This window comes from Panthera onca, chromosome D4 (assembly GCF_046562875.1).
Source record: "Panthera onca isolate mPanOnc1 chromosome D4, mPanOnc1 haplotype 2, whole genome shotgun sequence".
In the NCBI taxonomy this organism is placed as follows: Eukaryota; Metazoa; Chordata; class Mammalia; order Carnivora; family Felidae; genus Panthera; species Panthera onca.
This window is the reverse complement of record NC_138351.1, coordinates 53,777,441-53,921,619: the sequence shown is the minus strand read 5'-3', so window position 1 is coordinate 53,921,619 and position 144,179 is coordinate 53,777,441.

Sequence of the window (144,179 nt, the reverse complement as noted above, 5' to 3'; positions counted from 1 at the left end):
TAGGGGCGCCTGGGTGGCTCAGTCAGTTAAGCCTCCGACTTCAGCTCAGGTCACAATCTCACGGTCCATGAGTTTGAGCCCCGCGTCGGGCTCTGGGCTGATGGCTCAGAGCCTGGAGCCTGCTTCTGATTCTGTGTCTCCCTCTCTCTCTGCCCCTCCCCCGTTCATGCTCTGTCTCTCTCTGTCTCAAAAATAAAATAAACGTTAAAAAAAAATTTTTTTTTAAAAAATAAATAAACCACGTGAGCTAAATGATTGTTTTGTTTACTCTTGCATGATAACAACACCATAAGTTATAATATATAGGAAGGATACAAAAGTATGTTATAGAGCTTTTTAAAAGAATTTATTTTTAGCCTGAAACCTTAAGAGTGAGTGTGGTAGGCAAAATAATGATGTTCACATCCAGGGAACCTACAGATAGGTCACCTTATTTGGTAAAAAGAGTTTTTGCAAATAAGATTATATTAAGTAATTTGAGATTGGACCATCATCTGAGATTATGTGGGTGGACCTAGGTAATCACAAAGGTTCCAATAAGTAAAAACAGGAAAGCAGTAGAGTCAGCGTCAAAATGAAATGATGTGAGATGAGACCAGCCATTTCTGGCTTTGAAGATAAAGCCAAAAGCTGGGAGTAGTGCAGGCAGGCTCTCGAATCTGCAGAGGCAAAAACATGGATTCTCCCCTACAGCCCTCAAAAATAATGCAGCCTGCCAAGGCCATGACTATACTCAGTAAAACTCAGTTTAGACTCCTGCCATGCAGAATGATAAGATAACAAATTTGTGTTGTTTAAGCCACCAAGTTTGTTAATTTTTTTACAGTAGCAATAGGAAATGAATACAGTGAGTAAGAGTTAGGCAAGATGGTCTTGTCCTGGTAGAGTAATTGCCATATGCCTTCCATATTCCAATTTTAAAAGTAGTCTAATATGGTTGGAGCATAGATTTAAGTCAGGAGAAGAAGTAAATTGAAAGCAGAAACCAGTTTATGAAGAACCTTGTAAATCTTGTAAGGAACTGAATGTTTATTAAGGACAAGGAGAGCTTGTGAAAACTTTTCGAGCAGGAGTAACTTGATACTATTTTTGTTTTATAAAGGTCATACCGAATCCAGTGCAGATTAATGGTAGCCAGAATTACATTTGGCTGTTGTTGTTAACACTTACACCACAGATATTAATGACCCAAACTAGGGTAGCTGCTGTTGTTGTCATTAAGAGGATGAGAAAGATAAAGACTTAGAATTAAGGGGCGCCTGAGTGGCTCAGTCAGTTAAGCGTCCGACTTCTGTTCAGGTCATGATCTCATGGTTCGTGAGTTTGAGCCCCATGTTGGGGTCTATGCTCACAGGTCAGAGCCTGGAGCTTGCCTTGGGTCTGTGACTCCCTCTTTCTCTGCCCCTCCCCCACTCACACTCTGCATCTCTGTCCCTCAAAAAATAAACGTTAAAAAATTTTTTTGCAAAGACTTAGAATTAAGCCAACAGAGTGAAAATGGTGGACAAAGAGATAACGATGTTGACATCAAGTGCTCTTCCTTGGGCATCCGTGGGTGGTAGAATTATCAAGGCTATTTTAACACAGAATATGCAGGTCTGAGAAAATAACAGTTGAGTTCAATGATGGGTTTACCAAGGTGATATTCCAAGGTAGATATATGCATCTGAAGAACAAAAAAAGAAGGTTCAGGTTTGAATATCTAAAAGGTAATAGAAACAGTAAGGATATATTGTATACTTTGCCAAAAAAAAAAAACAACAGAGATATGGATCTAGACCCATAACATAACTCTGGGAAAACTAATATTTAGGGGATTTTTTAACCCTAATTTTAATCTGACTGTCATTTTTGCTGTTTTGCACAGCAGGCTTTAGTGTCAGAGAAAATAGGATATAAACCATGTCTCCATATTGACAGGTGAGGTTCTTTAATTTGAAACCATTTCCCTATTTTTAAATAGGTATAACAATTTCCAATTCGATGTTTGTGTGAGAACAAAATAGGGTAAAATATGTATGACGCCTAGCGAATGACTGATTTATAAAACTGACAACTGATTTAGTGACATTTGTGGTGATCGCTAAACAATGGCATTTGTTTCTTTGTTTTATAACTGAAGTATAGTTGACACAATGTTATATTAGTTTCTGTGTAAAACTTCATGATGCAGCAAATCTATACATTATGCTCTGCTCACCACAAATGTAGCTACCATCTGTCACCATACAATACTATTATGATACATACCTTCATTGACTACACAGTCTCTGTGCTGTCCCTTTTATCCTATTAGTTATTCATTCGATAACTGGAAGCTTGTGTCTCCCACTCCCCTTCACTTGTTTTTCCCCATCCCCCCACCCCTACTCCTCTGGCAACCATCAGTTAGTTCTCTGTATTTATGGGTCTGTTTGTACTTTTGTTTCTTTGTTTATTGATTTGCATTGCTTTTTAGATTTCACGTGTAAGTGAAACCATATCATATTTGTCTTTCACGGTCTGAGTTATTTCTCTTAGTATAATGCCTTCTGGGTCTGTCCATGTTGTCACAAATGGCAAGATCTCATTCTTTTTTATGGGTGAATAATACTCCATCGAATGCACTTTTCCGCTCTTAAACAGAATAATGAATGATAATGAAATGGCAAAGTCCTACATATAAAATTTGACTTAATCTATTTAATCAAGTCCATTTTTATGGAACCATGAGCGATGATGCAAAACACACCTATTGTTCTGGGAAATAAATCAGTATTTTACATTGGTTGATACAGGACATGTGTTCCAATTAATGCACTGCTTGAGATTAACCAAAGCCTTGAAAAGTTTGTTATTAAAAACACCATTAAGTAATTGATTCAGGAACTAAAATAAAGCCTAGCATAGTAAGATTCCTCTTCTATTCTTTTTAATTTTTGTGACTGTGATGTGTGATTGTTAAAAATTTGATTGATCACACCGTTCTTAAAGGTATCGGAGGTTTTAAAACATAAATACGACCTATTATCTTCCCCAAATATTATATATTCAATGTTTCATTTCACCCATATAAAATTTTTCTAGATGCCCAGGCATCTAATAACTCCATTCCCTATGTTACTATTATAATTTTTATTAGACTGCAGTTTAGAATTTAATTATTTTATATCATTCTTTATTCAATTAAATTGTAAGATCTTCAGCTATAGCAGTTATGCTTAATCATTATGTAGTATCTTTTACAGTTGCAAGCCATAAGTGTATACATAATAGATACGTTTTGATTAAGATTTAGAAATATGAATAATCTCAGCTATTTTTTTAATCTGAGCAAATGTATAAGAATATTGACCTATAATTTCTCATTTGTTTGAGTTTTCTAATAATTATGTGAAACAGAGATTATAACAGGAGTTACAACAACCAGGGGTGATGGACATAAAAACTATCAAAACAAACAAATAAACAAACTTTCTTGAATAGATGTGGAATAAATGCCTCAACAACTGAAACAAAGCAAAATCTACAAAAAATAATGACTTGTGTCGAATTAAATCTTAAAGTGAGTATATGCATTCATGCCAACATGTGCCCACACAGGGGGATGTACATATTCCTATATATGTATTGTCTATTGTATTTGACTTCCAAATAGAGATAGAGTGAAAAGAGTTGAAACTTTGACCAGAATTTATACATATATATCGTTTTCCTCACACTCATTGCTGTACAAGTTGACAATTAAAACCTGTTCTCATAGGATCTTTCAAACTACCACGTATCTCATTAATTCTAGAGTTGTTAGTTAAGAGGTAACTCTAATGAGACACAGGGAAAAAAAATTCCTTATAGTAGATGTAAGACTATAAATAGTGCTTCTACAATTTTATAATAAATGTACATCCTATTAGCTCAGGCTGCCCTAACAAAATATCCTAGAATAGATAGGTTAAGCTACAGGAATTTATTTCTCACAGTTCTGGAGACTAAAAATCCAAGATCAATACCAACCTCTGTTGAGTTGAAGATGACTGTGTCTTCACATGACCATTTCTCCATGTCATGGGTAGAGACAGAGAGAAAACAAGCTGTGGGTGTCCTTTAGTGTAAGGGCACTAATCCCATCAGTAAGGTCCCAGTCTCATGACCTCTTCTAAACCCTGTGACTTCCCAAAGGCCCCATCTCTAAATACTACCATATTGGGAGTTAGGGTGTCAGTAAATGAATTGGGGAGAATAATTCAATCTGTAGAATACATATTTCAAAAGCTGCTAAAACCTTCAGACCTTGACTTTTTTTTTTTTTTTTTTTTTTTTTTTGAGCAAGAGCTAGAAACAAAGTAGTAAAAAATTAAGGTAGGTGTAGCTTCATGATCACAAAATTCACTCTGGTACATTTTTAGGATGTTGATTAGAAAGTGACAGTTTATGTCACTAAGAACAGGTTGACAACAAAATGCTAAATAATTTTCAAGGTTCTGTCTAGTAGGTTTATTTAGTGATCTAGCAGTGGTTGTGAGTCAATTATCTGCCAAATATCTGTATTTTTTAGTGTGATAAATTATTACTTGTTTTCACCCATGACTGGAGATGATGATTTTAAATTAGTTTTTGAAATAAAAATTTTCATATAAAATTAAATCAATAAGGGAAAGGGTTGATCAAGTCTTGACTAATTCACAGAATATATTTTATATAACCTGAAAAAAATTTAAAAGAAGAAGCAAAAAAAGAATTTTTCAATATAATATTAAAATATACCATCCTAAAATTATAAAACATTCAAAAATAAAGGAAATGTGAACATGTGTATGTAAAAATATGCCAAGTAAATGAGAAATTCATAAAAGACATTAATAGATAAACTTATGCATCAAAAATATACTAAAATACCAATAGTTGCTTAAAACCAAAATATTTGTCAGGAGAATTATAAAAGAATTCTTCAATTTTTCTTGATGTGTAGAAACTAATAGTTTAGCATATTTTCAGCATAGCATGACTCTATTAGTAGTAACTGTTACTTGAACATATTCCAAAATAACAGGAATTTACAAGAGCTATTATGAGTGCAATTTAATGATTCAAATTGCTGTTTTTCATAAGGTTGGATCTTGTCATTTCATATTAGAATGAAGACATTTTAATATTTGTTTTCATGTTTGCAATTTGATGTGTCAGGTATTAGAGCATAATACTAAATTCCACTTTTCCCATCCACTTTGTTCTTGCCTCTTTCCCCTTCTATTTTGCTGTCATTTGTTATACTGTGTCTTCTTTAACATGCTAATTTTGGTTTATATGTATTTGTTCTTTCTGAAGATGGAAGAAAGGTGTCATTAGCAGGTGGGAAGTATTATTTTCATCATTTTTGTCATGTTGCCAGTGTACCATAACAGTTGTTCATCTCATGAGGATTGACAACAAAAACAGAAATCCGTTCTAGAAAATCAATTTAAAGGATCACTTTTCATTTATTACCTGACTGTAAAACAGTATAATGATGTTAGACATCATGTCAAAATTGTAGTAAATAATTCAAATAACTCAGTACTCTTAAAGCATTTTTAACTAGTTAGTATGACATTAAAAAGTAATTATCAGCCCCTGTGAAAATAGTGTGTCCAATGTTCAAATTTAAAGGTAATTTAATACACTAACATGTGTGTGATAGTTCTTATGTCAGAAGTATCTGAAAATATGCACATTTCTAACACTATCGCTTTTTAAAACCCTATATTTGGATGGATTTGAATTAACCCTACTCTAGAATTAATAAAGGGGTTGGAGAATAGGAATGGTGTGTCTTTGAATGGAAATACTTATATTTATTTTTTGAAAATACTTATGTTTAAGGCTCATCTTAATCCAGGCCAATGATAAGCTCTTTTTTGACTTCTTTCTCTAAGACTTGAGAAATACACAAGCATAATAAAATACCGTAGTGATAAACCTTCCTAAGGTTTTTTCATATTGGGAGGCATAGTCATCTACACATCTGTTCTGTCTCTCCAGTCTGTTTACCTTAATAGCATTGTTTCATTATAGACTGATCTTTTAAGATCAGTCTTATTTTCATGGTTTTTGAAAGCCCATGACATTTACAAGAGATGTTAATATTTCAGGGTCCAGGATTAAATAGTGATGTTTAGTTAGAGGGGCTTCCAAATATATCATCATCATCATTAAATTATATTAGGCATTTGAATAAAACTTTCATAACCTAAATGTGAATATTATACCAAGAAACAGAGTTTTGCATTTTGTATTGCAGTTTTGGATACATGCTATAGAATTTCAAAAAAAAATTATTTTATGTACTTACTGAAATAATAATGAAGCATTCACCAGCACAGTAGATTAGGTTTCTCTGAGCATTATGAGTATCTGTAATAAAATGTAGTTTTAACTTACAGTTTTAATAAGTGTCATATAAGGGATGAGAAGAACAGTCACAAAACAGTGCATAGCATTAATCTTGAAATGGTGGCATTACATTAAATCATTGTGGGAACCTGTTGAGTTTAATGGCAATCTAAAACTAACATTCTGGAATGACACTTGCTTTTCCTTCAAGATTGTTTTAGTGACCACTGACCTGAAGATTAAAAAAAAAAAACAAATGTTTCCCCTGGTTAGTCATTGTTATCAGCAGCTAGCACATAAGCCATGTGTGTGCGGGTGACAGGCACCAGTAACTCACGCCATTTCCTTTCTCAACCAGAAATTGATTCAACCACACTTGATCTGGTGGAATTTCAGAAAAGTAGCTGTAAATAGTAAGCTCTCAGCACAATGCCTAGGATTCCTTCTAGATGGTGTATATCTATGCCATCATGCAAAAAACAAAAACAGAAACCTCCACGGATTAACAAACTCTGCTTAGATAGCAGGGTATAAGCAAGACAGTGTTAATAAGGTTGTAAGGTTAAAAAAATGGACTTTATAAGTGAATCCCAGTCTTGAAAATTTCAATACCTGTAGATCTCCACAGTTTCTCGAGTTGCACGTGGTCACTAATTTAAAGAGGCATCTTAAATAATTTCCTAAAGTAAATGGAAGGAGCTCATTCCAAGAGCATAGATGAGTGAAGCACCTGGAATCTATAGAAATGGAAATTTATTTGGCAGTCAACACCTGAGTGAGATGAGAAAAATGAATTCATATGTTCTATGCCTAATAATAAACCTACTTCTACACTTACTTTATACAGAAAATGCTTAAGTAGTTATTCTAGGATTGTTTGTGGGGCCGTTTAGGGACTGAACATATGACTATTCAAATGTCTGTTGTATTTTCTTAAAAGTTGGAAAACAGGTTCCGAGAAGGAGAGGAAAATTAAAACTGGCTAATCTGTTTCCTATTGGAGTAGGACAGAGGGGATTATATCCACCTGGGGCAAATGCATACCGGTTCATCTCTGCTTGAAATGACTTTTCCTACAAGTTTGCTGAATTCCTCTTTCTCAGACAAGAAGTTACTGACAACCTAAAGACATTTGAGATCATACCATGCAAAGAAATTAAATTAATTAATATATTCATATATCAGTTGATTTGTTGCAAAGAAAATGAAAAGCATATTAGTTCTGGGCTAACGTTCATCTGACTATTCCTCCTCTGTTGATCCTTAATTGTTCTATGTTTGATAATCCAAGTCTATTATTTCCATGGCCAAGTATTCTTAAAATGATAATAGTCCAAAACAACATCATATTAAACACTCAACCTTTCAGGGAAAAAAAGAGGAAAAAATACAAACATGTAATTTAAAATTGTAGAAACCTCCCTAACACTTGCATTTGTGCTATTATTTATATATAATGTTTTGGGTTAGATATTCAAATTTTTTGAACAAAGTAGAAAAAAAAATGCAGATTTATCTATACAAAACTAGTATCTACAGTTAAGTAGTATAGTGGATTATGTAACCCAGAACTATTATATTCAATCCATCAATTTCTCGGTATTTCTCGTTTGTAGTTTCAAAATCAGCATCAATTCCTACAACTTATTTCCTTTCTGAAATTTTCTCCTTGGAGTACAACCAGATGGATAGTGCTACTTCGTTTTGAGGAGAATGGCTAAAATGTTCTAGGTAGAATGCATATCAAGACTTATTTAGAATAAATATGAGAAGAATATACATATTGAAAGTCCGTAAGATTCTATGACTTTGACTTTAAAATTCACGTGAAAATAAGCATTGGAGCTAATACTAAGACTTCAGATGAAAATAATTATAGTTGAATAATCTCACTGTAATGTATATCTGAACGGCAAACTTAAGAATTAAAAAGACTGGGGACTCCTGAGTGACTCTTGATTTTGGCTCAAGTCATAATCTCATGATTTGTGGGAAGGCAGAGCTGCTTGACATCCTCCCTCTCCCTTTCTCTCTGGTCCTCCCCGCCCCCACTTCTGTTGGCTATCTCTTTCAACCTCTCTCTCTCAAAATAAATATTTAAACAAAAAGAATTAAGAAGACTTGGTTTTTAACAAAGGCAACCAATGCTAATATGATTACATTCATCATATTTTAATGACAATATTAATCTCTATTTCAAACTGGTTTAAAATGCTCTGGGTAACAGCCTTTGGAAAAGTTTTCCTCAATTTCTAACCAAAGTACCTTTGAAAACAGAAAATGAAAACAAAATAATTCAGTGATAGAATTTGAAATTTTCACAAATTAGAAAACTCAGTGGCCAAATACTAAAGTAAAAATGGTAGACCAAGATACTGCATTTAAAAAAATGCACATCTGAAATAAGTAGACATAAATAAGCTTCTGGATTATAAATGCAGTTAGTAAATTATTTGCTAAGTTCTATGGAAACTTTGTGAATCTAGACGAAATGGATGATTTTGTAAGAAATTAGAAATTACATAAGCTGATTTAATATTAACTGGAGGGATAATGAAGTAGAGAAATAATTTTTGAAGACTGAAAATATAACAAGGGCAACTAATATTATATCTGTCATATTTTTTTAACAACATTAATAAATTTACATTTCAAAAGTTTTGTTTAAAATGCTCTGGATAACAGGTCAACATTGACCAGATACAGACAGTTTAATAAGAGAAATTTTTGAAACTTTTGAGAAACATTTAATTCCAATATTTTCAAACTTTTGAGAAAAACATTACAATTAAAAACTTCTAAATTATTTTGAAACCAGTAATGTTTATAATGCATTCATAAACCTACTACAATGTTGGGGTTCCTGGGTGGCTAAACTTGATTCTAGAATTTACCTTTCCCTATCAAATACACACATGTATCATAAAAGTAAGTCACTACAGAGGGAGTTACTGGTCTTAGTAACTGACGAAAAGAATAGGGCATTTTCTTTCTTTCTTTTTTTTTTCTGTAAGTAAACTCAAGTCTAGTAGCAAGTTCAAATATCGGAGCAAATGATAAGGAGGGCTTATCATTTGCTTCAGTTTGCTACCAAAGCAGTAAAAACAAATTTTAAGTATAGACTCAAAGTTAAGTATACACCTAAGAGAATGTGGCATACTGCTAATTCTCATGCCTTTTGTATGCACACTGGAGTGCCCTGAGTACAACTTTATCTCAGCTTTGTCCAGAAATCCTATCTTTTACTCCAGGTTCTTAAAAGACCCAAAGTGGGATGAGCTGGGAAACACCTTGGGGGAGGAGGGAGTTGGGTTCACAGCCTTACTTGCTCCAGGGTCTCTCAAGGTATTTGGATCTGAGGATCTTTGCCCAGACCTAGCCAACCATGCTACCAGAACACCCTAGCCCGTTATCAGGGAGAGCTGACTTTGCACATTCAGTACCCTTTCAGAACCCAGTTCACAGACCTGGAATCCAGGGACAGTTCCAGGTTAGTTGTGGCATTGCCTAGAGAACCATTTGGGTCCAGTAGATACCATAGGCTTCCCCACAGAGGGCTATAAAACTCCATCTACCTATTCCCCTAATGTGAAGCTGCCGTAGAATTAATAGTGTGATGTGATATATGACATGGTATGATATGATACAATATAATACAATAAAATATAAGGACTTCCAGGTAAGTCCTTAATAGTACCTGAATGCCAGAGCCAGAAACCCTGGCCAGGTCAGACTTAAACAGAAACACTATTATGGGGACTCCCTTGAACCAGATGGCCTGGGAGGCTAACCCAGTAGGGCCTGGGGACAAGTGAGAGTTTCAATCCCACCAATCTCACCTCTAGCTGGCTGTTGTCGCCACTTCTAAATGGTTTCTTTCTAGGGATCCTTTTTGGAGTGTCTGGCTTGGTCTGATTTGAAATCTAATACCACTGAATAAATCTCTGAATCCACAACAGACTCTTGATAAAGATACCACAAAATCTGTACACGAATCACTGCGAAGTAGCAAGACCTTCCCATGTGCTCTCATCCCTGTGATTTCTAGGGCCTGGATATAGCTAATAGTGGCTACGGGAATGACATTGGTGTTGGTCTTAATCTCTGGCTCTGGGATTCAAGACCTTCTCATTGCTGATACTGGTTGAAGTCAGTAGCAGAAAGCTACTGTTGAAAGTGAAGCAGGTAGCTAGGTGGTAATTACACTGGAATTAGTGTCACTGGATATAGGTTCTGGCTCTGAGAAACTATTTTCAGTATAATGACTAAATTACACATTTCAATGTAATTATTGGTGAATAGCAATGACTTGCCAAAGTTCAAAATATTCTGTGAATATTTAGTTAATGAAGAGGGAATCATCATAAGATATTATTGAACCTAACTTATTTAAGATATTATTATATATCTATCCAGATAAATAATGATGAAAGAAAATTTGCTATTAAAATCAAATGTGTTGGGGCGCCTGGGTGGCTCAGTCGGTTCAGCGGCTGACTTCAGCTCAGGTCATGATCTCGCAGTCTGTGAGTTCGAGCCCCGTGTCGGGCTCTGTGCTGACAGCTCAGAGCCTGGAGCCTGCTTCAGATTCTGTGTCTCCCTCTCTCTGACCCTCCCCTGTTCATGCTCTGTCTCTCCCTGTCTCAAAAATAAATAAAACATTAAAATTTTTTTTTTTTTAAAAATTTAAAAAAATGTGTTTGCAATAAAAAGCAATATATGTTTATTATAGGAAAGTTGAAATTCAAGGATATGATAGTGAAAGCAATACCACTTCTAGTCTCTCTCTCTATATATATATATATATGTGTGTATATATGTATATATATACATATATACACACATATATATAGGATATGGACATATATATATATTTTTGTGTATTTGTATATATTGTGTACACACACACAAATATCAAATAACTAGGGGGAAGGCATATTTACAGTATCTTAGAATTCTTCATCTAATACAATACACACCATATACACCTCATATCATTTGTTTATATCTTATTTATTGTATTTATAATTATGTAATATATATTTTATTATTGCTCCCCACTAGAATTTAATGTCCACAAAGACAGAATTTTTTGTTTTTGTTTATAGTCTATCCTCCAATCTTTGGTTATGGCTAGCTCATAGTATGTATACAGTAAATATTTGTTGATTGAATTAATAAATGAGGACAATACCATTCCCAGTTTATGAAGAAGGAAACTGAAACTGGTTATTTAGTAACTTTTTCAGTGTCACAATAAAGAGTAGAGCTAGAAATTGAGTCTAAGTCAATTTTAATCTACAGTCTATATTTTATCCCTAAACCAAGTGCCCACAAATGTGAAATTCCTCTATATTTTAATTCCCTTAAGGTCTGTAATTAGTCTACAAGTAAAAAATGGGTATATGTGTAAGCCACATGTGAGAAAACTTGAACATTTCTTACTGATACTACAGTATTATTAATCTGTAATTCACTTGACCCATCAGTATATCAAAGGACAACGACTTCTAAAATATCCTGAAATTTTCTTTATATTTATCAGTTTGAGATCACTAGCTAGTCCTATTTGCTAGTCCTATTTCTTATATCTATTGCTGTTAACAGGAAATGAAATACACATTGACACTAACTATGCCATCCTGTCAGAAACTGTCTTTCATTGCTGTTCTTTTTATTTTATACTTACAATATACTTAAGATGGTGAAAGAGCACAGAGGAACAGATTTAATGTGACTGAAGACTCCCCACACAGAATCTTAAATAGCACACAGACTCTTCTTTAGAAAAGCAGATACAAGATTGCAACCATTAAGAGGCCATGAAAAAGAGGACAAAGAACTTAACAAACATTTAGATTCCTCCACAAAGCATTTCGTCTTTGTCAGAATTTAATTTAAAACATTTCTGACATTCAATTATTCACTGTAGACAGACTCTGAATCAGATCATCTGCTGCCAAAGCTAAATTATCAAATAGAGAGACATAAACCTGAGTGTTTTCTGCATAATGATAGCCCATAATGATAAAAAATTCTTCCTAAAGGCATTATGTACTGTAGATATTAACACAGGATCTAGGAAGGAAATGGAGACCTAAAATAGGTACACACACACACACACACACACACACACACACCTAAACATAGAAATACCTTAAAAAATAAAGTTGAAACTCTTAGCTTTTAATTGGATCTAAGCTTGGTTTAATAAATTTCATGTTGTTATTTTACCAGTGTCATCCATTTATTAACACCCTTTCAAATTGTCTTATCTATTTGCATTTTATCTTGTTGACATGTTTTAATGAATATTCAAATTTGATGTATTAAAATAGATTAACAACTAAATATAGCAATACTGCCACATACTCAGGGCAATATTATCAGGCACTAAAATAGAATCTCTATTAACCATATGTGGCCTATACATATCACAGTGGGTTCAAGTGTCACACGGGGTGTTTCCCAAACCACAGTCAGGTATTCTACTAATCCAGAGCCTATACTTTCCCTTAATATGGGTTTCATTTCCATAGCCTAGCTGTCTATAGCATGTAGGTCCAAGATGCAGAGTCCTAACCTCAGAGCACTTGAAATACCTTGAGCACCTGGTTTAATTGAAATATCTTAGCCAGAGTTACCTGTCTGCTGATAAAATGGTAATTGGAGTGAGCAATGTTTATCATCGTCATTGGTAAATCCGGTGTTTTATTATCAGAACCAATCTTTCTTTTAAATGATAAACACTGTCTTCACTCCCACAGGTACAAGCCATAGGATGACTTCTGCAAGTGGGCCACATACTTTGCATTCTACACCATTGTTTTCACCTACAGTAGACATCCCATTTAACATAGAATCTTTTTAATCCTTCAGAACTTATTTGATATCAATGAAAGTAATTGTCATATAATCAGAATACCTATTTGCTTAAAAAAAATAGAATCTCAATTTGAACCAAGATATACAAAAGGAGGAATTTATTTTTAAGATACAGTAGTGTTGAATATCACCAGATAGTCTACATGAGGTACCAAAATGTTGACATAGGAGCCTCCTGAACTTGTCTCCTCCCACTGATGCACCAAATGTACAGTTATACACAGAGCAATTCCCTCTGGAAGAAATCCAGAAACTACCTGAGTGAATCCTACACATCAGGCAAATGAGAAAATACCCACAATGAAATGAGTATGAAAGGCTGACACGCCCTCTTGCCATAAACCACACCCTTGGTACAGTATGCCAAACAATCAGGTGAGAACCCCCGACTCCCAGAATTGCTGGCTGTGATTCTCCCCAAGACCCAAAAGAGTTAGTGGACACCTTACCTGCCTTCTCCCTTGAGCTCATTTCACAAATAAAACCATATTACCTGCACCTCCCTGGAGTAGATAGTCCAGATATCTAGTGCCCCAACTCTTGTTGCTGCTACCAAAAGGATAGTCCCCCAAATCACCTAGCTCTGGTAGCTTAGAAGCCTTACTCCAGGACTAGAGCAAAGAAGCAGTTGTTAATGGAGTGAGAGCACTATCTTTAGCTATCCTGCCAAGGCTCAGAGCAAAGGAAGGAAGCCAAAATGTCCATCTCCTAGTTTTTCACTGGAGGGGATTTGACGGCACACTTGACAAGCTGCTGTTAGAGGATCTGTCTTCTAACTAGCATGTAGATGGTTTTTACTGCAATCATCTCAGGAGCCTGGAAGAACCAGTAGGCATTTCCTCCACCTTCTCTCTCTGGCTCATTCCAACAATAAAACTAAGTTGCTAGTATCTCTCTAGAAAGAGCTTGTCCGTATATCAATAAGTTTTACAGTTACCATCCAAGGGAGGATGGGCTGTCAAATCACCTAGCTTTGATTGATTGTGAAAGGGTCTTGCATTCACAAGTCCCACAGCACTATACAAAACAAGGAAGCAGTTTTTAAACATCAAATCGAACAAATCCCTTCCAGCTACACACCAGGGCTCAGGCCTAGAGGAGAAAAGCAAAAACTACCATCTTCTAGTTTCTCCCTGAAAGAGGTTTAATTATATTACTTTACCAACTGTTATCTGAGGGTCTAGCTTCTAATCAGCCTGCTTCCAGGTGTTCACTAAGATTCTCAGCTTTGAGGCACTGACAGATTTTAGCACATTCTCAACTACTAGAAAGCCAGTAATAACAAAGTTGGTGGTTTGGACAATTAAAAAGTTTCTAGAAACAACTAGGAGCTCAGGCTAGACTGATTGACAAGACTCATCTCCTACACAAGATCACAGTCTGTCAGGTCTGAAAGAGGTGGCTCTTTTATCCAATATGTAGAAACTAACAGAGTCAAGGAAAATGAAAAATAGTAGAGTATGTTCCAAACAAAAAAAAAAATAAATCTCCAGAAAATTATGTTAATGAAACAGAGATAAGTGATTTATTCTATGTATAGAGAGCTCAAACTTACAGTCATAAATATGCAAATTGAGGTCAGCATACTAACACACGAACAAAGTGAGAATTTCGATAAAGGCATAGAAAATATGAAGAAGTATTGAGCAAAAGTCCTAGAACTGAAGAATACAATAATTGAACTGAAAAATTCAATGTAGAGGTTAAACATTAGATTAAATGAAAGAAAGGATCATGGAACTCAAAGACAGGATGCTGGGATTCATTCCATTAGAGGAGCAAATTTTTTAAAAAGAATGAAAAGGAGTAAAGAGATCTTAAAGGACTTATGGAAGGCTATTCGATGGAAAACTCTGCACATTATAAGCATCCCAGAAGAAGAGAGAGAAAAGGAGCAGAAGCTTTTTCAAAGATATGACTGTAAGTTTCTCTAACCTGGGGAAAGAAACAGAGATCCAGAATTAACAAGCCCAAAATTTACCAAACAAGATGAATCCATACAGACTCACACCAAGACATATTATAATTAAATTGTAAATAGTTAAAGACAGAATTTTAAAAGCAGCATAACAAAGCAACTTGTTACATAAAAGGAAACTCATAAAACTGTCTAGATTTAGCAGTGGAAACCTTATAAGCCAGAGGGAAAGAGTCTGTTACAAATTACCACACATTTGTGTCTCAAACAACACAAATAGAGTAAAACCTTGGTTTGCAAGCATAATTCATTCCAGAAACGTGCTTGTAATCCAAAGCACTTGTATATCAAAGGAAATTTCAAGAACCATTGGTTCAGTTATGATCATGTGATATTTAGTGTCACTACTTGTAAGACATCACTCATTTATCAAGTTAAAATTTATCAGAAATGTTTGCTCACCTTGCAGAGCACTCACGGAACAAGTTATTTGCAATCCAAGATTTTACTGTACATTGTCTTACAGCTCTGTATTTCATTGGTCCCTACTCTCGAGGGGTTAGCAGGCTATGTTCCATTCTGGATATTCTAAGGAAGGGTCCATTTCCTTGTTCATTCAGGAGGTTGGCAGAAATTTGTTCCTTTTGGTCTCAGGACTGAAAACATACTAAAAGCCACTGGGTCATGACTTTAAAAGAATGAATTAAAGGTGCTGAGCCATCTATGTGTGTTTATATAGTAATCCAATGTTGACAAATAAGTATAATAGTTCAAGGGATCTTTGATAATTGAATTATTACTCATGGTGCTTGCCCTCTACATCACCATCATTATTATTTATATATTCTTTTATGGAATCACTTAAAAATCTGTCATAATCTTCACCTACAACTAAAGTACTACTTAGCCCATTATATGGCAAAAGTCATATAAGAATGACCATAAGAGTTCAAAAGATGGTATTTTTTCCTTATCAGATGGTCAATGAAAGCTACTTAAAGAATTTGACGTCTTCCAGCCAGTGTGTAGAATAAAACTCTATTGTGACACTTCTCAAAAGGTGAAGGACTATAAACTCTATGGTACTAGGATGGTGAGAATGACAACAGTAGTAATAATGAAAATCGTATGTTGGAAGCAGAATAAACAAAATATGACACCTAGGGTCCTGCAGTAATCTCTCCATGAGAAGAAAAGTGTAATTAGTTGGCAGCTTAAAAATGGAAAGTGAGCAACACCTTTTGGTGATGCCTTGAGGAAGTTACCAGAAACTTGTTCTACTTTCAACAATATTTTTTTCTTCCCCCATTAAAGATTTAAGGAATACATTGTACAATTGGCATAAAATATTGCATCATACCTGATAAAAACACATTATTATGCATACACTGTTATAAATCACACAGAAAAAAGTTCAATCATTTGAATGTTATGATCTAGTTAGATGATTTAAATTTTTTCTCAAGCAAAATACGGTTTTTGAAAGATTACAAAATGACTTTCAGAAGGTTAAAGGAAAAAACAACAACAACAAAGTGTGAGGGGAAAATTACACTGTTTGTCCTTAACTGTACAAAACTGGTCCTCCCTGAACCCTTCACACAACAATATGCATTATTTGACCTCGTTACCTATTCATCTTTTGCGAAGCTTAATGTTTATTTCCTAGTTTTACAGTTTAGGCACAAATCTCTGACCTGCCATGTGCATAAGGATTGCTAAAACAAAGAGGGATTGGATTTATAAGAAATGAGTTAAAGAGTGTGAAGAGCTATAGTATGCAGTAAATATTACATAGTGAAAATAAGTGTAGTTTTGTTAAGGGAAAATCATATTGCATTGAGGATTGTAATAGAATCACTGTTCCTTGCAGAGCAGAGAATTTTTTTAAGATAAATTTGTCTTTTAGGTTAAAACTCGTATTTGAAATGCTGTTTAAAAAGGAAAGAGAAGTTTAGTACTTATGGGTGTCCAGTTCCCAGTGGCCAAGAACAGTCAGAACAGGTCAGTTTGACATAGACTTTCTAGGGATCAGTGAAAGAAGTAGATGAAAATATAACTGGTATTAAGTGAGCCTGTAGTAGCAATTGACTATGACCATGAACTCTAAAGTATATTTGAAAAAAACCCAAACTTGTGGAATAGTGTCACATTTCAAATCTATCAAAAAAGAATTGTGTTCTTGGGAGCCTCTCCCATCCCATACGACAGTCCTGCTTTTCCTAAATTTTTGTTTATAACTCTATTGTTGTAATCCTCCTTTTAAAGCAATACTTTGAGTAAAGTGAAGTGCTTAGCATGTTAATATTTTTAAGCCTCTTTGTAATTAGTGTTTCTGTATTTTTAGTTTGCAATATAATTCATTTTAAAAGTGATTTAGGAAACATGAATCTCATGACACATTGATTTCTATTTGTGCTGTGACCTCCAGCTTGATTTGGCTCATGATCGCAATCAGGCTTAAGAAATGTAAACAAGTCACTTAACTTCTATGAACCTCAATTTCCCCAGTGAGAGATTATATTTAATATGACTGCAAAAGAAATCCATATCATCTCATGATTGTAAGACATATTACATACTTGGTGCCTGAATGTCCTCTAGACAGGCTATCATTTTGGTGATACTCTTTGTAAAAAACCTCTTAAAAATGTCCAATGCATTCTGTATTTGGACAGCCCTGACTTTAGCAAACTCTTCTAGACTGATGAATATAATACATTGATTAGTAAAGGATTAATAAGGGCACCTGGGTGGCTCAGGTGGCTCAGGTGAGTGAGTGTCTGACTCTTGATTTCAGCTCGGGTCGTGACCCCAGGGTTGTGGGATGGAGCCCCACATCGGGCTCCACAATGAGCATGGAGTCTGCTTAAGATTGTCTCTCTCCCTCTGCTCCTCTCCCCTGCTCATGTTCTCTTTCTAAAGAGATTAAAAAAAATAATTGATTAATAATATATTAGCCATTAATGGGCAGTGATTATATTGATTGAGGATAAGACCAAAATATACACATTCAAATGTTGTTCTAAAGACAAGATGTTTATGTAACATTTATACAAAATAGCTATATAAAGTAAATGTCACTAACATATAAGGTATTATATTTAGGTTCACTTAAGACAAATTAAAATGTCAAACTGAATGCAGACTGTGTAACTTATTAGCCATTTTGCATATTAAAACAACATCAGTTTTCTCAGGGTATGGCTTTCAAGATTTGCTAAGCAATTTTTTTGTTTGTTTGTTTTTGACTCACTGCCTCCCAGGACTGAAATATGCCACTTCATTCTCTCTGTTCATCTAAATCTCACTCCTCTGTCAAAGACTATAGCATTTTTTATACCTCTTCCACTATTTTTTTTTTTTTGCTTAAATCTGAAGAAATATCTCTTGGCTTAGAAGGATTATGATATCTACTTCCAAAGAATGGATTATGTGTTCTGATCAGCGTGCTAAGTGGCATTTACATAACTAAGTGGGGAGTTCTTTTTAAAGAAGTTAGAGTAAAGGTATCTTTGCCTTGCACTCCTTGGTAATGTTTAGGATAAAAGAAAAAGAAATTGCACTTTGGGAAAATTAGAAGATATCCAGATGCTTAAAAATACAATATAAAAAATAACTTTTAAAGTCACTAAAAATTGCACTTGGCTAAGGGCAGATCGATGTTTTTGTAGATCATCAGAAGCGGTAAGATTCTTCTTTAAAAAATACGAGAAATGTTTGGAGATTCATTTTTATAACCTATTGCTTGAAAATCTATTGCTAACATGTTAGAGTAGGCTTCCCAAATATCCTTGATTCCTTACGTAAAATATAAGCAGAAATAAATGACTGAGCTAATAGATAACATATTCATATACTATCTTTGTATATACATGATAGGTATGAAAAAGCAAGGGGGGAAATATACTAATAATTTGTGAACTTGTATCTTGGTGACATGATACCAATAATTGGTAAATCGCTTTGTAAGGGATTCTTGGCACACAGCGGTACATAGTTTGTAAGACAATAGTCGATATATTTAATTTAAACCTGAGCCCATAAATGTGCTACTTCCCTGCCACACTCTCATTCAACATCTAATTGGCCCCTAAAATAATTCTCCCACTTACAGTCTAGTGTGAGGGAAGAAACCTAGCAAGTGGAAGGAAAATGTTCTGAGAATAGATGTTAATGGGGGATAAACATGTTACCATGAAATAAAATAAATAAAATAAAATAAAAAAACAAAACAAAAAAAAAAGTGAAACCTCTTCAAAATATACCCCAAAAAAGAGTGAGAGAGAAAGGATCAAGCAAAAGAGGTTAGGACAAAAAGACAAGAGAAAAATTTGAGTTGTAGAACTCAGAAAAAAAATTTTAAAGGAAAATAAAAACAAAAATGAACACAGTATAAGAAACATCAAAATGGAGAAAAGGGCATCCTAAAATATCAGAAGCAAGATGATAGTCTCAGGGCATATAAAGCCAAATTCATTAAAAAGAAAAAAAAAGTTTAAGGGTAAAAAATATAGAAAACAGATAAAGAGGAATCCATGCACGACTAATTGATATGCCCAGTGAATAGAAAAAAAAAATGAAGTTAACATACCAAAATAAACCAGAGAAAAAGCTTTTTCCTCTTGAACAAAAGACCTGAATGTAGAGATTTAAAGAACATATTTTTAAAGAAACTTTAAAAAATTATCAGTATGAAAGGCTATTAAAATATATAATTTTCAGTTTTAGAGGTTAATGAAAAACATAGTGTCAAAGAACTCATACAGTGTCAAAGTCAAGAAAAACAACAAAAGTTTTTATAAGCAGGGGAAATTTTCTTAACTTCTTGAGTTTTCATTTTTCCCCCATAGAAAACTTACTGTCTATAAGCAAGTTCCAGAAAGTCACCAATGAAGAAAAACAAGAGAGAAAATGCATTTTTCCAGTTTTATCAAGAAATAGCTGACATACATCACTGTATAAGTGTAAGGCATATAGCAAGCAGGATGGTTTGATTTACATGTATTGTAAAATTATTACCACAATAGTTTTAGGTGTTAACATTCATCATCTATTGATACCATAAAAAGAAATGGGGAAATGCTTCCCCTTGTGATGAGAATTTAGAATTTACTCTCTTCTTTTTTAATATTTATTTTTGTTTTTGAGAGAGAGAGAGCGCGTCAGAGCATGATTGGGGGAGGGGAAGAAAGAGAGGGAGACAGAATCTGAAGCAGGCTTGAGGCTCTGAGCTGTCAGCATAGGGCCCAACACTGGGCTCAAACTCAGGAACCATTAGATCATGACCTGAGCTGAAGTCAGACGTTTAACCTACTGAACCACCCAGGCGCCCCTAGGATTTACTCTCTTAACAACTTTCCCATCTGTCATACAGCAGAGTTAGCTGTAGTTATGGTGTACATTACATCCCTAGTACTTATTTATCTTATAACCAAAAATTAGTCCTTTTGACCACCTTCCTCCAAATCCTCTTCTTCCCACCCACCTTTTCTGGTAACCACAAATCTGGATCTCTACTTCTGTGAGTTTCATGGGGTTTTCTGTTGTGTTTTATTTTGTTCTGTTGTTTTTTAGATTCCACATCTAAGAGAATATAATATTTGTCTTTGTCTGACTTGGTCCACTTAGCATAATGCCTTCAGGGTCCGTCCATGTGGTCACAAATGGTAGGATTTCCTTGATGTTTTATGGCTGAATCATATTCCATTGTACATATATGCCACATATTCCTTATCCATTTGTTCGGAGGATGCTTACGTTGTTTCTATGTCTTGAGTATTGTAAATAATGCTGCTATGAGCATGGAGGTGCAGGTATCCTTTTGAGTTAGTGTTTTCACTTCCTTTGGATATTTTTCCCAATGTGGAATTGCTGGATCATATGGTATAAGTTTTAAGGAACTTCCATACTCTTTCCATAGTGGCTGCACCAATTTACATTCCCATCAATAGTGTACGAGGGTTTCCTGTTCTCTGTATCCTTGCCAACACTTGTTATTTCTTTTTTTGTTTGTTTGTTTTCTTGTTTTTTGTTTTTGATGATGGCCATTCTGGCAGGTCATTGTGCTTTTGATTTGCATTTTCCTAATGTTTAGTGATGTTGAGCATCTAGTAAGTAAATACTGACTTAAAAATTTTATAGCTAGCTAAGCTGCCATTATTATCAATACCACACAGGTTATATTTTCCAGCATGCCCAAGCATAAGGACTAGGGCATCCATGAACACTTCTTGAAAAAAATACTCCTGAAGATGAACTTCATTCAACTAATTTATGAAAGAAGTGTTTCTTGGAAAAATGATAAAATTGACTATTAAAATACAGACTCTGGATATTTAATCACTAAACAAAATGTAAGTGAAACTTAAGTGCATGTGTGTATATTTGTGTGTGTGTGTGTGTGTGTGTGTGTGTGTGTGTGTGTGTGTGTGTATAAAACACTGTAGGGACTCTTGGGTAGCTCAGTCAGTTGAGGGCCCCACTCTTGAATTTGGCTCAGGTCATGATCCCAGCCTGATGGGATCATGAGACTCTGAGCTGAGTCTAGGGCCTGCTTAAGATTCTTTCTCTCCTGGGGTGCCTGGGTGGATCAGCTGGTTGACAATCCAGCTCTTGATTTTGGCTTTTAAAAAGGAAAACGAAGTATAAGCAAAACACAAACATCATCAGGTTGTGGATAAAAGAGGAGTTTGATAAAGAGAGGTACTGCTGTGCCTGGATGGCTTAATCGGTTACAGTGTTTAACTCTTTGTTTTGGCTCAGATCATGACCTCATGAGCTGTGGGATCAAGCCCCATGTCAGACTCTGTGTTGACAGCACAGGACTTGATTGGGATTCTCTCTCTCCCTCTCTTTCTGCCCCTCCCCAGCTCTCTCATTCTCTTTCTCCCTCTCTCAAAATAAATAAACAAATTTTAAAAGAAAAATTGTGGTACTATGATAGATGTGGAGCATGACAAAAGCTAATGAGTGATAAAATAAAATTCTTAGAACAATTGCTATGTGCTATAAAATTATTGGTGTTGGAAACATGCAAATAAGAGTTTCTGGAATTTTGAAATTAATTCAGATAAGGGCCATGTTGTTGTTTTAATTGTGGAAGAAGCTCTAAGGGACTAGACCACTTGAGTCATGGCTTTAATCTGGTTACATAATTGAACAATAATTTAGGAATGTAATTGGATGTGCCAGAGTATTGCAAGGAATCTGAATGTCTCATCTCTTTCTGGAAGGTCCATCAGTTAAGTTAAATCTAATATATTAAATAATAGAATTTTAGGTGCACTGTTTAAAGGTGAGGAGATAACCACTAGAAGTAGTAAGAGTAATAATATAAATAATGAAATTGGGTTTTAGACTAGGAAAGCATAATTAGAATTATATAATTAGTTTGCAGCAGTGTGGTTGTACCAATTAATATTTGTTTTTACTGCAACCTGCCGGACCCTCCTGCCAATCTTGTCATCCTGACACCTCCAAGGACTCCATGCACCTTCGTGATCTGGATCTCAGGGAAACTGCCCCAAAGTGACAGTGCACATCTGCTGTCCTGACTGTTGTGCCTGGGCCATGACAGCTGGAAATATTTTGAATACCTGTCCTGAGCTTAAGAAAAATACTGATTTCCTCATTTTCAGAAAAGAAAACCTATAGATATTTTCTAAAGTTGATCATTTAAAAATGCAGCCTGTTTACTTCATAAATCTGTATCATTCTAATGAAAACAGGAGCATTCATTCAGAACTTTATAATTTTTGAAGCATTTCACATGTATTATTTTATGTGATTCTCAGGACAAACTTTGGGGGACAGTCAAAATGCATTAGTAGATGGCAGAGCTGAGGTTGGAGTCTAAATCCATCGTCACTTAAAACTGTAAAATATTTAATCTGTAGAACTCTGCTTTGCTTATATATTCTTTTAATAAGATATGACATTTCTACTCAAAATGGGTTTAAGATAGTATCCATTAAAGAAACAGAGAAACAAAAGACAAGGTAAAATACATAATATGTAGTAAAGAAGGAAAACATTGCCCGGTATATTTTATCTTTCCAATAAAGCAGTCTAGTGCTTGAGATTAAGTCTTACATGTTACAGCCCCTGATATTCTCAATTGGGAGTAACCCAGTAGATGTTCAATTTTGTGTTGATCATTTGTAATTCTCCTTTATTTCAAGGCTGTGCACTTATTTTAGCTATTATTTAAGGGAAGACTAGACAACAAAATCAATGGCTAGTTATACACACACACACACACACACACACACACACACACACACACACACAAAGACACACAGAACTTTTGCCACTTAAATGATCAAAAGTCTCCTGTAACACATACTGACCTGATTTCATTAGCTGGATTAACTTTTATAGTTAAAATACATTCATCATATATTTTGGTACACTTGAGCTTTAGATACAAAAATTAAAAAAAAAAAATTACCTATACGCTTTCTTAGTAAAACATTTAAATTTAAGGTATAAGAGGATATTCCTAAGTTAAAGTTATATTTCAAAGTGATCATAGTTTTATAGTCATTTTAAAATTTTAATACTGTTATAGTTAACATACAGTGTCATATTAGCTTCAGGTGTAGAATATACTGATTCAAATATTCTACACATTACTCAGTGCTCATCAAGGTAACTGTACTCTTAATTCCCTTTTCCTATTTAACCCAGCTCCTCGTCCCTTGGTAACCATCAGTTTGCTCTCTATGGTTGAGTCTATTTTTTGATGTGTCACCTTTTTTCTTTATTCTTTTGTTTGTTAAATTCCACATATGAAGTGAAATCCTATTTTACAGTCCTTTTTGAGTAAAATCTTTATCTGCTTTTAACAACATAAATCTGCTTTGAATGTTTTGCAGAGACATTATGTTATTTTCATTATTTATATTTGATGTCTGCTATTGGTACAATCATGTCTATGGATAGTATACTGATAGAGCTTTCAAATACTAACAAAAATAAATTTAACAAAATGGTATGGATTTAGTGGATTTGGCTAAGTACTACACTTTCATAAGAAATAGCAGTAATAGTATATCAGCAACTAATACAAAACTCGTGTCCTCAAAGAGCATATAAATCTGGAACAGAAAGGGTAAAAATAAAAGAATGTAAGCAAACCATATAGCAAAACTATGTAACAAAATCTAAGAGATTGTACTCAGTGCTCATAATGATGAGATTATATAATAAAATCTATATAATTTGGGATCTGTTTTTTAAAAAAATTTTGATGTGTTTTGAGAGAGGAAAAGCATGAGTGGGGGAGAGGCAGAGAGAGAGAGGGTAAGAGAGAATCCCAAATGGGCTCTGTGTTGTTACCGCACAGGGCTCCATGCCGGGCTCAATCTCTTGATCTGTGAGATCATGACCTGAGCCAAAATCAAGAGTCTGTTGCCTCTGGAATTATCTAACTAAAGAAAGTATTTATCGTGTTAAAAAATGAGATAAGAATATGATTTTGTGAAGGAGACCCCATATGCTGGAGGTATGTGGGAGCTATCTAAAACGAAGAGAACAGTTATGTCAGAGGTTGAAGTGACCACAGGTTGGGCCTGGATTTTACTTCAAATGCCATTTCTGACACTTTGGTATTGTGTTGTTTACTTTCTGGGAATACTGTACTGGCATGTGTCAATGAAAGAGTGCCATTATTAACTGAGTATTTCACCATGGTCAAGTAATGAATAATGGTAGTCTTCTTGCTGTACCAGTCACAAGGAAAATACAGGATATACCAATCGTCCCATTTAGCTAGTATAGAACAAAAGAGATAAGATTAGTGTTAGTTAAACTAGAAAGAATGGGCACTGTTTAAGAGAAAGAAAAAATACAATTTCAAAGATAATTTGCCCTTCCAGCTCTGTGGCTATGCTCCCAAAGGTGTATTGGGAGCATATATATAATATACCTTATATATTTCTGAATTCCCAGTAACTGACACAGTATCTAGCTTGCAGAATTACTTCTGCTTGGAATAGGCCCTGTCTTTCCAAATCTTCTCCGTAGGGTTATGCAAAGTAAGTTTCCTGTGAAATTATATATGCAGAAGCAATTCAAGTAGTGTAAAACATTGTGAAGGGACTATATTGATAACAGAGAAACTACATCATTGAGCTGTTTATTTTATGACCCTTCTGAGATTATTACTACCCAGAGAGTAGGAATCATCATTTTGTGGACTCGTTGTGACTCCTGAATGAGCCATATATAGTCTTCGACATACTGTGGATTTCCATAAATGCGGAAAGGATATAAAACACACCCTGAGTGTTTGGTGAGAACTCAACATCCCAATACCACTTAACTTTATTTCAAGCATTCATCTAACAATGAGATCAGGATCGTGGCTATCATAGGAAAGTATTCCTTAGGGAAATGAGCTTCTTATTCTCCATTTCTCCTCATCCTTAGATGTCTCTTCAAAGCAAAACTGCAGTACATGGTGCTAGGAAATGAAAAACAAAAACAAAAGACAGTCCTGTCAGAGGGAATAGCAAAATAGCGTAGTGCTTATTTTAAGTAAGACATTTCAAACATTTACTTCACTTAAAGTGGGTAAAATGCCCCTTTATCTAATTACAGTTTCTAGTAAGCACATTGTCTTGCCAGAGAATTGAAGAAAATTACAGACAAATAATTTAAGAAAGAAATAGAAAATTTTAGGGTTTATTATAGATGTCTAAACCAAAGATTTGCAGTTAAGAAAATGAGTTCCTGTTTCGGCCACTCTGCTTTATATGGGTATCAGCAGTACAGGCTGGGTCTGAAATGAAGATGGTTATTAAGTGGAATCGAGTGTGTAGATACACCATTTGAAATGATAGGCATTGATTCCTCAGATCATGTCAGCACGACCTCAGAGACCGTGCACTTGCTTTCTAGCCTTTCACTCTACAAAGAGGTTATTAAGGAGTATTGTATTTTTGAAGGAAATACGTAGCTAGCTGAACAGTTCTTGTTCATAACACATTTATTTAAAAGTAACAGGCATGGGAGGTTCTTCAAAATGATTTTTAATAATAGCTCAGTATTCCAAAGAAAACTTAAGTTATTTGAGCTCTGTTATTTTTTTAAATGCCTGAATGTCAGGAAGCTGGCTTAGCTTTTATTAAAGTACTTACTAACTCGTTGCAATTATTGTCTCACCTTCCTAACACATTAACTATTGCTATAGCCAAATAGCCACCTGTGCAAGGGGGAGACTGATGTCAAACTAGAATCTTTGTAAAACTCCCCATTGTACACTATTGTCCCTTTAATATTTCATAGGCCTATATGTAACTGTTAAATTATTCAAGCCACCTCTGCTTCTTGAGCATCATATCTTTTTGTATATGGCTTTCGTCAAAGGGCCTGAAATGTAGTTGTCTACAGGAAACCTGATGATGCATTAAGATGCATGAGCAGAACCCAGGAGGAACTGCCAGTCTTTTCCAGAGCATTCCACTGGCACTCTCTTTGTGTACCTTTCCTAGGGAAGAGGATACCTGCCCTGGGAAAAATAGCATTCCAAGTAAGTATTGCTTTTCCTAAAGCAAATTAGTAAAGCCTTCTCTGAAGAAAAAGTACAGACACTTGCGTCTCAAGTCTTTCCTCTAAAATCTTCTCATTTTTTTTAGTCTAAATTATTAAATAGAAAGAGATGTCTCCTGTGGCTCTCTCTTTGTGTCTCCCGCAGTTTTGGAGGGTTGCGGAAGGCTCATAAACAAGTAACATTGAACTATTTTGCCTCTTGTAATAATGTATTTTCACTCTAGAAGTAAACTAAAGCCAGTTGGAAATTTGAATCCTGAGAGTTGTCGATGCATTAAAGAAGCTAGGATTGGAACCCAAACTTAATAAATGCCTAATAAGAGGCCAACTAATGTGCTGCATACTCAGTCAAACATCATGGCAATTTATCTGTCAAAACAGTCTTCAGAAAGAGGACTGTCTAAAATTATAACCTTACAGATAAAGAAAATGTGGCTCCAAGTGGCAAATTTCTTGCTTAAATTCACACAGCAAGTAGTGGCAGACCTGGGAATAAAAATTATCTTTTCCTCCAAAAAAAAACCTATATACCTGTTGGCCACTCCACTCTCTCTCATTATTACCACCATTACTGCAAATCAGCTACATTGAAAGCTAATTAAAACTATCTTGAGCTGGTTGTTCATTTATTGTGGGCATGGTATGCTCAGACTCAGACTTCGTTATAAATAATGAAATCCCAACTCTAAATGGTAATGATAATTTGCAGTGATCACCCAATGTTTTCAATATACATCTACATATTGTTTATACTAGCCAGTGCCCTGAATCAATCACAGTAGATGTTATTTCTGACTCATATTTTGTTTTAGTAGTTGAAATGTGTTTAGTTACGTTTAGTTTCCAGGGTTTAGTATATGACTATAACTAAACATATTATGTTTTAAAAATACAGAGTATTGTTCTTAGACTTGCCATCAACTGCTTGCAAGAGTATAGCCAAATTGCATTATTTTTCTGGTAAACCTGGAGTCCTGTGAAGGGAAAAAATACATTAAGAGCCACAAACAGCATGATTTTCATTTCTGTATTTTATTACCACAATGGCCATTCTAAAGAGCACCCTTTAACTATGAAAGATGACTTGTGAGAGGAAAAGTCATAATTTGTTAATAAAATTCATTGGTAAATAAGTATTTTTAAAATTGTGTGTTTATACCTTACTAATTCCAAAAGCTCCACACTTGAAGCGTTAATAATGTATTTGATGAATCCCAAAACCATCACTACCTACATTCTGTTGGTGCATAATAATTGTCTGATCTTTTCTGTCGGTATATATAAATTAAGGTGCTAATATTGTTGAGATGTCAGTTCTTCTCAGTGTGATCTATGAATTCAAATACCAATAAGAATCTCAGCAAGTTATTTTGTGGCTATGAATGAACTGATTCTAAAGCTGATGTGGAGAGGCAAAAGACCCAGGAGAGGCGACATAGTCATAAGAACAAATTTTGAGGACTGACACTACTTCGACTTTTCCTGTAAAGCTACAGTAATCAAGACAGTTTGGTACTGGAGAAAAAAGAGACAAATAGATCAATGGAACCAAATACACAGCACGAAACAGACCTATGTGAATATGGTCAACTGGGTTTTGACAAAAGATGGAGCAAAGCTAGTCATTTCAACAAACTGTGTTGGAAAAGCTTGACATCCACACTCAAAAAAACGGATCTACAGACCTCACACCCTTTACAGAAATTAACTCATAGGGATCACAGACCCAAATGTAAAATGCAAAACTATACAACTTCTAGAATATAACATTGGAGAAAACATACATGACCTTGAGTCAATGACTCAATAACTTTTTAGATACAAACACCAAAGACATGATCCATGAAATAAGTAATTCATAAGCTGGGCTTCATTAAAATTTTTAAAAATCTGCTTTGAGAAACATAATGTCAGGAGAATGAGAAGATAAGCCACAGACTTGGAATAGTATTTGCAAAAGACACAATTGATAAAGGACAGTTACGCAAAATACACAAATAAATCTTAAAGCTCAATAATAAGAAAAAAAAAATGAGAAAGTGGGCTAAAGGATATAACAGACACCTCACCAAAAAATATGTATAGATGACAGGTAAGCCACCTATACATTATATGCCATTGAGAAAATACAAATCAAAACATCAGTGAGCTAACATTATATGCCTGTTACAGTGGTCAAGATCCAGATCAGTGAGAACACTAAATGCTGGTGAGGATGTGGAACAACAGGAACTCTGATTCATTGCTGGTAGGGATGCAAAATGGTATACTCACTTTGGAAGAGAGTGGTTACTTATAAAACTTAGTGTATTCTTACCATACAATCCACTGGTCATACTCCTTAATATTTACACAATGGAGTTGAAAATTTATGTCCACACAAAGTATTTCATGGAAATGTTTATAGAAGCTTTCTTTATAATTTCCAAAACTTGGAAATAACCAAGATGTTCCTGACATGGGTAAATAAACCCATGGGTACATCCAGACAATGCGCTATTTATTATTCAGTGCTAAAAGGAATAAAGCTATCAAGCCATGAAAAGACATGGAAGAAACTTAAATTCATATTACTAAGTGAAAGAAGCCAATATGAAAATCACACACTGTATGATTCCAACTATTAAGACACTCTAGAAAAAGAAAGCTGTGGAGACAGTAAAAAACATGAGAGGTTGCTAGGGGTTGGAGGAGTAGGAGGGAGGAATGAACAGGCAAGAGTACACACGATTTTTAGGGCAATGAAAATACTTCGTATGCTACCATAACGATGGATACATATAATTATACATTTGTCCAAACCCAGAAAATGTACAAGACCAAGAGTGAACACTGATGTAAACGAAGGATTATGATTATGACATATAATTGTTGGTTTATCAGTTCTAACAAATTTTCCATCCTGAGGGGGGTTGTTGGTAATGTGGAAGGATAGTGTGCATGAGAGCAAGAGGAGGAGTATATAGTAAATCATTATACCTGCCCCCAATTTTGCTGTGAATCTAAAACTGTTCTAAATAATTAAGACTTTATGAAATGTTTTTAATTTAAAAAATCGAGGTGCTTTCTATTTAACTTTGAGGAAAAAACAATAGGCTTAAGGTTAGAAGTCCTTGATTTAAGCTCTGATATTATATACCCTGTAAGTTGCTTTCTGAGATATTCTAATGCGAGTATCCTGAGAATTCATTCACTCATTCATTTATTCATTCATTGACTCATTTCATTTACTCGTTTATTCATTACATATTATTTAGCAGCTATGATGCTATTTTTCAGGACCACAAAAATCAGTTAGACATGTTTCTTGTTTGCAAGGAATTAGAAATCAAAGTGTGACAAGAAAACAGATTCATATGCTGAAAGGCTTTTCTGTGTCATCACCAAAAAATTGGGACAGTAAGTGCCATTGTAGTGATCAAGTGAAACAATAATTATGAAAGCGCCTTCTAAACTATAAAGGGTCTATTTTTTAACATATGAATTATGCAATTGGGGCACGAGGGTGGCTCAGTTGGTTAGGGCTTCAACTTCAGCTCAGGTCATCATCTCATGGTTCGTGGGTTCAAGCCCCGTGATGGGCTCTGTGCTGACAGCTCAGAGCCTGGAACCTGCTTCAGATTCTGTGCCTCCTTCTCTCTCTGCCCCTCCCCACTCGTGCTCTGTCTGTCTCTCTGTCTCAAAAATAAACATTGAAAAAATTTAACGTATGAGTTATACAATAATAATCTTATACAATTTAAATTTTACAAGCCTCACTAATAAAAAATGCAAATAAAAAATCAACAAATTCCTAGCACATAGGGAAGCTATGTTTACATTATAGAATTAATGAGAGCTTGTTGGAAGAATTAATGAACATACTGTACTATCAAGTATTATACAATTACACTCTTAAGATTACCAAAAGATTTTAAATGATATTTCTTAATGTTAATAAGCATGTGTTAGGAGTATAAACAGTTTTTAAACACAAAAAAATTTTGGTTTTTATGCATAAAACAGTTATTATGCCAAAAAACAAAATTATTTTATGAAGAAAGCAGTTCTTCAATGTGACATTTATAATAGCTACCTTATTAAATAAATACTTATTAACATGGATAAAGCCATATGAAAGGAACATTTAAAAAGCATATTTACAGGAAGAGATTGAGAGATAAACAGATAAACAGAAATTATATATATAGTTAACTAATTTTTAAGAATATAAATACTTATAAGCTACTTTTGTAAGGAAAAATAAGCAATTTATATTTTTAAGTACTGTTCACTGTTATATTTCCATTATCACATTGTTATCCATTAACCTATATTTTGAATGTCACTTATGTGCCAGTGTTTAGACCTTGGAGACAGAAATGTGAGCAGAATTGGAGAATACCTGCTGTTATGGAGATTGCATTAGAGTGGTGGTAAATAGACAAGAATCAAATGGCAGGTCAATGACTAATACTGCAGACAGTGGTACGTGCCCAGGGGTGAAACAAATGTTTCACAAATGTTGAAAATGTTTCTTTATAAAACATGTGTAAAGAGCCAAATATGTGAAGGAAGAAAAGGGGATTTTATGTTTTAATTCTGTTTAAGAACCTGCATCAAAAAGGAAAAAAAAAAAAAAAGGAGATTGGGGAAAATTTTAAGATAATATCAGTGGCAATAGTATATTTTTAAGCTTTTTCATTTAAAATATTTTCAGGCTGGGGCGCCTGGGTGGCTCAGTCGGTTAAGCGTCCAACTTCGGCTCAGGTCACGATCTCGCGGTATGTGAGTTCGAGCCCCGCGTCGGGCTCTGTGCTGACTGCTCAGAGCCTGGAGCCTGTTTCAGATTCTGTGTCTCCCTCTCTCTCTGACCCTCCCCCGTTCATGCTCTGTCTCTCTCTGTCTCAAAAATAAATAAACGTTAAAAAAAAATAATAAAAAAAAATATTTTCAGGCTAGGCCATTTAAATGATTTATAGATACTCTTTATCCCCATAGCCATATATACATGTATATTTATAACCAAATATATGTGTGTGCATGTATATGCATGTATGTGTGTGTATATATACATATATTTATGAATCTATACATTGATACATAGACTTATGTTTATGCAATTTGATGTGTATATATAAACATACCTATGTAAATACATTTCCGCCTATACATATATTAAACTATAATAAATTCATACTTCCAATTCCAATCAAACATGAGGCCTATTTTAGCTTTCTCCCTTCCATATTTATAATTCTCTACTCCATTGGCAAGAATCTTGGATCTCACTGTCCATAGTATATTTACGTATTTTCTCAGTTCCAGAATGCAAATAGAATATTTCTGAAATTATTTCATAGGCATGTGAAAAATACAGTTAAAACGTTATGTTCAAAATTTACTTTTTCCCTTCCCACAATTAGTTTTAATGTTTTGCTTATATTGTCTTTTATTCTTTCCATCCTATCTTTGTTGATTTTAATTGTTTTTTTTTTGGCTATGTGAAATATTACCCATAATTCTGAAAATGAGATATAAATTAAAATTTAGATACCAGAAATTATCCTTCATTCTATCCCTGTTCCTATCACCCTATCCTTTCAGTGACATTCCTTTCCACCTCTTGCATGTAACCAACTTCATTATTTTTTTATTCACCCTCCTGTGTTTTTTTGGACAAATGGTTTATTACTGTACGTGTTTCTAAATTTGCTTTTGTACTTAAAAAAATATAACGTAGTGTAAATGCACTTTGACTTTTATTTAATAAAAAGACGATTATACAGGCTCCTGGGGGGCTCATTTGGTTAAGTATTTGACTCTTGATTTCAGCTCAGGTCGAGATCTCACAGTGGTGGGGTGGGGCCCCGAGACATGCTCTATGCTGAACAGGGAGGCTGCTTGGGATTCTCTCTCTGTCCCTCCCCTGCTTATGCTGTCTCTGTCTCTCAAAATAGATACATTTTAAAAAATAAAACAAAAATGAAAAGACCATTATAATGACAATGTCAGTATTGAAATATGAATTTTATGTTAGTAACCATATTGTTCCAATGTTAATTTTCTGATGGTGGAACTTTTACTGTGGGTATATAAAAAATATTCCTTTTTTTGGTAAGCATGGAGATTTTATTCAGAATAACTGACAATATTAATGTAATAACCCAAATAGGCCTTTTACTATTTTAAAAATAAGGCTAAATAAAGTCTGGCTAAAAAGAGAATATAAATGTTTCAAATCACAGTAATGTAAAAAACATTTATTTTAAATAAAATATATACACTAGATGATCAGGTGGTCAGTGGGCATACCTGTAATTTACTTAAATAATTCAGAAAAATAATACACAAATATTATTTGTACATTTGGAAAAATATAATATATAGAAAACTTTAAAGCTTTCTATATAACAAACAATAGGCAGTAAAGAAAATAAATTAAGGTACCCTGTAAAAGACTAGATGTATTAAAAATAAAATAGAGAAATATGACAGGATCAAGACCAAGCATATCAATATATGCACTTATCAACCCATTAAAGGAAAATGATGTTCAAAGTGAAAAAAAAAAAAAGACAAAAGCATAACACAAAAAAGGGCTTGAAGGAAGGATGCTATTGCATTATAGTAGTTATCAATATTTATGTACCAAATAGTACAGCAGTAACTTTCATAAAACAAACTATAGCAGATACAAGAAAAATAGAAGTATAATAATATAAGAAAAAGTTAATAAATCTTCCTTAAGACATATTAAGTAGACAAAATGAATCAGTAACCTTAAGTTATAAACACCATAACTGATGTTCAGCAAGATTTAAAATGTCAAATTCTGAACTCCTGTAATAAATTTTATTAAAAGGTATATCATGTGTTCAGAAAAATTGGCCATATATTAGACCACAAAGAAATCCCTGATACATTTTAAATATTAGAAAAAATCCAAGTAGCATTCTTATCATAATACATTAAAATTATAAATTATTAATCAAACTAAACCCCCCCATTTTGTATTTTTTAATGAAATTAAATACAGGGTCATAAATAAAAATAATGTTACATACTTGCCCGATAATGATAATATGTAATATCCAAATAACTAAAGCATTATTTGAGGTAACATTTACCATTAAATGCCCATATAACTAAAAGTAAATAAAATATATCATTTAAACACCTAGCTCAAAAGCATAAGAAAATAACATTAAACCCAAAGAGAAAAGAAGCAAGAAGTTACTGAAGATAAAAATATAGAATGGTTAAAAACATAGATAAAAAAATTACCTGTTTATCTGAAATTCAAACTTAATTGTGCATTCTATAATCTAATTTGCTAAATCTGGCAATTCTATTTCTTTGTCTTAGTGCTTTTAATTTTTAAGTTTTTAATTCTAGCTAGTTAACATAAAGTATGATGTTAGTATCAGGTGTGAGTCACAATAGTGATTCAACACTTCCATACATCACCAGGTACTCATCACAACAAGTGTACTCCTTAACCGCCATCACCTATTTCACCCGTCCCCCAGCCCACCTCTCTTCTGGTAACCATTAGTTTGTTCTCTATAGTTAAGATTCTATTTCTTGGCTTGTCTCTCTCTCTTTTTCCCCTTTGCTTTTTGCTTGTTTGTTGTTTCTTGAAGTCCACATATGAATGAAATCATATGGGATTTGTCTTTCTCTGATTTATTTTGTTTAACATAATACTCTAGCTCCATCCGTGTCATTGCAAATGGCAAGATTTCATTCGTTTTTATGGCTGAATAATATTCCCTTTACCCATTCATCAGTCGATGGAAACTTGGGCTGCTTCCGTATCTCGGCTATTGTAGATAATGCTGCTATAAACATTTGGGTTCATGTATCCCTTGGAATTAGTGTTCTTGGATTCTTTGGGTAAATGCCCCAGAATGTAACTACTGGATCATAGAGTAATTCTATTTTTAACTTTTTGAGGAACCTCCATACTCTTTTCCACAGTGGCTGTTTCAGTTTGCAATCCCACCAATAGTGCACAAGAGTTTCTTTTTCTCCACAACCTCACCAACATCTGTTGTTTCTTGTGTTATTGCTTTTAGCCATTCTGACAGGTGTGAGGTGATATCTCACTATACTTTATGCATTTCCCTGATGATAAGTGATGATGAGCATCTCTTCATATGTCGTTCGGCCATCTGGATGTCTTCTTTGGAGAAATATCTGTTCATGTCTTCTGCCCCTTTAATTGGATTATTTGTTTTTTGCGCTTTGAGTTGCATAACTTCTTTATATATTTTGGATACCCCTTTATCAGATATGCCATTTGCAAATATCTTCTCCAATTTTGTAGATTGCCTTTTAATTTTACTGATTGTTTCCTTCACTATTCAAAAGCTTTGTATTTTGATGTAGTCCCAATCGTTTATTTTTGCTGCTTTAATCCCTTGTCTCAAAAAACATATCTAGAAATAAGTTGCCAGAGTTGATGTCAGAGAAGTTACTACCTGTGCTCTCTTCTAGGATTTTTATTGTTTCAGGTCTCACATTTAGGTCTTTAATCCATTATGAGTTTATTTTTGTGTACCGTATAAGAAAGTGATCCAGTGTCATTCTTTTGGAAGTATCTGTCTACTTTTCCCAACACCATTTGTTGAAGAGACTATCTTTTACCCATTGGATATTCTTTTATGCTTTATTGAAGGTTAACTGACCATATAATTGTGGGTTTATTTCTGGGTTTTCTACTCTGTTCCATTGATCTACATGTCCATTTTTTTATTGCCAGTACCATATTGTTTTGATTACTACAGCTTTGTAATATAACTTGAAGTCTGAAATTGTGATGACTCTAGCTTTGCTTTTCTTTTTCAAGGTTGCTTTTGTTATTCACGGTCTTTTGTAGTTCCATACAAACTTTAGGATTGTTCTAGCTCAGTGAAAAATGTTGTTGATATTTTGACAGAGATTACATTGAGTGTGTCAATTGCTTTGGGAAGAATAGGCATTTTAACAACATTTGTTCTGCCAACCCATGAGCATAGAATGTCTTTCCATTTATTGGTGTCATTTTCAATTACTTTTTCATCGGTGTTTTATACTTTTCAGAGTATAGGTCTTTCACTTCTTTGGTTTATTCCTAGGTAGCTTAAGGGTTTTGGTGCAATTGTAAATAAGATTGTTTTCTTAATTTCTCTTTCTGCTGATTCATTATTAGTTTATAGAAATGAAACACATTTCTGCACATCGATATTTGTATCCTGCAACTTTATTAAATTCGTGTATCTGTTCTAGCAATTTTTTGGTGGAGTCTTTCAAGTTTTCTATATAGAGAATCATGTCATCTGCAAAGTGAAAGTTTTGCTTCTTCCTTATAGATTTGAATGCCTTATATTTCTTTTTGTTGTCTAATTGCAATGGGTAGGAAATCCATTACTATGTTGAATAAAAGTGTTGAGAGTGTACATCCTTGTCTTCTTCCTGACCTTAGGGGAAAGGCTCTCATTTTTTTTTCCCATTAAGGATGATATTAAGTTGTGGGTTTTTCATAGACGGCCTTTGTTATGTTGAGGCATGTTCCCTCTAAACCTACTTTGTTGAGGATCATAAATGGATGTTGCACTTTGTCAAATGCTTTTTCTGCATCTACTGAAATGATCATATGGTTCTTATCCTTTATTTTATTAATGTGGTGTATCACATTGATTGGTTTGTGAATATTGAACCACCCTGGCATGCCAGGAATAAATCCCACTTGACTGTGGTGACTGCTTTTTTTTTTTTTTTTAAGAAATTTTTAAATGTATTGTTGGATTTATTTTACTAGTATGTTTACATCTGTGTTCATCAGGGATATTGGGCTATATTTCTCTTTTTCAGCGGTGTCTTTCTCTGGTTTTGGTGTCAGGGTAATACTGGCCTCATAGAAGGAATTTGAAAGCTTCCTTTCCATTTTTTGAAATAGTTCAAGAAGAATAAAGATTGGTAGAATTCACCTGTGAAGGCATCTGGTCCTGGACTTTTGTTTGTTGGGAGTTTTTTTATTACTGACTCATTGTTTTTGCTGGTGATGGGTCTATTCAGTTTTCGGTTTCTTCCTGTTTCAGTTTTGGTAGTTTATAGGGAGGTACCCATTTCTTCTAGGTTATCCAATTTATTGGCATACAGTTTTTCATAATATTCTCTTGTTTGTATCTCTGTGATGTTGGTTGTTATTTATCCTCTCCCATTTGTGACTTATTTATTTGAGTCCTTTTTCTTTTTTCTTGATAAGTCTAGCTGGATGTTTATAAATTTTATTGAGTTTTTTCAAAGAACGAGCTCCTGGTTTCATTTTTATATTGTTTTTTGTTTGTTTGTTTTTAGTTTCTATGTCTTTTATTTCTGCTCTAATCTGTATTATTGCCTTCTTTCTGCTGGCTTTAGGTTTTGTTTGTTGTTCTTTTTCTAACTACTTTATGTGCAAGGTTAGTTTGTTTATTTGACAGTTTTTCTTTCTTCTGGAGGTCATCCTGTATTGCTATAAATATTTCTTTTGGAAAAGCTTTTGCTGCCTCCCAAAGGTTTTGAACCATTGTGCTTTAATTATCATATGTTTCCATATGCTTTTCTACTTTTTCTTTTATTTTTTGGTTGACTCATTTATTGCTTATCTAATTCATTGTAACTTAACCACTGTGTATTTGTGCTCTTTCTTGATTTTTTTCTTGCATTGACTTCTAGTTTCATAGCATCGTGGTCATAAAAGATGCATGATATTTTTTCAATCTTTTTCAATTTTTTGGGGTTTGGTTTGTGAACTAATGTGTGATCTATTCTAGAGAATGTTTCATGTGCATTTGAAAAGAATGTGTATTCCACTGTTTTAGGATGGAATGTTGTGAATACATTTGTTAAATCCATCTGGTCCAGTGTGTCATTCAAAGCAATTGTTTCCTTATCAGTTTTCTGTTTAGATGCTCTGTATATTGATGCAATTTGGGTGTTAAATTCCCCTACTATTACTGTATCATTATTGATTAATTTCTTTATATTTGTTATTAACTGCTTTATGTATTTGGGTACTTTCATGTTGAGTGCATAATTATTTAAAATTATTATAACTTCTTATTGATTGTCCCTTTTATTATTATATACTGTCCTTTTTTATCTTTATTACAGTCTTCATTTTAAAATCTGTTTTGTCCAGGGGTACTGGGGTGGCTCAGTGGGTTAAATGTCTGACTTCAGCTCAGATCATGATCTCACAGTCATGGGTTTGAGCCCCGCATGGGGTTCTATGCTGATAGATTAGCTATCCTCTCTTATCTTTCTCTAGTTGATTTGCTGGTTTCTTTTAGTGATATATTTACATTTATTTCTCTTTATTCTATGTATGTTTATTAATATTTATTGATTTGTGATTACCATTAGGTAATCATGCATATGGTATCTGCATACGGCAAGCTATTTTAATTGAAGGTTGTTTAATTTTGAACTCATTCTTTATTCCTCTCCTCCCCATTCTTTAGGTATATGGTGTCATATTTTACATCCTTTTATTTCTTGAGCTCCTTGACTGATATTTCTACTTAAAGAAAGAGTCCCCTTTAATACTTCTTTCAGGGCTGGTTTAGTGCTCATGAGCTCCTTTAGGTTTTGTTTGTCTGAGAAACTCCCTGTTTCTCCTTCCATTCTAAATGACAGCCTTCCTATAGAGCATTCTTGGCTGCACACCTTTCACATTCAGCACGTTGAATACATCATGCTTCTCCCTTCTGGTTTGCGAAGTCTGCTGAAAAATTCACTGATAGCCTTATGGGGTTTCCTTGTGTGTAGCTGTCTTCTTTTGTCTTGCTGCTTTTAACTTTTTTAATTTTATATATTTTTTTAAAATTTAAATCCAAGTTAGTTAACATACAGTATAATATTGATTTCAGGAATAGAATTTAGTGATTGATCACTACTGTTCGTCCTGAGTGCCCTCCTTAATGCCCATGACCCCTTTAGCCCATCCCCCCCATCCAAAACCCCCTCAGCAATCCTGTTTTCTGTAGTTAAGAGTCTCTTATTGTTTGCCTCCCTCTCTCTCCTCTCTCTTTTCATCTTATTTTTCTTTCCTTCTCCTATGTTCATCTGTTTTGTTTCTTAAATTCCACATATGACTGAAATCATATGATGTTTGTCTTTCTCTGACTTATTTTGCTTAGCATAATAAATTCTAGTTCCATCATGTTGTTGCAAATGACAAGATTTCATTTTTTCATTGTTAAGTACTATCCCATTGTATATGTATACCACCTCTTTTTGATCCATTCATCAGTCAATGGACATTTGTGCTCTTTCCATAATTGGACTATTGTTGATAGTGCTGCTTAAAGGTGCACGTGCCCCTTCAAATCAGTATTTTTGTATCCTTGGGATAAATACCTAGTAGTGCAATTGCTGGGTCATAGGGTGGCTCTGTTTTTAATGTTTTGCAGAAACTCCATACAGTTCTCCAGAGTGACTGCACCAGTCTGCATTCCCACCAACAATGCAAATGGGTTCCCCTTTCTCTGCGTCCTCACCAACATCTGTCGGTTCCTCAGTTGTTAAGTATAGCCATTCCAACAGGTGTGAGGTGGTATGTCATTGTGGTTTGGATTTGTATTTCCCTAATGATGAGTGATGTCGAGCATCTTTTCATGTGTCTGTCGCCCATCTGGATGTCTTTGGAAAATTGTCTGTTCATGCCTTTTGTCCATTTTTTCACTGAATTGTTTCTTTTTTGGGATGTTGAGTTTGGGGAGTTGTTTATAGATTTTGGTTACTAATCTTTTGTCGAATGTGTCATTTGCAAATATCTTCTCCTATTCCTAGGTTGCCTTTTAGTTTTGTTGATTGTTTTGTTTAGTATGCAGAAGCTTTTTTATCTTGATGAAGTCCCAGTAGTTCATGTTTGCTTTCATTTTCCCAGCCTCGAGAGATATGTCTAGTAAGAAGTGGCTGCAGCCAAGGTCAAAGAGGTTGATGCCCGTTTTCTCCTCTAGGATTTTTATTGCTTCCTGTATCACATTTAATTCTTTCCTCCATTAAATTTTTTCCTTTATCACTATATTTTGCCAATTTAATCATAATATGTCTTGGTATGGATCTGATTTTGTTGGTTGTGTTGAGGGTTCTCTGTGCCTTCTGATCTAGATATCTGTTTCCTTCCCCACATTACAGAAGTTTTCAGCTATTATCTCTTCAAATGAATTTTCTGACCCCTCCTCCCCCCGCTTTTTTCTCTTTTCTTCTTCTGGGACTCCTTTAATGCCAAATTCTTACATTTGATGTATCACTGAATTCCCTTAGTCTTGCATAATTCCTTTTCTTTCTTTTGTTCAGCTTAATTACTTGCCATTCCTCTGTCTTCTAGGTCATTAATATATTCCTCTCCTTCTTCCAGCCTGCTATTCATCCCTTCAGACATGTTTCTCATTTTGTTTTTGAGTCCTTTATCTCTGCTATGTTACTCTTTACCTCTGTGATAATGGTCTTACTTACGCCTTCCACTTTTTCCCTCAAATCCACTGAGTATCTTTATGATCATTATTTTTAATTATCTATCAGGCATGCTACTTATATCTGTTTGATTTAGATCTCTGGCCATTGCCTTGTCTGTTTTTTCATTTGAGAGAAACTCCATTTTCTTCTCATTTTGTCTGTTTCTATGCCTCCTTCTCTCTGTTAGGTAAGTCAGCTATGTCTCCTATTCTTGAGGGTAATGGCCTTATGAAGAAGAAATCCTGTAGTGCCCTGCAGTGTAGTATCTGCTGTTTTCCAGGACCTAGTGTTTCTGGGTGTATCTCTAATGTGTACTGCATATGCTCTGCTGTTGTATCCTGGTCACTTTATCCTTCAGGCCAGTCATCTGCAGAGGCTCTCTTTGCCTGTGGTGGGCAGTGTTTGATGCCTGGCCTGAATGTGGTAAGTTTTAACTGCGTGTGCTCTGGTCTGCTTGTGAAATGAGACCTGTCACTGCTGCTACCAGAACTGAGGTTCAGAAAACTTCCAGGTCAGGAGTTGCAGTGTTGACAGTGGTTTTGACTGGTGTTTTGGGGGAGGGGTCCTGACATGCTGGGACTGAGGCAAGCATGATGTGGAGGAGCTGTTCCACCAGAGTGTGGGGTGCTGGCTGGGCTTGGTGTAAGAAGTTAGTTAACTAATGTTAGGGGTGTGTTGCTTCCTGCAAGTGGTCCTCTACTTATGCTGAGGGTTGGGGAAGGAAATGGCACTAGCCAATTCTTTGATCTTGGTCAGGTCTCTCCATGAGCACTACCTCTCTGGGATATACTCTGAATGAGTAAATAACCTTCCCAGTGTGTACCCAAGGTACTCTTCAGATTGCTGTTTCCATGCTATATGTCCCTGGGCCGTTTGCCCTGCCTTTTCTCCAAGAGAAACCCCAATGTTTCCAGGCTCTCCTTGAGCCAAGCCAACTAACCTTTGGTACTCCATACTTTAAGGGGCACCTGCATGGCTCAGGTGGTTAAGCATCTGACTCTTGGTTTTGGCTCAGGTAATGATCTCACAGTTCATGAGTTTGAGTCCCGTGTGGGGCTCTGCACTGACAGTACATCCTGTTTGGGATTCTCTCTCTGTCCCTCTCTCTCTGCCCTTCCCCTGCTCACATGCTCACTCTCTCTCAAAATAAATAAATGAACTTAAAAAAAAATAGAACTCTAGGATTTAAGCCTGACTAGTTGCAAGAACTCATGAAATTCAACCTCTGTCACTTCCAAGCCAATTGCTATGGGGATTAGTCTTCCCTGTATGGGTTTCCCTTTATGTTAGTCTGTCTCTTATTCTTCTCCAGAACCATGACTCCCTCCCTACTATCGCAGCCAAGATGTGTTTCTTTCCAAAACTGCATCTCCATACTGCCTACCATTTTTGATATGGCCTCTTGTGTCCCCTTAGTTGTGGAGATGGTTCTACCAGTCTTAACATCAATTTCTGGGGTGTCTAAGATTATTCAATAATATCTAGTTGTATTCATGGGGTGAGGTGAGGCTTGGGTCCTCCTACTCCACCACCATCTTCCATAGTTAATTGTACACAGGTAGTTCATTTTTTTAAGCAGGTAATTCTTAATATGATTACAGCCAATGCAGAACATGGGGCAAACCTATACTAAAGATATTTTTTTTAATTCCAATTTACCTGGACAACCTAAAATTTATCTGACAAACCTGAAATAAACTTTAAAAATGATTTATTGTAAAAAGAACTCGGCAAACTAAATGAATCACAAACAAACCCAACCAAAAGGAAAAATAAAGAAAAAAAAGAGAAACTACAAACACAGTAATTGAAAATGGCAATGGTGCGTAATAATCAGAGGAATTTACAATGTAAGTATACACTGCACAATTCTAGCCGAGAAGCACATCTTCTAAAATTAAACTCAACAAAATTTATTTCTATAGATACAGAAAAGTCTAAATCCACCAAACACTATACTAAAGGGAGAGACTACTAAATAAATAACAAAATCCAAATAAATGTAATATTGCAGTAGAAATCAAGCTAAAAAAAAAGCATATCCCACAGAAAAAAACAGTCTGAGATAAATTCCCAGAGGAATTTTAAGAATCAGAGTCATAGGGGTCCCTGGGCAACTCAGTCAGTTAAGTACACAACTTTAGCTGAGGTCACGATCTCATAGTTTGTGGATTTGCGTCCCACGTGGGGCTGTGCTGACATCTGCAGCCTGGAGACTGCTTTGGATTCTGTGCCTCCCTCTCTCTCTTGAAAAATAAAATAAGTGAAAATTAAGAAAAAGTAAGATGGTCATATATCTACTTAAACTCCAGAGCATAGGAAAGGAATGAAAACCTCCACAATTTATCCTAAAACATGAAAAGATTGCATCATAAATGAAAACTACAAGCAAACTCACTTAAGAGTATCTATACAACATCTCATAAAAAAATATTTGTGAATAAACCAAAAGCCTACTAAAAATATATTCTGTCATAACTAAATAGGATTTATTCCAGGAAAGCACTTATGGCTTGATATAAAGAAACCCATAAATATGATCCATCTCATTATTAAAACTAAAGAAAAATATGATAGTTTTCATTTACTTGGTAGGTGTTTAATGTTCAACCTGTATAAATGGTGAAACATACATACATATATATTTATACGCACACACACACACACACACACACGCACACACATGCATTTATACACATATAGACATAATTTTAGCAGTGTGTGGACAACATAATCCATGCCTAGGAACCACTAGAGTTTCCTGGTTTTCCTCTGAAGTCAGACATAAGCCAGAATTCCAACTATCTCTAATTGTATATATCATTATATCATGGGGATTGCCTAATAGTATTAGATAATAGCATCCCATCCAATAACTCCAAACCTTCAATGTCTTCGTAATGTTTAAAGAAACCTATTGTCATTTAACATCTGAAAACTTCCATGGTCTGTGTTTGATCTACTTACATTGTTAATCAACTTTTCAATTACTTCCTTTCACATTCAACAAACAGTGATATTTTAATATCCTGAACGTTTTGTCCATCTCTCTATCTTTGCTCCTATTGTTTCTTCTTTCTGAAATCACTTTTTCAGATTTAGTCTCTATTTGATAGAATCCTGTCAGTATGTCAAGGTCCTATTTCTGTATCAGAGAGAAGGACTCTTGTGTGTGTGTACGAAATCCTATATTCTCCCTCTTTTCTTTATGTATTTGTAATTTTGTGTACTGAAATTCAGTTTGTGTTCTGTTTTATTTTCCTCACTACATTTAAAACACATTGCAAGTGTGGAGGAGTTTGGGTTATTCAAAAGCAGTTTGTTTGGTTTCCTGACAAGGAAAAGTTCTTCTTCCCTGGGAAGATGGCAGCTGTCGATTACCCTGAGAAGTCGTCTTTTACTTTGTATTTGCAGTAACTGGGCATTCACCATGCATTCATCTCACTAAATGTTAGGTCAGTCCAACTAACAGACACTTCTGTCTGTTGAGGCACATTTAATCTTTTGCTTTCATCTGTTCTTGGCAAAACTGGTTTCTCAATTACTGTCATAATTTGTATTTTTAGTACAGAAAGACAGTTAAGTACTCTATTTACAAAATGTTTTGATTATAGTATTTAAAAGTTGTACATTTGAATTAAATTGCTTACCTTAACAATATTAAGCTGAGAAAAAAGAAGGGTGACACAAAAGAATACATATATGATTTAATTTTTATAAAATTAGAGGAGAGATAACTAATTTATCATGGCAGAAGGCAAACCAGTGGCAGGCTGGGGTTGATTGGTTGAAGAGGAACAAAGAGGACATTCTGGAGTTAGGACATGCCTGTAGTTTGGAGTTGTGAACAGGTGAATATATTTGTTAAAATGTATTGCACTATACATGTAAACTGGGTACATTTTATTAAATGTACATTATACCTGAAAAAATGTTTATTTAAACACCTATAAAAGCAATTTACCTTGTTTTAATTCTTGAAGACAAGGAGTTGCTATAATTAAATAGTAACTAATAGTTACCTTTAAAGCAGGTATTTTAAGAGAAAATAAATCCTATATATCTGACCTCAAATTACATGAATTAGATATAAAATTTATCATTTATGTCTTAAGGCAAAAAAACATTATGGTGATATCTAGAGTATTTTAAGATAACATGAAAATATTTTCTTAAATTGGTATAAATAGAATATTTAAAAAATAACTTTCTTACTAAAAAATTATAAAATCAACATTTTGAGTTATTTTTGAAAATATTCAATTTATGTAATGCCATATCTTCCATGGAATATTTTCACCTTTATTTTAATGTTTTTTTATATATCATTTTATATATCATTCTGAATTCTAACAAGAGATATGTTAATTTGTTGGCAGGCAACAGAAGCTGATTGTCCTTAGAACAGTGTAATTATCATTTTTAACTTTGTTACATTTATATTGTCTCAAATATTTAAGAAATGCTTTCTTTTTTTTCAGTAATAAAACACAGTAGGTAGTAAATTTTCAGGTGATTATATCAGGCACTGGCTGGAATCTTAATGTGGGGTAATTTTACCCCTCAGGAAATGTAACAATCACCATTCAATTATACTCCTGGGGTGTATAGACTTTTAAGAATAGAATACTTCAAATAAAAACAATTTGCAAGTTAGTCAAATGAGGTGTATATTATATTTACTAGATTTCAAGGTAGGGTGTTATTAGCAAATGCTACAGCCATCTAAAACCATTTTATAATTTGATCAAGTAACTACTGCTGTGTAAAACAAGGAATTGAAAAATGATGAATAAAGTGAAAACAAATTCCTTTTATTTCCAATGAAAAAAATTAGCTAAGTGGGGATAGATCCATTTTTAGGATTAGTTTGGAGAGCATCATTAATAAAAACTAAATAAACCATTTATATTTTATTCAATGTAGTAACTAGTATTGGGGGAACCAACAAAGAAGACAATTTATGAAGTTGTGTAGGACAAACTACCAGTTAATAAGTATCTGTAATAAAAGTACGGGAGTGTTATTTACATGAAAATACATTACACATAAAAATCTTTGAGGTATATCAGAATATCTAAAATATTTTATTTTTTTAATTTTTTTTAAATTTATTTTTGAGAGAGAGAGACAGAGTACAAGTACGGGAGGCACAGAGAGGGAGGGAGACACAGAATCTGAAGCAGGTGCCAGGCTCTGAGCTGTCCACACAGAGCCTGAAGCCGGCCTTGAACTTGTGAACTGCAAGATCACAACCTGAGCCAAAGTTGGACGCTTAACGACTGAGCCACCCAGGCGCTCCTAAAATATTTTAAAAATGAGAACTTCAGCAGGTAGTTATTGAGAAAAAATTTGTGATGGGTTTTATTTCTGGTAATGTGACCAAGATTATATCAAATAAATACTTTTTAAGAGAACAGATGAGCAAATGGCTAAGAAAAAATATCTGTTTCATGGTATCAGAAAGCTGAAGGCTCAAATTTAGAGGGAGAGGGGATGATGAAGCATAGCACTTTCACCACACTTCCACTCTAAAACAACACCACCTTTGAAAGTCCCATTGAGGGGCTCAGATGTTGAACAGGTATTTCTGCCCTCTCAGGCAGATGAGATGGGGAAACAAGTAAATAGTGAAGTGCAGGACCTGTCACATAGCTGGCAAACATCCTACATTTTTAGAAAGGACCCAGAAGGGAAATGTTCTAGGAGTAAATGAAATGGACCATTGCTCCCAAGAAGCGAAAGGTTTACCATCATTTCCATTCATGATTGTTTTAAGAGGATTTTCACCTAGCCTGACTTTATAACAAAATATAAAAGAATATCTTACTATGACCTCAGTGATGTGTAAAATTCATGTCCCAAATTCAACCGTCAGTTAGAAATCATGAAACACAAAGAAGACTCAAACTGAAATGAAGGAAATTGCGGTAATTGGAAAGAGACTAGGGAAATAAAGCTAATGGAGGTAAGGGATACGGATTTTAAAGTCACTGTGATTACCATGTTCAAGGAAATAAAACAATTTCACGAGTAAAATGAAAGCCATAAACATAAATCAAATGGAATTTTTAGGACTAAAAAATAACTTGAACTATGTAAAATGTATTTGATAGCTTTTTCTGTGGCATAACTAAAGAGAATTAGTCTTCTGAAAGGTATTTCAGAAGAAAAAATATTTATAATGAAGCAAAGAGAGACAAAAATAGGGGAAATGATGTAAGAGAAAATATTAACATGCATCAATTTCCTCCTTCAAGTCTTCTAGAGATCACAAAAGTCAGCCAAATCTACACTTGTTGCCATTGCTTTTGGCCTGAATATTTAAATGCAAAAACTTTTGCATAACAAGTGATTGCTGTTGAGGGTAGTATCCATCACTGCACCCCCCCCCCCCACCAAGGATGAAGGTCTTAGTTATTGTAATGTGACAGCCTGCCAGGTATTGTCACCCTAACATCCACCTGCCACGTGGCTTTTGTTACCAAAGGATCATCAAAATTCCAGAGGGAAATATCCAGGTTCTGTTCCTATGGCAACTTCTTTCTGGAACTTTAGTTTTGGTTCCCCTCAAGCTGGACACACAAACAAGGACTTGAATCCCATGAAACAATTGGGAAAATAGTGAAAGAGGGAGAGGGAAGAAAGACAAACTAATAAAGTTTACAGCAAGTGGGCAATGGGGATCCAGCCTTCTGAGAACCCTCTGAAACACAGGTGTAACACAACTCATAACTGTCCTGCAGGAGGCAAGAGAACTGGGTGTTTGTCTACTCGACTCCATTCTCAGGAGCTGAGAGCTGCCCTTTCAATGCACCCCTGCATTGTGCCTGCATAGAGCTGTGCAAATTCCCACAGTGTCGGAGAAACATGTTGCTAGAGAAGAGAATGAGATGTTTGGAGCTAAAGCTGAGGACCCTTTGGCAAGCCAAGGGCTGTTCACAGGCACATGTAGACTCCCATGACCTGAGGGGAGAAAAAGTAGGCATATGCTGCTTAACAGCCTCAATGCCCATCAATAATAGAATGAAAAATAAATTGTGAAACACTGATATAAGGGAAAACTATGCAGGGATGAAAATAAACAATCTACTGCGACATGCAAGGACATTGCTGATTCTCACATAGAATTGAGCAACAGAAGCCAAATGTCAGATAGTGCATGTAGCCCTTTTCCAGTTTATACAGTTTAAAAATGGGCAAAGCAAATGCATGGTGTTAAAAGTCAGGAGGGTGGTTAAACTTTGAGAAGAAAGACTGGTAATTTTTAGGAGGACACACAAGAGGGTCTGTCTGGTTGTACTGGTAACATGATTCTTTCACGGGGTAATTGACTCATGTGTTCACTTTGGGAAAACTCACTGAGCTGCACCCTTGTAATTTACACAGTTTCTGTGTGTAAGTCACGCTTCAATAAAAAGTTTTCTGGTATTCATATTGTTCTTGCTTTTAAATATGTCCTTAATCTCTTTCTGCCCAGTAACTAACTTGCCAGCATAGAGATACTACTCCTCTTGAAGTCATGAACAGGCTAAAAATTGCTAAATTCATTGTACTTTGTTCTCAATCTGTATCTCATCCACTTATCTTTTCTAGTGCATTGTCACATGCCTTGTTGCTTCTTAAAATTTTCTCCTCTCTTGGTTTCTATCCTGTTTTACTGATTTACTTCTTATCACTTCTTAATTTCTCATAAAATACCTATTTTTAAAGGCTTCCACAAAAGTAAACATACTCCTATTTTTCATAAAAACCTTCTTGATTTCTCCACAGAGAGTAGTGTATAATTGTTTACTTGGATAGATTTTGACAACTTGTGAAAAAAAAATAGGTAAATTCTTATGGAATGAAGCTATATCTATGTATATAACCTGCCTGAATAATTATAGAAATACAGTAAAACCTTGGTTTGCGACCATAATTTGTTCTGGAAACATGCTTGTAATCCAGAGCACTTGTATATCAAAACGAATTTCCCCATACGATATAATGGAAACTCAGATGATTTGTTCCACAACTCAAAAATATTCATTTTATATTAATATATATAATATACAAAAAAATGTATAGAATAGAATAGAATAGAATAGAATAGAATAGAATAGAATAGAATAGAATAGAAAATATAAAGAAAAGGAAACAAATTAACCTGCACTTACTTTGAAAACCTTCCTGGCTGGTGTGAAGGAGACAAGGGTTATTATGTAGGACGACTTTCACTATTACTAACAGAATCACTGCTATCTGTTGGCTCACTGGAATCTTTTTCTTTTTGGGCAACTTTGACAAGGAACCTATCCAATGATACTTGCTTTTGCCTCTTTTTGAAGATTTCACGGAAATGTGACATTGCATTGTCATTCAACAGATTCATTGCTTACACTGCTACAGCTCTTGCTGCTACAGTGCTTTCCTACAAAATTTTGCACTGTTTCCCACATTTTGCACATCTCTCTAATATCATTTGAAGTCAGGGATTCCTCCGCCTTTTTTCCTCCTCCTCAGCAGACGAAATGCAGACTTATAAAATCTTGCAATTTCAGCCACTCACATACCTCATTCATACTTCTTGATGATTTCCTTCTTAACTTCCACTGTAAGCATCTCCTTCTTACCGCCTTTCTTTTCAACCTTTTTCTCCATGGTGGGGGGGGGGGGCATTGTATGTGCTCTCATGGATGTTGACTATAGTACAGTATTAATAAACTCTTGTCATATACTGTATTTAATGTAGCTGGCAATAAGGCAGTGGAGGAAAGGGTCTGTATCTGCAGGCAGCCTGACCTAGAATGAAGCAAAGCATTCCTAAGCTTACTCTTATATGGAAAAGCAAAGGACTGTCCATAAGTGCTTTGAAGTGACAAAAAATACCCTAGTGCCAGTTGTGGGCACCCTCCAACATGCTGAAAAATCACTGATTTCTGCCAAACACAGCCACTTGAGACCAAGCATCCAAGCATGGGAGACAATCACCCACAATCCCATAGCGAGAGAGAAAGAGAGAGAGAAGAACCATTGGCTCACTTGTGATCATGTGACGTTCGGCATCACGTACTACTTGTATTGCAAGACATTTCTTGTTTATCAAGTTAAAATTTATTAGAAATGTTTTCTTCTCTTGTGGAACACTCACAGAACAAGTTACTTGTAATCCAATGTTTTACTGTATATAAATATGTATTTATAATAACTGCCCCGTAACACCATAATGACTGTTTTCCAATTTCTAATGACCTATTGTTGAAAAACCAACATCCTTGCCTCAGAACCAAAGTATAATGTAAAGACGGAGTTTGGGATAAAGAGGAAGAATAGGGTTATTGTTTTACTGGGGAAAGGAGGCTGCAGCCTTCTAAACCTTCAAGTCTGCTGAGGGGAAGGGCCTGGAGGGTGGTAAGTTATAGGGAAATACAGGATCTCTAGCTGGTTTTGACAGGACTTCTGTATTTGCTGCCAGCCTCCTCAGTTTCTCCTTGGGGTAGAACCGGGTTCCTGAAACAAAAGCCTAAGAAAGGAGGAGGGAAAGTTTACAGAAGAGAGAGAAAGGTTGCTTTAAAATTGAGCTTCCCTAGGGCACCTGGGTGGCTCAGCTGGTTAAGTGGCTGACTTTGGCTCAGGTCATGATGTCACAGTTCATGAGTCCAAGCCCCATATTGAGCTCTCTGCTGACAGCTTGGATCCTGGTGCCTATTTTGGATTCTGGGTCTCCCTTTCTCTCTGCCTCTCCCCTGCTCATGCTCTGTCTCTATCTCTCAAAAACAAATAAAACATTTTTTTAAAAAAATAATAAAATAAAACAAATAAATAAAATCAAGCTTCCCTGAAGCATTAGTGCAGCCATTTTGATTTTTGTTCAACTTTATGCTTTTAAGCAGTTTCAGTATTACTAAGAAGTGCTGTTCTAGGTCATATGCTATCCTGACATTAATGAAAAGGCTTTGTCCATTATGTTGTGATGAGGGATTTACTCTTATCCTGTATAATGATTTAAAATAATATTCATGAAATTACTGAATCATCGAAGAAGTCTTTCAATCTATAATAAAAGGTCTATACAATTATAGTAATAATTCCTATATATTTTTTAAGGTTTATTTATTTATTTTGAGTTGGGGGGGCAGGGCAGAGGAAAAGAGAATCCCAAGCAGACTCTGAATTGTGAACTCAGAGCCTGACTCGGGACTGGATCTCACAAACCCTGAGGTCATGATCTAAGGCAAAATCAAGAATTGGACATTTGGGGCACCTGGATGGTTCAGTTGGTTAAGCATCTGACTCTTGATTTTGGCTTAGGTCATGATCTCATGGTTCATGAGATCCAGCTCCACATTGGGCTCTGAGCTGACAGCACGAAGCCTGCTTGGGATTCTCTCTCTCCCTTTCTCTCCACTCTTCCCCCACTTACACTTGCTCTCAAAATAAATAAACTTAAAAAAAGAGTCGGATGCTTTAGCAACTGAACAACCCAGACACCCCAATAATTCAAATACTATCATATATTTCACTTGCCAATGCCATTTTGCAATGTTGTAATGAAAATTATGCATTTTTAAATATTTAGAACATTTTAGATTTTGATCATTATATTTATGGAGACAAAGTTTATACACTTTAAAGAATGTTTACTTATTTTACACATGTAAATATTTGTCATTTTAATAATCATTTTTACAATACTATATTTATAACATGTGTACAACATATAAATAATATTATGCAATATGATACAAAGTTACTATAGGCAAACAGTAGTATGTAAAGATATTAATGGGCACATATAGAAAAAGAAATATCAGTGTTCCACATTTCAATAGTCAACTAATAAGCAAATGAAAATTATTATAATGAATTCTCAATTGTCATCTTTTAGACTGTTAAAATATTGGTAATATCTACAGTTGTCAAGCATGTAGATAAAAGTGACCTCTCACATGCTCTTAGCAGGAGTATTAATTGTTTAAGCCATTCTGTGGAAATGTTTCCAATCTATCTGAATTTAAGTACATTTACTATTCTTACCAAACTGTGTGTCTTCTACATGTATATTACTAATTTCCATGAGCCTGGTCTTTCCAGACGCTATTAATGTAAAAAAAAAAAAAAAGAAAGAAAAAAAAGAAAACGAAAAGAAAGAAAAAAGAAAAAGAAAAAAAAATTTAAAAAGAAAGAAAAGCAAACGCCGATGATTCTCTTCTGGCTTAACAGAGAAAATTTGCAACTAATGAGATGTCCAGTAAGCATAGATGTCAATTTAAATGTTATTATATGGCTACAAATTAGTGAGTATTAGAGACTTTTAGCATTTAAGGGTTATTTTTATACAATATAGTAATTTCTTAAGACTGGATGTCTTAAAATTCTACATTTTTATAATTTTTTCTTCTAAGAACAATTTTATTCCAAAGGACAGTATCTGCTCTTCAGCAGCATTATGAAACCAAATTCTTTCAACTTGTCTTGCTAATACTTCTTTATATAGTAGAAGGGCCTGCAATTTTAAGACTAAGTACTGGAAAAACATTACTTAGAAGCAGACTTAGAAAGCCCCAAATTCCAGTACAGAAAATGAAGAGCAGAAAGAAAATTTGAACAAATGGAATGTAGATTATGTATAGCATCCTATAATATGTACATAAGTACAGACATGGATAGCTGCAGGTATAGACTTGTGTACACAGTAGCTCATTGTAACATTTCAATTTAGAAGTCCACTTAAATCTAAATCTCCCATCTAAATATCAACTGATGGAATATTGCTTATACAAATTATGGCTTGACACTGTGCAGTCAGAACAAAGAAGGCTTTATACATGCACAGTACTTTTTATAAGAAACAAAAAAGTACATTGTACAACGATATGAACATTTTGTTTCATGAAACCTGTTAAGGCTCTACCAGTTCACTTCTTTACTCTCAACCCCACATTTAAGGCACATCCTACCACACTTGGCTCTTCCAGTCCAAGAATTCTCACATCTGCCAGAATGCAGGCTTATGGACATACATCAGTGATTCTTAATTGATTGATTTTCTTGTGTCCAAATTTCCCAGCTAACTGTTAGAGTCATAGGCATAGAAAGAGAAAGGTTGTAAAACTGTATACTGCAAGTTTATCTCACAATGTTCTTGCTTTAACCGAGGAAAAGAATGATATATATAATTACATACGTAAATATCTAAGTGTGTGTGGGTGTGTGGGTGTATGGAAAAGGAAACCTGAAAGAAAAAGAACCAGTGCCCTTAAACAAGGATCACTGTTTGAGGTGAAATGACAGTATCTTTCTGGAGCAGGTAAAACTGGTTTGCTAGTTTGAAATCATTGATTGAAAAGGCTTGAAAATATGAGGCTTATAGAGTTAAAATGCATCCATCTCATATACAGATTTTCTTTTCAAACTGCTGATAAAACACGTACCAACTTCTATGTATTAGTTTATGTCTGTTATTATCTATGCATTTTATGTATGTATAATATAATGCACAAAAACCAGTATTAAATTTAAAAGAATCAAGAAGGATTTCAACTCTATTTAATGAATTAAACATTTCAACATTTTCTACTTTTAATTTTTTCATGAGGCAAACAGTTTTAAATTATGCATTGGTTTGAATAAGTGATAATGACATTATTCAATATTCTACCTAAGCATTTTAATTACAAGAAATTGCAAGGACTCCTCCCCAGCTCATTAAGGATCATGACTCTTCCTCTTCAGCTCTTTATTTACCAGCACAAATTGATTCCCAGGAGATTTCATTGGGCTGCCTTTGGGAAACATGCCCAGTCCTAGTTGACTTAGATGTCATGGCAGGTTCATATCAAAACAAAAAATGGCCATTAGGTATAAAATACAGGAGGCTGGGCAGGTTTATTTTTATTCATTTATTTTTTAATATAATTTATTGTCAAATTGGTTTCCATACAACACCCAGTGTTCATCCCAACAAGTGATGATAAACAACTCACATAGCTCTAGTACTCTAGATTTATCTATATTCCTAATAGTTATAACATTGTCAATTGGTTTTAAAAAGAGAAGAACGAGTGGAATATTCTTTTGACTACCTTATTCCATTATATTCTTCCCAACAGTTTCCAAAGGCGCATTGTAGAAACTAAGGGAATAAAGCAAGCCAACACAATCTCATTGGAAATAAGGAACAGATACAAGTAGACTAACCTTAAACATTGTTAACTTCAGAATGAGCCAGAAGAGGTGTTCAGTTAAGGTCAATTGACTGATCTCAATATTATTTCAATGTAGTAGCTTCTCGACTGGTACAATGGAAAATATGTTACCACAAAAACTGACAAAGTAAAAACGGGGCTGGAAAGGTTTTTTTGAACAACTGATAGCTTTAGCCATTTCAAAAGTTGATGGCTTAAAAAATATGCATTAGTTACTGTTTAATTTTTAAACCAGTGTTAATATTAGATGGAGTCTCTCTAATGAAATAAGAGAAATATAAATCACATTGAAATTCTGTGGAACATTAGTGTAGAAGAGGAATATTATCAGGGATTCCTTCAATCTGGTGTGTACACATTAGAAAAAAAAATCAAAGAGGTTGTGGTATGGAAGAATTATTTTCTAAAACCAGAAGGTCGAAAGTGTGACTGCTTATTGGTTGGGGGAGGGTGGGAGGATTTAAGAAAAATCAGTACTTGAACATGTTGAAAGCAAGGATTTTAGGTGAGGGAAATTCCCAAAGATGGAATGGTATTTATTCTATTTCACAGGCTTTTCGTTTAATCCCATTTCTGAGCATTAATGATTACTTCAGGGTCTAAAGCGCTTCCCATGTGACTGGGTCCTGTCCTCTCCCATCCAGCTCTGTGGTATGAAGGAAGTGGTGCAGGGTTGAAGTTGGGGAGTTGGGATGGAAGACATCATGAGAAGATATTCATGATATCTTGGTTCAAATTGGGAATACATAGGAGTGTATGAGTGCAAAATGTTGGTGTCAGTGGTGTGTAGGGTGAAATGAAAAACTAGCAACCAGAACCACAGCCATGATGATAAAGATTAAAAAAAATGAGGGGCCAACAGAAATACCCACTTGGGGAATAAAGAAATTTTCATCTTCAAATTTTATTTTATGAGAACAAGTCTTTTCCAAACAGTAACTTTATAGTTTATGAATAAAATGGCTTTTATGAAATTAGAAGGATAAGTCACAATGATAGGACATATCCAAGTATGGATTTTTGTGATTGAGAAGTTAACTAACATACCAGCCATGATTTGAGCCAGACCTGCCATACTCCTTGGAACCCTGTGTGCTTTCCTTATTCCTTTAACAATAGAAAAGAATGAATCCGTATCATCCAATGACTAGAATCCAGCACTATAAACTCTGATTCCTTCTTAATGACTGTACACATTCTGTTTTTTTAATGTTATAACTTTGCTGTCTTTTGATTTGTCAACACTTGACTTGGTTAAATTCAAACCTACTAACAGAGTTCCTAACTAGTTAAATGACTGATGAACACACTCTAGTCCCAAAAAAGTATTAGTCACAATAATCTTATGCTCCCTGCCTTCTCATATTACAACTGGTTATCCTGTATCTCAGATATAAATACTGTATACATGTTGCTATGAATCATCTAAGATACTTTCTTTTGCATAATCCAAAATAATACATGATAACATTATGAAATATATTTTATGAAGCAGAAATCAAGTTCTCACTGAATTACCCAAAAGCCCCCTTTGTTTGCATACTAAATGCATTATGTACATACTTCAGCTCCTGTGCTCTGAGCATGAATTTGTAGGTTTATCAGTATGTGCTGAAAATACAATTTTTCCTGGGTAAAGTATACTCATGTTTAATGTAAAATCTGTTTCCAAAGAGGTATGACCTCTCATTTGGTATATACTTGTTACACGGTTATTTTCTCATACAGATTTTTGTTATTGCTGTGTCTTAAAAAAAATGCCACAAATTTAACAGCTTGAAACAACACAAATTTGTTATCTCACAGTTTCCTTGGGTCAGCAGGTTAGGTGCAGGTTAATTGGGTTCTCTGCACAGGATCCAGCCAGGCTTAAATAAAGGTGTCACTTGAGGCTGGTATCTTATCCAAGGCTGGGTCTTCTTACCTCATTGGTGGTTGGCAGAATCCAGTTTCTTACAGTTCTAGGACTGAGGTCTTCAGCTCCTAGAGGCTGCCCACTGTTCCCTGCCATTTTGCCCTCCCTCACACCGTGGCAATTTGCTTATTCAGGATAAACTGAGATTCTCTTAAAAGAGCATATTTTGCTTCAGACCTGCAGATCTTCTTTTAAAGGGCTCATCTAAGTAGGTCAGGCTCCCACAGGATCATTTCCCTTTTGATTAACTTAAAGGTCACAGACTAGAGACCTGAATAGATCTGAAAAATCCTTTCACTTTTGCCACATAACTTAACCTAACAAAGGGAATGACTATCTTGTCCCATTCATATCACACTTAAAAGCACATATTAATACAGGGCCTATATGCCAGGGGAAAAGGATCTTGAAGGATGTTATGAGTTGCATTGTGTCCTCTCAAAATTCATATGTTAAAATCCTTACCCCATATCTCACAATGTGACCTTACTTGGAGATAGGGTCTTTACAAAAGTGGTCCAGTTAAAATGAGTTCATTAGGGTGGGCTCTAATCCAATAAGACTAGTGTCCTTATCAATAGGAGATATTTGGACACATACAGATACAAAGAGAATGCCATGTGAAAATGAACACGGCCAAGGAGAGAGGCCTGGAACAGAGTCTTCCTTTCCAGCCTTCAGAAGGATCCAGCCCAGCCCACACCTTGATTTTGGACTAATAAACTTCAGAACTGTGAGAAAATAAATTTATGTTAAGCCCCCCAGGTTGTGATGACTTGTTATAGAAGCCCTACATAACTAACATAAGGATTATTTTAGAATTCTGGATGCCACAGTCCTCTACCCTCTTTTACTGCCCCCCGCCGTCCCCATTATCAACAATATTCACTTCCGTAAAATCTTCTGCAATCTGGAGGGAGATGCTGTCGATCCTGCAGTGTGTATTTTTGAGACGTTTATTTAAGAGTATTGGCTATTTAAATATCTAAATTGTTTGAAATATCCCTACCTCAGAGTAGAATACTTGAGGAACCACATATTTCTTCATTTCTTCAAACCGGTGTGACTAAGAATGGTGTGAACTCTTGTAGATTTCAGTTGGTTGCTCAGAAAAGGGCAAGAATTCATTTGAGTCAGCCTCATTCAGTTCCTATCCTAAGCCTTGGTATAGCAACAACTAACATATTGAGGAATGTTTATGCATACACAGTTCTTTGTATGTATTGTTGCCCCATTTTACAGATAAGGAAACACATCCTGATGAAGTTTAATATCTTCCCAAGTCACACAGCTAAAATATTATAGAGATTAGTTTTAGAACATGGACATTACCAGAGTTTCTTGGTTGGACAGATTCACAGTAATTAAATGTACAGGACATTAATAAATAAATCATAGTGCTAATATACTAGTGTGTACAGAACATCTTTATTCTAGTTTTAAAGTAAAAAGGGGTAATCAGAAGGAAATTTTTGTTGGTTTAAGTTTTGACTTTCCATATGTAGGCTTAAAAATAAAAGGTTGAAAGGTTAAGGCTTATAACTATCACCCATATAAAAAATGATGAAAAACTAGTCATTTAAGAATATATGGTGACATAAACTTCAATACCCTGGAATAGAACCAACAAATAAATATTATAATAAAATGAGTGGCCTTAAAAATCTTTTCTACCGCATGCTAGTTCGCTGGCTATCCCAAGGCCAAATGTGAAAATGAGCTGTTGAACTTTTTTTTTTTTCAGTTTCTTAATATTGAAGCTTAGATTACTGATTTGAGACCTCTCTTCTTTCCTATACAAGCATTTAATGCTATTCATTAATCCCTGATCATAGATAATTGTGGACAGTATATGGGTGGGTCTTGTTTTTAAATCCAATTTGACAATTGTGTTTTTAATTGGTGTATTGAAAGGGCATCTTGCAAATTTGCTTATACTGGATTTTCACTTTTCTATCTGTTCAAAATATTTTCTTATGTCTCTTGGTACATTCTTTTTGACCCATGGATTCTTCAGAAATGTTGTAATTTCTAAGAATTTGGGAACTTTCAAGATGTCTTTCTGTAATTAATTTCTAGTTTAATTCCATTATTGTCAGAGAACATAGTTTGTATCACTTTCTTTTAAATTTATAATTTTTTTTTTAATACTCAGGATGTAGTATAATATTAGTGAACATGCTACATGCACTTGAGAAAATGAGCATTTTGCTGTTGTTAAGTGAAGTTTTCTATAAATAAGTGTCAATTAGGTCCAGGTGATGGATAATTTTGTTCAGTTCTTTTACATCCTTGCTGAATTTCTGTATAGTTATTCTATCAAATACTAAGACAGGAGTGTTCAAAATTTCCACCTGTCATTGTAAATTTATCCATTTCTCCCTTCAGTTCTATCAGCTTTTGCTTCATGTATTTTGAAGCTCTGAGCTTTGGTGTGTACACATTTAGAACACTTAGGTCTACTAGTGAGTTGACGCTTTTACATTATGTGATGTCACTTTTTATGCCTAGTAATTTTCTTTGATTTTAATTCTACTTTGTGTGATATCAACATAGAATTTTTATACCATGAATAAAATAATAAATAAAAAGAAATTAAAAGAAATTAAAAATTATGTTCTATCACCTTCTGTTTCATGTATGTTATATAATGTACAATATAAGTACATATAAGTATGTTACATACTTAAGTACATAACATATAAGTATGTTACATACATAAGTACATATAAGTATGTATGTATATACATGTATGTTATATAATGTACAATATAAGTACAATAGTGATTATATAACATGTCAGATATAAGTAATACATAAGTACAATAGTGCTGGCAGGCATATTGTTGAAAAGTTGGGATACCATTTTTCTAAACTTATATAACCCAAAGTCCACTGTAACTTGCAATGTTTTTATGGAATATAAATAGGTGTTATGAATAGATAAAAATAATAAAGGCTTTCATGGTCTCATAAGGATAGGAAATGTTGCGTTAGGCAGAACAGAACATGTTTCTTTGCCCACAACTTCTTGGAAACTTTAACGTGTTCATATCATTATGACTCTCCCCAAGAGGGGTACAATCTGTAGTATTCCCCAGGCTCTGGTTCTTGGGAGAGCTTTGTTAGTCTTATTTTATGACCATTTGGTGTGTCTCATAGTAGTCAGACTGTGGTAGATATACTAGATTTGGCTCCTTTTGTGTTTGTAATATCTTGCTAACATCAAGTTACCAGTATGTCTTTCTTTGTCGTGAGTAAAGAGCAGTCTTATTTTACTTTTGTGAAAGAAGTGGCATTATTCTGGGCAATGAATCAAATTATTTTCTCTGCAACTAATCAAATTCTGACCATATTGGAAGGATGAATTAATTTCCTTAAATTGATCCATAATAAATCTGAAACAGACCAAACTGTGATGAGGATTAAGGAGTGCATTTGTTCCGACGAGCACCAGGTCTTGTACGGTAGTGTTGAAACACTGTATTGTATACCTGAAACTTATATTGCACTCTATGTTAACTAACTGGAACTAAAATAAAAAACTTAAAAGAATAAAATAATACCCAAAAAACCCCAAAAGAATAGATGGTAACAACACAACTGCTTCTGGCTTTCCCCCGAATCTTACTAAAGTGAAACATTTATTCTCAAAGTTGTTGCTATTGTCTCTTCATTCCGAGCCTCAGAAAAGAGAGGATAAGTAGCCTGTCTTTATTGTTTTCTTACTGTCTTCTCCAATAATTTATTTCTGCTCATATCACATTGTCCAGGACGTAGGTTTATGTACATTCGTATAAGAAAAACAGGGAGATGTATTTGTAGTCAACACTTTGACATGCTTCGTAAATATACATGGAGGAGGAAGAGGACGGTGGTATGTCTTAGAAAACCAAAAATTTCTGCCCCAGTGAGTGTATAAATTCAGAAACAATTACCTACTCTAAAGTCCAATTCATACTGGTTTAAATAGAAAGGGAATTTGATAGCCTACATAGTTGAAGTCCAGAGAAAAAAATTACCTAAAGGAAAAATTGAGTCTGGACGTCAAGTATGTCATTGAGAATACATATTCTTTCAGTTTCTCTATTCTCTTGTCTTCAGTGATTTTTTTCATCTCTAAGTTTAGGTTCCTTTATATATGTGTAAGTTACCATCAGACTTGTGTGTTTTCTCCTCTTCACATCCGGCAGGAAGAGAAACAATCACCACCTAAAACTTGGAAAAATGATAATTCCAACAGAATTATTTAGCAACTGTAGCACACATGTCCAAACAAGGTTAAAGAATTCATTTAAATTTTATGGACTAATTAGCTTAAATAAAAAACGTGAGAGTGTGAGACTGCCAAACTCATCATTTACTTTAATAAGCAAGAATATTGAATAGAATCATACGATCTTGATTAACATTTCGTTCAGGTGATGACAAGGCCTGCTGAATTTTTTTCTGACTTAAAGGAGAATAAACTTCTTTAAGAAGAAACTGAAACACTTTCATATATTAGTGTCTCATTTATGAATATTATTAGAAATGAAAATTAACAAGATTCCCCCTTATCTAAGACTTCTGTTTAAAATTATTATGTTGAAATTATTTCCAAAAAATGTGTTAATGCAATTAATTAGTTTTTCTTACTTGAATCAATTTCTTAGGTACAAGAAGTTTATCCTATCTTAAATAATTGTTAATACACTTCTGATTTGTAAAATACCCTCTCTCTCTCACATGAATTCTACATTGATTTTATTAATTTGGCCCCCAAAGAATACATTTTCTTCAAATTAGAAGGCTATTTTTTGCCCTATTTTCTAATCCCATTTCACATATGATTGTATTTATTGTTATCATCTTGTGTGACTTTTACTACTAAAAAATAAATATACTTAAAAATGGGATCTTATATTCCATAGACTTAGGGATGAGAATACAGGGAACATGGGTCTCTTAGGATTCTGTTCTGATATGGATGCCTTTGAAACATTTAGTTATAAAATACAACATTCCAAAGTATAATAAGATAATTATCACTTTAAAAGTATTATTTTTGTTATTACAGTCTTATAAGTAGAATACTAAAATAGTAAGTTCTCAGTTAAGAAGTGAGGAAGCAAACAAATAAATAAAAGAGAAGAAACACAAAGCTTTCCAAATAGTTTTGACATCTTGAGGTTGGAAGAAATGATACTGCTTCTTCATAAGTGAGGTAGTGTCCCAAATAATGCTATCCAAATTTTTACAAACACACAGCTATATTCATTTCTTACCTTCTGAGGCATTTTATTCTTCATTTGTCCAGAAATTACATTATCAGTTGCTTATTTACACTTTAGCTTTAAACAGCTTATCTGTATATCTTAAAATGCGAATCGCTCATAAGTAGGTCTCTACCAATGACTAAAATATTCTAAAATGTCTTGAACTTAAGCCATCTGAAAGTGAATTTTCTTTTTCTTGTTGCCTAGTTAGTACAAAAAAAATGAGACTGGGAAAAAGAAGAAGCAGTCAGTTAATTCCGAGATGACGTTGGCAGCAAGGACATCTGCTACAATTTGCCATAAACAAAACCAAAACTGCTTTCTCTCTACTTAGTCACATAAACATACCAAACGGAGTTTAGGGTAAGCATATTCTTCTATCAGCTGACTTTATTATATGTACTAGAGATTTTCTCAGCACACAAATTTACTTTTTCCAAAAGTATGTTTAAATTTCAACAGTGAACATCAGGTGTATACCTCTTTTGTTTGCTTTTTAAAAAATGAAACATGCTAATTGACAGAACTCAGACATGAAATGTCACATATCGTTTGTTTTCATTCATATCAATATCAGAATATGCAAATCAGATAGGAAGCAGATTGGTGGTTTCTAGAGGCTGAGGGAAGGAGGGAATGGGAGTGACTGTTCAGTAGGTCCGGGTTTCTCTTGGGGGTGATAAAAATTTTCTGGAACTAGATAGTAGTGAGGGCTGCACAACAGTGTGAATGTATTAAATGCCACTTAATTGTTTGTTTTAAAACGGTTAACATGGTGAGGTGCCTGGGTGGCTCTTGATGTAGGCTCAGGTCATAATCTCATGGTTCATGAGATCAAGCCCCATGTCAGGCTCTGTGCTGACAGTGAGGAGCCTGCTTAAGATTCTCTCTCTCTGCCCCTCCCCCACTCATGCTCGCTCGCTCTCTCAAATACATACATACATACATAAATAAATAAAATGGTTGGCATGGTAAACATTATGTGTGTTTTAGGTAGAGCTATAAATAGATACTGATAGATTCTGTCTGTTAATAGAAATATAGGTATACTTTTAGTAATTGTGCTGAAATGTTAAGGAGAAAGTGAAAAATAACAGAATGTAATATTGTCACAATTAACAATACAGAAGGTGCTTTAAAATATGGAAGTTTTATTTAGCTTGTACAGTATTAAAAAGGACAACAAAATGTGACTATTGAATAATTAAAATATTTTTACATAAAAATGTGAACATTATATTTTAAAAAATAAAAAAAATATGCAAAAGCTGGAACAGTATTCTTAAATGGCAACAATCTACAAGAGCTATGACTTAAGAATCAGTAAAGATTTTTAAATTAATTTGCAGGGTTGTAATAATTACACCACATTTCAACAGACTGAACATCAATGTCCTTCATCAGTGGCATGAAACCTACAGTATCAATTTGAATAGTAAACATGTGCATACATTATAAATGAATCTAATGCTTTAGAATGTGATCTTTAGATAATCATTCAAGTTGGTCATATTTTTCTTCCTACCATTTATTTTTCACCATGTATTGAAATATAAGATATATGAAAGGAAATATTAGCATATTAACCAAGTCATTCCTGGAACATAATTACCCATCTTATACAAATGTTGCTCTACATAATTCTAATGTTTCAAGGATGAAAAATATTCATCACCATACATAGAATGTTTAATTTACAGTGCCTTTTCCAAACCAGATTAAAACTATTTCAATGATAGTAGCCCAACAACTTGGGTCAATATTGAATATGCTTTTTTTCAAACATGCTTAGAAAAGTTGGAAGAGCCAAGCACAAATAATCTTCTGTGTATGCAATCCCTAGAAAATTGTTTATGCTTCCTCCCTCTCTCCTTTGTCTTGGGGAGTTTATAATATTCATGTACTGAAATCTATGCTTAGTTTAGCTCTTTTGAGATTTCCCTTCCGACCATTGGAGTGGTTTCCAGCATCCATGGTTTTGTTGTTTGGTCTAGGAGTAAGCAGGAGGATGCGTGCTGGGCCAATAATATTTTCAGGAACATAGAAATTTAAGAGACAGTTTGAAATATACAGGAATACCTGTGCTAAAGTCTCCAGAAATAAACCAATTCTAATCATTCCTAAAATATGGCTGTTCAGTTTTTTTTAATGTTTGATGAAATACCCCAGTATTCTTAAATTAAGTTTTCTTTTTCATTTACAATTGTTTATATTGATTTTTCCTGTACTTTCTTTGTTCTTCCTTTTAAGAGACTTTATATAAATATCAGTCATATATACACAAAAACAAATAAGGAAAATAATTATATAACAATACACTGAAATTGACCAAAAAAAAAAATCCTATCTAGTTTGAGCTTTGAACTTGGACGTAAATATATAAGAATTAAATTATTTAAATAATTTGCCTTAAAAATAGTATCAACTCTCCATTATTTTGCAAATAAAATTGTAAGCGCTTTTATGTTCACTGCTTAATATGTTTTCAATAATGAGAAATTTAAATGCTTTTGTGTGTGTACATACATATATATTTGGAAAATATCTACAATGACTCCAAAGTACTTCATTGAATAATAATGTATTTCTTATTAAAATTATCATGGAGTCTTTATTAAAAAATAATATTAAAATACCTAGTATTCTTTTTTTACTCAGTGAAAAAAACCTCCACATAAATTATTTTCTTTTTTACTGTGAATAAAGAAACTTGTTCCCAGGTAGTTTGGTCAGCTAACACAGAAATTAAATTTGAAATAAAGAAAATGAAGTACTCTTTGATGACACAGGCATATTTGAATAAGATTGCAGACAATCTCTTGTTTCCAACATGAATAAAAAACTGAAATAATAAAGGATATGGAATCTGAAACTTTTCAAATAACTGCATGTGTAACTTTCACAAGTTTAAATAAATCCTTAATTTATTTCATGGCATTATATTTTAAGGGATCATTTTTTAGGAGAGAGCCACTATAAACAAACAAACAAAACATACCCTCACATCCACTCTCATTGGCTCTTCTCGGGTGTGACATTGTTTGAAGTTAATTGTTTACCCATGGATGTAGTTTAGCAGGGTTGGCACATTGGTATCCTTGAAACTACCAAGGAAATTTTAGGAAAATATAATAATTCTCCCTGAATTTCAGTTAACTTATCCTTTAAATGGAGAATGAGAAATAAAACTGTGTTATTTGATTAATCCCCAATTTTAATATTTGACTGTGTCTAGTGTCTCAGACTTAAAAAAAACATTTCTCATTCCCATGCTTATCTGGTAAAATATGAAGTGTCATGATCCTTTCTGGCCATAATGTTTTTTCTAATGGACCTTGCTCTATTAAAGTTTAAATAATAGACCTTGTTTTTCAAGTACTATGAAAGGATCCTCAATTTGTTTTGATCCCCAATTCCTATTACACAAATCTCTAAACAAAGCAAAGATTTTAACCAAAATTTATCTTGATTATTCTCTACTTCATCTATTTCTTTTCCCTTAGAATACTTCAGAATGTTTTAAATCAACTATTGTTAGAGATTGATCTGTCTTTTTACTAGGTAGCAAGGTTTTTCTCTCTTTATTCTTCAACATAATAGTCATCAATTATATAAATTTATTGCTTTACAATTTACCAAGTATTTTTACCAATAGTATCTAAGTCAAAACATATTACAATTAGGACAGTCCCCATGAATAATGTTATTTTCATTATATAAAAATGGAAAGTGAGACTGAAGCTCTCAAGGTAGGAAATTTAAGTGTTGTGGGGGGGCGGTGGTTGGAATAAAAAGCTATATTAGGGCTTACATTGTGGCAGATAAAAACAGCTTTTCTCCCTTTATGAAATGTACAATAAAGAGAATTTCTTCAAGGTTTGTTGAGATTATCTAATCTAGGGGTTGGATTGAAAAAAAAAACTGAATTATCTATCATTCTTTGGCAGAAAAAATGTTATAGCTTTTACACCTTTGAAAATATAGAAATATTTACTTATTGTAGTATACTTAAAACTCAGAAAGTGAGTCTTAACTCAAAGCACTGTGCAATCAATGACTCCATCAAAGTCAAAATCCAGGAGCTTCAAGGATGTGTAGTCCTCTCCGTATGATACAGACATGGTTGTTTTTAATCTGGAAAGCTTTGAAATAAATAGAATAGTTCTGTACATTCTAAACCCAGTATACAATGTTGAAACAAGGAGGATAACTTCTGTGAAATCACCCATTCAGAAAAAAAAGCTAGCCCAGTCATTACTCATTCATAGAATGTTAAATTTCTAGTGTGTAAGCATTATGTGGTTTCTCAGACTTGGTAATGGAGTATGTTTCCTTTTTAGACTCCAGTTCTGTTTCTTTTGATCTGCCCTCTTACCCCATGGTCTCTGGCTTTGCCCTCAAGAGATTTATTTAATATCTTTCATGGATGTATTTTCAGGGTCATTTGAGAGAATATCTTCCTTGGGGGTTATGCAGTATTCCCAGCTAACTCCGTATTCACTGCAGGTTGTTTTAAGACCTAATGAAAGGTAAGGGTTAATCAACATGTCTAAAATTGATCATCTGCAGACTAGTCTCCAAAGAGGAGGTAAACTTTTTGAAGAGCAAGATCACTTGGGAACTTTACTTCATGAAAATGAGCTACAGGTAGTAATCCTTGTTGAGTAGTAAATTGGCATATCAGGAATGAAATCACTAGTTTGATGAGTCACAGAACTACACTTGCAAAGCTTTGGCCCTATTCCAATCACTCCAGGTGAAGGGTTGATGTTCCACCAGATATTAATGCTGAAAAACAGGAAGAAGCCTGGACAATGAGACTAGTACTATTTTAGAGTAGAAACAGAATAATCTTAGAACCCAGTTAGTGATCACGTTAGGGAAGCTACTGATGTTTCCCAAATCACTTTTCTTGTGAAACCCAGAGCCCAAAGTCAAGGGTCCTCCTACAGCATCTGACATTCAGTTCTGCTCAATATTAATATGCTAACCCAGGCAAAGTATATTTGGTACTTCCTACTGTTTACACCTCTCAAATTTCTCCCAACAAACAGTTTTTCAGTCTTTATTTACTATGTTTTTGGAGTTTTCTAACAATTCAAAGCCTCAAATTCCTAGACTTTATGAATGTATTTTTAGTTTGGCTTAGAAACTAACCATTCTTTTGATCACAACCGTTTTTTTAGGACCTGGTCAAATGGCTAAAAATCACCCTTTCACACTGAAACTTAATTCTAACTACTTTGCCAGAAGATGCCAGATCTACAGTCTTGAGGTTGCCTCCTAAATTATCACACACAACAATTTTTCCTAATATTTGCAACTGCAAGATATGCTTCACCAACTTTATAACCTCTAATCTCAGCTTTTTCCTGCCCACTGCCCAATTCCTAATCCAAAGACAAATATTTTATATATATATATATATATATATACACATATATATATATATATGTATATATATATATATGTACATATATATATGTATATATATGTACATATATATATATATATGTACATATATATATATATACACACACATACATATATATATATATTTTTTTTTACACCAGAATTCCAATTACTTGTACTAATTTCGGTATTGGTCACTGTATACAATGCTGGCTGTTGCAACACATAAACCCTCAAATGTTAGTGATGTAACCCAGTAAAACATTCCTTTTTACTCCTTTTACTGACTATCCAACGTAAGACAATATATGTATTGTAAGTATGAAGGGGGAGTCTTCTGCAAACATTGATCCAGAGCTCTGCGTTCTCTTCAAACTTCAACCTGCAGTTTCCAGATTAGCCTAGAATTGTACAGCCATGTAATAAGGAATGAGATAATGGAAAAGGTATATCCATGTCTTAGTATTTTACATAAAATGACCAGTAATTTCCATTCTTACTCCATGGCAATATTTTGTCACTTAGATCCACATAGAAGCAAAATAGCTGGGAGCAAAAGTCTGGTTGTTGACCAACAAGAAAACAAAGCAGATTTGTCAATGCATAGCAATGCCTTTCCTTTCTAAGTTTACTAAACTAGTTGAGTTGCTAGTAATCAAATGTCGTACAGCACTGATTAGGTCCAGAATAGAAATTAAATCAGCTCCAGATTAGTTGTCCTGCCTCTGATTGGATGTAGACCTGCTTCTAAGTGACAGGAGCAGTGAATAATGTAGAAGTCAACTCCTTGCTCTTCCAACATACACACACTCTCAAGTAGTGCAGTCATGCCATTATCCAAGAGAATTTAGTGATCCTGAATCTATCATTTACATTCATTTCAAAGAAAGTATTCCACATAATGAGTTAGTTATCTGCCTTGCTTGTGTCCAAGAGTAAGAGAATAAAGTGAGAATGTTGAAAATAGTTGAAATTTCATACACACACACACACACACACACACACACACACACCCTACTCAACTAACAATGGTGGTATTGGTGTCACATTGACAACAAGGCTATAAAATGTAATAGGTTTCATCCAGAACCAACGTTACTTGGTTTGACAATGAATACAGGACTGAAAAACCAGCGACTCGCAAAGAAAACAACATAGGTAAAACCTTATAACTTCTAGGCAGTTACTCAATGTCACAATCGCTCTTTACTTGGGATACATGTGGTTATGAGAAATGAGACAGGGTGGGCAGAGTTGACATCAGTTCAGGAAAGTCATCAGCTTCAGGGTACTGTCAGCTTCTTTAACTTTCCATCTATGAAAACCCCTCAATGGTGCTTGACTAGCTTCCATTCTCCAGTGCAGTGGACTCTTATCAATACCACTTACTTATTGCCAACTAATTACTAAATAGTTTGGTATTGAGGTATAGGTGTTTATCCTATTGTATAGTTATCTGTACTGAATTCTCATGAATATTGGACCTGGTTTGCTTTTATAAACTCTTTGATTGTTTCAAGGATAGTTTAAAAAAAATAACTCCTCCAGTGTTTCTTTAACTAGAGGACAGACCAGAAACCAACTATTAAGCTTCTCCTTTAAGAGTCATTTCCATGTCTATTATGCAATATGTAAATACCTCTGCCCCCATCACTTAATTATTTAAATAAGGAGCACAGTGAATTCTCATTTTAATTCTAAAATAGGTGTGGTATTTAGTCTTCAAATGTGATCCTACCATGAACCACGTCTTCTAGTATTCATGCCCTTGTGTAGTCCCTCCCATATTGAATCTTAGCCTGGCCCAATGATCACAAAATATGTCAGAGGAGATTATTACATTCCAAACTAGCCTTTATGAGAGTTGTCAACTGCTTACTGAGATTCCCACTTTGGGAATACCCAACTGGGCCTATAAGAAATCTGGTTATACTCCTGAAGAACCCATAGGCAGAAACCATTTGTAAATGTCATATGGAGAGAGGCCCTTTGACTACATAGAACAAAATAAAAGAGATTGAGGCACAAACACTCAAGCATCCTACTCCAGCCTCCAGATAATTACAACCCCAGAAGCTATCTGAATGCAACCAGTTAAGAGACCTCAAGCAAATAACAGATGTGCTTTGCTAAGCCCAGTCAATACACAAAATCATGAGAGATAATAAAGGCTTTATTGTTGTACACCACAATTTCCACGGTGGTTTGTTATGCACCAGTAGATTACCAAAACAATAGGATGAAAAAGAAAAATAATGTTGTGTGAAATTAGAAGTCCTGTTGTTTTGAGGCTAATAATACAACCAAGGTGAGCCTGCAAAACTAGCTGGCTAGAAACTCTGGGACTGGATGCCAATCACAGATAGGATTATATGTGAATATTTACTATTACAAAGTTTACTCTTCCTATTGAGACCAATGAAAGTGCTAGGGAATACTGAAATAGGGAATGTGTAATTTCTCCAAGTAGAACAGAAGCTCTTTCACTACAGTCACACAACCCAAGATCAGAACAATGTCTTCCAACCTAGTAATTCAGAATCCAGTGTGTCTCCTTTGTATCTTGCCATGGTATAATGCCAGTTTCTAAGCTGCCAAAGTCTTTTTGCACATTGTTTTATTTACCTGAGAAGAAGCGTTATAAATGTTGATCCTTAATGAATAGTGATTTAATTAAAACTATTCACAGTAATTAAAGTTATTTGAATATACATTTCAACGGGATAGGATTTGAGGATAAGGAATGTATAAGGCTTTAGTATCACCCGGAATGTATAGGTAAAGCAAAAATCATCAATTCTCTCACTCTAATCTCTCATTACCATTCTTTAATGCATGTTTATTTACATTGCTAGCAACTCATGGATCTGTGAAAAAAGAAACTTAAACCATATCTAGTATCCTCATTATTATGACATGAAAAACAACCAGCTTAGGCTCGATTACAGCATGTTCGCTTTCCATTCCAGAATTCTTTTATTTTATGGTTTGTAGAATGTTTGTGAGAGAGATCTTTGGAATTCATCCAGCTAAGTGAGGGTGTAACATTCATTTTGAACTGAAGACTCCCTGAATCTTCAAAACCTGGTCTTTCCTTTCATATTAGTGCAGAAGCTAGTTTCTAATAATTATTAGATGCAATTATCACCTTCTCTAGCATAACCACTATCTGTTCTGAGACATCAAAGGGTAAGGACAAAGCACTCATCTATTCAACTTCATGCTTTATTATTTGGCATAATCAGCTTTATACTCCTGATCTCTAAGGTCCTTCATGTTGTTTAAAGTTTAGATTAAATTAACTGGTACTTGATTTCTGATTTCCCCTTACAAATTGTGTCTTGTGTTGCTCAGTGTGGCTTTTTTGTCATTAAACCTGAGAACTAACACAGAATTGATGCTTCTATCAGTCACCAACACCTGTAAAGGGTTTTAACTATTCACACCATAACAGCCCCTAGCCTACTGTCATTTAACCATTTCTATGAAAGTTGTATTGATCCTTCATGGTGTGGAGAAGATAAGAAAGATGGACTTTTCCTTTCGTGCACACATCTAATATGTGGTCACCAAAAAATTATGTTGTCTTGAATGTTGAAACTTTCTGATTTCCATTTTATATTTTAAAGATTTTTAAAAAGTAATCTCAGTGCCCAATTTAGGATTGTAATTCATGACTGCAAGATTAAGAGTCAAAAGTTCTACTCACTGAGCCAGCCAGGTACCCCACTGACTTCCATTTTAAATGGTAGTGACAGAAAATAGAATTAATCAATTTCAAATATCTATCAGCATCTTTTATGAAATGTAGACCATCTACTTAAGAGCTCTATAATAACTGGATTTAAACCGATATTTGTCTCCTCTGATCAATTTCCTCAGGTTATATATGTGAAAATTGTCAAAAAAGGTGAATCTTTGCAGGTTATCTAAATACTAATTTTATATGATAAGAATTTGTAAAAAGATAAAACAGTCTTAGATGGCTTGAAAATGTTTATTTCACATTCTTGCTGGTTGAAATGGGCCCCTTTCCTCTTTGAGAACTCTATATTTAGTCTATTTAATCACCTTTAGTTTTTTAGGAAACACAAATATATTTACAAATAATGGCAAATAATACTTTTATATATTGCCAGTATGTGCTCTACCCATTCATCCCTCCCCACTGTTCCAAACGCTGATCTTTTTAGAGTCTCCATAGTTTTGCCTTTTCCAGGATGCATATCTTGCATATCTGGAATCATACAGTAGGTAGCCTTTTCAGACTGACTTCTTTCCCTTAGTAATATGCGTTTAAGATATCCCTATGTCTTTTCATGGCTTGAGAGCTCATTTCTTTTTTAAAACTGAAAAATACTATATTGTCTAGATGTACTGCAGTTTATCCATTCACCCACTGAAGGGCATCTTGGTTGCTTCCAAGTTTTGGCAGTTATAAATAAAGCTACTGTAAACACCTGTACGTAGGTTTTTATGTAGATGTAAGTTTTTGACTCCTTAAGGTAAATACGAAGGTGTGCGATTGCTGGATTGTATGGTAAGTGTATGTTCACTTTTTAAGAAACTGTCCTACTGTTTTTCAAAGAGGCTGTATCATTTTGCATTCCCACCAGAAATATATGAGAGTTTATGTATGTCCACATCCTTACCAGAATTTGGTATTGTCCATGTTCCAGATTTGCCATTTTAGTGGGTGTATAGTGTATCTGACAAGTTTACATTTTTTGATGATATGCTTCAAAGAATCTTTTCAAGCACTTATTTGCCATCTTATGTAAGCCTTCTTTAGTGAGATATCCATTAAGATCTTTGGCCCATTTTTAAATCAAGTTGTTTGTTAATGCTGAATTTTTAAGAGTACTTTGTATATTTTAGATAACTGTCCTTTATCATATATATCTTTTGCAAGTATTTTCCCAGCCTATGGCTTGTCTTCTTATTCTTTTGGTATTGTGTTGCCCAAAGAGGAAAATTCCAAAGAGGAATTTTTTTTATTTTAATAGAGTCTAGATTATCAGTCATTTTTCTTGGGCCATGACTTTGTTCTTATACTAAGAAGACATTGACATATCCAAGAACACATAGGTTTTTACCATATTATCTTCTAGGAGTTTTATGGTTTGTATTTTTCATTTAGGTCTGTGATACTTTTTGAGTGTATGTTTGTGAAAGGTCTAAGGTCTGTGACCAGATTCATTGCTTTGCATGTGGCTGTCCAGAAGTTCAAGCTCCATTGACCGAAGAGACTATTTTTGCTCCTTTGTATTGCCTGTGCTCTCTTGTGAAAGATCAGGTCACTATATTTGTATGGGTCTATTTCTCTGCTGTCTATTTTGTTCTGTTGATCTATATGTCTATTCTCTTGCCAGTACCACATGATCCTAATTACTGTAGTTTTATATTTAGTCTTAAAATAAGGTTGTATCAGTCCTACAATATGTTCTCCTTCAATATTTTATTGGGTATTCTGGGTCTTTTGCCTCTCTGTATAAACTTTAGAACCAGTTGGATGATATCTATAACATAACTTAGCAAAATTTTAATTAAGGTTGCATTAAATCTGTAGGTCAAATTGGTAAGAACTGACATCTTGACAATATTGAGTCTTCCTATGCCTAAATACAGTCTCTGTCCATTTTAGATCTTTGATTAATTCATCAGAGTTTTGATACATACAAATCTTATAAAAATTTTGTTAGACTTACACTTAAATATTTCATTTTGGGAGTGCTAATTTAAGTGGTATTGTGTTTTTTATTTCAAATTTATTTGTTCACATATGAAAGTGATTGACTTTTGCATAATTGTCTTATATCCTGTAATATTGCAATAATTGTTTATTATTACCAGTAGTGTTTTTTCAATTCTTTTAGATTTTATACATAGAGATACATCTCATCTATGAACCAAGAAAAAATTCTTTCTTTCTTTCCAATCTGTATACCTTTTATTTCCTTTTTAAAAAAAAAAATATTTATTTATTTTTGAGAGAGGAAGAAACAGAGTGTGAGCAGCAGGGGAGACACAGAATCTGAAATAGGCTCCAGGCTCTGAGCTGTCAGCATGGAGCTGGGTGTGGGTCTAGAACCTAGGGATGATGAGATCATGACCTGAGGTTAAGTCAGACACTTAAATGACTGAGCCACTCAGGTGCCCCCCCCTTTTTAAATTATTTTTAATGTTTATTTATTTTTGAGAGAGAGAGAAACAGAGTGCGAGTGGAAGAGGGGCAGAGAGAGAGGGGGACACGGAATCTGAAACAGGCTCCGGGCTCTGAGCTGCCAGCACAGAGCCATCTTTTTTTTTTTTTTTTTTTTTTAACACATTAACAAGGGTTTCCACTACAATATTGTAAAGTAGTGGTGAGAAGGGACATGTTACCTTGTATCTGACCTTAGTGGGAAAACTTCCAGTTTTTTAATATTAACTATAATGTTAGCTCTAGGGTTTTTGTAGACAGTATTTATCTGGTTGAGAAAGTTCCTCTCTATTTCTAGTTTACTGACAGTTTTTATCATGAATGGATGTTGGTTTTTTTCTATTACTTTTTTTCAGCTATTGATATGATCATGTAACTTCTTTTTTAGCCTATCGATGTGATGAATTGCATTAATTGATCTTCAAATGTCAGATCAGTCTTGCATACCTGGAATAAAGTCCACCAGTCAATGCATATAAGTCTATTTATGATCTTTTAGAGTAGATTTGTTAATACTAGGATTTTTACATCTAAGTTCTTAAGAGATATTGGTGTAGTTTTCTTTTCTTGTGATGTCTTAACTTTGTTTGGTTTTAGGGTAATGCTGGCCTCATGGATTAGATTAGGAAGTATTTCCCCTTCATCTATTTTAGGAAAAAGATTATAGAGAATTGGTATAATTACTTCCTTAAATGTTGGTAGAATCCACTAGTGAACCCATCTGGTCTTCTATGGAGTTTTTTGCATTGAAAACTTTCTTGTTTTAATTTAGATTTTGGGAATATCATATTATATATGTGTATATATCTGCAGACATTTTATCACGGAGTAAAATTATTATATTTTATTTTTCAGCACTTGGTTTTATTGGTGCATTCTAACTCAAATTTTTACGTAGAGTTTTCACATAGGTGCCTAATTTACACATTGAACACACTTATCATATCCTGAAATATTCCAGACACATTTCCACACATGGGAGATAAAACAATGCATAATGTGTACAAACTCTTGTCCTCATGGAGCTTATTCTAACCATGGGAGACAGATATAAACAAAATAAATAAAACTTGATGAAAACATTGAAGAAACAACTAGAGTGGGACAAAAGGTTTGGGAATATGGTTTGTCGCAATATTTTTTAAGAGTTTTACTGAGATATATTCCCTAAAATGTTTCTGCACAGCAAAGGAAACAACAAAATGATAAGCCAACTGCAGAAATGAAAAAAGAGATTTGCAAACCCTTTTTCTGATAAGAGGTTGATCTTCAAAACATACAAAGGACTCCTATAATTCAATAGCCAGGAAAACAAACACTCTGATTAATATATGGGGAGAGGAACTGAGAGAATTATGTTTGTGACTCATAGATTTAATTAACCATCTCAGAAGAAACCAGGGATAGAGATGGCAATCCCCAGGAGAGATCTTTGCAAGAGCATCTTATCTGATGGCTTGGATCCCCATAAACTGCACAGGAGACCAATAAGGATTTATAAAGTTTATTCAGTTCAAGAAGAAACTGTGCTAGCTTGGAAAGAAAAAAAAGTGGTGACAGGACAAAATAAAAGAAGACTGACTTTTAAAATCGTATAGACAGAAAATGGGCTTATAAAAGTAATCAGCTATAAGCATGTGTTATTATTTTTCAAGTAAAAGGAATAGTGACTTCCTCTTGGAGGTGGTGTGGAGGTCAACGGGACCCCTGAGGGTTCTCCAGTGGCAGGCAGGGATTCAAAAGGATGTATGCCTGAAAAAAAATTCACACACGTATGTGTATATATATTATATATTAATATATATGTGTAATTTACACACACACATATAAAGAAGTGTTTATTTTATGGAAGCACCTCATATAATTGTGGGGTCCACCAAGTCTGAAACCTGCTACTAGAACAGGCCAGCCGACTGCAGCTGCAGGAAATTGTTGATATTTTAGCTCCAGTTGTAAAGGAAGCTAGGAACAGGATTCCTTCTCCCTCAGGGCATTTGAATCTTTTCTCTTAACATCTTCAACTAATTGAATAAGGCCCACTCACATTGAAGGATGTCTGTTTTGCTCACAGTCTACTTACTTAAGTGTTAACCATATCTAAAAAATATTTTACTGACATCTGGACTGGTGTTAGACCAAACAACTGGGTAACATAGTCTAGCTAATTGATACATAAATTAACCATCACATACGGCTCCCTAACTTACCTGCCTGTGTGAAACCCAGGTCTTCCTTTCCTTGAGATATTCTTTATTGATGAGCATTCTCCTTAGTTCAATAGCCTGATTTTATCATCTCCTTATTTGTCTGGGGGCGTTTTGTCTTTTACACCTTATTACGTGTTTCTTGAATCAGTAGTGTTGTCAATGAAAATTAAGGGAAAAAAGGGGGGTGGATGGCTACTTTAATTCCCTGAGAGATTCCCTTTTAAAAGTGATTTTTTTCTCAGATATTTCAAAAAATTCTAAGTACAGAAAATATATTTTCCTCTCCCAGTATCATAAATAATGTATTCTTTCCAGCATATTTAAGTTTTTAAAATATTCAGCCTTTTATTTTGACATCTGCATTTACTTTTTTTAATGTTTATTTATTTATTTTGAGAGAGAGAGAAAGAGTGAGGGAGTGATCTGGGGAGGGGCAGAGAGACAGGCAGAGAATTCCAAGCAGGATCCACGCTTAGTGCAGAGTCCAACACAAGGCTGAATCTCATAAACATGAGATCAGGACCTGAGCTGAAATCAAGAGTTGGATGCTCAAATGACAGAGCCACCCAGGTGCCCCGGCATCTACAGTTATATATATGCAAAAAGAAGGTTTTCTATTTATAACCCATTTTTCTACCCAACTCCTTGATTGATTGCCTATTAATTATTTAACTTTTAATTAAATCTTCTATTATCTATAGATTAATTTTCCTAAATTAACTTTTCTGTTACATTTTCCCCTTCTCTTGCAGTTATTACCTTTGGTGAAAAAGTCATATATTGCTATACCGATCATATTCTCAATATTCCATGCCTTATTAGCAATTTATTAATTTTATTATTAGTTTTAATATTTTTATTCTGATATGGGTCTTAATAAATGCATGTTTTCTATACTTCATTTAAGGTAAATTTCTGATCTATTAATTATGCATAACATTTCCTGTCCTCTCACTTTGTTCCTAGGCAGATATATTTGGGTATCTGTTGGGGAGGATGTAATTGAGGGTAGATTTTTGGCAAATATGTTTTCTGGATTCTTTAAGCACTTTATTTGTATTCAAAACCTACATATTCTAGTTACTCCACTTATATTATTAGTTATTATTGTACATTTTCTGAATATTTTATAGGTTTCTAGTCTTTCTCCCAAGAGACTGGGTAGATTTTCAGAAACCTTTGCAACTGTCTGATTTATCTAGAACTCACAGTGAAATTGTGACAGTACCCCTCTACTTTTAACAAAAGCAATGAGAAAGGGCTGAAATGCCTCCTGACCATTCTCCAAACTGGTTTATCTAAAAGCCACTCAAATGAACACATTTCCCAGAGAAACCAAGTTTTTTTTATAAGAGCTATGCGGCACTGACATGTTATTCAATAAAACTCAGTGCTTCTCAAGGCAACCTATCTAGAGCATTCTTCAAAAGGACTACATTACCAGCTGCTGAGAGAGCCCTGATTCTCAAGATAAACCAATTAAAAAATCAAGAATAGCACTGGGAACATATCTATTGGCACTTTGTTTTAATGGCAGGATTAAATATAAAACAGGTTAGAAATTGCAAGTACACATTTATGTGTTCAGGTGTATATTATATTATGAATTAGTTCCAATTGTTTTGTGAGTAGTTTAGGAATATGAACCACCATCGTTCCTACATTTATTCTTCAACTTTTTTCTGCTGCGAATGTTATTTGTTTAACATAATCATCCATTTTAAAATGTGTCTAATATTAAGAATATCACTTAAAACAGATAAATAACTTTCTATGAAATGCTTTAAAATAATGTTTTAGACTAATAAAGGTTGATCTTTATTTACAGTTTAAAAAACGATCCCAGTAGTTGCAGTCCATTTTACTAATGGAGAAGAAAATGCATCAATAAATACGAAGTTGTATTTTAAATTTATTTTTGTGAGTTTATTTATTTATTTTGAGAGAAAGTGAGAGAAGGAAAAAGCGGAGGAGGGGCAGAGAGAGAAGGAGAGACAGAATCCCAAGCAGGCTCCATGTTGTCAGTGCACAGCCTGAGGCAGGGCTCAAACGCATGGACCGTGAGGTCATGACCTGAGCTGAGATCAGGAGTTAGATGCCTAACTGACCAAGTCACCCAGCTGTCCCTAAAATTGTGTTTTAGATTTAGTGAAGAACATGAGTATGTGCAAATGTAATGTAGGCAGAGAATGGAGACAGAAAAGAAGAAAAAGTTGGTTGCAGAACTTAACAAAAACCTCGTGTTATTGATGGCTATTTTTGGTAACAGAATTGTAAATATGATAAACCGTAAAATGATTTCTAAATACTCTCATTGATAAAATGAAGTACTTTCTAGAATATTAATGATACACTGCATGTTCTTCCAAGAATCTGTAATTGAATATAATAGGAGTTTGAATATTTATATTTCATAACTTTAACGTGGCATTAGTAAAATTTGATTTCTGTGGATATGTGTTTTTATATAAAACTCAATGTATCAAGGACTCTTGATGTCATCTAGTTATTTCTGTGTAGATTCTAGAACAGAGGGAAAGAGAGACGCTGTAAAGAGTTAGCTTCTTTGATAATTGTTGAGGAAGTGTTTGAAATGGTTGTGCAGGTCCAAGCCACTGCTTCAACAGTACCCTCTCCCTACCAGCCCATCCCAGACCCTTAGTCTCTTCCAGCAGAAGAATAAGAAGAAATCCTCGGGATTATAAATTATCAATATGTGGAGAGTCAAAGGACTGAATTTTTCTTGTGTCTTTTGGTAAGTTAGGAGAAAGTCTTTCCTTTCCCCCAAACCAATTGATATGGAGCAATTCCATGGAAATCATGTGGGACAGCTGGGGGAGGGGTTGCTTTAGGAGAGGTGAGGCTGACTTCTGCCCAGGCAACGGCTGTGCTGGTAAGTGCCTGTGCAGGTGTGAGCAGGCAAGAGCCAGGACAGGGATGGTGAACTTCTTCGTATTTTTCTTCATCTTCTTTCAAGTTAACCTGTCATTTCTACCAAATTCTATTCAGATTTATATTACCTTGTGGTAGTGAATTCCAAATTAACCAAAACTATGTATATATGATGATAAAGTATTGGAGGAAATGTGCTTGTCTAGTAATACTGAGATTTATTAAACCATCCCAAATTATTTTTTTTATTAAAAAAATTTTTTTTAACGTTTCTTTATTTTTGAGACAGAGAGAGACAGAGCATGAACGGGGGAGGGTCAGAGAGAGGGAGACACAGAATCTGAAACAGGCTCCAGGCTCTGAGCTGTCAGCACAGAGCCCGACACGGGGCTCGAACTCGTGGACCGCGAGATCATGACATGAGCCGAAGTCAGCCGCTTAACTGACTGAGCCACCCAGGCGCCCCTGAACCAGCCCAAATGATATAAAACAGACACCAATTAATAAATCTTCTAAAGTTTAGGCTTTCTTCTCTCTGCTCATTACTTGTTTCGTTTTTTTGTCTTAAAAACACATTCTCTGAAACAAATATATGTAGAGGACATGATCCTCAGTCTTCTCTGAATAAAAATATCAAGTGACAGTCCCAGTATCAAGATAATTTGTCATCCAATTGTTATAGAATACTTATTAATACACTAATCTAGAACATTAACTTTATGACAGTTATGGTATTTCCTACTAGAACATTACTAGAAAATATATTTTGAAACAATAATGTCCTAGCTTTCTGACCTTTGACATGAAAGGAATAAGAAGAAAAGGTATATTTTTACATCCTGCTCTTTTCTATTATTTTTTTCTGAATGCACATGGTGCAGTCTTTCTCACTTTTTAAGATAGTTACTGAATTAAATATTTTAAAAAAATTTCAATTTAAATTTTATTTAAATAATAGTTAACATACCATGCAATATTTGTTTCAGGACTAGAATTCAGTGATTCATCACTTATCTATAACACCCTATGCTTATCACAATATGTGCCCTCCTTAGTATTCATCACCCATCTAGCCCATCTCCTACCCACCTCAATTGTCAACCCACAATTTGTTCTCTATCATTAAAAGTATCTTTTGTTTTGTTTCCTTTCTTCTCTTTCCACCTCCCTTCCCATAGTTCATCTGCTTTGTTTCTTAAATTCCACATATGAGTGAAATCTTATGGTATTTGTCTTTCTCTGATTGACTTACTTCACTTAGCATAATACATGCTACTTCCATCTATGTCATTGCAAATGGCAAGATTTCATCCTTTTTGATGGCCGAGTAATACTCCACTGTATATATATACCACATCTTCTTTATCCAATCATCAGTCGATGGACATTGGGCTCTTTCCATAGTTTGGCTATTGTTTTTTTTTTAAGTTTATTTATTTATTTTGAGAGAAAGACAGAAATTGAATGGGGAAGGGGAAGAAAGAAAGAAAGAGAGAGAATCCCAAGCAGTCTCCACACTATCAGCACAGAGCCCAATGCAGGGCTTGAACTCATGAACCATAATATCATGACCTGAACCAAAATTAAGAGTCAGATACTTAACCAACTGAGCCATCCAGGCACCCCCATAGTTTTGCTGTTGTTCATTATGCTGCTGTAAACATTGGGGTGCATGTACCCCTTCAAATCTGTATTTTTGTATCATTTATGTAAATAACTAATAGTGTGATTGCTGGATCATAGGGTAATTCTATTTTTAGTTTCTTGAGGAACCTCCAAACTGTTCTCCAGAGTGGCTGCACCAGTTTTCATGCCTACTAACAGTACAAAAGAGTTCCCCTTTCTCCACATCCTCGCCAACACCTGTTGTTTCTTGTGTTGTTAATTTTAGCCATTCTGACAGGTGTAAGGTGGTATCTCATTGTGATTTTGATTTGTATTTCCCTAATGATGAATGATGTTGAGCATCTTTTCATGTGTCTGTTAGGCATCTGTATGTCTTCTTTGGAAAACTATTTATTCATGTCTTCTGCCCATTTCTTAACTGGGTTGTTTGTTTTTTGGGTATTGAATTTGCTAAGTTCTTTATAGATTTCAGATATTAACCCTTTATCCTTCATGTCATTTGCAAATATTGTCTCCCATTCTGTAGGCTTCCTTTTAATTTTATTGATTGTTTCCTTCACTGTGCAAAAGCTTTTAATCTTGATGTGCTCCCAATAGTTCATGTTTGCTTTTGTTTCCCTTGCCTCCCAAAACCTGTTTGGTAAGAAGTTGCTGTGGCTGAGGTCATAGATGTTACTGCCTGTGTTCTCCTTTAGGATTTTGATAGTTTCCTGTCTCACATTTAAGTCTTTCATTCATTTTGAATTTGTTTTCATTTATGATATAAGAAAGTGGTCCAGTTTCATTCTGCATGTTGCTACCCAATTTTCCTAACACCATTTGTTGTCTTCTTTCCATTGTGTATTCATTCTGGCTTTGTTGAAGATGAGTTGATCATACAGTTGTGGGTTTTCTATTCTGTTGATTATGTGTCTGTTTTTGTGTGAGTACCATACTGTCTTGATGACTATAGCTCTGTAATATAGATTGAAATCTGGAATCATGATCCCTCCAGGTTGCTTTTTTTTTTCTTCTTCTACTTCTTTAGGATTGCTTTTCCTGTTTCAGGGTCTTTTGTGGTTCCATACAAATTTTAGGATTGAGTGAAATAAATTAATTTTGTACTATGATATGTAACTTTTTATCTTATACTTTTGAGATTCCTTTTTTCCCCTCTCAATTGTAGGAACATACAACTTCGTATCTGTAAACATTGCTTAATGTGCAGCAAAAGAAATTGATTCCTGTGAATTGTCTCATATGCTTTGATTTCTCTGGGGAAACTCAAGGTCTTCTCTGTAATTTGATTTTTCTATTGTCTCACAGTAAGTATGGTAAGAGAAATGACATGACCCTTGCTGGGTTTGATATTTTGTGTGTGTGTGTGTGTGTGTGTGTGTGTGTGTGTGTGATGTTTTTTAAAATAACATCTTATGTTACTAAACCTGAGAAAAAGCTTTGCCTTTTTCTAAATTTTATGTAACACTAAGTATGCTTTGAAAACCCAACAGGCAGTATACATTAACTCCTATAAATTGGAATCCTCATGTGGAAACAAGTGGCTAATCAGTATTGTGCATTGTGTGTATTGTTGCTGTAGCTGGTGGAGTCATATATGCTTTAGCTGATGATTATGATTAAGTAGACTTCTAAGTTTAAAAATGAAGTGAGGCTGGGGCGACTGGGTGGCTTAGTTTACTAAGCATTCGAGTCTTGATTTCAGCTCAGGTTATGGTCTCATGGTTCGTTGGATTGAGCCCCATGTAGGGCTTTGTGCTGACAGTGGGGAGCCTGCTCGTGATTCTCTCTCCCTCTCTTTCTGCCCCTCCCCCACTCTCTCGCACGCACTCTCTCTCTCTCTCAAAATAATTAAACTTAAAAAAATTAAAAAAAATAGAAATTGAATTAGGCCAAGAAGTATGTTGTGCTTTATAAAACCATATATAGGACATCCCCTCCAGCACACATTTTACAAATAAGGGAAACAAGCCCCAGAATTTTGAAGCTTTTGCCTATTGTATTGTAGTTAGTGCCTCAGAGAGCCTGTAGGTTTGCCTCCCCATCTCTCACTTTGCTGCTCTGTCAAGTATATAGACATAAAAGCTAAATGGAGAAACAAAAAGAAATGTAACCAATAAATTTTGTTTAATTTATATTTCAGAAAGGGCAGTTGGGTTAAAATCTAGACACAAATTATATGGGATTATCTTTCTTCTAATTTTACACAATAACAAAATCATTGGTTGGGAACGTCCTCAAATTTCTCATCAATCAGCTATTGTATCTGCACCTGTAATTATTATTTTCTCCTTCCTTTCAGTTAAAGTAGAAGCCGGTAAGCTAGTGCAAAGCAATGTCTTCCACCTATGCTCTGTATCTCACCTACTAGAAAAGAAACTTCCACAGAAAAGAAACTTCCCTGGAACCTCACTCTCCTTCCTGTATAGTATTCACCTTTCTCTGGAAAATTGCCCCTATGATCCTTTAAACATAATCAACCCTCTTTCACCTTATAGGAAGTCTTCTTTAAACAGCCTGCTGTTCAAAACCACTGCTTTGACCAGCTCCTCCTCTCCACACTCATCAGGAAAGAATTGACTACATTTGCTATGCCTACATCTTCACCTCTCACTCACCTCTTAAACTTTTAAAATGTGATTTAGAGTACGTAACTCAAATTGTTCTAAGGCTATCAGTGCCCTCTTGATTCTTATACCTAAAAGAATTTGTTAGTACTACTCCTGCCAAACTGGATCCATCTAGCATCCAACGGTCTTTATCATTTCTTCTTCAAAATTTCCTTTCTCACTGCCATAACTGATTCTATAATTCTGGTTATCTACTTATTTTAGTTTCTTTTTCAACCTCATTTTTTTTATGCTCCACTTCCTAAACATATGTGTGAAATATTGATCTTCAGAGTTACTTTAGAAGTTTGTTGTCATCTTACCCTTTTTATGTGTGGCTGTTCATTATCATGGTGGCCTCAATAATCATCTGTACCCTGATGACTTCAAAGCAAATGGCTATATCAGTGCTGATGTTTAGACCCATGAATCTAGCAACTTTTTGCCTTGTGCAGTTGTTTTACCAATGCCATGAATCATGATTATAAAAATAAGTGCAATTTCCCTTTTCAGTGGTGCTTCTTTGCTTGAGTATAATTTTCTATCACTGTCATTCAGGCCAGCTCTTTTCATCACAGCCTATATCAATAAATTACAAAGCCCCACTTATTCACTTACTTACTTCATGTATACATATATTTTTGAAAACAGGCCACTCACTTAAATTCCCTGGATTAACCCAAAGGCTTTCTAATTAATCCCACTATCTCCAGTTTTCCTTCCATCTCAACCACACTTCACACTGACACCAGATTGATCTTTGTAAATGCAAATGCAACTGTGTAGTTCTGCTCTGTAAAACCTTTGAAATGATTCCCCACTGTGCTTAAGGTAAAAGCTGCAGGTCCTAATAATAATTTGTAAGGTTTCCTCAACGCTTTTCATCTTTCCAGTTTAAGTCTAATCACTACCTACTGTACAAAGTGGAATCATGCAAAATGTTATTCAGATCTCTAAGTGAGTTGCTCTTTCTCTCAAGTCTGCCCCATTACTCTTGGGTTGCTCCTGTCTACAATATCTACATCCCTTACTTTTACAGCCCATGCCCCCGCCCCCGTGTTACCTTAGCAAACTGTATTCCCTCTACTTTAGCAGGAAATGGACCATAGTGTAATTACTGATTTGCCCTTAAACACTAAAATATACAATTAGCTCCATGATATCATGACCATGCCTTTCTTTCCTTTCTTATTTATTTATTTATCTATTTTTTTATCTATCTATCTATCTATCTATCTATTTATTGAGAGAGAGAGAGACAGAGAGAGAGAGAGAGAGAGCGCAAGCACATGAGCTGGGGGAGAGAGAGAATCTTAAATAGGCTCCATGCTCAGTACATAGCCCAACATGGGCTCAATCCCATGACCTTGGGATCATGATCTGAGCCAAAATCAAGAGTTGGAAATGCACCAACTGAGCTACCCTGGTGCCCTTCATGACCATGCCTTTCTTGCTGTTTATTCCTTACCCGAAAACTAGCATAATGTCTGGTTATACTAACAGCTAAGTAAATTTTTTTTAATAAGACAAGGAATATTTGAGCTTTGTATCAGAAGTCAGGTAATTTAATTATATATTTGTTTTTTATTTTATATTGTCTCATTGTCATGGAACATCCTTGGGAAATGAATCTGTATGAGATCTACTATTCTCAATACCTCCATGTTTTGTTCTTTCTCCTGAGAAGCAAATAGGGCTACCTGGTTGTTGCTATTGTTTCTAGTCCAAGTGTGCTGGGATCTCCGAGCTCTAGCAAAAAGAAAGTTTACCTCCCTCTTGTGGGTAGAAGGAATGACCAGTACCTAAATGGCTGGAGTTAAAAGTTTATTTTTATGTAACTATTATATCATGTCAAAAAAATGCTGTTTGTTTCAAGTTTCTCTTTGAACAGTTTACTAACTTCCTTTCTGATAGTAAATTAAGGAACAGCCTACATATAAACAACTGAAAAATGTAAATAAGGATGTGTGTGTGTGTGTGTGTGTGTGTGTGTGTGTGTGTGGTGTCTGGTTACATGTCATGTACCCTTAATTCCCAACCTGAGCAAAACAGTAAAATATGAAAAATCAATCCCAGATCCAGCCTCCAACCCTCAGCTTCTAACAATGCCTGAGGTCACCTTATAGTAAATGGCAGACAAGACCTCTTCTCTGCCTTATCATTGAGTAAATATACCAATTCCAAAATTATTTACTGTTTAGAGATCACAGGTTCCCATTTGGAACAGAAGACTAAGATTGAATGGAATACAAAGAGTAAAATGACTAACCTCATTTTTTTTCCTTTTTAATTCATTAAATTTTTTTTAAAGTCAAAAATTATTCTGATCCAGAAAAGAGAGAGAGAGACCCATTTTCATCATATCTCAGAGTGATGACGCAGATCTTCATTTTAAACTTTTAGTTATATTATTATTATTAAACCCTGATAATTTTTCATTGATTATTTATTCAAAACTTGGTGGAAAGGCATTTTTGTTTTTTGCTCTCACACTCAAAACGATGTGTTTTCCCCAACCTCAATATTAACCAGAGAAATTCCAGAATGTAACAAGTGCAGCAGTAGTTTAATAATGCACAATGTTATCTTTTTCTTATCAAATACCATTCAGCATATATTTATATAACACTTACCCATTTCCAGACACTATGCTGGACCCTTGTGTTGCCAATATAAAGAGACTATCATTTGCCATTGTGGGGCATCTAGTACAGGGGAGAATTTGATATAAATACAAATTGCAGAATTGCAACTTGAAAAAAAGTCAAATGGTTTGATAATAATGAAAATAGATGCTTGTTGAAATCTTACGAGGCATTTTATAAAGCTGTGGTTTCAGCTTTCACTTTGAAATTGTGGCAAGAGGTGGATAGTTATAAAATTCTCAAATATATGGTTCTATAATCACTGTGAATTCATAACCAGAGAAATATGCTTAAATGTGTCCAGTTATATTTTAGTTTGTGAATCGACAAACCAGAATTTTAGCCTGAGAAGATTTGCTTTAAAACCTCTATTAATCATCTAAACTACTTAATATGTTAACTACTAAATTAATGTTCATCAGATCTCCCTTTTGTCGATAATTTGGAAATTTTATCTCAAGTCCTGAACTCCCTTTATTTTTTCATCTTTAAATTCCTTTAACATAGCAATAACATTATTACATCATATTTGTCTGCAACAGACTTCCATATAAATTTTGAGATATCAGACAGAAGTATGTTTGTTTTATTTCAATAAGGCAGTCTTATGTCACCTGATATAAAGAGGTTTCTCAATAAATGTGTGTTGGAAAATGAGTTTTATTTGAAATAGCTTCTTTAATTTTGTTTAAATCATCTTTCCGTATCCTGTTTTTTTTCTTGCATAACATCAGATGAAATAAAAATAAAGGTAATCCTCTAAATATGAGAATCATTTGATAATGTCTAAAAGGATCTTGGAGTCTGCCAAAAAGAAAGAATAAAGAAAAAAATTAAGGAAAAAATGGAGACATGTTGAAACAGAATGATAGGATCTTTATAAACTCTGAAAATAGGAGCGATTGCTTTAATATTTTGAGTTTTGCAAGACTTCCTATATTGCAGAAGCAAATGGATTGATAAAACAGGAACAGCAGAGTCTATTAAAACTACTAGAGGGTATTTTCAGTAAATGAGTAACTGAGAACTAATGTAAATACTTCTAAAATGTATACCCGTTCTTTCACATTGTGTGTGCTTGGTGGGGTGGGGGAAAGTTAATGGAATAGTTTTCATTTCATTAAATGCTAAAGCCTGCAGGAAAAAAGAGTAAAGAAAGTATTAGAAAACAAGGTATTACTGCATCTGTATGTTCTAGCGTGTATATATTCAGTTAATTTCTGACCTCTATATACTTCTCTCAGAAGACCATTGATGGTGGAAACCACCCTTCCCAAGGGTAGCAGTGAAAATGTGAATGTCTTCTCTTTTTTTTTTCCACATATCTGCTAACTAACCTGATCTGATCTTCTCTTAATACCTACCAATTGCTCAAAATGAAGTCTCTGCTTTTGCTTTTTTTTTTTTTTTTTTTTTTTTTTTTTTTTGAGGGAGCGAGCAGGAGAGGGGAGAGGGAAAAGGAGAGAGAGAATCCTAAGCTGGCTCCATGACCAGTGCAGAGCCCCACACGGTGCTCCATCTCATGACCGCGAGATCATGATGTGAGCCAAAATCAAAAGTCAGACGCTCAACTCACTGAGCCATCCAGGTTCCCCACAATGCAGTCTCTGCTTCTTAATTTGCCCAGGGCATACAAGAGTCAGGTCCTTCTGGTGAGGATGGATGGTATCAGGGAGGAATGGGAAGAATGACATGAAGATAATATCATAGGACAAACTCATCTCTTTACATCGCTGAGCCCATAATGTGTGTTCTTGGATCTCAGTTTACATGTCAGGTACACTCATTTCTGTTGTGTCTCTTCCCAGAACAGTGTTTTTGCACATAAGAGCCCTGACCACAAAGGACCAGAGTGGTCTTTCTGGAAGACCATGAAATACTCTTCTTTCTTAAAAAACATCTTTTGTTATTACACAACAGTAGGGGTGTTCTGTGGAATAACTTATCTAACAGGATGTCAGTTAACTAAGCAGAAATGTGTCTCCAGTCCTATCCATAGTCACCAAAGTAAAGTAGAAAAAGGTGGGTTGGAACAAAGCAAATAACTCCTCAATTACATGCAGTCTTTCAAATAAAATATATAGTTCTTATTTTCTTCATTGTTACATTAGCTTATACATTTTTTAGAGAAAGAAAAATACTAGTATGGTCCCATTAAATATCTGGAGCTGTTTGTCATGTTCTCTTTAAAACATTTTGAAGCTTTATTCTGTCCATGACACTCTTGAAGTATTGCAAAAAATGTTCTCTCTCTCTCTTTTTTTTTTTTTTTGCACATCTCCAGTTGAATAATTGGGGCCTGGTTTTCCATTAATACAAATATAAAAGTATTGATGTTAAATCCAACTTAAAAATGAATCACTCACTTCTTATTTTTACCTTAATAATCTAAATTAATTCTCTGCAATGCAGTATATTAAGTAGTGTTATTGTTATTAAATCATTTTTTTTAATGTTTATTTTTGAGAGACAAAGAGAGAGAACAGGGGAGGGGCGGGAGAGAGAGACAGAGGATCCCAAGCAGTCTCAGTGCCATCAGCACAGAGCCCAACACGGAGCTTGAACACACAAACTTCAAGATCATCACCTGAGCTGAAATCAAGAGTTCATGTTCAACCAACTGAGCCACCCAGGTGCCCCAATGTTATTATATCATTTATACCCATTGGGCTATGTTTTCTTTTTATAATCATTTTAGCAGTTTTATTTTTTGAATGTATATATTTTGGCATACATACTTCACAGTGTTATAAATCAGTTTGAATATTGTAATAGGTTAGGAAAGCTTGAAGTGTTTTTGATCAAAGAATTTTGTTTCGGTATCATTGTGATTCCCAGTATATCATTCTTGCTTATCTATGGTTTGGAAACAACAGTATGCATTTATCAATAAATTGGTTAATTTAGAAAGATCATGTTCAAATTCACTTCTGTTTTTGCTATGGAGAATTAAATGCCCATTAGGGACTAGCGATTCCTTTTATATTTATGCAGAGCCTGCATTTTTCATCTATTGTGCACTTGTGAGAATTTTGAACAGATGCAAATAGTGGGGTTTAGTAATTTCTAGGGTTGGTTCAATTATTCAATTAACTATACTTCTGAAGCTTTCTAATACACTGTTCTGGAGATTTGAGACCTTCATTCTGAAAAATTAACCACCTGTTTTAATTAGAACTTAGCACAGAATGCATACTGTCACAAACAAAGAAATAACTCTAAAGGGAGGAAACAAAATATAGTTTACATTTTAAAGGATGCATAAGTTAACAGTGATAAAAAATTTAGTACAAATATGAGTAGTCTTATTTTGACCTGGAACCACAGGAAAGAAATCGAAGCATATAGAAAGTACTTGCCATATGTGAAAAATGATTTCACCAAGACATCCTTACAAAGATGGGAATATCCATTAACATAGTAAGTAAAGAGATGCACAAGAAGAAACATCATGTGGAGCAAAAAACTAATGAAAATTGAGTGTCTGCTAATGACTGCATCAACGCAGCAATTGAAAGACTCATATTCCAAATTAATACTAGAGCCACAATTAGAACTGTTGGTAAATGAACAATTAAATCTGTTTCAAGGAAAATGAGTTGAGAATATATATATACGTATATATATATATATACGTATATATACGTATATATATATATACGTATATATATATACGTATATATATATATGATTGAAATGCCAGTTTTAATTGCAAAAGTAATTGAAAGCCCAAAGTAATATGCATAATTTCAAGGTACGTTAATAAAGTACAATAATAACATATTGTTTTATACTAAGTAACTAAATACAAACAAATAAGTAAAAGCTTAGCAATCTTCAGCAACAGAAAACAACAAAGAGCATGATCGTATATAATAATATTCTAAATCTGGCAGAGAAGGAGAGCTACTGCTTGGACCACTCATAATCCTGTCCTCACCGCACTCCATGGCTCCCTCCAAAAGGATGCATTTTTTAAGTGGCAAAATTCTGCAAAATAATATGAATGCATTTATATTTGTAGAGAAGCTAAGAGATAAGAAAGCAGTTCAGTATGAAAATTGTAAAAACGCAAAGAGTAGATTTCTCCTCCTTTCAAGCTAATGCCATTTGGACCAATGAAAAATGCAAGGAAAATCGAACTACCCCTAGCAAGAAGGAAAACCTGAGCAAGACGAACCAATGGAAGAACAAAAGAGAAAATAAGAGAGAATCTTAAAGGAAGTAGAAAGTTAGGAAGAAAAAAGACATTGAAATCCCCCTTCCCATAGGTCCCTCTTCTCTGAAGCCAAACAAAAAGTCAGGGACCCAAAGCCATATTAACTTCATGCTTTTCTTTTGAATTTTGGTGAGAATGACCGCTGACATACAAAAGATATTTAAAATCTGAGAAGCAAGAGCTGAAGCTGACACTTTCCCAGAATCCAAAGTCTAATGAGCTTCCCTGTAATAAAAAAAAAAAAAAATACTTCTTATTAGGTTGAATAAACCCTAGACAGTCTATTTAATAAAATTGGAGCTTGAAGAATATATCCCAAGCCCACCAAAGTTAATCTTTTTTAGCTGATTTTTTCTATCTTAACTATGCTTTTAGACTGCCTAACAATAAGTACAACATTTACTCTTTAACCTTCAAGCTATAGTTTTATAGAAAAGATAAACTGCTCTCAAAGTAGTAGGAAAGTCACCCAATGTCAAACAGTTATCCAAAATGAAATACTACTCTACGTAATTCCCTGGTTGAGCAAACTGGAGGAAGAAAAAGGAAAAAGAAGGAAATACAGCAACATTAAAAGATAAACTCTGGAGGCGCCAGGGTGGCTTAGTCGGTTAAGCATCCCACTTCAGCTCTGGTCATGATCTCACGGTTTGTGAGTTCGAACCCCGCATCGGGCTCTTTGCCGATAGCTCAGAGCCTGGAGCCTTCTTCGGATTCTGTGTCTCCCTCTCTCTGCCCCTCCCCCACTCATGCTCTGTCTCCCTCTCTCTCTCAAAAATAAACAAACAGTAAAAAAAAAAAATAAATAAACTTTGCATAGCAAAAGAAAAATAAGGGAAAAAAGAGTAAAACATATCAAGTACAATAAGAATATATTGTGGGGGTAAATTATCGCCAGAAATAGAAAACATACACATGGATGCTCCATGCTTAGCTGACAATGAGACCATGAATCCATTTAGTACGTATGTATAATCATTGTGTATCAGAGTTACTACCAATCACACAAACGCACACACACACACACACACACACATGCACACTCAGTGGCAAGAAAATAGTAATCATGTATTTCTCATGTGTCTCCAGGTCACCTGCAGTGGTTTGGGTGACAGAAATTGGCATTGGATGCACAGCTCTAGGCTACAGGCAGAGTCCTAGATGGCTTCCAATGCCTCTTTTACTCCTTGAACTACCAGTCTAGCCAGGCATGCTTTTTCATGACAGTGGCAAGAACACAAGACAGAAGGTCCTAATGTGACCTTTCTTGGCATAATATCTACTAATATTCCACTTGAAAAACCAAATCACATAGCCAGAAAACACCAAGCATTTCAGAGTACACTGTGTGACTGTAAACCTAGAGCAAAGTTGTATAAGAAAAGGGCTTGGAGACAGAAAGGGGTTAGAGAATTGGAGCCAATAAGTTCATCTACCATAACGTCAAAGATAAAATGTTAAATCAAAATTATGAGCACTCAAGTAATAGATACAGGACAAAAATTACCATTACACAAGTAAAGAAATAGGGATAGAAAGAAATCAAATGGAGGACTGAAAGCTAAATTGTAAATAGAATAGCTTAAGATATGGTGAAATAAAAGTAAAAGGGCAATGAAATAATTAGGGAAGATGATGGGGAGGAGAAAGATTATCTAACATAGATATAAATGATTTTCATAATGAGTTAAAGAGCAATATGTGGTATTGAGAAGGTATCAAAGGTTATATTAAAAGGAGAAATCCATTTAATTATATAATCACAGAATAATAAATCCTGCATATTGTACAGCACCATTGTAAGGAGAAATTAATGCAAAAAATTAACAATATTATAATTTAATTTTGAAACTTTAATAAATATTTGTGTAGAGAGATTTTTAAAAATTCCTACAAAGAAGGGCACCTGTGTGGCTCAGTTAGTTAAATGTCTGGCTCTTAATTTCGACTCAGGTCATGATCTCACGATGTATGACTTCAAACCCCACATCGACTCTGCAATGACAGTGCAGAGCCCACTTGGGATTCTCTCTCTCTCTGCCTCTCCCCTGCTTGCTCATGCCTCTCTCTCTCTCTCTCTCTCTCTCCCTCTCTCTCTCTCTCTCTCTCTCTCTCAAAATAAATAAATAAATAAATGTGAAAAAAATTAAAAATTCCTACAAAGAATGCAGCTTGCTTCTAATATCTCAATAAAAACAGGAAATTCCAGAATTTAAAGAAATAACATTTGAAATTTGTGCCTTATTGTAGTGTTTATACATTCTCACTGTCTATTAAAAAAGTAAACTGGGAACTTTGATTCTGACTATGACAAGAAGTCATAGTTAAATTCACCCTTTTGTTAAAAACAAAACTGCAATCTGAATAAGGTTTCCAATTTCAGGTAGATTGTAGAAAGACACAAGGGACTGTCATTCCCTAACTAACAAGAACGAACTGGTTAAACCACAAAATAATAATTTTTAAAACTGTGCCCATCAGAAAGCTGAAGACACAAAGAAACCTAAGTCAATAAAATTACAGATATGGGAAGTCCAGAAGGGACAGGTAACATTAGTGGCAAAGAAATAGAACTCAATCAGGTCACTGAAACTCTATAATACATGATACTTTTAAGTGTTAAATGACAGATTAGACCTCATTATGTCCCTAAAAGCTCTAAAAGTATATCTCAGAATGATTTGCTTAGTTACCAAATGGCCAATGTTTTCCTTGTTTACTAAGTTATCATGTGTGTACTGTAACATATTTTTCTTTTTAGCCTAAACATACATATTAAAATGTTTATGGCAAAAACATGAAACTTCATGTTTTGACAGATGTGTATGTTAATCTTTTATTGGTATTAGTTGAATGATTTTAAAAGCTTAAAAATAGTTTTTTAAGACAGGAGATGAAAATAGAATAAAGGCTTTGCAGAAACCACCAAGATGTAAAATTTCCACTTCAATAAGTTAAATAAACAGTAACTTAAGAAAGAGAAGCAGGCTTAATAAAATTTCGGTAAAGTATATTTCTGGTTAAAGCATCATTACTCTTGCCAAATAAAATAGAATTAATAAAGTGAATTGGGTCTTCCAATCCTGTATTTTGAAATGAATTAGCATATTAAGGTTTTTTAAGGAAATAATTTGCTGTGTGTTTTGGTTCATGATAGAATAAAACTCATCTCATAATTCTATAATATCATAAAATTAGAAAAACATTAGGTACTTAATGAAATAGCTACCTTTTGTCAAGTTTGAAGATCATTAACTTTTGGGTTAAGCTACAATTTTAATAATATAGACATTAGCTCATTAATCATACACTTGTCATTTCAACATGTTCATTACATCTAAATATCATTATCCATAAAATAGAAATATTTTGAAGGCTTATTTGCTACTTTCCAGTTATTTTAAATAGTTTTTGATATTAAAATAAACTTGCTTATTTCTGTATGGTCTTCCATCCATGTATTGTGTTCTAAGCACCTTAACAATAAATACATGTTTTTCCAAGAACTTCAACTAATTGGAGATTTATAGAAACATATTCACTGATTAATTCCTTCAACTAGTATTGAATCCTTCACACATAGGATGATCTCAGAGACCTTATTTATAAAAGAATATGAATTATCAAAGGCTAATTTAATGATTTCTACCCCACATTTTAAATAAAACATTACAGAGTCAAACATGAATAGTTAATTTTCTGGCAGATAAAGCATATTTTATTCTTTATATTTACTCTTTTATTACATTGAACCATGTGAAATTGCCATGTCTCAAAGTAAAAATGCTGAATATATCAACATTTTCTTACGGTTCACCCTAATATTTTTTACTGTGTCAATTCTAACTCTGTAAAAGATAAATAGTATATACGATGTGTGTAAAAATGGGAAGGTAATAGATAAGAATATTAGCAATGACTGTGTCATATTATGGAACAAAGGCTAGTTTTTTAAAAATATTTTTACTTTGTGTAATTACCCATGTTTCTGATATAAATACACATTACTTTTGTAATCAGATTATTCACTTTTTACTTATAAAACATACTATTGCGTATGAATCAAATAATGCAAAATATCACATATGGGTTCTCCCTTTAGCCACTGCTTGCTCTGAATTCATAATTATTCCAGAACTCAGCATACATTTGAATGTATATTGTTTAGAATTGTGTGTTTATAAGAAATACCACATCGTGTTTCCAAACCTCACTTAGCACTGTCTCTGTTACTTTACTTTTCTTCATTGTGGCGAGACTGCTGTTCCAAGAAACCGTATTTGCTTTTCTTCCTGAGCATGGACATAGGCTACAGTTCCCAATCTTATAGCTAGATATGACTATATGTACCGAGTTCTAACTAAAAGGATATTAGTGGAAGTGATATAAGCTTTTATAGGGCTTTTAATATATTTGTTTACTATCTATACATTCTCTTTGTCTATCACCTGCCAGAACCTTATGATTATAAAACTCTAAGGGTTGGTGAAGCCACGTGAAGAAAGAATCCTCAGTAAATGAGACACCACAGAAAGGGGAGTCAGCTGCCAGTGAGAATCACCTGACTTAGGCGGTTAAATGAGGAAACAAACTTGTGTTATGTTGGTGTCATTGTTATTACAGACTAGCCTACCCTCTCTGATGCAAACTTTAACCCAACGCGTACTAGGGAAGGAAAAGATCTCTTCAGAAAAAGTCAGCTATGAAATGTTAAAACATTATAGACACCACTGTATCCTGAGAGCCCTGTGATTTGTCATATGATATCAAGATTCTCCATTTTGCAGCCAACAGAAGCTTTGAGAACAGTTGATCTTAGCAAATACAGAAGTATAGAGCTCTGTGCAATCTTGATTACTCTCTATTATACAAATCCCCATTGTTCACCTCCCTCCCAGTTTGTGGGGCTTTAAATCAACTCTCCCTGTGACTCCTCTTTCTGAGAATGATGAAAAAGCTTTGGGCTGATCAAAACTTGTGATGAAAAAAATGTGAGATGATATAAGCACAAAATGTTCATGTATTATTTGAAGGCATGGGAAAAATGAGGCACAGTCCTCAAGAAAGAAAACCCAAGAGAAAAGACGTGTCAAGGAGAAGACAGTTTCATTTTGCAGCCACACACCCCCAAAAAAGAAACATACAAACAAAGATGACAACAACAACAACAACAACAACAACAACAAAAACTTGCCAGTTCTAGAATAAGGGCAAAAGTTTGAGGATCCGGGAAAAAAAAAAACATCAGATGGGAACTACCATGAAGCAGAGACCTGTATTGTATTTGCTGGTTCATAGTAATAGATTCAAGAGGTTTGAGGGGCAGGTGATCCTATAGGAAGAGAGGGGTGGAGAACTAAGCTCTACATAGGCAAAAAAATGAATGAATGAAACACACACACACACACACACACACACACACACACATTTAGAACCTAACTAGTGAGACGCCCAGTGACTATGGCAGGATCTCAGCTGAAATCCTTGAAACGCTTTTCCTTAGGAACAAACCAGGAAACCAGAAGCAAACATTATGGCTAAATCTACTACTCAGCCTTGAGTAGACTCAACCCTAGAATAGGATTAAGGTGGTCAGTTCCCACTTTATCTGCTTAGCAAAGGAAAGAGGGAACATTCTCTGGAGGAAGTTAATAAGAACATCCCAACAAAAGAAAGTGTATTAAAAACAGCCACAAAAAATAGGTGTGCTACCTTCAGACCTGCAGCAATAGATTGGCATTTTAATAAAATGAAATCTATGTAGGGCTAAAAGAACAAAAAACAAAAAAAAAATTCTGTATTTAGATACTGAATTGAAATATCTTGCAACAATTTATGTTAAAATAGGTTTACAAATAAATATAGAGACATGAGTTGCCAACATATCTACACTAAAAAAAGGTTAATGTTCTTCAGACTAAAGAAATCTAGGGGCACTTCATGGCTCAGTTAACCATCTGATAATTGATTCCAACTCAGGTCATGATCTCGGGGTTCCAGTTTGAGCCCTATGTCGGGCTCCACACTATCAGCTCAGATCCTACTTGTGATTTTCTCTCTCTGCATCTCTCTCTCAAAATAAATAAACTTAAAAAAATAAATCTATGATTGACAGAATAATAAAGGCACATGTGTAGATAAATTTAAACCAATGTTGCCTGTACAAAATAAATATTTTTTTTCTTGTTAAAAATGTATTTAGAGTTAAATTGCATGGCAAGGCTACCACAATGGTAAATGAACTTATATAGATTTTTAAGGTTTTATCTTCACAGGAAACTGATAAAAGTAATATTTTATAGTATACTGTAATAAAACAAGATGAGTGTTTTAAACTCTGGTAGTTTTGATACATACTAACAATGTGAAATAGATGGAAAATACATCTCAAAAGTTGAATAATCCAAAAGAAGGGAGAAAGAAAGGAAAATGCAAATTGTGAATTAGTAGACATAAACTGGAAAATGAAAGTAATCACATTAGTGTAAATGGACTAAAAAATTCAAATGCACAGACAAAAATGTTTAGACAGCCTTGAAAAAGATTTTTAGATGGCCTTAGACAACTGTAAACTCCTTCCTAGAAACACGTCTTAAATATGAGAACACATAAAGTAAATGTATTGAAGGGATATATAATGCAAACAGTACCCAAAGGAAAGCTGATAGCTAGGTTAAAATCAGACATATAGACATTACTTAATAAAATGACCTATGCATATTCAATAAAGAGAATATTTATCATAGCAGTATGTATAATAGACAAAAATTAGAAACCCAAAACAGTCAAATGGTTAAACCGTGCTATATGCAAACAATGGAATATTGCCAATTTCTAAGAATAAATAAACTATTTACAATGCAACAATCAGGCTGAATCTCACAAACGTAAGGCTGAACAAAAGACACTAGACACCATAGGGTACAAACTGTATGATTCCATTTATATTTGTCTTCAAAAAATAGACAAAAGGTAGGACAGTAATTACTTTCCACAGCAGTAGTGAAAGGAAAAAGGCTTAATGAGGATTCTAGGATACAGGTAAAATATATTTCATTATCTTATTGCTGGTTACATAGATATGTTCACTTTGTGAAAGTTCATTGAGTTTTATACTTATGAGTTGTACTCTCTTCTATACGTAAAATATATACAGCATATTTATTTCTATTGGTGTAGTCATAAAGATCAGTATTAGAATATTTATTAAAATTTGTGCTTTTATACTTAGGTTCCATGAGTAAAATAAAAGCAGGGTTCTAAGGATGGACATACCCTTTTCCATGTGGGTTAAATTTATTTTAGTTGCTCTCAAATTCTCTCCTTCCATTCCTTTTTTTCCCCCCTCACTTTTATAATGAACTAATTGTGAAATTTCTAATAAAGCATTATTATTTTTTAAATCGTCTCTACTTATCTGGCCACTTATAAGGCTAATGTGGCCAAAGTGTGAGTAAGTAAAGATCTCTCAAATCCCCCTTGGAAAAAACATAACTGTGTTCACACGCACACAGGCACATGCATATATACATAGAGTTAGTCTGTGCTACTCATATTAGCTAAATTTAACAGAATTGCTGGTAGAGAAATAATTCCTATATTAAGTAAAATTAGAAAAAATATTTCCAGGATTAAAATTAATTTACACATGTAGCTTTGTTCTTAGGCATTTTTGTTGTTGTTGTTCTCAGTCACATTTGAGACCTTTCACATCGTTGAAATGATAATTGGAAACTTTGTGTCATATATTTTAAATGAGTAGGTGAAAATCATTGCCATATATAATCTATAATCTTTTTAGAATATAGAGGCATACTGGTTCTTGTAGTTTTGTCCAAAGGCTATAGGAAAGCCACATGAAAATGAGTTATTAAAGTAATTAAGGGATTCTTTTTCCTCCAATAATTAAAGAGAGGAATTGGAGTCTTCAACTGAACCTCAGATTGAGCTGCCACAGAGCCTAGAGAACAAGAAAATAAAGGTGAAAGACTTTGGCAATACATTCTATCCCATAAGTCAGTCTTGAATTTTGCCCCATGACTCTGTGTGCCTGAGTAACTGCATGTTAAAGTAACCTATTGAAGGCAAAGCAGGGTAAGAGATAAAAACCAGTTATATGCTATATATCATTGCAAATAATGATAAATCAAAAATCTTATGAAGTAGATTTTAGTAATCTCATTTTTTACATAGGGTTGCTAAGCCTTTTGGTATCAAAGATCAAAAAATTATGAAATGCCCTAGTTGCCATTCAAACTCAGCCTTCAGTCTTTCAATCTCCAGGGACTTTGTCCTTTTAATTCTGCTAAATATGCATGAAAATGATGTATTGTCACCCTAACCACAAAAGACAAGTTAAGTTCTGACCTAAGGAGATGTTTTGGTGAAAAAATAAAGTACTTTGTACTCTCCCCTTCCTCATAAAGACACCAGTCATTGGACTTGGGGCACACCCTAATCCAGTAACTTGATTGTATCTACAAAGAACTTTTTTCTAAATAAGATCATTTTCATAGGCACCACGGGTTATGACTTCAACATACATTTTGAAGGGGGACACAATTCACTCACTATACTGAGTCATCTTGGGGTTGGATATTCCCAAGGGAAAAAAAATACAGCAATAAACATATTTTGTGGAGATCTCTCAGTATCAGCCCTGTCTTGAACTGTGATCTGTATGACACACAGCAAAGATCATTTCCAGGACACCTTAGCTTAGGGCTGTGTTTCTAAACCTGCTTCAATTAATGTTACAGCCTCAGGTTTTGTGTTGAGTCAAGATGATGTACGTATATAGTTGAAATAGTACAATAGATGCATAAGATAGGGAGCCATTGATACCAAAATATACACTTATTTTCTGGGAAGAAAAGACAACCCTGAACTGAGTCACTAACATGTATTCTATTGTCCATTAGTGAATAGATCTCTATTGGATATACTAGATCTATATAGGCTGCAAAGATTTTTCTAAAATAGTTAAAGTTCAATTTTAAACACTCAACTTTTTTTTACATTTGTGTTCCTCCCTTTCTTAGAATCCTGAATTCTGTGATTAAGGGAACCCCATGTACCTTTTCTTTTATTGGCTTCCACTAATGCAACACTTTTTCAAGTTATTTTTTAAGTTTATTTATTCATTTTGAAAGAGACAGCCAGTAGGGAGGGGCAGAGGGAGAGAGAGCCCAAGCAAGCTCCATGCTGCCAGTGCAAAGCCTGATACTGGGCTCGAACTCATGAAACATGAGATCATGACCTGAGCCAAAACCAAGAGTCAGACGCTTACCCAACTGAGCCACCCAGGAACCCCTTAAGTTTTTAATTAAAAGCTTGATATATCCAGATTGCCTCATGCTTATACATTTCAAACTTACCCCAATTGCATGTATTTTCAAATATTACATTATTCATTCATATTGGTACTTAAAGTTATCTATAAGAAAGATATCTTAGTGATTCCACCTTGTTATATTTTATTAAAATTTAAAGTAGTTTTAAATTGTTTATTACCAGTACTTAGTATTTGCTATTTGTTTTTGAACTTTCAAAAAACAAAAGTCAGAAGTATATGTGCAAGCATTCTGTTGCTCACCCATTTGAGTAATCTAGAATCCTTATGGTGCCATTAATCTCACTTTGGTGTACTCTCACTGCAGCTGAATGTTACTTATAAGTGTTTCACTGACTCTTTTATTCAATTTATTCCTACAAGTGAAAAAAAATTATTATAAATTAATGTTTTCTTCCTATCCCTTTTCCCATCATGGATGATATTGTATTTTAATAAATTATTTCCCCTAACTTTATAGTTTCTTTATAGTATTCACATGCTCATTTTTATGCACTAAAAATTAGTATTAACAATTTAAACATATGGGGTGTGTTATGCTAATTGCTGAGTGAGGTATTCCAAGAATGAAACTGGCATTTGTCTATTCAGAGTGTCCCAGCAGTTCATACATGGGGAGAGGCACTGATGGTGACCAAGCAAACATTTAGGGAAGGACATTTGCCTTGTTTGGATGCTCCACAGTAGTAGGAAAGGGGAAGGCAAGGACTAAAGTACAAAGAAACAATCAAGTTTGGCATTAGGAGTTTCAAATCAATAGGATAGGAATACAATACAGTTTGCCTTAGGAAATAGGACTTAAGTGGAACACAAATAAGCAGAGGATGGTCACAATACAAGGAATGTAAATGTTGAAGGGGTGTTGGGGTAGGATACAGAGAACGGAAATGATAGGATGAGGTGTCCTTTACAGATGAGTAGTCCCTGCCATTCAAAACACAATATTATGCCTTTGACCATAATATTCAGGAGAATTCTTCTGTATTAATCTTAAATCCCTCCTGAGAGGACAGTCTTAAAAGGGTTACACTTGGAGGAAGGGTTCACTGAAGGGTCTAGTGAGAGGTTAGAAAAGCTACTAAAGCAGAGCAATGGATCTGGCATCAGATTCATGGAAACTTCATCATCACTTGCATAGAACCTGTGGACTCTACCTGCCCAAAGTATTCCATTTCATTTGGTTCATATATTTTAGATTTTGTTCTTTCATTCAAGCATTCATCCTCCAATGTGTTCTGAGGCTCTTTGAATGTATACCAACAGTCCATTCTCCTACAAACCATGTGTGCCCTCAATTCAGAAATAGACCTAGAGGGTATTATGCCAAGTGAAATAAGTCAGAAAAAGACAAATATTGTATGGTTTCACTGATGTGTAGAATCTAAAACAAAACAAAACAAATGAACACACAAAAAATGATGTTAGCATTCTTTTCATATTGAGCATCACATGCTTCAAACTCTAGAAAAAAATCCACATTGTGAAAATCTTCTCTCCTTTTGCAAACTCATTTTATTTTCCCTATTTGTTTGCTGATAACTGCCCCACTCTGAGAAATGTAGCTTGGCCTTCATGCTCCTCTGACTTCCCTCTTTGCCAGGACCTTGACCCATTCACCAACGCAGCTACCTACTCTGATGGCTTATCTGGTGGCTCACCATAAGCCCATCCTCAGGGGGTATTGGTCCCCATTTGAAACATTTAACTAGAATATAATTCATGGAGGGAGGTCAGATGGCGAGTGGTTACAAGATTTGACTCTGGAACCAGAACACAATTTCCTTAACTCTTTATGCTCTATTTTCTTGTTTTAATTTTTCATCTGGAAAATGAGAAAAACATCTAAAAAGATAGAGAGTTAACAATTTAATACATCAAAAATGCTCGGATGATGTGTGCTACCTAGTATATACCAAAATTATCACTGTTTTTTTTTTCTTTTTACTTCATTCTCATTGTTTCCCTTCCAAGTGTCTCAAATCTTTAATTGCATTTTTACCTAAGAGTTCATCATGCTATAACATTTTTCTGTATGCTTTAGATTTCAGTCTTTCTATATGCTCAGATCCCTCTACTGTATCTGCAAGATTTCATTCTCAACACTCTACATATTCTCCCTTAATATGTAACAGATACCCTCACGTTTCCCCCAGCTTAATCTGTCTCTTTGGCTCTTGATTCCCTTTCCATCTATTATCATAATTGCTCATCTCTCTTGCCCAGTGACAGTCTGGGTTCTGCCTTATCCCATGTTTGCAACTTCCTCTTATCAACTTTACCAATGATGCCTCTTAGCAGATGCTGCCATTGCTCTCTCTATATGCTCTAGATAGGATGTTCTTGCCCACTGGGCTTCTGTCGTGCTTTCACTTCTGGTTGCCAGTCCCAGCATGACTTTAATAAGAGCTTGTCCTCCCAGGCTACTGGAAGGCTTGTTGCCTTCGAGCTCGCAAACCTGGAATTGTCTGAGAATTTACATATCTGCTACACTCTTGACCCAAGGCTCATGAATCTGGGAGTATAATTATTCCAGCTCCGTTACCCCCTTGGTTGTGTAGAAAGTTCTATAAATGTCAAGTCCATATATTTGATACTGTTCAAGTCTAGTGTATTCTTACTAATTTTAGGGTCTTTTTTCCCATTAATTTTGAAGAATTTTCAGAATTCTGAAATCTTCTACTGTAATTGTGTACATATTTATGTATGTTTTCTGTTTTAGAAGTTTTTGCTTTATTTTGAATGTCTATTGTTACATACACAGAAATGTAAGACTGTCATGTCTTCTTGATGACTTGAAACCTCTTTCTTTTAAACAGTTTACCAATTTATCCATGATTCTTCTGATATTAATATAGCCATTGTAGCTCTCTTATATTTAGTTTTACATTGTATATAATTTTTATACTTTACACCTATCATTATTTTTATATTTAAATTGTGGTTTTTCTGTATAGACCCTATATTTGGATGTTGATTTTTTTTCATTCTTTTAAATTTATTGGAGTATAACTGGAGTATAATTTCTACATAATCTCACCTTTTTGGTGTATATAATTCATTGAGTTTTATTAAATTATACAATCATGTAATTACCAACATAATTAAGATTTCAAGCATTTCCACCACTTTAAAAAGTCCCTAATACTCTTCTATAGTTAATAATCTCCTTCCATCCTAGGTCTCTGGGAAACCACTGATCTATTGTCCATCCCCTGTAGTTTTGTATTGTTTAGGATTCCATGTAAGTAGCCATGTATTTAGCCATTTATGTTTTTTTTCAATTAGCATAATGGTTTTGAGATTTATCCACGGTGTTGCATATACCACCACCCTTTCTTCATTATTGCTAAGTTGTAGAAATATTATCTAGTCTGATAATCAGTCTTTTACTTGAAATTGTTAGCCATATATATTTAATAAATGTATTGATATGGATGAGTTTACATCTACCATCTTGCTGTTTGTTTTCTATTTGTCTATTTATTCCTTTATTTAATCCTTTTTTGGATTGAATATATTTTATATTCCATTGTATCTCCACTATTTGTTTTTTTAGTAATCTCTCTTTGATTTACTCTGTTACTTGTTACCCTAGTGTTAAAAAATGTGTCTTCTACTTAACACATTCTACCATCTGGTGATGTTACACATATGACACTTACTATATCATATGTAATTTCAGATTATTGCGGTAGTATACATCTATTTTACCCCATTCATGTGTGCTAATGATATATTTTACTTGTATCTATGTTATGAATCTCACAGTATTTTGTTATATGTATAAAGCAAGGCACTACATTAACATTTAATAAAATAAAAGAAATGGATAAAACAAACTTCCTGTATTATAGTTATCTCTTTCCAGTCCCCTTTATTCTTTTTGTAAAGCCAATTTCACATGTAATATTTTTCAGATGAATAATTTTTGGTAGCATTTCTAATAGTGATGGTCTTACGCAAAAAAAAAATAAAGTTCTCAAGCTTTTGTTAGTCTGACCTAGTTTCTTATTTAATTTTGTTTTTGAAGAATATTTTAAATGTTTATTTTTGAGAGAAAGAGAAAGAGAGAAGGGGAGGGGCAGAGGAGGGGACAGAGGATCCAAAGTGAGCTCTATGCTGATAGCAGAGAGCCCAATGCAGGGCTCAAGCTCACAAATCATGAGATCATGACCTGAGCCAAAGTTGGATGTCTAACCAACTGTGCCACCCACAGGCCCCTGAAAAATGGTGTAAAGAAAATTCCGGGGTGACTTTTCTTTTTCTTTTGACACTTCCAAGATGCCTTGTATAGTTTCTGAGGAAAAATGGGGTAGTCGTTTTTTTTTCCCTCTATACATAATGCAGCTTTTTTTTTCTCACTAGTTTTCAGATTTTCTGTTTATTACCATGTTTTAAATAATCAGTAATTATGATGTGACTTGGTGTGGTTTATTTTATTTTGTTTGTTTTGTTGAATTTCTTGGACCTGTGGGTTATTATCATAATGAATGCCATTTTTAAACCATTTTTTGCAACATATTTTTTATTCTTTGACATTTGGAATTCTAATTAATGTGGATGTAGGGTTTTTTCCTCCCCTTCACACAGTACCTGCCTACATTCTGGTGGGCGATTTTGTTACTGCATCCTTTAAAATTTGTTTTTATACTTTGTAAGGGTGAATTAACAGAGATTTGTGAGATTCATAGTCTTGCTCTAGAGCTTGTCCATCTCTCCTCCCAAGGGATGACTGTCCTGGAGCATCTGTTATATGCCATGCTATTTACTCAACAAGCTCTCTGCACTCTGGTTGAAGCTTAACATTTGTCTGGCTTGTTTGAGCTTTGGAAATTGTTTAGATATACACGTCTCAAGAATTTTTTGTTTGTTTTTTGTTTGGTTGGGTTTTGTTTTGTTTTGTTTTGCCTGACCTAGTAGATTTCAGTCCTATTTGTATTCTTCTTAGGATTCATCCAAATACTCAAGGACCCCTATGCAGATTTCCAGAGCATGTTATCTGCATAGATTTTTTTTTATTAGTAGTACTTTGCTCCTAAGACTCCACATGCTTTGTCCTCCCCAAACTTGAATATTTGTTCCTCAATCCAACAAGACTCCCATGCTCTGCTTGGGTTTCTCCTACCTGTGTCATGATCTGAAGAGGCAGATCATGCCTATCTAGGCAGAATGCCAGGGCAATTGTAGTCTCACCTTAACTGTTTATTCTCTCTCTCTCAAAGATCACAGTACTGTGATGTCTTATGTCAAATATCTGAAAGACAGCTGTTTTATATATTTTGTCAAGTTCGTAGTTGTTGATATTAGGAGAGTAAGTCAAGTACCAAGTACTCTATCGTGTTTCAAGTATTCTGTAATAGTGTTTTGTTTCATCTTGTTTTGTTTTGATTTTCTCACCTTGAAGGCCATTAGCTTTTAGGATGTGTTTCTGTATTCATTGGAAATAAAGTGTATTTTATCATTGCTTTTTTCTGGCGAGAAAGACCATAGCTTTCTTCCTTTGTGGAGATCCTAGTGCATGTTTGCTTTGTGATTTCTAACTGATTCTTTGATGGTGACCATACAAGACACTAACATGATGGTTAATTTACTGAAACCACTGTTCAGTGATAGTGAATAAAATGTTCCAGTGGTACATACAAAGTAAATTTAAAAATTTTAGAGCATTAGACTATAAATTAATAGAGTGTAGTGGTATGTATATGGAATAAATAATTTGTTCATGTTCTGGAAAGATAGAAAATGTTCAATAACTATTTAACAAGCATATATTGCACTTGAACTGTGGATAGAAGGTATTGGTACAGGTGGTGGTACAAATATAGATAATTGGGGTGCTTCCTATTCAGTGATCACATACTAGATTTGGTTGATGTTATTCAATCTGTTTTCATCATCAGTGCTATATGTAGAAATGACAGTATGACGTGTAAAGTACACTTCTTTTACGGTTGTATTTCTACCTATAGAAATACATATCTATACATCTTTCATATATGTATACATATCTTTTACATGTGTGTCTATGTAGCCCATAGACATAAGTCCTGAAAACACTTACTTTAAACACAATTTTCAGTGTTAGAATAATAATAACTCTAGTTAAGTTACATTAGGGATACCTCTTCCATATGATGTTTAAAGATTACAGTAACTCAGACTTTACTATTTATATATTTACTGATAAATGACTAAAAAATAGAGAATATTTTTAATATTAGGAAAAAGCACTTTATTTTTTTATTTTATTTATTTTTGAGAAATAATGTGCACATGTGAATGGGGGAGGAGCAGAGAGAGACGGAGAGAGAGAGAATCCCAAGCAGGCTCCACACTGTCAGCACAGAGCCCAATGCAAGGCTCCACCTCATGAATGGTGAGATCATGACCTGAGCCAAAATTGAAACTCAGATGCTTACCCAACTGAGCCACCCAGACACCTCTTTCAAAAAGGACTTTAAAAACAATTTTTAAAAAGTATTTAGCAGCATAAATACTTCTTTTTAAGTTCTGAGTTTTAAGGAGTAGCTTTGAATGCCAATTTTATTAAAAATAACAGAAATATTTAGAGAATAAATATGGTTTATACTGGTGTGATTTGAATATTTATTAGTTTGAACATTGATAAACCTGTGAATATTATCTACTGTTGCACTGGCTTATTTTTGCTGCATCACAAATATTTACACCATCTTCATGACAAATGTGATTTAACATGATTTTCCAGCCAGTAGACAAAAATGAAACCTGACCATTTAAACTTGTCATTTACTGAGGGTTTGATACATCGGTCATCCACTTTTCTTTTAAGTCATTAAAGAGTAAAATGTTAATAATCTAGATTTTTGAATTCTTATTTTGTAGGAATAAAAGAACAATTGTTCCTTGCATATTTAAGGAAACACCTATACTTACTGCAAAATTTTGGTATGTTCAAAATGAAGAAACTGAAAAGAAAATTTCACAGTCCCAATTTTTAAATATAAAACATTATAACTGCATTTTCTAAGCTTCTTAAGTAAAATATTACTGTAACTCAGCTCATACCTACCTCTTACACCCTATTATCATTCTGTGTGAAGGTTCTTTTCAAAATTAAAATATTTTATTTGAGTATACTCCTGACAATCCTCTAGCAAGAGGCATGAAAGAGGCATATATCTGCAGATCAGTTACAGTATCTTACTAATTGTAGGGCCCCTAGCACCTTAGAAACCCCATTCATTTTAAGAAATAGGACATTAGCAATATAGGTTGTATATAAAGGATACAGAAATTACAATATCATAGTTGCTCTACAATAAGGGATGATCGTATTCATTCACATATCTTCTACAAGCTCTGCTGAAACAGCAACATTTTCAAACTGGCTGTGACATTAGATTTATTTAAGCATCAACAATGAAAGCTGTCATCAGTATCCTCTCTAAAGGGAGAAAAACTGTGTCATCATGATTTATTTCTATCTCCCATTAATATTTTCTCTGCTCATAAGATGCAAAGGGTAGTGTACAAATTCAAATTGACTTTTGCATATTTAGGGATTTTTAGAAAGAGTTGAGCTCTGGAAATTTCTCTCTTCTGGCAACATTTTATGAAATATGAGCCTACTAAAAAATAGATGATTCTTAAATAAAAACTAAACAACATCCTGTATTGTCACAACAGTTTATATCCTTTCCCCCAAATTTTTAATTTGTTATTGGTTGAAGTGACTACTATGGGGCTTTCTAGACTAATTGTACTTTCAGATTAGACAAAGTAATATGCAAGCGCTCTGCTCACTGTGTCTTGTTTATTATTTTAGTGTTTAGTATTGATACAAGCTCATCACTTACCTCTGTAAATCACGGTTAAGGCCTTGAAGGTAGACAAAAATTTAGTTCTAAGTTTGATTTTGTGCCCCGTAGGTTGTTACTAGGCAGGTTACATGAACTCCCAAAGCTACTGCATTCTCTTTAAAGCCGAGATAATTATAGTTCTTTACTGTTAGGACTGTTTTGAAGATTAAATAAAATAATTTACATGTATTCTGTAGAAGAGTATGGCTACTTGCTTTATAGTTATTGATTTTTTAAATGTCTTTTTATTCTTTATGGTGGGCTAAAACAGACAATGCTATGCTATGGTTGTTCAAAAGACCAAAGCAGATGTTCTTAGGCATATCCTGACCTGAGTGACTAAACCTGGGTCACACAAAGAAATAATCTTGGAGAATCTGAAGAGTGACAACAACCTTGGAATAGAACTTGTATGTTAGAAATAGTGCAAAGAAACAAATGGTTTAAGAAATCCTTTGAGAAATTTAAAATTGTATTTCTCTGGAAACAATTGGCATCTGTTTTCTGAACTTCTCATTAAAATAACTGTAAAGACATACATAAGAGGGAGTAAATCCAAGAAAAATACCAGATTACTAATAGAAATGCCAGAATATGGACAAAATATTTTCTATCTATAAAACTGATAGAATGGCTTTACAAAGAGCAGGGTACCTCTGTCACCAGAACAGTGGGGCAGTGTCTGGAGAAGTAGCAGAAAACCACTTAGTTCCTCACCTGAATGTCTTCTCTCCCTGTTGAGGAATTGTGAGCTAAGCGTCAATCCAGAATTGGAGCAGTGAGCGCAATCACTCCTCCTGTGTGATTGACTTGGGGGCACTCTTATGTGTAGACTTGATGGGGGAGCACATTGCTGCCCATTAGTCCCCCTCCTATTAGTACTCTTCTTTCTAGATCTAGTCTGAGACCCAAACTACCAGAAAACAGCTAAAGGAAACAATTTAGTATGCAGATTAAAGTGCACAATACATTCATGGAAAAATCCTTGAAAAGTGACCACACCTTGTTAGAGTCTAGGCTCTCTAGAGATATCTTTTTAATTAAAAATATAAAGAAATCTCCCTGCTTTCATTTTTTAAATTCTTTCAATGTTTATTTTTGAGAGAGAGAATGTGAACAGGGGAGGGGCAGAGAGAGAGGGGGACACAGAATCTGAAGCAGGCTCCAGGCTCCGAGCTGTCAGCACAGAGCCCAACGTGGGGCTTGAACTCACAGACCGTGAGATCATGACCTGAACTGAAGTCGGACATTTAACCGCCTGAGCCACCCAGGCACCCCTTGAAATCTCCCTGTTTTCAAGCAGTGGGGGAAAGAAAGAAAGTGAGAGGGGTTAACACTAGAGAGACAAAAATATGGCTTCTCCTAGACATCCTTGTGATACTAAGTACTGGAAGAAAATAGAGGAAGGTGTACTTAGTTTTGAAGATAATAACTCAGTAATTTGGCAATGAGTCCAGTTTTATGTGTTTGACAACAAAGGAAGTATTATTTTCTGCATTAAATTGTAAAAAAAAAAAAACTTTATCATAATAAAGCTCTCAGGGGATTACACTCACTATGTGAAATTATGCAAAAGATTAAATCATAATTTCCATATAAATTTATCAGGCTAGTAGCTTAATGTCTTTGTTTTGTCATAATTAATATATTATTATAGGTTTTCATGAAGCAGATGCTATAACATGATTACTTACCATGATTCGGCAGTGATATTGGCAGCATTAATTGCTGATTACAAACTCTGAAGAGAACAAGAGTTCATAGATCACCTAAGAAGAAATCCACTTTTGACCGCTATGCCTTGAGCATCTGTTCCTTTTCTGACCTCTGATATCACTTATTTTCTTACCAATAAGGTGATGGGAGTTTTAGCTCTGAACTCACATTACCTGGATTCACATTCATATTCATATTTACCAGTTGTAGGACACTACAAATGTGTTTGTTTATTTGTTTGTTTGTTTCTGGGCCTTGCTTTCCTTTTCTGAATGAGAGAAAAATAGCACTCACATCATAGAAATAATATGGTAAAGCGTTGAGAATAATGTCCATTACATGGTAAGGATTCAGGTAGGTATATATTATGTAGTATATATAATTATAATATGTTTGTAATATAATTACATATTAACATAATGCTCAGAAGAGAGTAAATGTTCAGTGAATGATAATGTTTACCATTACTGTTATCATTATTGCCTCATTTGATAACAAAAAGCATGTTTGTATATATAGGATATGAAATGCTGGTGATATATTAAATGACTTGAAAGCAAAACTCTTCTTTTTTTCCTCAACACCTAACATAGTAGGTGATCTTTAACCCATGAGATGTGCTAGATTCAGCTCGCACCATCTTCAGGACTGACGGGGCATATCTCTTCCCATTCTCAACTGTTTGTTCAGTCACATCATATTATTAGCTTGAAATTAGCAGTGGTGGGACTATTAACATGACAGAAATAGACAAATGCCACACACCAGGGGTTCCCCCTACTCCCAAAAGCGGGCTGTTAACCATTTGCTAGCACATCGCTGATTAAATGTTTGTCACTAATGATATTAAATCAAATCTCTATACCCACACAATTTTAATGAAATGGATATATAAATTTTTATTGAAATAGAATTCATCCCTTATACCCTGGTTAGCACAGCTCCTCCATGGGTTAAACATTTGGCTCATAGGAAGCCCCTGTTCTGTTGAGAGGAAAAAAAAAACTACACACACACACACACACACACACACACACACACACACACACACACGTAGACTCTCTAACACACACACAGATATATGTGTGTGTGTGTATATGTATATGTGTGTGTGTGTGTATATATATATATATATATATATATATATATATAGATAGATAGATTCTATAATATCTAGAGAGACAAAAAAGGTATTGTTCTAGTGAATTTGGGGGGAGTTTAAAAACTAAATACATGAGAAAAGAGCAGAGGGGTCCCTGTTGAAATACAATCAATGAAGTCTTCTAGGTATAAACATCAGTGCTGCTTTTTAGTAAGAGACTGAAGTTAGAATGTTCAAATGGGCTCCACATTTTCAGCGTTTTTACTCAGCAACCTGATTCCACCAATAACATATCCATCCCTGTATCTAAAATTAAAGTATATAACATATCTTTTTTTTTTGGTCTAATTCGCAGATTGAGTCATGTATTACTTATAATTAACTATTATTTTGAAGTTACAGAGTTGTTTCTATTTTCTCTTTATACATATATAAAATCAGTATTATTTGAATTTTTCATGATTCTGAAGTATTTCTAGAGTTAGCATTTATGATAAATGACTTGCTTCATTCAGGAAGATATGGGGCAGAAAATATTAGCCTTGCGATGCCAGAGACTGGTTTAATATTTTAGGCTGTTTCCACATGATCTCCTTTCAGTGATATTATGTATATAAAATTACTTTTAAGTGCTCTGATATTTTCATTGGTTCCTACTGAATCTCTATAATAAATGACAATACTGTTTAAATCATAGATATTACATATCTTGAGAGCTTTTGTTCCCAAGAAAGTAACAGAAGGCCATGCATTTGAACTGAAAAATTGCAGAACACAATATAAAATGAATATATTAGATTTGTTAAGGGAAGCATTAAAAGGCAATGGATATAAATTGAGAAACATGACCATTTCATTCTACTAAAGCCAACAAACAAATGAGTATGTTTTTCTCAAATAAAACTACAAATAAGGTTGTAATAGAGCCTTCTACTCATCGAAAGCCCTCAAACATGTGTATGTATCAAAACAAACTTAAGAAGCAACATTAATATGGGAAAGAAAGGAAAACACTAGGCAAAGGAAATTGAGTGTTTGAGACACAGCCAGTTGAGGGTTGTAGAAATATGTTCAGGCCATGATTTGGGGTTAAACCTATTTCCTTGCTCATGGTTGTCTCATTTTTTTTGCATCCATATGATTCATAGAAACAGTTCAGCACATTGGGGATTTCCCAGGCTTGGTAGAACACTGTCTTAGTGCCTCTAAAGGTACTCTTTGAATGTCCTATTAAACTGGAAGTGTAGAAGTGTCTAAATTCCAACAAATACTGCAAATGACAAAATAGCAAAGCTGCCCTTTTCAAAGTTTGGAAAAATGACTTTGTTTTTACGAGTGTTTGGTAACTCAAATTTGCAGATAAACTCTAATATGTCTCTTTATGTACTTCATGGCTTGGCTTTTTTTCTCACCTAGTATATTAGCATTTAAGATGGTAGGCTTGAATACTGCTTACTAGTTTTGAGACTTCATTTTCTCAATTATAAAAGTGCTTAATAATGTACCCCATGATAGGACTGGTATACAAATTAGTTTGTTAAAATAAAGACTTAAATGCAAGATCTAAACCATAAAACGCCTGGAATTAAGGGAAAAGTTCCTTGGCATTGATCTTGGCAGTACTTCTTTTTTTTTTTTTTGGCTATGATCCCAAAAGCGCAAGCAACAAAAGTAAAACAATAAATAGGAGTGCCTCAAACTAAAAATCCTCTATATAGCCAAAGAAACAAGCAACAAAATGGAAAGGTAACTTCAGGAATGGGAGAAATTACTTACAAAGCATATATCTGATAAGGACTTCATATCCAAAATATATGAGGAACTCCTACAACTCAACAACAATAACAACAAATAATAATAATAACAATAACAATAATAATAAATAATAATAGATAAATAAAAATGGGCAGAGGAACGGAACAGACATGTTTTCGAAAACACGCTTACCAATAGCCAATAGCACATGAAAATGTACAGCCATTACAGAACATAATATGGAGTTTTCTTATGAAATTAAACATAGATTTAGAGTATGACCCATCAATCCCACTTCAGGGTATATATCCAAAAGAAACGAAATTGTTATGTGGAAAAAATATCTATACTCCCATGGTCCTTGAAGCATTCTTCACAGTAGTTAAGATACAGAAACAACCTAAAAATCCATCAACAAATAAAGGGATAAAGAAGGTATAGATGTAGTGTATAAATGGATTATATTATTCAACCATGAGAAAGAAGGAAATCCTGCCTTTTGGAGCAACATAGGTGATCCTTGAGGGCATTATGCAAAGTGAAATAAGTTGGACAGAGAAAGACAAATACAATATGATTTCATCCATGTGTGGGATTGAATAACGGTCAAAAAATGTCATTGTGGAAGGTGTTTTCATTAAATCATAAATTTCAAAATGGGCCAATTTTTCCTTTGTATTAACAGGATCCCAAATCACAGAAGATACATCCACCAATATATCTTGCTTCTTTAAGAAAAACGACTTCATACCTTGCATTAGAATTGTAGACGGGGAGCCTGGGTGGCTCAGTTGGTTAAGCATCCACTTTGGCCCAGGTCATGATCTCATGGTTTGTAGGTATGAGCCCCACATCAGGCTCTGTGCTGACAGCTCAGAGCCTGGAGTCTGCTTCAGATTCTGTCTCCCTCTCTCGCTGCCCCTCCCCAACTCATGCTCGCTCACTCACCCACTCTCAAAAAAAAAAAAAAAAAAAACGAACATTTCAAAAGATTTAAAAAAAAAAAAGGAATTGCAGAGTGACCATTTCACTTAAAAGCAGGTTAATGATTGTGTCATTTTATTCCAAAAAACAATTCTCTTTTTTATATACCAAAAGACATTGAATATACAGATCTTCACTACTTTTTAATCACCATAATCTTCTGAGTGGGACACAATATATTGTTCAGGATATAGTATTTACTACTTTTTGCAAAGAGCTGATGGTTTTATCCTATTGATATGTGAAAATATTGGTCATGATATTAAAGAGTTTATGAGTAGAAGCAGTTCCTAAGGGATATTCATCCATTCCTGACATATGTAGTGAAAGAAACACTTCTTAAACAAGACACCAATTTTCTTCTACAAAGAAAAAAATGGGGGTAAAGGTATATAACCAACTTCATTCTCATTCCCTATTATTATGAAAACATTTTTAATATTCCCCTGTAGTCTGTATTCTTTTGTATAAATACAAAGCATTGGACATGAATGGATGGAGAGGGGTGACTGGCTGGATGTCTAATTAAAGGCTGGCTTTCTCCATCAAGAACGTTGCTAACTATTCCTTGGATTCTGGAACACTATAATAATGTCAACAACTGTACAGATGATAAAAATAAATTATATATATTTTGACATCTAAAAAAAGTATATTTATGTCTGGACAGTCATTCCCTTGGCTGTAACTTTTTTATGTCAATTACATGCGAGTATCAGAAACATTAATCTTTCTATTTATAAGAAAGTTGTTCACTAATTTGTTCTATGCATATTTACTGGCTGTCTCATATATTGCCTGTCTGTTTCCTATTTTGCTCCTCCCACATTGTTCTTCACACAGCACCCATGTGAACATGTTAACATATTAAACCGCAAATTATATTATTACATTATTCCTGTATCTAAAACCCTCTAATGCCTATCAATTGTAATTACAATAAAATCAGAACTCTTCTGATTCTTCTTTTATAGTTTTTTTTTAATTTAAATTCCAGTTAGTTAATACACAGTAATATTAGTTTCAGATGTACAATATAGTGATTCAACACTTCCATACACCACCCCGTACTCATCACAAGAAGTACATGATTACAAGTGATCTGGCCATTGCCTATCTTTCCAATCCCATTTTTGGTCCCCCATGGGGATGGTCCTTATTATGGAGGTTCTGTTCCTCTGCCCCAGGCCATATAGCCAATATCCCGTCTTAATTTTTTTTCAAAGTACTTATTACTCCCTGAAATTATTTTAATTATGTAGGTGTTTATGTGTTCATTTCTGTCCCTTGAACCCTTAGTCCCAACTCCCTCTGGGACTAAATAACAGATGTGTTATTTTTTAATTACCTGTTATAACCACAGAGTCCAGAAAAATAATATGAACCTGATAGCACTCAATAAGAAGTCATGTTTTCAAGTGATTGACATAGTTGGCTGTATATAAGACATTGGGATTACAGAGAGGAATATTACATAGCCTTCTGATTTTTGGTAATTTCATATCCTCTTACATACAGTAAGAATTTATGGTATAAATACTCTAATATTTTAAAATTATGAACCAAAGCATATCAACTCTTAATTATGTGTTGAGATGAGAGGAAAAGATTCACAGAGGAGGTAATATTTTAGGTATGTTTTGAAAAAAAGAATAGGAGCTTTCCCAGTAGAAAAGGAGAAAAGGGAATTAAGGCAAAGCTTTCCAGACAATAAGAATACCAGAAAAGATCATAAAAGGACTTAATATAAGTAGAAAATGGTGGAAATATAATGTAATAAATCAGATGTGTGAGATAAGCCTAGAGAAATAAATTGTAATGTAATTAGAATTTCATATTCCCTTTCTTTTTTCTTTCTTATCTTTTTTTCATGTGTATTGATCCTTTCAGTACTTTGTTATCCTATCTTAGCTTTGTACCCATCTTTTCATCTGGGTTCTGACACACTTCTTTATGCAACACTTTCTTCCAACATATTCTCTTAATTCCTTCTCTAGTCCTCATTATTATCTCTCACGCAGATTCCATAAAACTGGTTTTTGTAAGTGTTTCGATACCAGGTGTGGATTTGAGGAATTCAGTTATAGTAAGTAAGAAAAAAGACTCATACTTCCCATTTCTAAAATAAAGGAAAATCAAGAAGGAAATGTGTGAAACACTTTACTTTTTCACTTCAAATTCTAATTTAAAATACAACTTTAAAAACATTTTTGAACTTTACTGCTTTCCAAAGCAGTCGCTGAAGTGACATGATTGTATAAGCTCCTGGGACCATCAAAGCTCTGCTTGGACTAGAATACTTTCTGCAGGCTTATCTTCTCTTCCCACTGTTACTTTCATATAATAATTTTTTAATGACATGTCCCTTTATTTTCCTTTCTTGTGACCGTTTTTTCTTCATCATTAAATTTATATCCCAAGTTGATGTTAAAAGGAGCTGAAGTAAGGGGAACAAGAAGATATGATTAAATGGTTGCCCATCTCTTTGCTGCAGGAAACTTTAAGTGAACTCTTTAAACTCTGATCATTTCCAGATGAAAGGGCAATTATCCTTTTCAAAAGGATTGACCCAGTCATACAACAAGCACTTACTAAGCACCTGAGTGCTGTTCAGCATGTTGACACACAGAAGACTAAACAAGATGAGTATAATCTCTGCCCCAGTGGAATTGCATATGCAATGGTTCCTCTTTAGTAAGCATGCTGGAGTTCTGATCTGACTGGGATTGTTAAAAAAAAAAAAAAATCACCTGTCAGTGAATACTTTCCTGTAAACCAACTGTTCTTTAAGAGAAGGAAATGGTGGTTCCAAATTAATTGAATTGTGAGTATTTTTTCTTTAAAATACTGACAATTGTTGAAGTTGTAAAGTTAAGAAACTGGGTTGTCTTTGCTGGAGAGAGAAAAATTAAGAGTTTCAGAATAATTTCCTGTCAAATAAGAGCTTATTGAAATGTGATCAACAGAAAATGCAAGTGCTCTTAAATCTACAAAACACAGACAAACAAACAAACAAACAAACAAAAACCTCACAAAACAAAACAACACCCGATAATTTAAAAAAAGAAAGAAAGAAAAAGTGAGTCATCCAAAGGACTTTATTGGGTCCTTTCCCCCCCATACTGCCTATCATATGGGTTTTAAGTATAGCTTTATCCCAATAATTTCATAAGAAGCAACTACTCATCTATATCAGTGCATTCTAGGATTTGGAAATGCCTTTAGCATGATTTCTGCAAATATTTGGAATTAATGCTCACCCAAGTCTTCCTGGTGTTTCTCAATCAAATCCTTGTTCACTTTATTGCTTTTCACACATTTTTCACACATTGCAGTTCCAGTCAGCTCATTTGTCAGTTTCAATTTAAGAGAAATCATATCTAAATCTCTGTTCATTTAGTTTTCTTTTTTTAAGAGGAAAAAACTATTTTCAATTTTCCTAATTGTCAAGATGTTTTGATTTATAACAGTTCTTTTTAAAGCCATGAAAAAGTAAAATTGCAAAGAAGAAAATGTATTTATTTGCATTTATTTATATTGTATTATTTACATGATAGTAATATCTCATCTGATCTGCAACACTATATCGACCAGAGTTCAATTACAGAAACAGAAACAGGATCAATCAATAGGAGGTATTCAACGTTTTTGCAAATTTTTAATTGAAAGTTTAATATGTCCAGATGGATCCATGCTTCTAATTTTCAACATTATCCCGTAATGTATGTAATTTTCAAGTGGTATATTATTCATTCATCTTAATGTTTAAATTTAGCTGCAGGAATAATACCTTGGGGATTTTACTTTGTTATATTTAATTAGAATTTAAAGTAATTTTAAATTGATAAGTATACATTATTAATAATTTGTTATTTTTAAACTTCAAATAAAAGTAGAATATCATTTAAATAAAAACTTAAAAAAGAGATGTTATTTGAAAAAAAAGTAGACTATCTGGAGAAATAGAAAGCTTGCAAGCACTTGTGCAAGACAGAAAGTGGGGGAGGAGGGGGCAAGAGAGAGGCGCAGAGAGAGAAGGGGAAAGGGATTCTGATCGGCTCATCATAAGAAGTTAGCTTATAAGATAGTGGGGCTGGCTAAGCAAATATGAAATTTGTAAGCTAGGCAGTCACGATGGGACTTCCAGGAGCAGGATGGAACTCCATAAGCCATAATTGTCCACTTGTGGAATTTCTTCTTTCTCGGAAAAACTTCACCTCAAATTTGTATTTTCCAAAGAACATAGACATATAGATTGATTTGCTTATATGTTTATTGGAACATTCCATACTTATTTTATTTCTAATGTGTCTCAGAATTAACCAAAGATAACCTCTCTTTTCTTTCTTTCTCTCCTCTCCAGTGTCGTGACTTTCAAATTTGTTCCACTATCATCTGCTCCCCCATCTTTGCTTCCTTGTAACTTGAACACACATAAACACACACCATACAACAGAATTAACTGGAGAAAGGAAATATGAAGGTGGAGATGTTTTATAAACTTAATATAAAATTTATTATCAAATAGACTGATTACTTGATATACTACTACTATGATACAAACGTTCTGGTATCGCAGAAGAAGGACTTGCCTAGGAAGCAGGAAATCAGTGTCTTAAATATTGATTCAGTATTATATCAATTTAAATTTTAACAGTCTAATAACTTACTAGCATTTGTCAATAGTCAGACTTACAGTTCATTTATTACCCTGTCATTTAATCATTGTGTTTTGGATATACAACCAAATTTATTCTTCTAATCTTTAGTATAGAAGTGGAAAATATAGTAAAGAATACAAAAATTTTTAAGTCTTGTATTTTATTTTATTTTATTTTATTTTATTTTATTTTATTTTATTTTTAATGTTTATTTATTTCTGAGACAGAGAGAGACAGAGCATGAACAGAAGAGGGTCAAAGAGAGAGGGAGACACAGAATCTGAAACATGCTCCAGGCTCTGACCTGTCAGCACAGAGCCTGATGCGGGGCTCGAACTCACGGACCAAGAGATCATGACCTGAGCTGAAGTCGGCCGCTTAACCGACTGAGCCACCCAGGCGTCCCAAGTCTTGTATTTTAGAATTTAATAGCCCTCACATAAGATGGACCTGACTTTGTTCTTCAATATTTTATACTCGACTATCTGTAGTACTTTTTTATTGAAACGATGATGAAAAGGTTACATAAATGTCCCACATGTACATTAAATGATCATCCTGGGATTACTCAGGTAAGGACATACCACAGGGAACCAGAAAGAAGAGAACAGATGATGAGATTAGATTGCAGAGGTACAACAAATTAGCTTCAGTCATACTTTTCTCTGAACAGGGATTTTGAGAGACTAAAGGTCAATTGAAAGAATATACATCTGTTGAAAGGACTTTGGTTTTCAATCTGGTAATAATTACTATCATAAAGAAATGCAAACCTAGAGTTTTGGTCGCATGGGCCATTACACACAGTTTTTTATAACTTCACATTGAAGACAAGTGGAACATATGGGAAGCAGATGTACCTGGACAGTAGTTATCAGGCATTGCCAAGAGTTGACAGTAGAAAGGTTGCAGAAGGTGATTTTCCCTTTTATACATTAAGATGTTCGGGGTAAGGTTAGAAACTTATTTGCATTAGCACTTTGAGGGTGGGTCCATTGTTAGAGGTAGACTCATATCCCCGAAGATTAAACTTTAAATTGTTATAAAAACAATATAGGTATCAGATGTAAATATAGATACACAAATATACACATCAACCCCTCACAGTCTTAGCTCTCTTTTTTCTGCACACTAGGGGTGACAACTGCAGAAGAGAGCAACAGCATTATGCCCAGTGCATCCTTTACCCAAAACAGAGTGCCTAGCCCTCAGCACTCCATCCAAACATTTTTCCATTCTTATTGCAGAATTCCTGGTTAAAAAAAAAGTATCATTCAATGCAGTGATTATACCTACAACAAACTAGAAACTAGGAACAAAATATTTCAGTTAACCTTACTGTACAATTTAATTGCATAATTAGTAGTTTGATCACATGATTTGAAAATTATACTGGGATTCTTTCTCCCATAACGTTTTGTTAGTAAAGGAAAACGGGAAGTAGGTACACTCAAAACCCATCATAACTACATTTATGATGTCTTTCCTGGGCCATCCTCATGGAATCCTAGAACAATCAGTTTCCATAGAAGGGAAGAAAAATAGAAATAACGATTGACCATTTTCAGACTACAATCTACTGTTTTCTTCATTGACAGTAAATTAGACTTCCTTAGAAAGTGAAAGCCCAGTGGTTAACACTGGCAAATGGTCCTCTTGATATGGGAGTAGAAAGGAGGTATCCCATGGCCACTTGTCTAGATTTCCTGTTTTCAGAGGATACACATATCCTCTTCCATCTTTGTTTGGCATTTGGAAGTGCAAAGACCTACACACCTTCACTAGAAGTTCCCTTTCTCAACCTAGGAGGTAGCAATTATGAGATTTATCTCTGGCCTCAGCTGCCTGGATTCTTACTATTTCCTTAAAATGTACGCATGATAAATCATAATGAGAAAAAAATGTATTTAAAATAATTTTAATTTAAGGGTGCCTAGGTGGTTCAGTCGGTTGAGTGTCAGACTTTGGCCCAGGTCATGATCTCATGGTTGGTGGATTCAAACCCGGCATGAGGCTCTGCTGACAGCTCAGAACCTGGAGCCTGCTTCTGATTCTGTGTCTCCCTCTCTCTGCTCCTACCTCTCTTGCACTCTATCTGTCTCAAAAATAAATAAAAAATTAAAAAATTAAAATAATTTTAATTTAAAAAAATTAAGTAAAATTCAGGGCTCCTGGGTGGCTCAGTCAGTTGAGCATCCAACTCTTGATTTCAGCTCAGGTCGTGATCCCAAGGTCATGGGATCTAGCCCCACATGGGGTTCTGTGTTGAGCATTGTCTATGTTTAAGATTCTCTCCCTCTGCCCCTCTGCCCCTCTCCCCCACCTGCACTCTTTCTCTCTAAAAATATAAACAAACAAATAAATAAATAAATAAATAAATAAATAAAAATAAATAAAATGTAAAATTCATTCATCATATGAATATAATCCAAAGAAACAGAAAAATTAAAAAAAAATTCTGCACTATATATAGGAAGCATACTTTAATGGAAGCTAAAAAAAAAAAAAAAAAAACCTCTTCCAGGTGCCTGGGTGGTTCAGTTGGTTGGGCGTCCTACTTTGGCTCAGGTCATGATCTCATAGTTCACGGGTTTGAGCCCTGCATTGGGCTTTGTGCTGACAGCTCGGAGCCTAGGGTGTGCTTCGGATTCTGTGTATCCCTTTCGCTCTACCCACTCACGCTCTGTCTGTTTCTCTCTCAAAAATAAACATTAAAAAATAATTTAAAAACCTATTCAAGGCTTTTAATAGGAAAATTTGTTTTAAACTGGGTTTCCCAGTGTACCATAAAAGATCATTTCTATGCCTTTCTTCAGTGATATTCTCAATTTGAAATAGCATGGCTATTTAAAACAATTATATCTTCAAATTGCTAAAGGTCACATAACAAAGGTTAGTGGCAGCATTTCAAGTAAATATAAAATAGTGGACTAGCCTTTTATGTCCCCCAAACAGAAAACAAAACAAATTAACACCCATTACCAAATGTACAAAGCACTGAATTAACAAACATAATCATAGGTTTCATGTAGTTACCATTAAATTTGGTAATTCTATATTTAATACAAAAGGAATCAGATTTCTCTGCTAGAGAAAAAACTTAGACTCTTTGAGTTAATTAGAGTTATAGGAAATCAAAAAGAATGAACATATAAAGTCAAGCAGCCTCCTTACAGAGAGCTGTATGTCTAATATCCTTGCTATTTTGCTGACCTGATATTTCAAAATCTTGTCATGAGACAAGAAAAAGGATCAGAAAAGGAAAGGAGGAGAGGACTGAGTTCTTCATATTTGTCAAGAAATGTACACTCTATTTCACTGAATCATTCTGTTGTTAATTGTGATTGTTCATTTGTTTATTCAGCCTTGTAGATTTAGTGGGATTTGAGTCAGAACACCCGTATTCAGAGGAGGGGATGAACACCAGCTTCCCCCACATGTGTCACCTCCATCAGCAAGAGTGAAAAGGAAGCTGCAGAAAACCACTTCTATTCACTTCTTCAACCCCAAGTCTTCACAGTTTCACCCCTCCTATGTGAATGCACAGGGACTACCCTCTTTGAACATCATCCTCTGAAAAAAGGCTTTCAATCCCATCAGAAACGCCCCCATTTCTCCGATTCCCTTAATATGGTTGTCTGTATTTAAGTCCCTATTTCTCCTCTGTTTTCCCATATGCTTGCACCAATCAGGCTTTTGTTTATGACTCCACCTGCCTGTTTTTATCAAAGTCACAGTACCCCAATGATTACTTATTAGCCCTCATCTTCATTGACATATCAGCAACATTTGACAGACTTTACTATTGTTTCCTACATACAATATTTTAACCTGGCTTGCTAGTCACCAGATTCTCTTAGTTATTCCTACATCTCATGGGCCCGGCCCTAACCATCTCCTCCTTTTACAGATCTCTTAAAATTGGCAATACTGGGCCCTGCTTTGTCCTCTTCTCTACCCACATTCACTCTCATGGTCATCTCCTCTCTCATGGCTGTATCCTAAAGTGTGGAAGCCTCCTCTACACTTCAGATCCTATAGCCCTGTGAATGTAGTTCCACCTAGATGTCCAATAATGATCTCAAGCATGACAGCCCGACAGTGAATTTGTAATTCTGTCACTCAACCCCTGACTGACTCCACTTAAAGCTTCCTGTTTTTTTATGTGTGTGTTTTGTTTTGTTTTTTTGTTTTTTTGTTTTTTTGTTTTTTTTTTTTTTAGGGAGAGAGAGAGAGAGAGGAGAGAGAGAACATGTGAGTATGTGCCTGGGGGAGGCAAAAGGAGAGAAAGAGAGAAAATCTTAAGCAGGCTCCATGCCCAGCGTGGAGCCCGACACTGGGCTTGATCACACGACCCTGAGGTCATGACCTGAGCCAAAATCAAGACTCAGACACTTAACTGACTGAGCCACACAGGCGCCCCCACTTGAGGCCTCCTAATTGGTGGTAACTTCTAGGTGCTCAGGCCCAAACTCTTGAAATCACCCTTCATTCATTCTCCCCATTTGTACCAATTCCATATTATCACAAAATCCTCTCAGTTTTCTTTATAAAATCTTTTAGAAAACATGACTCCTTTCACCACCTTGATTGTTATTACTGCTTTATCTGTTTTCATTTAAAAAACTTCCATAATTAAAATTAATAAAACATGTTCTTTGACCAACTATGTGCCAAGATAAATATAAAAACCAGGCAATAATGTCTGTGGCACTAGTTTATGTGAATATCAGTTTGACAAAGTAATGGAACCTAATTAACTAATATCATCTACTATTGTGACAACCAAAGTTTATGTATGTTTTTTCCAATTTTTTTCAAAAATTTTATTAATGCATTTCAAAATTATAAACCTATTTCTTGTTTTCTGTTTGGCACTGTAATGCTTATTTTATTATTTTTTTATTTAAAAAATATTTAATGGCGTCAATATAGAGAATGTCCCAAAAGTCTAATACAGTTTTAACCTTTAATTACTTTTAAACACTTTAAACTTACACATACTATAGTTGAAAGGGTAATTATTCACTGTTTCTTTTCTGGTCATTATTAATCGCTTTATGTTACAATTATTATCAAGAATTATCTTCTTGTAAAGAGGACGATGTTAAAACGACACATTCTGAGTAGTAAGTATGCACCACTGTTCTAGGTACTCTCCTTTGCTATTTCTGCTCCATGATGCAGAACCACTGCATGTTCTTTGAAAGTAGAGGCAAACTCCTAATTTAGCACCTCTGCTCCTGTCTGTTCCCTCTGCCCTTCATGCTCTTCCTAATGTCAACACTGCTCATCCCCTCTGCGTTTCAGGTTTTGCTCGAATATCGCCTTCTCATTGAGACCTAACCTGATCACCCTATGCAAGACTACTACTGCCTCCAACCAAGAAGCTGTCCATTTGCCTTACCTCGCTTTATTTGTTGGTCTTTTTACAGTTGGAATTGCCACTTTCTAAATTACAATTCTATTTATTATTTTATTTGTTGGGTTTTTGTTTCTTACTCTTTTTTTCTTCCTGATTAGAAGATAAGGTACATAGCGGGGAACCTTGGAACTTTTCTTTCTTTGTTGTCATGGATACGTCACATTCCTAGAAACCTTGTGCAGAGCACTTCTCAGTATTATATTTTGAAATATTTGTTGTAAGAAGAAATGAAGGTGTACCAGATTTTATACTCTGTGATACTACACAATTTTGTAAATACAGGCGATGCCTACCCTTATGGAATTTATACTCCCGGGAAAGAGACAGACATTTAACAGATCTTCATAAAATGAATGCATAAATTGAATATTTTGACAGATACTGCATTGGAATGGTTCAGAGTTCTATGAAAAGTTTAAAAAGTGCTCCCAGCCTATCCCTAGTGGGAGAAGATATAGGGGGTGGAGACCTTAGTGCTGAAAACATGATCTGAAAAATAAGGATGACTTATATGTGGATGTGGATAGTGGCCAGGGGAGAGGGTATTCCTGCAGAGATAACAACAAGGTCCTTGTGGGAGAAAAGATTAACAAGTGACATTAGCTTAAGGAACTGAATGAAAGCTGAAGTGTCTGGAGGGTAGGGAATGAGAGGACAAGGCATATAAAATAAAGCTGGAGAGTTAGTAGCTACACCACAAAGAGCTAGGGAGAGCAAAAGAAGTATTTTCTATGTTTGTTTGTTTATTTCTTTTTCCCAACAGTGACGTTAACTATGGAAGAGTTTCATGTTGTGGAGATTGAGAGTAAGAGAATCAGTGTGTATTTTCAAAAGAACAACCTGTCTCATATGTGAAAAAGAATTAATGTGGTACAAAAGTGTTCTTTATAGAGTTTTACTATAGAACAATGACAGCATAAACTGTGTTCTAGAAAAAAAATGTGGACGATCACTTCTGATCGTCTTCACTACTCTTTGCCCCCCCCCCAATAATTCATATGGGTCCACCTTTTAGTTCTCCTTCTTTTTTTCTTTTTCTTTTCGATGTTTATTTTTACTTTGGACATTTACTCCAATGTATATTTACTATATTACTAATATAGTAAATACTTCCAATTACAATCTACAATCAGGACTGGCTACCTAATTCGTGGAAGCCAGTACGAAATACTAAAGCAGAGCTCCTTGTTCAGATATCATTAATAACGAGGTCAGTGATGGTGGAGCATAGTGTGAATTCTTTTTGGCGTGAGGCCCTGTGCAACTGCATAGGATGCCTGCCTGTGAAACTGGTCCTGTCTACAGCCTCCATTTCTCCTCTAAGCCCAAGATAAAATTCAATTGGACACTGTGTACTTGACATCTATAGCTAGATGTCTCCCAGACGCATGAACCTAAATATATCTGAAATAGAGTTTAGATTGCCTCCTTAAGAGAGGCCTCCTTGTGTTTTCGTTTTGTTTTTTGTTTTGTCTACTTTTGTCTCTTTTGTCTCATTTTCTCTCTCACCTGGTTGAGATCCTGAATAACATCTTTAATTTTACCATCATGCCATGAATCCAATTAATCAAAGAGTCCCACTAATTAAAATTGCAAATTATCTCTGTAATCTTCTCATTGTGTTAACAGACCCATCTCCTACCACAACTACCCCCTTACTCTTACTCTAGTGACTCGAGTTATCTCTTGCTCTCATTCATAAAGCTATTAATATTTCTCCTGTAAGCTGGATGGCACTATTTTTGCCTAACTTAAAGATCTTCTGGTTTTTTGATGACTTTTTCTGTTTCTGCAGAAAGAACAAACTAAATTAGCAAACTATTCGATTACATCCCTAAACTGTCACTAACTCACATTTTGTCCAAACTACTATACCTAGATTTTCCTACATATCCATCTTTCCCTCAGCATTTCCATCTTTCTCTAAAGAAGCTGCGCGTATTTCCGCCACAATACCTTTGCTGTAGTTTTACTGATATCTTTCTTATAATACCCTTCTGTATGGTTTTATATCTACCTCGTTGTCCAGAGCCAGCTCAAGTGTTAATGTGTTATGATTAAATTATCCCGTCTGCTGTCTGGTTAGAAGGATTAATTCCCTTTTCTTTATTTCATTTCTGTTGGAAGATGTTTCAACAGGGGCTCCTCATATTTCTGCACATCTTACAAGCAGAACGATTGTTTTTTAAGGTATTTGTATAGCCAAAGCCTTGTTAGACCATGATAGTTTCTTCCTTTGGAGTAAAGGGCGAGCATGGTTACTTTACATTATAAAAGATTTGTGTTCCCTAAGCTCAGTTTTCCTCTTCTGTACTGCAACCTACTGCATGTATGACTGTCACATGGCTCACATGGCGTCACTCTGGTATAGATAGGGCTTGAGGAATCAGTGTAAGGAAACGTGGATATTCTGGCTACTGTTGCTGCTGTGAGTAATAAACTGTCCTTTATCTCTGACCCAGGATTTTTGTTTATTCTGTCAGCATCAATGAAATTATAGTACGTTGTCATAATAGTGTGGAATTAGGGTAAAATTTCAAATACTCATGTTTTAAAATATCTACTAGTAAAATGTATTTATCCATTATCAGTTGTATATGTTCTTGCCTCTCATACTTTTCCTACAGGGGATGCATCAAATTCAATTTTTGTTCAAGTTTTTAACATTTATTGTGTTTAGGGGACTACTAAGCAGGTCTCAAAACTCAATAAATGTTTGCTGAATAAATGGATAACTAATTTGATAGCAATATGAATATAATGCTCAAAGAACACTCATTCGGTTCTCAAAGTTTTATAGCTAGGTGTTTTCAGAGAACTGTTTTGGTGGAAAAGGAACATATTAGCAATTATATTTAGCTAGAATAAACTTGTTTAAATTTATTTTATAAAATCAGCCACTTCCTGTCTACATATTTTGATCACAGTGTTCCTTCTACTTCAGTTGCTTTTCCTTCCCTTTAAAATGTCTATGCATCTTTCATGGTCTATACTCAGTAAATTATTTACAAATTATCCAGTCACATGCAATTTCTCCCATTCCTTTGTTTAATTTACTCTTTGCCTGTAGCTCAATTACAATGCTTATTAGAATTGACCTCGTTCCATATACTTTTCTTCTCTCTCTCTCTGTCAGTAGATTGAGTTCTGACAACACAGCAGTTATGTCCAATTGATCTTTGGATCACCTACTGTGCCAAGCACAGTGTTTAATAGGAGATCGATAAATATCAATTTAATTCAATGAAGTAATATATTACACATTGTACCACTAACTGGTTCTCATTTCTTTTGCAACTGCATTCCCAATCTCTTCCCATTTAGAACTTGTGTTCAATTCCATTATTCCTGAGGTGACTTACAGCCAATTGAGTTCTTTCCAGGAAATGATTTCTTACAGTCATCTAGATAATCTAGACAGCGACGCTACCTTTGTTGTATTTGAGCAAAAAAAGAAAAAGGAGGGGTATATAACTTTGTCATTTGACTCTCCGTGAGGACAGTGACATCCAACAACTTTTCAACCAGTTTGAATATGCATACGGTAAAAGAGTGAAAGCCAAATCTTTTTGCCTTCCACAGATGGAAACACTATCTGTGGAAAACTACTAGAGGTAGGCAATTCAATCTCTTTGGAAAAGTGGGGGAGAAATGAAAATAGAAACTTTTACCAATTGAAATTGTTTCAGATGAGCATGCAGTGTATGAACATTTAAAACATTACTGGAGTGACAAGAATAATTGTGGGTGTTTGTTTGTTTTTTTAGTGCCACCAAATGTACACCTTACATTTGGTCCTTAAGAAAATAACATAGGAATCCACTTAAGTGTCCTTTCTTTCATCAATAAATATGTTGATTAACCTGAATTTTCCTGTTTTCTTATAACTGAGATGTTGGCATTTCAATATTTTGACTGATTAGAATGGCAGCTGTCAAATCAAGTGTAGTGTTAAGTTGCATTTTTAGAAAGTAATTATCGAAGGCTTGTTTAACATAATGTATACATGATTTACAAATTACTTTAGTAACCATCATTTCTTTTATTTCTCTTTATAAAATCAACTAAATGTTCTCAATACAATTTAAAGGAAACTACATGCTAATTTGGCACCAGTTAAGTAAAGACTAGGGAAAAACAACAACAAACAAACACTAAAAATGGGGATTATTGTTTCCTGGGAAATTTCTCTACATTGGTAAACTCTCAAAAGAGAGATGACAACATAAAAATTTGGGGTAATTTTGAATAAACTACAAAACTTCGTAGAATATCCTTTCAGAATCTAAGAATATAAAATTAAAAAATGTTTATTCATTATAATATTATTAATGCTATGCATAGATTTGTCTCATTCTTGAAAACCTTAAATATGCCAAACTAAGGACATTACAGGTTATATGTATAGGAAGTACTTGGCATTATATTATTATTCTTCGAATCAACAATCCTATGTTTTTTAGAACAGTTTTAGTTTTACATAAAAATGAGTGGAAAGAACAGACTTTGCATATACCTCACTACTGCCACCCTAACCAGTTTACCCCATTAATGTTTTGTATTAGTGACAAATACATGTGTTACCTTTATTATAAATTATGAAATGCTTTGATTTTTAACTTGAATTTTGGGAGGAAGTCTTAACACTATCCAATAGTGGGCATTTTACTCAAATGTTATTTTAAAATACTGCAACCAAGCAGGGTGGTTAGTAATACTATCTAGAAGATGATTTCTGATAACCATGTTTTCCTTCTACTATTTTTTTTTTCATTTGTTTTTGTTGTTGTTGTTGTTAATCATAAAGGAGGACCTATTACTACTTTGGATTCTATTATAGGTTTTCTTTTAGACTTTCCCTGATATTATGATCCTGTGTCTCTATTCCTTACTCCCTATTACCTCACTGATATAGAATATTGGTAGCAAAACAGAAATAAAAAGAAAACAACAATTTTGAATTGAATAAAAAGATATGAGGGTGAATATTGACAAACCAAACTGTCATGGACAATGAAAAGCAGGACATTTGTATAAAAGTAAGGCCTACTTAGGAATCCCATCAACATTTCATTTTATGTATAATTTGAACGAATACATATTGATAAAAAGCTTCCGCAATTAGTTATAAAGGCCTTCATAGAAGAAACATGGCCTGTTGCATACAAGTGAAAAAACTGAATGCACAAGACAGATCTTAACTGGACCAGAAAAGATGCACTTCCTTATTCATCATAGCTGAAGGTTATACTCCAGTTTCTAGAATGGAAGAACTGGAAACTTCTATAATACGCTTATATCCTGTTACTTGTAGATTTTTTTTTTGTAAAATCATACATGCCAACTATATAGTCAGCACATATAGCTATTACTCTAACAATGTTTATTTGATCATTCTCAATGCTTCAGGTTATCTTCATAAATCTCTTTAACAATTACTGTAGGTTGCTAGAGTCATAAATGGATATCTAAACCTGGCAGAATCCTATTCAGTCTTACAGACTAGATTCTGTTTCTTTGGGTGACAGACTGTGTGATGTGAAATTCTGCTTTAAAAATCTTATGCTTATTTGAATATAGTACAAATTACATGTGCACCATGAAATCACATTTACCCTCTTTAAATTTTCTAGTCTTATAATTGAAGAACACTATAATGTTCTAAACAACAATAATTTCTCAGCAAACAGTTAATTCTTATGACTCCCAATGTCCTAATAGTGGTGTAAGTGAAGATCTTATTTTATTTGTAAATGTTATTAATGCCCATTAGGAGTTTTGAATCCAGATTGTCTCATATATTGTAATGACTTTTTTCTTTGCTGAACTCAATTTATATTGACTTTACCTTTATAAAAATCCCATTTTCAAAGTTTATATAATCTAATTGGTTGCAAATAATTAGCTAAAGGCATTATACAGCATGTAAATATGCTTAGTAATTGGATGCTTTGATTGTAATGTATATTCCAAGAAGAGTTACAATTACACTATACTCATAGACCTTTTTTTTTTCTTGTTTAATACCTTAAAAATATATCTTAGACCTAGAATTGAACTTAAAATTCCGCTTATTTTAGGGACTGGGTGTCGGGATTTTTATGGCAAAGTTTACTTTGTAAATTTTCCCTGCTCAATTTCCTCTATTTATTTTTATATTGACGTGTATGTTTAGGAACACATGAATTTCACTCACGCCATCTCCCTAGCTTGCCTTTATTCATGTCTCATTGGCAAATTGCTAGGGAAACTTTTTGCAATCCTGTACAAGCTCAGATTCCTGAAATATTTACATGAAGTGATGTGTTAAACAGTTATGAGCATTTCTCAGCAAGCTGTGGACTATCAGCATCAAGCAGGAAGGGCTCAAGATATCCATCTCTAATCTCCTAGCAGTGACTAGTTTCTTCTTTGGATGAAAGAATATTGTTAGGTAATAATCTAATCCAATAAATTAGTTAGTGAACTTCTGACTCTGGTTATTAGAATGTTAGTAATATGTTAATTAGAAATGGGACAGGTGGAGACTGGGCATTACTATTTGCATCGGCATCCTATTTCTGCTTGTTATGTGTATGACCATAAACCTCTTAGCATTTATGTCCTCGTATCTTTTTTTAAAAAGAGATGAAAGGAAATAGCAATAATACTGATGCGTGCCTTCCCTACTTGAGTTACGGGGGGGGTGGGGGGGGGAAAGGATTCTCTTAGGAAAACTAAAACACTGTGGAGCATAAGATAATCATTAACTTGTCAATAACTGATTCAGTTGTTTGCAGATTAGTGCAACTGGCAGAAATGGAATATTTGTGATGTTATCCTGATTACCTGTCAGAGAACTACGTCTTAATCAGGCATAATTCATTAGAGCTGGTGTTGACCCTTCTACAGACACCCATTTTTCAAAGTTTTAGTCATTCTGAGGGAGCACACTAGAGAGTTGCTAAATCTGGCAATTTTAACAGCGTGAAAAAGGAGAGACCACATTCTTTTTATTTGTGGGCAGTGATTTCCTCTTTGCCCTTCCTTTTGGACGTAGTCTGCTCTAGGCAACCAGAGTGGACGCCTGTAAGTATAGGATTCTTTTTGCTAATGAGCACCAATGCCTTCATGGCAAACAAATGATGTCTGCAGATGCTTAGGCCCCTGCAACTTCCTCAGCTGTTTAATCCTCGCAAATTTCTATACAAATGTACTCTATCTTAACACAGTTCAACACAAACTTGTTGTATTTCCAGTAAAAGCTCACCTGAAACTGTTTCTCCCCCTCACTTGAAAAACCCTTTTCCATTTAAATGTTTACCTTGACAGAGTTGTAATTAAAAAGGTGTGGGTGTGGGTGTGGGTGTGGGTGTGGGTGTGGGTGTGGGTGTGGTGTCTGCTAAATGCACCAATCATAGTTAATGCATTTCAGCCCCATTTTCTTTCTAAGATTGCACTACATACAGCCACCCTTTTTGCTTATATCAGGATAGATATGACAAAAAAAAAAAAATGACAACATTTTGTATCTTTCACAAGAACCTTCTGAATTTTCAGGAATAGCTCACAAACATATACACAGAAGGACAAGGAATCAGAGTTTCTCATCAACTGCTACAATTAAAAAGGCGGGGGCAGGGAGTGTTTTCTGAATTTCAGCATTTACACTGGCAAATGCTAATTTATTGGACTGTATTGGAAACCAGGTGTCTTTTCTTTATTTTTTTACATTAGAAAAGAGTAAATAATAGTAAACTAACTTTTTTAATGGTTACCCGAAAGAAAAACGTGGCATTGTCCTTTGTTTTCACTTTTAAGCTGCTCTGAAGGACAATATTTGCTTTCTGTCAAGCTGAATATGTCTAATATATTTGTTGTATCACTGCTAGCAAAGCCCAGTGTCTTGGATCTTCCTGAAACAAAAGGTTATGTAGGTGTCAATCATTTGTTTGTCCTGTCTGACATACGATAAAATCTGATTTGTCGATAGCGGACGTAAAACTCCTTGGCAACCTGTAACGGGACCAGAAAAGATGAAAGGCAAAAGCAACTGAGTGAAGTTAAGTGGAGGTTAAATGAGCTGCTCTTGGAGTGTCTGAAACCCTGATTACTGATGTGAGCCACGTAATAATTCCTGACATTAAGAGAGATATAGTGGTTGCCCAGTGGTCTACAGTGGTCAGCTGTACCTACTAAAAGAATCATTCATTTCTGAGGTTTTTTATATACATTGAAAATTAACCTTAGACTTTCTAAGGAAAAAGCAAAGAGGAAACATTATGAAGTCTACCTTTTCTTCTTAGGAAATGTTCTTTCCAAGTGAAAACTGTTTACTTTTATCTTGGTTAAGCTTCATTATACTTGGAGCCTACAGGTTTGCTTACTGTGGAAGGCAGACTAATGTATTCTACTGTTTGTCATTGAATATATAAACTCTCAACTTCCCAGCGTATTTCTCTTTGCCTCTATTAGATTGTGATGAATTCAGCCTTCCAAATGTTTACAGTTTTGCAGTGTATCCAACTCATGAGGCAGAAGTCTTAATCAAAAAGATGATAGATGATAGATAGATAGATAGATAGATAAACTACTGTCAATCCCTCCCTCCTTATTCTTTTTTTCTGCTTATTTCGGCCTTTGTGTAGCATTTTTTTTTCAGGTGTGGAAATTTCTTCCAGAGTTTATTTTCTCTTTCACTCAAGTACAATAGTTTCATTTTAAAATCTAAATTGAGCGTAAGATTTTGCTGTGGATCTAAGCAAATGATTCTTCTCTAATGCCTAGGATTTATTCCCAAACATAAACAACTAAGGATTTTTTTTTATCTTGAACTTCACCTTATAGTAAACTGTATTCCTAAAAATAAGAATCAGACAATCTTGCTATGTCCCACCTAAAAATTATTTTTTAAAAAGAAAAACAAAAACACCCTAATGTCTTCCAGTGGATACTCCAGCTTAATTTAAGTAGGATAAAAGCTTTAACTCATTTCAATTATTATAGACTAGTATCTCAGAACAGTTGCAGATATCTATTTAAAGTTCGAGTAAGCTACTAAGTGGGTAATTGGATATACATTTCTGGCATTTAGGGGAGAAATCTGGGCTGAAATTTTAATTGGGTGGCTTCTAGCTTGTAACCTTCTACTCTCATAAAGGATGAGATCAAAGAATGACAGTAGACTGAAAGCAGATCTCATGCCTGAGCTTCAGAACGCCTGATGAAGCAGCATTTAGGACTGGTAACGTAAGTAACTGGTCAATTGCCAAAACTCTTTCTATCAAATATTAAGTACTAAAAAGAATATGTTGTAGACCAGCTTATTTCCTCAGGAACATTATTTTACCAGATGTAAAGTGGTTCAGAGGTAATGCGATGGTGATTACAGATAAGAGAAGAAAACTCTTTTGGAATAGATAAAGGAACCGAAATCAGTGAATACTTCCTTTAGGTTAATTATATTTTAATCCCAGATTTCTCCTCTGAATAATAGACTCACATATCTAAATATCCACTCACATCCTTACCTGAACTTCAAACAAACATCTCAAATTTAGCATCCAGACCTCCCTCAAGCACTTGATTCACCCCACAACTTTTCCTTTCTCAGTTAATGGTAATTTTATTTTCCTACTTGCTCAAAATAAATATATTTTAATATATTCATGCTTCTTTTTTCTCTCCTGCTTGCGCATTTTTCTGCCAGAAAATTCCCTGGATTCTCCTTTCTAAATAAAGCCTGAATCTGGATGTTTCTCATCACCCTCACTGCTACAAGCCTGGCCCAACTGCAAACGTTCCCAACATGTTTAGCACTACTCTTCTTACTGCACTCATAGATTCTAAACTCATCCTTCTCTCTCTCCTTCCCCACATCCTCAAAAAAAAAAAAAAAAAAATCTGATGTAGCCTCAATCTAGCAACTAAAGCGACCATTTCAAAATATAACTTATTCGTCTGTACAAATGTTAAATGAGGACAATCATTTGTTTAAAAATTCAAATAGTTGGGGCACCTGGGTGGCTCAGTTGGTTACAAATCCGACTTCAGCTTGGGTCATAATCTCATGGCGTGTGGGTTCAAGCCCTGACTTGGGCTCTGTGCTGACAGCTCAGAGGCTGGAGCTTTCTTCGAATTCTGTGTCTCCCTCTCTCTCTCTGCCCCTCCTCTGCTCATGCTCTGTCTCTCTCTCCCAAAAATAAAGATTAAAAATAAATTAAAAAAAAATTCAAATAGTGTCCCCAACATTCTTGATTATTTTTCCCTAATTCAGTTTTTACACTATATTCTAATATAATTTATAATTTATTTGTATGTAATGTATATAGTATTCATTTGTCTCTACTTAATAGAAGTTAAGCTCCAGATATACAAGTACTCTTTTAATGATTGACCATCTTCATATAACAAATATATACTCATTCCATATTTGTTGAATGAATAAATTAGTCACTTTAATGTATATTTTGAGGGATTTCAGTGTCTTTTGGGAAACTGTTCATCTGCTGTTAGTCTGACACTTTACCAACTAAACTACACTGGCCATCTCCATGGAGTCTTGATTTCTATTGATTAGGCAATAAAGTAGGTAACTTAAGATGAAAGGGATGTTTAAAGTAATTCTCAGGAAATTATAGGTACCCAGGAAATAGCTGATAACAACAGATTGTAGGGAATGATTAAGAAAAAAAGTCTCTGGTTGACATTAGGTGAATATATAAACTTTGAAATGTATATCAAATGAACGTTTCTCCAAATAGCTGACCAACCATCTTGAACGATCTAAGCTTCATAGTAAAGGTACTGCATGCCTTCCAGTGGCAACATAAGAGGGTGAACTCTACAATTCTCATTTAATTTTATGGGATAATATAATCAACAAATGGTATTTGTTCTTAAATTCTCTTTAATGTATACAGAGTTGAACTTCATCATTGAATAGGAAAAATGAACTTGTGTGGTGGTATGAATTTATCTACTTTAAACACCTTGCAGAGTTTCATACATGCAAAGTTGCTATTTAGTGTATTGCACAAAAGAAGTGTTGAATAACTATTTTTGCCTCAATTGGAACATAAAAGTCTATAAGATTTATCTAAATACATATGTTTCTTTTCATTTCAAAGCTTATGATTTATTGTGTTACATAAAGTACTCAAAAATGGCTGAGCATAAATTAATACACGGTGGCTAATACAAATATAATTTATTATGAAATTTAATTTGGTCAAACTCTCTAGAATTCTCGATAAAAAGAAGTTTTTGTTTTGTTTTGTTGTTTTCAAGTTACGTGCTTTCAAGTACAAAGATTGGATCTTATGTGCACACATTTTTAGCCTGGATCTTCATCTTTTAGAAAATCTGGTTTGCTCTTGGAGAAAAGACATATCCAATTATAAAACCATCTGGTATTTAGATTTTTAGCTGTAAATTGAAGACTTTAATTTCTTACCTCTGCATATAGTTAAGCAAATGAAAGAAAGCACAGGTTTTCAATTGAGCTACAACCTTTTATTGTTCCTTTCAATAAACTGCAAGAAAGAAAAGAAAGAAAGAAAGAAAGAAAGAAAGAACGAGAAAGAAAGAGCTAGCGAACCTCTGTGTCTTCCAGCTGCTAGAATGTAGAGGGGATAATGCAATTCCTGTATATTGATATGTTTTTGTTCCTTCAGTGGAAGTTGTGGCATCTTGAACCGTTCTGTCATGGCATGTCTGCTTCCCTAAATGAGAGAATTAAAGCCAGTAGACAGTAGAGGAGTTGTCTGCCCCAGAGTAATGCATGTCTTTGAAAGATTCTCATGGAGATGTATAGTTTTACTGAATTACCTTTATAGTGTTTTATAATTTACATTTTTAAATTCTGTGAAATAGAAAATTAAAACAGATTCAAACTAATCTAATGTTGTTATTACCACAAGCCATGCTCATTTACTGAGCATATATTTGCATGTACATTTACAGAACAATTTTCTTCATGCCATAATTTGAGGGGGAATATCTCACAATCTGGCAGTTTTACCCAAAACATGTTGAAGGTTTTTTTTTTGTTTTTTGTTTTATCTCTATGTCATTTTTTCATGCATGGAAATAATCATTATTATGTTATTATTAAAAAAACTATAAAGTGTAGCGTTGTTGTAATATACACCAAAACTATGATTATATAATTTTGAACATTGATGGACAAAGGAGTGCCACTCATAAATTAAATTTATGTAATTTTCTCCTTTAGCAGAGAACATTGCCCATTATTTCACAAAACAGTAATGAAAAGGAAATAACTTTAATGCAAAACATTTTTTAAAATTTACTTCTAGAGAAGTTTCCTCACGGTTCTGAGAAGAGAATGTTGAAATAATTTATCTGTTTTTTAAGAGTTTCAAAAGACCGTACTTGCTTTTGGATGGTAACAATTTATTATAAGGAAGAAAGGGAAATGTAGGCTCTTGGGCCTAATGGTTCTGGGCCCTTCTAGGGATTAATGATGCCTATGTTTCTAAACATGAAAAGTGACAACTAGGTCTGTGGATCAAATAGAGTAGGACAGAAAATCTTCTGCACTTACTAAACCGTGAGGGATGGCTTTTACTTATGTAATGTTGCTAAATATCTTTCTTCTTCATTCTACAATTGTAATCTGAGCAAAAGCTTCAGCCATCACCACTGAATACTACATTTACAGAAAGATTTCTTTTGCATAAGTGACTTCCATGTTTTCCTTCATTACAGAAAGTTACAAATCTACAAGAAAAACACAGCATTATCTTGCCTCTGAGTAGTCAGGTACAATAAGCGAAAAGCATGCATTGAAGAAATTTCTCTAAATGAAGAAAGAGATGAAAATCAGCAAAACTATCAAACATATTACAGGTAAATAGCAACAATGCCAAAGAACAAAGGAAAATTATGTCTTCTCAAAAACATATTTAATGAAGTGTACCACAAATACATGGAAATTGAGACCAAATAGTCAACGCCAAGACATATTCTAGTTATAGTATTTGATTCCAATTACAAAGATTTTTTTTTTCCTTTTCTTGATGTTTTTGATGATTTTTCTTGGGGATGGGGAAAAAATATTTGTTAGGGTAAAAGAATTAAACTAGCATAAAACATCTTAAATTGTCAAAGAAAGCAGGACAACAGTGGGACAATCTTCTTAAAAACACACAACAAATGAAAGCTTGCAGGCATGATCTAAAATGTTTTACCCTTGGGGCGCCTGGGTGGCTCAGTTGGTTGAGCGTCCGACTTCAGCTCAGGTCACGATCTTGCGGTCCGTGAGTTCGAGCCCAGCGTCAGGCTCTGGCCTGATGGCCCAGAGCCTGGAGCCTGCTTCCGATTCTGTGTCTCCCTCTCTCTCTGCCCCTCCCCCGTTCATGCTCTGTCTCTCTCTGTCTCAAAAATAAATAAATGTTAAAAAAATAAAATAAAATAAATAAAATAAAATGTTTTACCCTTGAAGAGAAAGCAGATAAAAACTGTGACCTCGGTCACAGCAACTTCTTACTCAACACATCTCCAGAGGCAAGAGAAAGAAAAGCAAAAATGAACTACTGGGACCTCATCAAAGCAAAAAGCTTCTGCACAGCAAAGGAAACAATCAGCAAAACTAAAAGGCAACCAACAGAATGGTAGAAGATATTTGTAAATGACATATCAGATTAAGGGTTAGTATCCAAAATCTATAAAGAACTTATCAAACTCAACACCCAAAAAACAAATAATCCAGTGAAGAAATGGGCAAAAGACATGAATAGACACTTCTCCAAAGAAGACATCCAGATGGCCAACTGACACATGAAAAAATGCTCAACATCACTCATCACCAAGGAAATACAAATCAAAACCACAATGAGATACCACCTGACACCTGTCAGAATGGCTAACATTAACAACTCAGGCAACGACAGATATTGGCAAGGATGTGGAGAAAGAGGATCTCTTTTGTACTGCTGGTGGGAATCCAAACTGGTGTAGCCACTCTGGAAAACAGTGTGGAGGTTCCTCAAAAAATTAAAAATAGAACTACTCTATGACCCAGCAATTGCACTACTAGGTATTTATCCATGGGATACAGGTATGCTGTTTCGAAGGGTCACATGCACCCCCATGTTTATAGCAGCACTATCAACAATAGTCAAAATATGGAAGAGCCCAAATGTCCATCAATGGATGAATGGATAAAGAAGATGTGGTATATATATACAATGGAGTATTACTCAGCAATCAAAAAGAATGACATCTCTCCATTTACAATAAAAGATTTACAAATCTTTCAAATACTAGAGGGTATTACGCTAAACGAAATTAGTCAGGGAAAGACAAATATCACATGACTTCACTCATATGAGGACTTTAAGATACAAAGCAGATGAACATAAGGGAAGGGAAGCAAAAATAATATAAACACAGGGATGGAGACAAAACATAAGAGACTTAAAAATGGAAAACACACAGAGGGTTACTGGAGGGGTTGTGGGAGGGGGGATGGGATTAATGGGTAAGGGGCATTAAGGAATCTACTCCTGAAATCATTGTTGCACTATATGCTAACTAACTTGGATGTAAATTAAAAAAAAATAAATAAAAATTTTAAAAAATGTTTATATCCATACCATATCTCCTTCTAGCATTAGTCTTAAAGAAACAGTTTTAAATATGCTTCAACATACACTCTTTTACAGCCATGGGTCCTTTTAAGAAACTATTAAAATGTAAACTTCATTCAGCCAATGATAACCAAGGAGACTGCAGTGAAAGGACTGATGGAGAACATATAATATATATCATGACAGATAAAAGACTAACAGTGCAAGAATGATGTATCAAAAATTTATTACTAAAAAGTATAAATAATTCAAGCAAACAATGGAAGGTGAAAGGAAAGGAAAAAAGAAAATTAGTAAAAAGTTGATCATTAGGTAGCAAATATATCAAGTAAAAGAATACATTAAACAATGATAAGAGTGTAAAAAGTTACATAAGAAAACATGTTTTAAAGGCACTCAAGTGTGTGAATAACCTCTAGAACAAGTGTAGAAGTCTTCCTAAACACAAAAATTTTTTTAAAGTTGCACAATCTCAGAGAAACATAACAAATACGTCACACAAAATTATAAAATAACACGCGTAAAACCAAATATTTCAGTTATATTAATACAAACAGATGGACTTAACTCACCTATTAAAAGAACAATTCAGTTTGATTCACAAATCAAAACTCAAATATATTTGGAATTCAAGAGATACATCCAAACTAAAATGACTCTGAAATGCTAAATGCAAAGATGTTGGCAAAATATATCAGACACATGAAGATAATAAGAAAGTAGGCACTAATTATAGGGAAAAAAATCCAGTACCACCATACATCTCATAGAGTGGTTACAGTCCCAACAAATTCATATTTTAATTGCTGGTTAGATTGCATACAAAAATGCTGATTCAAAGGGACATGTCTACCCCAATGTTTATAGCAGCACTATCGACAATAGCCAAATTATGGAAAGAGCCCAAATTTCCATCGATTGATGAATGGATAAAGAAGATGTGATATATTTATATAATGGGGTATTACTCAGCAATCAAAAAGAATGAAATCCTGCCATTTTCAGCAATGTGGATGGAACCAGAATGTATTATTCTAAGTGAACTAAGTCAGAGAAAGATAAATATCATATCATTTCACTCGTATGTGGAATTTAGGAAACAATACAGATGAACATAGGGAAAGTGAAGGAAAAATAAGATAAAAACAGATAGGGAGGCAAACCATAAGAGACTCTTAAATACAGAGAACAAACTGAGGGGTGCTGTAAGGGTGTTGCGTGGGGAGATGGGCTAAGTCAGGTATGGGCATTAAGGAGAACACTTGTTGGGATGAGCACTGGGTGTTGTATGTAAGTGATGAATCACTATATTCTGCTCCTGAAACCAATACTACACTATGTGTTAACTAGCCTGAATTTAAATTAAAAAAAAAAAAAAAACAAAACAAAAAACAAAAACAAAACATGGGAATAACAAGAAATACTATATTTCATTATCATTGCAATAAGTTTTGCAAACATTATACTGCAGTCATTAAACATATTTAGGTAATAATCATTGCAAAGCTCTTCATTCATAGCAGGTGTGAAGATGATGATTTTCCTTTGAATGTTAGAGTTCCATCCTGATCCCAGACCAGAGCTGACTGTCATGTTTTTTCTTAGCACTTCATACCAGCCTATTTTTAGACTATTCTGAATAGTGGTAGAAGATAATAAGAAACGAAATCAAGATTAGAAGAAGCTCTATCAATCAGTATAAGTCAGTGACAAGTCAGTGGATAAAACAGAAAATAGTCCCCCCAAACTTGAGAGGGATAATCCAGAATTATGTGGAGTTTGGAAAGATTTAACCAGACCATTAAGTGGCTTCAGTTCCTCTAAGAGCAGAAGATTGCCATGTTAGTTTGAATTTTGCTGTTGTCATGACTTTCTTTGCTAACGTGAGCTTTTATTGGGACATATAAGGAAGGTGGCATTAGCTGCCGACTTGCTTGCTGCTTTCTATTGATTATTTCAATCTGTAAATCTTTCCTGTATTGAGCCAACAAGGAATAATCCATTAAGATGCCATGTTTACCAAAATTGCTTCTCAGCAGTTTAAGACACTGGTTTGAAAAGTCTGGTAAGAAAACTGACCTTCATTGCTGTAGCACTAGCCAAAGACTATCATGGCCAGCTCTTTAAAAGAAAAGGAAAGGAAAAAAAAATGATTCTTTTAGTATTAAAAGAAATCTGTGCTATCTTGAAAACAACATACTGCGCGTTTATGATAAAGCCAATTTTCATTTCCGCTAGTTTAACTTCATAGAAAAAGAAGAAAGCTAAATTATTTCTATATTAAATTACACTAAGTATTCTTGAGATGCATCATAGAAAAATTTAGGTTGTTTTAATTAAGCGTAATGGAACATCAGATTTAGTAGTCTTTCTCTATGAAAAAAGTATAGAAGAACCACTTACTGAATTAAAAAGCTTTTGTTCTGTGGCCTTACAGAACTCAGGAATTAGCATAGACTTGTTTGACATTCTGTGGCATATAGAAGAAGGATCAGAAAAAGTAAATTAAGTGTATTAGATGTTCATATTTGCAACCTAAAACATGTGGGTCTCTTTTACCTTTCAGGATTGAGTTTCTTCATCTGTAAAATTGAGATAGCAACATCTACCTCGTAGTCTTGTAAGGATTGAATGTGATGTGTAACACTTGAGTAAATTGGCTTATAGGAAGCTCTCAATGTGTATTTGAATTGAATCTTAAACCCTGAAGAACTTTTCATGGCTATTGGTTAGTATTTGATATTAAGCAGATTCATAATATCTGTATGTTGTGTGATTCTTTTAGTTGCCATTCAAACTATATTGACTTATCAAACACAGATAACAGCCTGCATCGGAGTGTGCTATACTGACAATTTAAGGTCCAATCATATTCCATCCTCTCATATTCTGTGCAGTTTTTATGAGTGTGAGGTTGCTCATTAGGTAATATCAGTAATTACATAAAATAATTAATTAAATGAGAGCTCTGAAGCTTAGGAGAAAGGTAGTATTCTAGAAAGTGAACCCAATATTTATATTATATATGGAACACCTTTGAAAAATCATGAACCTCTCTGCACCTCAATGTCCTTATCAATAAATCGGAAATAGCATGTTGCATACTATCTTTACAAGTCTGTTGATAGGATACAATGTTATGTTGTATGTCACAGGAAATGGTGAATTAGGGAGGAATGCACAAATATTTAGGCTACTATCATAATGTGGAATCTAAACCTCTGGCTCAACATAGATTTTTGGATTTCTTAGATGATAATCTGTGGCACTGCTCTATATATAGAATTCTCAGTGAAGGCTTCCAACAGTGCCTCTTGACTAAATGAAAATTGACTTTTAAAATAATCCAAGAAAAATGCTAGCCATTGAGTCTGCACCAGGACATATTAAAGAAAGAAAAATTTCAGCTTCTATGATGAATGGTATTTGTAAGACAGAAGCAGATCACACTTGCCAACAGATCAGCAGTATCGAGGAATTACATATGTTCGTACTGCAGGAGAGTAGTGCGGATACACTAACATGCAAAATAATGATGGCATTTCAGGGAAATATGTGATTAAAATTTGTACTAGCTTTGGAGCAATAAGGCTAACTAGCCTGAGACAAGAATAAAGCAAATAGTGATACTGACGGGAAAAGATTAAAAGAGATGATGGTAGGGGCACCTGGGTGGCTGAGTCGGTTAAGTGGGCAACTTTGGGTCAGGTCATGATCTCACGGTTCATGAGTTCAAACCCCACACCAGGCTCTATGCTGACAGCTCAGAGCCTGGACCCTGCTTGGGATTCTGTGCCTCCCTCTTTCTCTGCCCCTCCCCTGCTCATGCTCTGTCTCTGTCTCTCTCAAAAATAAATAAATATTTAAAATATTTTAAACAGACGATGGCAACTCCTTTTAGGAGTTACAGAATCAAATTACTACCATCACCATCATCATCATCATCATCATCATCATCATCGTTGTCGTCATCCTCACATTTTCAATGGAGAGAGAAAAGCATGTGCCTGAATAGAAAGGGAAAAAGTAAGCTAGTTCAGGACGTCAGTTAGAAATCCAGAGTCCAGTCATAAGAACAATGAGAAAGGGGAGATGATGGTCTTCCACAACTTAATGATCTGCAAGTGGCTGTGTAGAAATAGAAGTCTGGAATCAACGTGTTGGCTGGGTGGAGTTCTCGTCCAGACACTCTGTGGAAGAAGTTTCCTTCCAAGCTCTTGTTACTGACAGAATTAAATTCTTTGGAGTTGTAGAACTGAGCTCGGTGTCCTCGCTGTCAGCCTAGGACCACTAAGTAGATCCCAAAGTCTACCTGCATTCTTTGCTATTTGTTCCCCTCCATCTTTAGGCCGACAATGGAACATCACCTATTTCCTGTGCTTTGAATTTCTGACTTTCCCTGTCTCTGACTTCTAGACCCCATTTAAAGGGCTTGTTTGATCGGGACAAGCCCACTTTATTTTCTCTATTTTAAGGGCAACTAAATTGTGACCTTAATGCCATCTATAAAAGCCATTTCCTTCAATACCTAGATTTGTGTTTGGTTGAATAGTTGGTAGAATTTATTTGTCTACCAGGTGCTGGGAATTTGGGGATCCGCTTTGTCCACTATAATTAGGTAAAAAGATACCCACTCCATTCCCCACTCCCCACCCCAACCTCTTCTTTCCACCCTCTACACACATTCTGGTGAAAACAATGACAAATTGATCACAGGAAAATTCTCAATAGAAGCTATACATGCTAGAAATATAGGAGTTTGAGGAGCTAAAAACTCTTAGCCCAAATTATATGGTCAGTTTAATTTTTATCCAGTTTTCTGAGCAAATATATTTGTAATCCCATAATAATAAAAGCCTTAGATTTAAGAAAGAACTGTGAATTTCATGTGGAAACTTCCCCTTACCTAATTAACCTCGAATGTATGCATTCACTATAATTTCATAGCAAAAATACAAATAATATTATTTTTTGCTACAAAGACATTGAGAACAAGAAAATTGCCAACAGCAGCATTTTAGAAGCTATGGAGCAGAATGGACTGAGAAGATCTACAATTCCAAATCTTTATCTGGAAGAGGGAAAAATAAAGAACCAGGTTAATTTGCATCACAGAATTCTCATGAACAATATGGACCTGGCATCTGACGTTGAGAGGAGATAGCAAAAGGGCTAGGAAAAAAAGGATTGTTTAATTCATGTGGAAAATAATTTAACCTTCATTAGGTCAGTTTCTCTAGTCAAGGAGCCTGCGACCAGCAGATACTTTCAATCTTAGGAGGAATGACAGCAGAATAGAAAAAGGGGAAGTATGGAGTAAAAGTGTGTTCTCAGATAAAATGGAACGTGAACTGCTTTCAAGAGTTAGCCTCTATTGAGGCAAGGGCTCCCACCTTTTTATCCCTGTTAACAGTTATCTCAAACATATACACTTAATCAAAAGTAGGCTTAACTTTAAAGGAATTCAAGTAATAGAAGTTACTGGGAAGACAAAAGCAGAAGAATGTTTCTGATAGAGAAAACAATATGTGCAAAAGAGCAGAGGTGAAAATGCTCATCCTGAGTTTGGAAGACTGTAGAAATCACCTCCAAAAATGTTATGAGGCAATATTCCATACAAATTGTAGTTCTACTTGAATAATGTTTACTTTTGATTGCACTGAGAATTGGTACGTACTTAAATAATATTTAAATGTAAAAAAAAAACCCACAAGGAATCATTATATTATTTTACATTTAAATATTATTTAATTACGTACCAATTCTCAATGCAATTAAAAGTAAACATAAAAAATATAGAGATGCATTGTAAAACTTATCATTTGCAAATAACTTCCTTTAGAATCCTGTTTTTAAAGAAGTTAGAGAAATCTCTGAAAAACATACTTTTTTTTTGCCTACCCTGCAATATTTAAGTAATAATGCTTAACTTGAGAAGAGCAGGAAAAAATATTTTAAAAATATAGGTATCTAAAGGTTAGCTGAAGGCCACTCTGGCATATAGAATGTTCTTATTCTGCCATGTTCTGACTCCACTTTTGATAATATCTTGGGGAGACATTTTCCTCTGTTATTGCTGAGTTTTATAGGAATCAAGTGAATTTTAGGAATATCACCATATCCCAATTCCCAAACTTTATTTTTAACTCATCTGGTTATCATATTCATGGTGTTAGTTGTCACATAGTGTTTTACTAAAAATTCTTCAGTGTAAATATACGTACTTATCTGTGCTAGTTTTGAACAAAACAACAGCAAAAAGGACCTCCCCATATTAATTTAAAAGGAAATGTTAATGTTATATAACTAACATCCAATTACAAAACAACTCTAGATCAATAATTTAAAAGCATGTTTAAGGTAGTTTCTTTTCTTTTTTGTATTCTATCTTTGTGTCATATATATTTATATGTTTATATATACATACATATATATGTATATGTGTGTGTGTGTGTGTATATATATATATATATATATATATATATATATATATATAAAATAGCATATTTTCTGGAATTCCAACCATTTATAATAATGGAAAATTGACAGCAGTTTAAAATTACAATCTCTTAAAATATAAACACCACTTAGCATCTTGCACATAATTATATGCACAATAAGGAAATACACACCTTTGATAAACTCATTACAATTTATCAATAGTTTGTGCACCCTTGTGTAATGATGACAGTTAAATTAAGAATATGAACTAAAATTTCTTGATAACTTATATAATTAGTATCACATTGTTTTCTGTAGATCCGTGGAGTGTTTTACAAATATGACAAACAAAATTGAACACTCAGTGAAAAGGCATTTAAAGTATTATTCAAAAACACCACTCACCTAAAGGAAAAGCAGGAAAAGCCTGTTAAATTATGTGCCACAGATTCTGTAATAACCATTGCTATGGACTGAATTGTGTCACCCCAAAATTCATATGTTGAAGCCCTAAACATCAATGTGATGGTATTAGGATTTGGGAACTCTGAGAGGTAATTAGATTTAGATGGGTTCAAATGGGGGATCTTCATGATGGTGTCAGTACCCTTATAAGCAGAGACACAAAGAGCTAACTGTTTTTCTTTCTCTACCTTGTGAGGACACAGCCATCAGTTAGCTGTCCGCATAAGCTGTCAACACAGTTCAGAGAGCTATCTAAAAATAGTCATTCAATGTTAAATTGGTTCAAATATCAAAATTATATGTAATCTTTTATATTCAACTATATGGATCTTCAAGCTCTAAGTAATTTTTTGATATGTTGACAAATATAAACATAAAAATATTTTTCTCAGTAGAACACTAAATACATAAATAATAGGGAAATAAAAAAGATGCATTTAGGCTATTTTAAAAATACACTAGCCTACAGACTGACAAAAATAAGCGTAATGACAGTATGAATGCAATTCAAGGAAAAAATGAATGTGTGCAGAAGTGTTGCAGAAATGAATGCAAATAATCATAGAAATACAATCTGTGTGTTTTATAGGTTTCAGGATGCTGTAACTAGGAAACATCAAAACTCATGTTTAATAGAAAATTGTCCTGAGCTGATACAAATACATCTGTCAAAGAAACTCGACTTGCTAAATAAACATCTTGCAAATGTAACTAAGTTGAACAAACCTCTCTAAATTGCTTCTGTCTGAAACCACAGGACACAAGGACAATTTGCTATGCTTACAAATTTAGATAAAGTTAAATGTAATTGTCAATGTGGGATAGAGTATTAAAAATGATTTGTTTTCTAAACTAATATAACACTGTGTGTTAATTATACTTGAATTAAAGAATAAATTGACAAAAATAAAATTAAGACAATAATTTTCCCTAAAACATTAAAGATTCTGATTTTTAAAATGGCATTTTCAAACATGTCTCAATATTATAAATTGTTTGAACCCATTCTGCCACTTGCTGGCAGTCAGGCCACAGGCATTTGTATAATATCCTTAAGTCTTACTTTCCTCATTTATAAAAATAAGAAGGTAATGTAGACTTTAATTTTAAAGTGTGTGTGTGTATGTGTGTATGTATAAACACATCCTAGATCAAGATATAAAAGAATTCTAACAACTGCAGAGTACTCTCGTATGTCTTTCCTTCCACCCATAAGTATCCACTGTTTTGTGTCCTATCACCATCAATTACTTTTGCTTTTTTTTTTAATGTAGTATAAATGCAATTACAAATCACACACTTTATAAAATTTGCATCCTTTTATTTATACTATAAATATAAGATCATGTATGTCATATGGATCCATGGCTTTTCTTTTGTGTTACTGAGTAATATTTCTTTGAGTGAATATACTGCAATCTATTTTCTTTCCATTTTCATGTTAATGGAAATTTGAGTGGTTGCCAGGTTTTGGCAATCATCAATGAAACTCTTAGG